Below are 139,113 nucleotides of genomic sequence, written 5' to 3' on the forward strand. Positions count from 1 at the left end.
TGAAGAAAAAAGGACTGCAAGAATAATTATGGTATTTCTTATAATCTTGCTCCATCATTAGAAACCTTCAGTGGTTTTTAAAAAAAGCATTCATGCAAGGGGGAAACCTGGAAAGTGAAATATTCCCCTTGAAAATTTTAAAAGAGGTCAACAAAAAATCCAGAGAGGTCTTGTACACACAAAGCCATAAAATAAAATTAATGTGTCTATAAAACCCTGGTTTTTTGATTAGCCTCAGAATCCCTGGCAAAGTTGTAAACCTATCTGGTTACATTTCATGCTGCTTCTTTTTTTTTTGCTTGATTAGAAAATGAATTTCTTTCTGAGGTCCTAAATTCAAGGGATAGGAGATTCTTTTTAGGGGGCAATCCACCTGTAAGATGGTGTGATGGTGGAAATCATGATACTGCATGTGAAGATTTTAAGTTTCTCTATTCTACTTCACCAGTAGTGGGTTTCGAATCCTGTCGCTACCAGTTCACTCATTGATGCATGTGTGCATGCGATGCTTCTGCGCATGTGCAGAGATGTCCGGGTGGGTGGGCGGAGCCTCCCACTGCTGCCTCTACCAATTCGCCTGATCCAGGGCGAACCGGTAGCAACCCACCGCTGTACTTCACATACAATGCCAACACCCAAAGAACTATTTATATCCCATTATATCACTCCATCCCACCTGGCCAGGCAGAGAAGGTATGTTGCAGACCCCATCAGTTACAAAAATTTAGCTGGCAGAGTCCAGGAAAAGTGCCCTTACTGTATGGAATATTTTTCTTCTAGAGGTGAAATAGGCCCCTACTTTCCTGGCTTTCTGAAAAGTCATTAAGAGATGACTCTGCAGCCTTGCATGCGGTGCTCCGGGGAACATGCAGCTCATTAGTGCTCTGAAAGCCTTCCCTTTGCTTTTTTGACTAATTTTAATCTCTTGCATCCTCTTGAAATTTTCAACTTTGATATATACTGTTAACTTTTTCATTGTACACTGCCCAGAGTCTCTCTTTGAGGAAGATGGATGGTACAGAAATGTGAAAAATAAATATTTTTTTCAAAAAATATATATCAAAAAATGGACAAAAGAGTGGCTGATATCCACTTTATTGTGAATATCAACTTTGGCTGCAGGAGGAAACGAAGGACTGGGTTCTTGAAACTATGACAAAGGTGTATAAAAATTGCAGTTCTCCATTAATTCCCAGAAGTTCTACCAACATTAACAATAGTGAAGGGGACCAGGAATTATCATTTAGCAAATTCTAAATGTTTTCTATTCCTTTCTAACTAGTATAGGAAAAGAAAGCATTTCAGTACAGGAGGTATTGTTGCTATTCAGAGTATCCAATACAATATATATTTTGTGCCTCATGGCAAAATATGATTCACCTTCTTTTAGATCAGTCATATCCAACCTGCATCCCATGGGCTGCTTGTGGCCTTGGACAGCTAGTAATGTGGCCCCACAAGATCATAAACTTTTAACATTATTATATGATTTTTAGCAATATTTATATACATTTACTATATTATATATATTTATATGTGGCCGAAGACAGTTCTTCATTCAGTCTGTTCCAGGCAAACCAAAAAGTTGACACCCATACTTTAGAGTCAGACAAGCAACAACTCTTTGGGGACTGTACAAACCCAGATAACCACTAGATGGCAACAAATATTAGATTGCTACATTTCTATTGATTCTAGCCAACCTTGGAGTTTGAAAGCGTGCAAATGAGAATAGATTAATAGGTACCACCTCTGTGGGAAGGTAACACCATTCTGTGGACCTTCAGCATGTAGCCATGCTGGCCACATGACAACAGAAAATTTCTTTGGACAACACTGGCTTCCTTGGTCAAGAAACAGAGATAACCACTGTATACTAGAGTTGGATATGACTAGACAGAGAAATCTTTACCTAGTGATATTTGCATTCTAAGTGTAATAGTGTTAAAAGATACATCGGGTGGTGTATGTTTTATGTTATTGTTGGAAGAAAGCTGTGTTTGTCTAGGGTAGCCAAATATCAGAGGAAGTTTAGTAGTATATGTTCAGAATAACATATTTTATTAAAAGGCATAAGCATTCATGACCATCTGAGGAAATGAGATGTAGCTCCCTAAAGTTTATGCCTGTTAATAAAATTTGTTAGTCCAAAAAGATTCTACCAAACTTCTTATAATTTTATAGACCTTATAATTGGGAACTATAATCTACAGTAGGTATTATATAAACGTCTCCTTTATTTTTTACTGGGATTGGAACAAAACATCAGGAGATTAAAATCTGGAATTAGTAAGAAATGAGTCTAGGAAAGCATCTGGGAGGATGTCTATGGAATATGGGTCGCTGCATTTGTACAACTCAAAACCATCAACATTACCACCTAAAAGTTTCCTTCTACTTTAACCTAGTATGTTATAAAAACTCTGCCTGTGTAATTGATTTATGCTTTAGAACAGGGGTGTCAAAGTCAAAGTCCATGGGTTGGATACATCATGTGCTGGCCACCCCAACCCTTGATTTAGCAAAGGGGAAAAAATTGCGATACGTCACATGATGATAATGTGATGCTGCAACTTTGACACCCCTTCTTTAGAATGTTATGCGAACACAGAAGAAGCCAATGAAATCCCTGAACTGGCCATGACCTTTAGGTCATAATACTAATTGATCTCTATGAAAAGTAATGAACAACTTGGTAGAATAAGCAACAAAAATGTACTCAGCAGCAGCTTGTAAAGATGAGTCTGTATGGTACAGTACTCTTGTCCTGGGAGTGAGAAAATACCTCTTAAAGCAGATGAACAAACCTGGTTTGGTCAATGGCACAGAATGTGGAAGAGTTGAGGGCCTTACATCTTTTTGTCTCGTAATTAACCATGGGTTTTATGGATGTGGATGGGATTCAAATCTTGGCGTTACCAGATCGCTATCGGTAGCACGTGCATGAGTGCTCGTTTTGCGAGTGCATGGCGCTTCTGCGCATGCGCAGAACATTTTTGATGACGTCTGGGCAGGTGGGAGGAACCTCCTGCCACTGCCGCTACTTGTTCACCCAAACCAGGGTGAACTGGTAGAAACCCACCCCTGGATTCATTTTCATCAATCTGCTGGAAGAGAAGGGCCTTGAACATAATGAGAACACAACAATTTGGGTTAATTGATAAATACTAAAGTTTATCTCATAATAAACTTTAGTATTGTACACTAAAGTTTATCGTGAGAGAATATTTTGTATGCACATACATGCAGCTATAAACATCACACAAAGTAATGTCCAGAACATATAGCACAAAATTCCCCAAGAAAGGCAAACTTCTTATCATTTTGACTCAGTGTAAGACACTTTTAAACAAGTAACCATAATCTTATGCTAATTTTCACATATTTATAGGATCTTCCTTAAGAAATTGACACAGTAGAATAACCTGCTGCAGGACATTGGCAGGGGTTAAATAAAGGTCAACTTTGGTCACTAGCCACAGTCATCCCTGTCTTCAAAAAAGCAGACCCCAGCTTAGTTGAAAATTACAGCCCTATCTCTCTATGCTGTGTCACCTGTAAAGTTATGGAATATATCATCAACCAATCCATTACCCTCCACCTAGAAACAATCTACTCTCTAATAAACAATTTGGTTTCAGAAAAAAAAAATCATGTAATTTACAACTTCTTCACTGCAAAAATATATGGACTACAAATCTTGATCAAGGCAAAACAATAGATGCAATGTACATAGACTTCTGTAAAGCTTTTGACTCAGTGGTACATGACAAACTTCTCCTAAAACTAAAATCCTATGGCATCTCTGGACCCCTCCACAATTGAATAACAGCGTTCCTGTCAAACAGACAACAAGTGGTCAAAATAGGCAGTACCTTATCAAATCCTGTTCCTGTCAATAGCAGCGTTCCCCAAGGCAGTGTTCTTGGACCAACACTCTTCATATTATACATTAATGATCTCTGTGACCATATTAAAAGTAATTGTATTCTCTTCGCTGACGATGTCAAACTATTTAACACTACCAACAACACAGCTACTCTTCAAAAAGACCTTGACTTTGTGTCAGAATGGTCTAAAACCTGGCAACTCCAAATCTCAACCAGCAAATGCTCTGTCTTACACACTGGAAAAAAGAATCCACACACTAAATACAAACTCGATGGACATTAACTTACAGATGACCCCCACCCAGTCAAAGACCTTGGAGTTTTCATATCCAATGATCTAAGTGCCAAAGCCTACTGCAACTACATCGCAAAAAAGGCATTAAGAGTTGTAAACCTAATCTTACATAGCTTCTTCTCCAGAAACACTACACTACTAACCAGAGCTTATAAAACATTTGCTAGACCAATTCTTGAATACAGCTCACCTGTCTGGAACCCATACCACATTTCAGACATCAATACAATTGAACGTGTCCAGAAATATTTTACAAGAAGAGTTCTCCACTCCTCTGAATATAACAAAATACCTTATGCCACCAGACTTGAAATCTTGGGTTTAGAAAACTTAGAACTCCGCCGCCTTCGACAGGACCTATGTTTAACTCATAGAATCATCTATTGCAATGTCCTTCCTGTTGAGGATTACTTCAGCTTCAATCACAACAATACAAGAGCAAACAATAGATTTAAACTTAATGTTAACCGCTTCAATCTTGATTGCAGAAAATATGACTTCAGTAACAGAGTTATTAATGCTTGGAACACACTACCAGACTCTGTGGTATCTACTCAAAATCCCCAAAACTTTAACCAAAAACTATCTACTGTTGACTTCACCCCATTCCTAAGAGGTCTGTAAGGGGCGTGCATAAGAGCACAAACGTGCCTACTGTTCCTGTCCTAACGTTTCCTTTCATTATATTCAATTTATATAGTTATTACATACTTATACTCATATATATGCTTATATATTATATAGTTACTTCATGCTTATGCTTATATATACTGTTGTGACAAAATAAATAAAAAAAATAAAATAATAAATATTAACGAGCAGAAAACATTTTGCCCTTAGGAGAGAAGACAAGAATGCTGTGGTCTTTGTAAAACAAAGGTCAGAGTATGACTTTAGTTATCTGGGGCTTCAGCTATTTCATCTGTTACATCTCAAGTGGTCTATGACAGAAATAAAGCATATAATCATAGTAAGAGAAAACAAGAATGAGGTATTTCTCAGTTTAAGGGTTGATTTGTTTTTCCCTCTCACTTGTGCCTAACCATGGCGCAAACATTCTCTGATGATACCTTTGTTCTGCTCTATTTTGTCTTATCAAACCTGTGCCTTTACTGGTGGCACGCTTCCAATGATACAATGCCATTGATTGGATTGTCTGCCTGCTATTTATATTGGTTACGTTTTTCTAAAACCTGTATCGTATAACACTCTGTAAACTGCAGTGGAAGTAGTAAAGGAAGAAGAAGAGGAGGAGGAGGTGATGGTGGTGAAATTGGATGCACATATGAATGAGTGTGAAAGGAGCAATGAGAGAGGCAGGCATTTGAGGGACAGCTGCATAAACAGATGGCAAGATTAACTCCCTCAAATCAACTTGTCCAGAACTGCTTTAGATTTCAGAAGGCCACTAAGAAAAAGGAAAAGTTTCAATGAATTGTTGGCTTAAATGATCATTTGACAAACTTGAGCAGTACTGCTGCTCTGGATTACATTTTAGGATTCACATACTTAGGTGAAGGAATAGAACAAGTGGTCTGCGGGCCGGATGCATCATATACTGCCCATGCCCATGCTTGGTTTGGCAAAGGGGAAAAAGTCACGATACGTCATGTGATGCTGGCGTGACAACGTGAGTTTGACACCCCTGGAATAGAATCTGGCAACAGTGATAACATGAGCTACCGTATTTTTTGGAGTGTAAGATGCACCTAAGTTTTTGGGGAGGAAAATAAGAAAAAAGCTGATTGGCAGGTGGATCAGCTTCCTGGAATACCCCCAATCAGCTGTTCCAGAGGTGAATTTTAGCAACAGGTTCCTTGGTTGTGAGTTCTGAGTCTTGCTTTTTTTGTGTGCTTTTTTTTCTGTCTCTGAAACTTCTAAAACGCTTTCAGAAAAAACTTTTTTTTATGTCTGTGAAAGCCTCTGAAACAGCTTCAGAAAAAAAGCCTCTGAAGCTCTGTTTGGGGGCTTCTTTTCTGAAGCTTTGTTTCTGATGCTTTTTTTTTGGCCTCTGAAACCTCAGTTTGAGAAGCTGGGCGGGGCTACATTCAGAGTATAAGACACACCCAGATTTTCACCCTCTTTTTTTGGGAAAAAAGATGCATCTTATACTCCAAAAAATATGGTAGTTTACATAGATAAGGTAAAGGTAAAGGTTCCCCTCACATATCCCCTCGGGCCTCTGTGGCTCAGACTGCTAATGCAGTCTGTTATTAACAGCAGCTGCTTGCAATTACTGCAGGTTCTAGTCCCACCAGGCCCAAGGTTGACTCAGCCTTCCATCCTTATAAGGTAGGTAAAATGAGGACCCAGATTGTTGGGGGCAGTAAGTTGACTTTGTATATAAATATACAAATAGGATGAAGACTATTGCTAACATAGTGTAAGCCACCCTGAGTCTTCAGAGAAGGGCGGGATATAAATGCAAATAAATAAAATAAATAATAAATAAATAAATACGTGCTAGTCGTTGCCAACTCTAGTTTACATAGATAACATGACTTAATTAGAGTATCCATGGGAATCCTGACACTAGTGGCAGTAGGAGAAAAAAGAGGTTTAATTTGCAGGTAGTCTGGTGATGAGGAAAGGCCAGTCCAGCTGAGTGAAAATAAGGAGATAATCAATAGCCCTATCATGATAACACACTGTTAGTGGTCATTGCTAGCAATATACCTAAGGTGGACAGATAACAGCAGATTAGGGAAGGAATGTAAATAAACTAAATGTCTAGGAAACAAAACTTGGCTGGGTGGTTTTCTTTTAACAGGAGCCTGCAGAAGAGAAGTCAAGTTCCACTCTGAAGTTCAGAGAGCCAAGTCAAATTTGTCAGCTACTCCTAGGTCAGAGTTTCATGAGCAGGATTCACAAGAACGACACACTGGAGGCAAGAGATTAGACAGTTGTTTCCAACAGACAAATGCCGGTCAGGACTGACTCATAAATCAGGCTACAGCCAGCTATCTTCAATTAAGATACTTTCTTTCTTTGCTGGACTGGAATAGCATTTGGATGACAATTCTCTCTGAGGAGAAAAAGCTGTTCCATTGATTAATCACTCTCATTATCAGGAATATTTCAAGGTTGGCTCTCCTGATAAGCTTCAACCCATTGCTTCCTGTCTTGTCCTCAGGTACAATGGAGAATATATTAAACTCCCCTCACCTCTTGTCCATGACAGCTCTTCCAAGTATTGGAAGGCCTTTTTGTCCCTGTGTTTGTCAGGGACCTCTTTGTTCAACCGTATTGGTTTCAACTGGTGTCTCTTATTTTGTTTTCTGTGGTATTGTTTTTGTTTGAGTCTTGTTATACAGAGTTTTCCAAGCATCCTGAACTGTTTTTCCCTCTAGAATTTCCATCCATAAATTCCTTCATATTTTATCTCTTAGTTTATTGAAGTCAGCTCTCTTAAAACCCTGGACACTAGTCTGACTTTGTTCAGTCACCTATGCCTATATTATGGTGCATTCTACTATAACACGGTCACTCTCCATGAAAATTCCTACAACTTCCACTCCCTCAACTATTTCATCCCTCTTAGTAAGGATTAAGTCCTATATAGCTGACCCTCTAGTTCCTTCCTCTACCGTTTGGTTGATTATCAGCTAGGCGTGTCAGGAACTTGTTTGATCTCCAATTCACTTCAGACTTTGTTTCCTGGTTGATGTCAGGATAGTTAAAATCCTCCATTACTACAATGGTATATTTCCTAACTGATTTGCAAAAGTTGATCTATGTCATCTGTTTGGTTGGGTGGCCAGTAGCACAGACCTATAGCAACGTCATTTCTTCTTTCTGTAATATTTATCCAGATACTTTCATGACGGCTTTCATCTTTGGTATCAGTGGTGGGTTTCAAAAATTCTTATTACCGGTTCTGTGGGTGTGGCTTGGTGAGCGTGGCATGGCTTGGTGGCTTGGTGGGCGTGGCGTGGTGGGCATGGCAGGGGAAGGATACTGTAAAATCTCCATTCCTTCCCCACTCCAAAGGAAGGATACTGTACAGTCTCCATTCCCTCCCCAATCCAGAGGAAGGTTACTGCAAAATCCCCATTTCCTTCTGATCAGCTCGGACTTGGGAGGCAGGGAATAGATGGGGGTGGGGCCAGCCAGAATTCTTACTACCGGTTCTCCGAACTACTCAAAATTTCTACTACCGGTTCTCCAGAACTGGTCAGAACCTGCTGAAACCCACCTCTGTTTGGTATCGTGTATTTCTGTACAGCTGTAATAATTCTTTACATACAATGCAACTTCCGTAGTATATTCCAATCATGGGTTCAATCCCACCAAAGATATTTCATTTCTTTTGTTAAGGATGTTGGATCAGTTTTAAATATAGCTCTAAATAATTTTTTAACCTTGGACTTCAATTATCCCAGTAGAACAGATAGCGAATAGGAAAACATACAATATATCCCCTGCTATATGAAGGTTTATTGCAAACTTACAGTATTAGCAAATTTAGCATACCAGTTAACTGAAAATTAACTAAAAAGATAGAAAAAAAGGACTTCATTAGTATGCTATATAAATGAAAGCCTCTTTCAAGTCCCTGGATATTGACATCACCTCCTGGGAAACCCTGGCACAAGATCGATCGACATGGTACACCTTGATCCACCAAGGCTGCCAGACATTTGAAGAAAGAAGAACAACCATAGCACAAGAGAAGTGAGCACTCAACAAAGCCAGAGCTGCAAATGCTGCAACACTGGTGCCCACACATGACTACCCGTCACGCAGCAGAACATTTTGTGCTTGTTTAGGCCTTACCAGCCACCTGCGGATACACCGTGGACAGCCTACAACCGATTAGATGCCAAGGTCCTCTTCGAACACGATGGACGAACATCAACATCATATAAATGAACTCCTCACTAACCAAGAGCAAATTTTTAATCAATTTCTTTTTTTTTTTTTTTTTTTTTTTTTGATGAACCCATGTTTATTACTTGTCTTCTGTATTTTTTTTTTTATTTTTTTTTTATTACTTTTTTTACAACAAACAAACAAAAAAAATACATTATTACACCCTTGTGCTATACATAAAAGGAAGATTTGGGTCTTCGGATATATCCTCATGATTGCCAAAATCCACGTTCTCGAGGTACAGGTACTGAAGCGTCCAATGTTCCAAGCGCAAAGTCCACAAATGGTTTCCAAGTCTTCCAGAAAATATCTTCTTTATACACACCACTTCTAATTTTAATATCACATGTCATTTTATCATTTAAAGCTAATTTCCACATTTCAGAATTCCACTCTTCTATTCTAAAAATCACATCTAGTTTCCAATATCTAGCTATTATAATTCTACCTATTATAATCATAATTCTAATCAATTCTTTTCATATTTTGTTAATTCTATTTCCTTAATTACCAACAATAATATAGTTTCCACTCTCAATGTTATTACTTTCCCCATCATTTCAAATATCATTTTCTCCAATTGTTGCCAAAACTTTTAACCTTATCACAATTATACCACATATGTTCATAAGTCCCCAATTCCATCTCACATCTCCAACATTTTTACTAGTTTTTTATCCATTTGTGACAATCTTACTGGAGTCAAATACCATTTCCAAACAACTTTATAATTGTGCTCTTTAATCCTTATAGATAAAGTTCTCATAATTCTACTCTTCCAATTCACATTCCAATCTGATTCTGGTATTTCAATATTAAGATCTTTTTCCCAATTTGTCCTCATCACTCTTTGTAATTTTTCATCAGAATTTATAATCTTATAAACCCTACTAACGAGTCCCTTTAGCCCAATTTCATCTTTCATAATCCGAGATACTAAATATTCAAATTCAGTTTCACATCTATTTATTGAATAATTTTCCTTTAGTTTTTGTCCATTTTCTATCTGTATTTTTCAAACCAACTTAACCCTAATTTTTCAATAATTTCTTTATTCCTCCTTTCATTTCCATAACTTTTATCCAATCTCTAATAATTTCTATATTTTCCTCTTTAATCACTTCATTCGTTTTATATTATTTTAATTGGCCAAATTCAGTTGTCTCCCCAAAAGATTATATCCGGAATTAAAATTTTAACAAATTTGTTCCACATTTTACTTAATCCCTTTAACCAATAACTTCTACTTACACATTTTAAATTTGCTTTATCTAAAAACCACCTTGATCCAAATTTCTCTATATCCCTTAACTCTAAATCTCTCCAATAGTTATCTTCACCTTTAAGTATTTTTACCACTATCCGGATACCATACGCACAGTAATAATTAAATAATTTGGGGATTCCTAATCCACCTTCCTTTTGATTTTGATACCACATTTTCTTCACTAATCTAGGTCTTTTGCCACCATTACAAAATTTATCCAATTTTTTCTGATATCCTTCAATATCTTTCTCTGTCAAATTTAGTGGTAGCATCTCGAATAAAAAGTTGAACTTGGGCAACAACATCATCTTACACATTGCAATTCTACCAAACCAAGACAACTTTAAAATTTATATTTATCTATCTTCTTCTCAATTTCGTTAATCACCACATCATAATTAAGTTTTTCAATTCTTTAACCTTAAGTGAAAGCACTATACCCAAATATTTCAATGTGTTTTAATCCTTATCCCAAATTGCTCTTGCATATTCTCAGACTCATTACCATTACTATCCATCAATAATTCTGACTTTGACCAATTTACTTTCAATCCTGTCATTTCTTCAAATTCTATCAAATGCTTATATATCTTTTCAAATCTTTCTCTACATTTTCAAAATAATTAAAGTATCATCCATACAAATTTATCTTATACCCTTATATCCTTCTAATTCTTCATCTTTTTCTATCATTTTTGTCAATATTTCCATAGCCAATAAAAATAATGTTGGGGACAGGGGACATCCTTGTCTCGTACCAGCTTCTAATTTTATCTCTTCAGTTAATATTCCATTCACCTTCACTCTTGCACTGCTCTTTTGGTATAATTTTGAAATAACATGTATAAACTTATTACCAAAGCCTAAAGCCTCCACAATTACTTTAATTGTTTCCCATTGTACAGAATCAAAAGCTTTAAAAATATCCAATGATACTATACCAATTTTATCACCATTATATTCAGCTACATCTATAATATTTAATACTCTTCTTACCCTTTTGGCTAAGATCAAGTGTAGTATTTTTAATCAATTTCTATCCTCTCATGAAAATGTTACTTTTGCTGATCAGAATGTTGGTCAGAATGCTTAAATTTGGTTGGCACCAGATTTGACTCAATACCTTCGTTTTAGAATAACCTTCTTCTTTAATGCATATTCTATAATGTTGTTTCAAATGGAAAATTCATTTGACTCATATACTGTACTTTACAAAAATGTAGTGCTGAGGATATGGTTCTTATTATAAATTAATAAGAAACCCATCTGTGAATAAAGCAACACAAATTTATATTTGCTTCAGGAACATTGTAGTTAAAGGAATAATTTCATTTAAATCCATGGGCAGCAAGTGGCTATACTTACCACTGAGATATCGACTCATAAAATGCAAATCCCATAGCAAAACATGCCCACTCTTACACAGTAAGTGATGACATTTAAAACTTCCATTCCATCTTTGTTAGAAACATTTTGATATGAAAAACAACTGTTTCTGATTTTATAAGGAAAAGCTTGTATGTAAAAATGGCCATTGTCAGATTAAAGGAGTTGATGGAACTTAAAAAAAAAACCAAGTAACCATAGAAATGAGTTAAATGTCAGTGCAAATGGTTTTGCTCAGATTTCTTTCAAACAAATAATTGTTTTCATTTTGCAGATTTGACTGTCAATCATGACATGGTTAACTTTTGTCTTTTTTTTTAAGACAGTGGAAAACAAGGGATTTTTAAAAGGGTAAACAAAATATATTATTAGAATTCATTTTTATATTAGTGATTTTAAAGAACATTTGAGCACATCAGTCAAATTGGGGTGGGGGAGGGGAAAGGCTAATTGATCTTAGCAATAGCTTTTAGACTTACATACTGCTTTATAGTACTTTGTAGACCTCTCTAAATAATTTACAGAGTCAGCATATTGCCCCCAACAATCTGGGTCTTCATTTTACTGACCTTGGAAGGCTTCATCAACTTCGGCCAGGATCAAACTGCTGGCAGTCGACAGAATTAATCTGCAATACTGCATTCTAACCACTGCACCACTGGGGCTCTTGAAGTTCTCATCTTCCATCATTGCAGTTTACATGGCCAGTTCTCTTTAACTGTAGCAATAAGACTACATTTCATGACATAAATACATGGTTGGGCAAATTTTTCCATAACCAAGCGTCTTCATTTAACAAAGGTGTGTGTTTTAGAGATAGGTGTGTATTTTAGCGATATTAACCATAATATTAAATAATTAAATTTGTATATTGCTCAATGATTTACTACGTCTGCTCACAAAAATCAAACAAAGGAAGTATACAATATAATCAATAAAAGATGGCAAGGGGCCTCTGGTGGCTCAACAGACTAAGCAGTCTGTTATTAACGCAGCTGCTTGCAATTACTGTAAGTTCAAGTCCCACCAGGCCCAAGGTTGACTCAGCCTTCCATCCTTTATAAGGTAGGTAAAATGAGGACCCAGATTGTTGGGGGCAATAAAAGTTGACTTTGTATATAATATACAAATGGGTGAACACCCAAGTCTTCAGAACTCTTCTGAATAACAGCAGGGGGAGGGGAGGCATCTGGATCTCAGGGAGAACCTCATTCCAGAGGACAGGAACTGCTAGAGAGAAGCAGTACCCTGCACTGCCAGGGTACCCTTCTACGACGTTACATAATTGAAGGCTCACAGAGTATGCCAACCCTGCAAGATTGAAAAGTTTAGGCAAGCACTATATGAGATCAGTGGTCTCACAAGTAAGCAGGCCCTATGCACAACCAACACCTTGAATCATACTCAGAATCAAAGTGGTAACTAGTACAGCATGCAAAGCAGAAGTGTTACATGGGCATATAGAGCCGTGCCCATCACTATTTGCTAGGCTGTATTCTGGACCAGTTAAATCTTCTGGGTGGTCCTTAAGGGTAGTTCCATGTACAGTACATTGCATATTGCAGCATTTAAGCCATGAGCTGACTAGGGCATTAGTGATTGAAGGGGTCCGTAATCTAAGAAATATGCACCATATGAAGTGGTGCAAAGGCTTTCCTGACCACCTTCAAGCAGGTGCGGTGAGTCAAGGAAGACCCTCAGATTCTACAGCATCCAAAGTAAAGATGGAATATCTCCAGATCTTGAGGTTCAAACATCCACAGCTACTTAGTCTTGGTACGATTGAGTTGGAGATGGTTCCTCTCTGTCTAAACCAGGGGTCACCAACCTTTTGGACTTCAGGGACCATTAAATTCATAATTTTAAATCCTGAGGACCACTAATATGAATTTTTTTAAAAGATAAATAGTATTTAGTGCAATATAAAAAATGCAAATAATTTTTCTGCGGACCACCAAAATTTTCTTGCGGACCACCAGTGGTCCATCAACCATCAGTTGGTGACCGATGGTCTAAATCTACAAGGACAGAACCTGACAGTCTTTTTTGGCTAGCTCAGGGCCGAAAGCTGTGTTTGGATATCATCAGCATACCGATGATATCTAATTCCAAACTGGTGGATATAGCAGTACAAAATCCTGATTTGAAACCTTGATAATTCATTTTCTCCAGGTTCCTCTCATCACCTGCAGACTGACCACCAACCATCTTCTGAACAACCTTCTCCCAAAAGGGAAGGTTGGAGCCTTGTTGATAGTTATCATAAACTGTTGAGTCAAAGGACAGGCTATCAAGGACAGAATGCACCACTATCCCTTTCAAGACAGGGGATTTCTTCTCCTTCTCCTTCTCCTTCTCCTTCTCCTCCTCCTCCCTCCTTTATCCACTTTTTTTAATATATAACTCAAGAAGACAGATATACTTGATACTCCTTCCTCCTATTTTCCCCACAACAGCAATCTTGGGCTGAGAGAGAATTACTGGCCCAAAGTCACACAGCTGGCTGTCATATGGTACCTAATTACTGTTACCCAGTCTCCTGGTTTCTAAGACAACATCTTCCCCATAATACCAGACTGGCTCTTCTTCAGCGAGACTGACACTAAAGTCTTGACCCAGTTGTGGCTCAGCTCCATGGACACTATTGCGCCCTGGGAGGGGCCCAGATCCAGTAAACAAATGATTGAGCTTACAGTACAGAGAACCTCTTCATTTCTTTAGGAGTCACCAGCTCAAACTCATCCCAGACTATATCCTAACACTGCGCCCGTATATGTAGACAGTACTAGATTTTGGTAGGGAGGCTTTTTAACTGGACAACCATTTGTCTGAAATGGTCTGGGGCAGCGTTAGAATTCAATTTTTTTTACTATTTTTTTTTTACTATCAGTTCTGTGGGTGTGGCTTGGTGGGCGTGGCAGGGGAAGGATACAGCAAAATCCCCATTCCCTCCCCACTCCTGGAGGAAGGACATTGCAAAATCTGTTTCCCACCCCACTCTGGGGCCAGCCAGAGGTGGTATTTGCCAGTTCTCTGAACTACTCAAAATTTCTGCTACCGGTTCTCCAGAAGCTGTCAGAACCTGCTGAATAGCACCCCCGGTATGGGGTCTGAGCAACTCGTTGAGCACCCCCTCTTGTTCTAATCTCTTTCCTTCTGTCAAATGATGGGAAATGTGGTTTTTTGCAATCATGTTTGGAAGCTACCAAAATAATAATAATAATAATAATAATAATAATAATAATAATAATAATAATAATAATAATAATAATAATAATAATAATAAGAACCTGTGCTACTATGAACATCATGTATTTTAAGAAGATACTTGGCTGATACCTAGGATGCTGGCAGCAACCCATATCAACCATTAGTACCAGTCAATGGTATTTGTGACACATCAGTTGACTGAGTTTCACATTTAATGAATAAAAGAGATAATAATAAATGTAAATAATAAATGTATTCTGCCTAACCCTGCTTTAAAGATGTTTGGAGCTATTCCATGAAATGGAAATGTCTTTTCAAACATAAAATGCAATTTGGTCTTATTTCCTCCATGCATTTTTCCTCCAAACAGAATGCAACTTTTAGGAACACCTCAAGCTTTCCCTTTTCTTATTGGAAGTTATATGCTTAGCACTGTGGAGGGTATCTGTGCAAACCTCAGCATACTTGCCAGTTAATCCATAGAGCAAAGCCAGTTTTAGTTCCTTGGGGATTAAACTGTTTATATTTAACGCTTGGAATGTAATGTTGTCATAAATTCTGCTAGCAAATGCAGAGGCTGGGAAAACAAAATAGAAGCATTGGAACATATAAGGAAAAGATCCAGCATCTTCAAAACCTTTCATAGAAGGATATATTTAGCAAAGTAGTTATTCACATAGCTTTTATGATACACTAAGTTTTACATTATTTTAAAATGCAATTTGTTACAACTGATAGCATAAATATATAGAATAGATTCACTTTGATGTTATATGGTGGTATCACGTTCCTGAATGGAAAAGTCCAACTGCTAAATATGATTTTTAGTATAATTTTAACTTGTAATGGTAAATATTTACTGTTTCTTTAAAGTCAACTATGACTCATCCAAATAAGTCCTGCACTTAATCCTTCTTGAGTTCATCGGAGTCTGAACTTCACTTCTATTTAACTCTTCCTTAACTAGCACATGAGGCCTCTTATCCAATGGCATAGGGTCAGGTATAAATCAATGCACAGATGATACCTAGTTGTAAATCTCAGTCCAGAGACAATTGGGAGATGCTATTAAAGTTCTGCACTGATTGATATCTGGAAGTTACTGTGGGTTGATGGAATCCTATAGGTTAGTCTCAATTCTTGCAAGACTGCGTAGCTGTGGATTTAAAGATCCCTCTCCCCCATTTCTGTGGATTTTCTCTTTCTCACATACTTTATGGTGTTGTACTTTCTTAGGTAAAATATCTATGGAGATTCTCAGTCATCTGGGTCATGCTTGTCCCAAAGGTGCTTTTTCAAGAGGCAACTGGACTTTCTGGTTTTTCTTCGAAGATGTTTCACTTCTCATCCAAGAAGCTTCTTCAGCTCTGGCTGTATGGTGGGGAATGGAAGGATTTATACAGCTGTCTGCAAGGAGTATAAATCCTTCCATTCCCCACCATGCAGCTAGAGCCGAAGAAGCTTCTTCAGCTCTGGCTGTATGGTGGGGAATGGAAGGATTTATACAGCTGTCTGCAAGGAGTATAAATCCTTCCATTGCCCACCATGCAGCTAGAGCCGAAGAAGCTTCTTGGATGAGAAGCAAAACGTCTTCAAAGAAAAACCAGAAAGTCCAGTTGCCTCCTCAAAAAGTTATTAGTGAAACTACTGTGTAAGATGGGTGGGGGAGCTCCTGGACCTGATACAGTTGTTTGAGGAATAAATATATTTTTTTTAGGGCAGGGGAATTATAACAGTTTATTTTAAAGGAATGGTGTTATCCTGTGGATTTTTAATTGGCATTTAAAAGTGTTTAACATAACAAAAGTGCGTATAGTTAAGGCTATGGTTTTCCCAGTTGCAATGTATGGCTGTGAAAGTTGGACCATAAGGAAGGCTGAGCGCCAAAGAATTGAGGTCTTTGAACTCTGGTGCTGGAGAAGACTCCTGCAAGTCCCTTGGACTGCAAGACGAACAAACAAGTCAGTTCTAGAGGAGATCAACCCTGACTGCTCTTTAGAAGGCCAGATCCTGAAGATGAAACTGAAATACTTTGACCACCTAATGAGAAGAAAGGACTCACTGGAGAAGAGCCTAATGCTGGGAACGATTGAGGGCAAAAGAAGAAGGGGACGACAGAGAATGATGTGGCTGGATGGAGTCACTGAAGCAGTAGGCGTGAGCTTAAATGGACTCCAGAGGATGGTAGTGGATAGGAAGGCCTGGAGAAACATTGTCCATGGGGTCGTGATGGGTTGGACACAACTTCACAACTAACAACAACAACAACAACAACAACATAACAAAGAAAAATCTGGCAGGATCAGGCCATAGTTCCAGCATCCTTATCACAGAGTTACCAACACCATTCAAAAAGCTCATAAGAAGGGCTTCAGGGTTTCAGGGCTCCACCACTGCTTTCGTTATTGCTAGCATGAACCAGTATTTTAAAGCCTTTGCCTATAAAAGCAGTGAAGAAACTCCAATATTACTAGCTCTTGATAGCTTGATTTTTCATGAACCTCCTAAATTCACTCCTTAAATCAGATCAGATTGCATGTCATTATTTCATTGTAGGGCAGTAAATTCTGCAGACTACCCATTGGCTGAAAACTTATTTTCTTCTGTTGGATTTGAACTTGCCCACCTTTGGCTTTGTGGATGACCTGAAAGTCTGGACCTGTGGGAAGGAGAAACACTTCCATTTACCATATTTTTCTTTCCAAAGTTAAGAGACCCAAGTGGTGAAATTTTTCCTTCAGGCCAGTTTAGGGTTTAGCTGGTTTCGAATGGAAATATTCTTGCCAGATACCGTCTTTTTAACTGCATTCTATACAACATTCTGAATGCATTCTGCATTTGGTTGCTATACTTTAATTCTTATTATCATTTATTTGATGTTATTTTTCTACTTAAAACACAAAGGTGTTTTAAATGTTTTATGATTTCACTAGAAATAATACCCCGGCTGAGAAAAGTGCTGACTCACAAGGAAAGAGAACTTTACTACCTCAGCAAAACCTTTATTGCTAGGGACGATGTGGCCTTTAGCAGTCAATGGTGACTGTAGGATTCTAGGGACATAAGCAGCAGCTGCCTTATCCTGAATCAGACTAATGGATTTATCTGTTTTTGTCCTGCTTGCTCCATTGATTGGAGCTGGTTCTCCTGGGTTTCATGCAGGAACCTTTTTCAACCTTACTTGATGGAGGGAGGAATCGAATTCGGGATTGTTTGCATGCAAAGCACGTCCTTTCCCACTGTGGCCTTTTGCCCAGAGCATAATAGCAACTCGTCTTAGGACACTTGCTATAAAAAGTTATTGTTTTGATAGTTCTGCAGGGGAACTGAGAAAAATTCCTGCCCCAATCCTCTACAATTTTTTCTCTCCCCTTGATTCTATTATAATCTCTGAAAGCAACCCTTATACGTGCGTGTGCACACACACACACACAAACACAAAATTAGGGAAGATCATATTTATTGGGCCCAGAATTGGCTCAAAAGTCTAAGATGGGAAGATTCTGTGTAGTCTTCTAATGTGAAATGCATATAAAAATTACAGTATGCATACAGTATCCATTGCAAATAAATGTTACATACAGTACTTCTCAGGGGTGAAATCCAGCAGGTTCTGGCCGGTTCTGGAGAACTGGTAGTGGAAATTTTGAGCAGTTCGGTGAACTGTCAAATGCCATCTTTGGCTGGCCCCAGAGTGGGGTGGGAATGGCGATTTTGCAGTATCCTTCCCCTGCCATGCCCACTAAGCCACATCACGCCCATCAAGCCACGCCCACAGAACCGATAGTAAAAAAATTTGAATTTTACTACTGGTACTGCTATTCTATGACTGAGTGCACATTATTTTTTGCTGGTCACCAGAGGCCTTTTTTGGAGGGGAAAAAACTTCTTCCCATTTGTTTTAGAACACTGATAATATGTAAAATATGAAAGCAACAAGTACTAGCATACGTGTCCTATGCTAGTTCTCTTGTTAGAAAGCAACAGTTTTGTTATGTTCTCCTCGCCTCCATCCGAACGATGGCTTAATTAGCCGGCTCTTATCAGCTCTGGCAGCAAAAGAGCCAGCGTATGCCAAGAGCCCTTGTTGGCTGCCAAGACGCTGGTGAGTCACAACCTTCAGCTCTAGTCAATCCGTGGATTTGCCTGATACAAAGAGACACACCAGCTCTTGCTGCCTTTTATATCCTGTGGGTTGTGGCTCCATGACTCAGCACATCCTAGGCCTGCCCCTCCCCTGCTTCTGTTCTCTTCTCTCCTGCCTACAAAACCTGGGATTGAGCCAAGCCTTATTGCTGTCAGCTGGGTCTGCAGGTGTGGCCTGGGGGGGGGGAAGATTCAGGAGAAGGAGGCCTCGTTATCTCTCTCACTTGGCCTGCTTCTGGCTCCTGGAGCTGATCCAGGAAGGCTGGTGCTTCCGAGGTAAGTCCTGATGCCCTTCCCCCTCACTGTCCAAGTCACTTTCTGGCAGCAGGCCCAGCTCCAAGGCACTTTCGGACATGGGGCCAGGTTTGGGGGCGGGAGCCACAACAAGTTTAAACAAATTCTTTTATCATTATAGCTAAAAAATTTTCACTGTGTCTTTTAAAAGTTTTTTGGTTTTAATTGGCTACTATGTTGTTTTATGCACTTACACAATATTCCTTTTTGTATTTAGTTTATTGTTCTTACTTATCATGGGTGTTTTTTCATGAAAAAAAAAGATATATAAATTGAAATAGTAAAAGAAAATTGTCAGTCAACTTCCTCCAGAATAGCTATTTATTTAATTAAATAGGAGGCTGCTGAGAACCATATGATATAATAATTTATTTATTTATTTATTTTATTTGTCATAACATTATATATAAGCATAAGCATGAAATAACTATACAATATATAAGCATATGTATAACCATAAATATGTAATAACTATATGAAATTGTATACAATCAAAGGGAACATTAGGACAGGAACGGTAGGCACGTTGGTGCTCTTATGCACGCCCCTTAGAGACCTCTTAGGAATGGGGTGAGGTCAATAGTAGATAGTCTTTGGTTAAAGCTTTGGGGATTTTGGGAAGAGACCACAGAGTCTGGTTGTGCATTCCAGGCATTAACAACTCTGTTTCTGAAGTCATATTTTCTGCAATCAAGATTGGAGTGGTTCACATTAAGCTTAAATCTATTGTGTGCTCATGTATTGTTGTGATTGAAGCTGAAGTAGTCTTCAACAGGAAGGACGTTGTAACAGATGATTCTATGAGTTAAGCTCAGGTCATGTCGAAGGTGGCGGAGTTCTAAATTTTCTAAACCCAGGATTTCAAGTCTGGTGGCATAAGGTATTTTGTTGTAAACAAAGGAGTGGAGAACTCTTCTTGTAAAATATTTCTGGACACGCTCAATTGTATTAATGTCTGAAATGAGGTATGGGTTCCAGACAGGTGAGCTGTATTCAAGAATTGGTCTAGCAAATGTTTTATAAGCTCTGGTTAGTAGTGTAATGTTTCTGGAAAAGAAGCTACGCAAGATTAAGTTTACAACTCTTAAAGCCTTTTTTGCGATGTAGTTGAAGTGGGTTTTGGCACTTAGATCATTTGATATGAAAACTCCAAGGTCTTTAACGGGGTGGGGGTCATCTATAAGATAGTGTCAATCAAGCTTGTTTTTGATTTCAGTGTTGAAGATTGATAGATAAAGCAACTTCTTAAGTTCCTAAGTAGTTTAGATGTGTTTGCATCTGTAAAAGAAACCAAATCAGAATTTGTGATTCTGATTTGGGCGTGCATAAGAGCACAAAAGTGCCTACCATTCCTGTCCTATTGTTCCCTTCATTATATCAAATTAATATAGCTGATGCATATATTTTTTTACATATATATATATATATATATATATATATATATATATATATATATATATATATATATATATATATGTATTTTCTTCATGATATGTTGTTTTATTTACGACAATGTTTGTGTATACTGTTGTGACAAAATGAAAATAATAAATAATAATAGAATGAAACACCACTATGATAATGATATATATGCAAACGTTTGAAGGGGAACACTATGGAATGTCTTTAAACTTGGTATTATATGTCTGCCTGGATATACTCTATTTCTTCCGCATGAAACTAAAATGGCAAAAATTTGCTTGTTCATCTTAAAAAAAATCTCAATTCAGTTTTGCTTCATCTCTTATGTGTATTTGAGACTGGAGTCCAAATGTAATGAATAAATGGTGATCTTGTTAGCCAGTAATTGGCTCTCCTTGCTAAATACCCTAACTGCTGCACTCGGTTGAGCTGGGTCCACACTATTAGCAAAAACATCATCTGATCCTGAACATAGGCCATGCTTTTTTCTCCCACAATGACCGATTTTAAAATGATGCCCTTCCAGAAAGAAGTAAACTAGTTGAGGCAGCACCACTTTAAAAACACTGCAAAACTGGCACCACTTTAAAAACACACTTTAAAAACACAATGCAAAACTGGCATTTCCACTACCAGAACTGCAATCTTTTCCAACATCAAGGCTGTTCCTTTCAGCTGAATGTGCCCAATTACCTAAATGTGATATTAAATACAACGTTTGCTGAATTATTGATGATTCTGTGACTCTAGAGGAGGGAAGCTGACTGACTTACTAATTTCCTCTGGGCCTTTGTTAGAGATATCATTGCCTATACTGCATAAATAGCTGATCTAAAAACTAAAAGAGGTTGCTGTGGGGATATTTTCATGAGAATAAGTGAAGGAGATAACTCTCATTTAAATACACAGGAATACCAATTCATTCATCTCACTACTAGGTTGCTTGATAACATTTCAGTGATTCTTTCCAGTGGTGAAAAATGCTATGCTATTTTCATACTCGAGAGAAATATTCTCCCCCCCCCCTTTATTGTGAATATGTAGTTAAAATGAAAATTGAACTCACCTTTTCAGACTTTAATTGCTTTTATCCACTAGTTTTATTATAAGCAGATATGTTGTTTTATTTACGACAATGTTTGTGTATACTGTTGTGACAAAATGAAAATAATAAATAATAATAGAATGAAACACCACTATGATAATGATATATATGCAAACGTTTGAAGGGGAACACTATGGAATGTCTTTAAACTTGGTATTATATGTCTGCCTGGATATACTCTATTTCTTCCGCATGAAACTAAAATGGCAAAAATTTGTTCATCTGAAAAAAAATCTCAATTCAGTTTTGCTTCATCTCTTATGTGTATTTGAGACTGGAGTCCAAATGTAATGAATAAATGGTGATCTTGTTAGCCAGTAATTGGCTCTCCTTGCTAAATACCCTAACTGCTGCACTCGGTTGAGCTGGGTCCACACTATTAGCAAAAACATCATCTGATCCTGAACATAGGCCATGCTTTTTTCTCCCACAATGACCGATTTTAAAATGATGCCCTTCCAGAAAGAAGTAAACTAGTTGAGGCAGCACCACTTTAAAAACACTGCAAAACTGGCACCACTTTAAAAACACACTTTAAAAACACAATGCAAAACTGGCATTTCCACTACCAGAACTGCAATCTTTTCCAACATCAAGGCTGTTCCTTTCAGCTGAATGTGCCCAATTACCTAAATGTGATATTAAATACAACGTTTGCTGAATTATTGATGATTCTGTGACTCTAGAGGAGGGAAGCTGACTGACTTACTAATTTCCTCTGGGCCTTTGTTAGAGATATCATTGCCTATACTGCATAAATAGCTGATCTAAAAACTAAAAGAGGTTGCTGTGGGGATATTTTCATGAGAATAAGTGAAGGAGATAACTCTCATTTAAATACACAGGAATACCAATTCATTCATCTCACTACTAGGTTGCTTGATAACATTTCAGTGAGTCTTTCCAGTGGTGAAAAATGCTATGCTATTTTCATACTCGAGAGAAATATTCTTCCCCCCCCCTTTATTGTGAATATGTAGTTAAAATGAAAATTGAACTCACCTTTTCAGACTTTAATTGCTTTTATCCACTTGTTTTATTATAAGCAGATATGTGGTTAATGATATATTTACATATATATTTGGGGTAAGCAACATTAGGGATAGCACAGAAAAGGACTAAAAACAATAAGCAAAAGAACTTAAAGGCATGAGATAATGAACAAGAAAGGAAATATAGCTTAACTTTGTTTACACATAGCTCACTTGATGTATCTTTTCATACCTTTCTCTACCCGTACAAACCATCTTTGCTGTTCCACATCTATACACCATGTCATACCTTGCCTTTTATTTAAACTTCTTACTTTTCTCTTCTTTTATATTAACTCCATCATCAGTTTTTTTCTTGACCTTATTTCTCCTCTCTCATACCTATAAATTTCAATTTAACTTTGCTAACGACTGTACACACAAATGTATATAAGTATGTATGAGAGAAATGGTGGCAAAGGCTAAATTCTAAAACTTTTAATACCATTGATGATTATAATGTTTTGTCAAACATGGTTTACGTGCCTTTTCTTCCTGAGATCCAACTCACCTCCATTTCTTTTTCTTCGAAGTGTCTGTAGCAATGAAGCACACCATTATTCCACGTATAACATGTCCCAATATTTTATTTTCCCTTCAAGCGTCAAGTTAGATTTGAAAGGATAACTTGCTCTTAGGTTTCAATGCCACAAGCCTATTGATAAAATGTTGTGCTAATACAAAACCATAGTAATATACCGTGAATCTCTAACTATATGTAGAATCATATTGTGGCAGAAATTATTCCTATGCTAGATAATCTTAAGTGCAGGAAAATGTCACTATTTTTTCTTTGCCCATGGCTGTGCATGCACATATTTACTTCTCTCTGAAATACAGAAAAGCACATATTGTATATTTCTTTGCATCTTCTTGATTACTATTTAATTTGTTAGTAGGCAGTAAGTTCATACATCTATTCCATGCATATTTTTCAATTCTAATACTTTCCATCATGGAACAACTTTCCCTCCTGTATACGGGTTTAAACATTCTGAAATAGAAACTGTCTTCATGGCATTCCAGAAATGATAGAAACATGTGTAATTTAAGATTAGAGATGTATGTTTCCTAGGCTGCAGTGAAATGCTCATTTAAGCATGAATGGCTACAATGCCAAGAGCCACAAAGAATTCAAAGAATTTTGTACAATCTCCTGGTAGCAATGTGTAACAATGTGTAAAGTAACATTCTGTCCATTACCTTCATACTTTGATACCGAATTTATGAATTAATTTCCTGCTTTTTAGTTTGTTAGGGTGAATTATGTATTGATAATTTGATCATTTAGGCAATCTTCAAAAGGAAGAACACTTCACACACACAAATGACAATGATCACAATTTGCACAAAATAAGCAATGATTAGTATTTAAATTAGGGGACGCGGTGGCTCAGGGGCTAGGACGTTGAGCTTGTTGATCGAAAGGTCGGCAGCTCAGCGGTTCGAATCCCTAGTGCTGCCATGTAACGGGGTGAGCTCCCATTACTTGTCCCAGCTTCTGCCAACCTAGCAGTTTCGAAAGCACGTAAAAATGCAAGTAGAAAAAATAGGGACCACCTTGGTGGGTGGGAAGGTAACAGCGTTCCGTGCACCTTTGGTGTTGATTCATGCCGGCCACATGACCACGGAGACGTCTTCGGACAGCGCTGGCTCTTCAGCTTTGAAACGGAGATGAGCACCACCCCCTAGAGTCAGCAACGACTAGCATGTATGTGCAAGGGGAACCTTTACCTTTACCTATAGTATTTAAATTGTGAGAATATCTATCTATCTATCTATCTATCTATCTATCTATCTATCTATCTATCTATCTATCTATCTATCTTTGGTTGTTCGGGTTTTCTCCCGTGTAAAATTGGAAGTGTCTTGGCGATGTTTCGACGAAGTCTCATTCGTTATCTTCAGGCTGGTGTTTACTGCTTCATGCTTCTAGGAGCAATGTGTGATCGGCTGGGGGTGTGTTCAATCAGAGCACAGCCAACCCCCCCAACCAATCAGAACACACCTCCCCCCAATCAGAACACGGCCAAGCTCCCAACCAATCAGTTCAAACCCCCACTAGCAGTTAAAAGGAAGAAACAGCTGTGATCACACATTGCTCCTAGAAGCACGAAGCAGTAAACACCAGCCTGAAGATGACGAATGAGACTTCGTCGAAACGTCGCCAAGACATTTCCAATTTTACACAGGAGAAAACCTGAACAACCAAAGACCTACATACAAACACCTGTGAAAACCTCCAAAAACAAATATATATATATGGAATGAAAAAAAGATTAAGATTAAATTTGAAGTCATACTTTTCGATTAATGCTGTTGGAACTTTAGAGTCACTCATGCCCTAGTCATCTTAAAAAGTAAAAGGTAAAGGTTCCCCTCACATATATGTGCTAGTCGTTCCCGACTCTAGTGGGCGGTGCTCATCTCCATTTCAAAGCTGAAGAGCTAGTGCTATCCGAAGACGTCTCCGTGGTCATGTGGCCGGCATGACTAAATGCCAGAGGTGCATGGAACGCTGTTACCTTCCCACCAAAGGGAGAATTTTTCTACTTGCATTTTTTACATGCTTTTGAACTGCTAGGTTGGCAGAAACTGGGACAAGTCACGGGAACTCACCCCGTTATGCAGTACTAGGGATTTGAACCGCTGAACTGCTGACCTTTGGATTGACAAGCTCAGCATCTTAGCCACTGAGCCACCGCATGCCTGTCATCTTATGGTTAGATTATTGCAATGCACCATACAGGAAACTGTCCTTGAAGATTGCTTGGAAGCTACAACTGGTCCAAACCTCCTCGGTGTAGGCAATGGTGGACATCCATCAGTATGTCTATGGGACACCTCTGCTCCACAAGCTTTATATAACATAAAATCCTAAGACAATTAATACCGTTAATTTTTTTAAAGCATTTATACTCTGAGCAGGTAACTTTGATGATGGGCTTTGATGACATTTTAGGAACCATCTTGCCTGTCAACATCATTAACCTTAGGGGGAAAGGTAAGATTCTTCCATTTTCCTTGCTTGCAGTTTCCCTTCTTTCCATTATTATGTCTACTTCTTGCTAACAGTATTTGGCTCTTGTTTACTCCATTTTTTTGGATTCTTTTCCTAGTGATCTGATACATACGGCTCTCACTTGTTGCTTGAAAGATGAGCTTTCCAAAAGTTCCTCTTTAACTGAGGAAAGCAGAGGGGAAAACTAGAAACATCAGAGAGTTCTGATGTTGGTATGGGAAGGCTGGATCTTAAAATATTTCCTATAACAACATTCCAGAAATCATAATAAAGGGTTTCAGCCTTAGTCCTACAGGCCTTTGGGGTAAAGAATAGAATAGAATAGAATAGAATTTTTATTGGCCAAGTGTGATTGGACACACAAGGAATTTGTCTTGGTGCATATGCTCTCAGTGTACATAAAAGAAAAGATACGTTCATCAAGGTACAACATTTACAACACAATTGATGGTCAATATATCAATATAAATCATAAGGATTGCCAGCAACAAGTTATAGTCATACAGTCATAAGTGGAAAGAGATTGGTGATGGGAACTATGAGAAGATTAATATATAGTATAAAGACATATATATATAGTATAATATATATAGTATAATTATATATATATATTATATATATATATATATATATATTATATATAATTATATATAGTATAATATATATATATATTAATATATAGTATAAAGAGACATAGACCTGCATTATTTGTTGACCATATTTGTGTATGTGAACGTAATTACTAATTATTCTTTTTAGAATCATATCCTTTTCAATATTAGATCCCTGAATTTTCAGCATAAATGTATACTTGAAATAAAGGACTTTAGAAGTAGAGAAGGATAGTCAATGGCCCTGAGGCTGAATACAAGTATTGAATTTGTTTGTGTGTGTGATTTTCCCTAAGTACTAAGAAATTACATTAATGCCTTTGGGTGGAAAACCTTGATCAATGGAGGGTTTTTTCTTTTTTTGCCTTGGGAACCTGGAAAATGATTAACAAGTTGTACTGTATATGTCTTATTTTAAGCTTAAACCACCAAAGTATAATTTCATCTGGAAATTTCATTGCCATCCACTCGCATACCATCTTCCTTATTTATGCTGGCTCTTGGCTGCCCCCTGCCCCCAATTAAACTGGCAAACCAGTACAACCTTTGTCTGCCCTTGATATCTAGGATTGTGGTTGCAGCTGAAATGGCCAGGAATACCAAATGTAATTTTATTAATGTTACTTTCAAATCACTTCTTGATTCATCTGAATGTCTGACTGAAAGGACAAAACACATCAGAGCCAGAGACTAAAATCACTATGCAGTCATGGAGATCTTCTAATGTGTTTAAAATGTTGGATTCCTTATAATGATTTATGTGCTAACAACTTTCTTTGGGTGGCAATAGTGTTATTTTTCATCCAATTATAAAATTTGTACGCCATAAAACTAATTTTTTTGACATGATAAATATATTTCATTCTCTGTGTGCTTTTTTAAACAAGGAAACAAAGGGAAACATTGAAACACAAACTCATTAATCATCTTTAATCAGCCCATCATTTATTGCCTTTTGAGAACTGAAAATATTTTTCTTACTATGGTAATTTTATTATATAGAGGTTTCAGACATCTTTAAAAAAATTAACGATGGAATGTCACAAATAAATATAGCTTATGTCTGCTTACTTAGGATTGTGGGTGTAGTAGGTAAACACTATTTGTTTATAATGAACAAGATAATTGATAAATTCTCAGCATGCTGTAATGTCTCTGAAACTTATTTCTAGAACTGATAATAATTCATTAATAAAGGTAGCTTGCTCACAAGATAGTTATTAATGGGTTCTTACTACTCTGCTATAGTATTTCAGAATGATTGTCATTTAAAACTTTAAATTTAAATTATTTCCCCAATTTTATCTGAGGGCTTTTCTATTTATTTGTTGCATGTTCAGTTTGGATTCTTCAGAAAGTTTTGATGCATGGCAGATACACAATTCAGATTTTTAAAAAAATATAGCTAATGATTTTTCTACTTACTATTATTTGTGTGCTTCCTCTTCCACTCCAGGAATATTTCCATTGTACCTGTAACATGAATGAGGACTTGTAAAAATTATTATTATCAACAATATTTGGAGCAGCTAGAAAATATCATTTTCTGGGGAAGTTAGTTGAAGAACAAATGAAGAGCCCTCTTTATTTTTATTTGCCAGACATATTAAATGATTAAATAAAGTCCATGTAATTTGTAATGCTCCCATTACGAACCGGTAGCAGAAGTAAATAGAACCCACCCCTGATTGGGATATTCTGAAGTAAATTACACAGTAGACAATGTGCTTCAGTGTAGAAGCTAACTCTGCAAGTTGATGGGCTTTGATTTTTATGTGCTTCAATATATGGGATAGTTAATGCCCAAAGAGAGAAAAGCCATGAGCCAAAAGTCATAAGAGAAAGAAAAATGTTTCTACTTATTTAGGAACAAACTGATGATGATAATAACACAGTCACCAAAATGATTCACTGGAACATGTGTAATGAATTATCAAGTGCTGGTAATGAAAAATTGGTTGGAAAATATATTGTTATTTATTTATTCAATTTATATGTTGACCACCTTGCCCGATCTAGGTGATTTACAATATTTAAAACCAATACAACCAATAAATAATATTAAATTAGTTTAAAATTTAAAAAAGTGGGTAGGAAGGAGCAAGATGCACACGGGGTGTGGGGGAGATGGAGTCTTATCTAGCCCGTTAACCACTTGGGGCCCCACACCAGTTGGCAAAGCCTTCTCTGTGGCAGCACCGGCCCTTTGGAATGAGCTGCCTCCGGCTTTACGACAACTTCCCGACCTCCGGACCTTCAAGCGGGAATTGAAGACTTTACTATTTCATCGGGCAGGACTAGCCTAAGTGTATTTTAAGTGTATTTTAATTGTAATTTTAAGGGGTTTTAAGTCAGTCTAATGACCGTTTTAGTTGATTGCCTTGTTAAATATTTGTTTTTAAATTCTTTTAAATTTGTTATTTATTCGTTGTATTTTAAGATGGCTGTACACCGCCCTGAGTCCTTCAGGAGAAGGGCGGTATAAAAGTTAAAAAAATAAAATAAATAAATTATTTCTTCAGGTCCTTTCAGAATGCCAAAGAGTGGGTACAGTTCTTATCTTGGGGGTTACAGTGTTTCAAAGGGCAGGAGTAATGGCAAAAGTTGTTGATTAAGGGCAGGAACTATGGCACAATATAGCTGAAAGGATAGTAGAAAATGAACAGGCTAAAACCTTGTGGAATTTCTCAATACAAACTGATAAAGTCTTGGCCCATAACCCAGCAGATTTGACTGTGGCTGAAAAGAAGGAAGTGTGGATAATTGATGCGGTAATCCCAAAGGATAATAGAATAGAAGACAAGAATTGGAGAAAGTCATAATGTATCAAGATATGAAAATCGAAATTGAAAGATTATGGCATACAAACAACATGGCAAGCTCTGATACAATATTCCAATCTCTAAATTCAAAGCCTTAAAGTTCAAACTAATCCCACACCAATAATATATAGGTATAATCCCACCTGAGGACCCCTGATGCTTTCTGAATTTGATGGTTTTCTTGCAGACATTTTATTACCCAAACTAGGTAACATTATCAGTGCTAGTCTGAGCAAATCTGAGTTAACGATATTCTCCTTCATTGATAATCTCACCTACATTAGGTCATAGCTTGCGGGGGGGGGGGGGAAAGGCCAACAAAATTAGAATAGAATAGAATAGAATAGAATAGAATTTTTTATTGGCCAAGGATGATTAGACACACAAGGAATTTGTCTTGGTGCATATGCTCTCAGTGTACATAAAAGAAAAGATACGTTCATCAAGGTACAACATTTACAACACAAATGATGGTCAATATATCAATATAAATCATAAGGATTGCCAGCAACAAAGTTACAGTCATACAGTCATAAATGGAAAGAGATTGGTGATGGGAACGATGAGAAGATTAATAGTAGTGCAGATTTAGTAAATAGTTTGACAGTGTTGAGGGAATTATTTGTTTAGCAGAGTGATGGCCTTCGGGAAAAAACTGTTCTTGTGTCTAGTTGTTCTGGTGTGCAGTACTCTATAGCGTCGTTTTGAGCGTAGGAGTTGAAACAGTTTATGTCCTGGATGTGAGGGATCTGTAAATATTTTCAAAAATGTTTCATACTGTGTTTTGGACTCTCTACTTCTCTCTGCTGTCCTCTTATGTATCAACTCACATCCTAATATGTTTGATGGCAGTTTTCATAAAGTAAATTCTGCATGGTATATTGTACATGCAGAGATAACTGTGAAAAGCAGAATTTCAGGAGTTTGCAACTATGGGGGATCTGTCCAGTATATGCTACTTACTAACATGGTCAACTTCCTAAGGCAGTGTTTCTCAAGTCTGCCAACTTTAAGATCATCTCCCAGAATTTCTCAGCTACTATGAACATAAGTAAAAAGTTTGTGTCTAATGCAAAATTTCTACGCTAGAAATCAAATAGAAGCCAATATATTAAAATGTTACGTTAAGGAAAAACCCACATTTTGGAAAACAAGTGTTCTCAGTGGCTGCTCCCCTCTTGAAACAGCGTCTTCTCAAGACAAGGATAGCTTCTACTCTTGTAGTCCTCCAAAATATAGTTAAAACCAGTGGTCCAAATATTTTTACTACAGGTTCTGTGGGCATGGCTTGGTGGGTGTGGCAGGGGAAGGATATTGCCACCTCTGGTGCCAAATACCACCTCTGGTGCCAGCCAGAGGTGGTATTTGCCAGTTCTCCGAACTACTCAAAATTTCCGCTACCGGTTATCCAGAACCTGTCAGAACCTGCTGGATTTCACTTCTGGTTTAAACCCATTTTTCCAGATTATACAGCTAGAAACAGATCTGTGCCATTATTTAGGATTTTATTGGTGTTTTATTATATTGCACTTTGATTTTGTACAGTACCTAAAGTCTCTAAACTGCAATGTCTTACACATTTTATAAAAATAAACAATAGTGTGCAACTATAAAATATTATAGCATTTTTTTTAGCTGTTTAATTTCATTTTTTCTTTTCTCCCTGGTTCAATGATGGAAGGGAGCATATGCCTCTGAGGTTGCATCAGGCTGTCCGCAACCTCCATTAGCTGTTAGAACTCCTTTTTGTTTTTCAATACGAAGCCACAGTTCCAAGAGGTGTACAATATTTTTATTCTTTCGCTGTCATGGTTGATGTACTTCAGTGATAGTTATTGATTAATGTCAGCATCAAGAATATTTTAGCATAAATGTGTTACTTGACAGAATCAAACCTCACAGAAACTGAAGTTGACAGTCTGGAAGACATTGCTTGAATATATTATATAAGGAGTTTTCCACTTCAGTCCTTGTGTAAGTTGCTTTCCTTAACTTCTATGATTTGTAAGTAATGAGTACGCTCTATAGCAGCTTTTCTCATTCAGTTGTCCTCCAGAGATGTTGGATTATAATATTTATCATCCCCAAGCCACATGACCTATTATTATGTTGGTAGGGACAGTGGAGATTATAATCTGATATTTCAAAAGGCAAACACCTTTCTCTGTACTGTATAATACTGTATGGAAGGAATATGGAAATAGTGTTTTTTTACAAAAATTTCATCTAATTGTTGCTGAATCTCAGATTACCTGGAAGATATTAGGATGTATGTAACAACAGTGAACTTTCACCAGACTCTGTTTACACAATGAATCTCACAATGACATGATGGGCAAGAGATTCAAGCAAGGAATCATAAGGAAAGCTTATCAGGAATAGCAACCAGAAAACTTTGAAAATAAAGCATTTTAAGGGCAGCTTAGAAACACTTTAAAAATCCAGAATGGAGTGATGCTAGAGGGAGATAAATTTTAAAAAATTTCTTTGGAGAAAAGGAGAATAACAATATCTCATTTATAATATATGATGACCACTCTGAACCCAACAAGGTTGAGGATAAAAATTAAGTTAGAATGATATTACCTAGAATACCTCTAATCCTGTGAATTTACTTTGTAATAGAAGAAATAGAATAGAATAGAATAGAATAGAATTTTATTGGCCAAGTGTGATTGGACACACAAGGAATTTGTCTTGGTGCATATGCTCTCAGTCAATCAAATGCCTGTATACATTTGATTTAAAAAAATGAAGCACCAGAGTTGGTATTTAGATTAATTATCTGTAGTTATTTGAAGCAAGCATGTCTTGATATTGGTATAGTATACAGAGATATGTAGAAATTTTGACATATAATGATGTTATAGTAAACGAGAGAGAGAGAGAAAGAGAGAGAGAGGGATGGGAACATACTGCTGTGCGTTATGTCTATTAAAGTATGTTTGCACGAATAAATGTATGTTACAATGTACAAATTAAATTGACATCTACAGACAGCAGGTTTACTTCCAAAGGACTAAATTGACATTAGAGGGACTGTTTTATAAATTACTTTTTATATTTTCATGTTCCTAAAAATATTCTGATCAGTCATTATTTACTTTTGATAGAAAGCATGTTTTTGAAATGATCAATGTTATTAAACCTGCTAAAGGTTTTGTAAAAAATTGTGGATGTAGAAATCATAATTACTTCAATTAAAAGTAAATAACCATGAAGCCTTTTTTACTATTATTTATAGAAGCCAAGATATCTCTTTCCCACCCTCATGTTATTAACAAAGACTTCTTCCTGAATAAATGTTCTGAATGTATATAAAAATGCATATCCAGAATAATCTTGTCTATTTTGTTCTAAAGGTTTCTCCTAGAAGTGAGAATGGATTCCAATTAAAATCCTTTGCACCAGAAATCTTTTAAGATTTTTACTCTTTCATTACATCTGTACTTCTGTGTAAGATGATCTGATATTGAACTGAAGTGATACTCTTGCCAAAAGTACTACTGTCAAACATGTGTTGCTTAATTATCATTTTTACCTCTTTAAAATAACTTTTTGTGGAAGGAAAAAGATAACACAAGAAAGGAAGCTTGCAAATGAAGAACATTTAGTTCTAAATCTTTTTTAAAAACAAAGTGAATGGGGTAAACAGTGCAAGGCATAAAAGAAAGTTGTTCTAAAAGTAGACTGAATCTGACAATTTAAATTCTCACCGATATCATACCTTCCTGTCATTTATTCTACCCCCCTAAAGCTCTATCGCAAGATGAAGTTCTCTATCATCCCAATAAGGAACTACAAATTAATATTTTAGGCAGTGAAGAACAGAATGTTAAAGAACTCAACATTCATGCAAACTAAAGCACTGACTGCAGTATATTTCAAGCATGTGTGTATGTGTATTTTCATGAAATAATGAGAAGGCAGGAGGAGAGATGAGGGAAAAAAGGGAGAAATAAAGTGAACATGGTAACTTCCATGGAAGAAATGGTGACTCTGATAAAAGCAAAGCCAACGATGGGGGCAGAATGAAGAGTTGATAAGCAGACATGTAATTCCTCTCCAGACTAGGAGAGGACTTGAGATCATGCACAAGTGCTTCAGATAATTATTTCTCGTGAGAAGACTACAAGGTTGGTTTGGAATTCTGGGAGATCAGGAAATAGCCAACTTGCTCAAACCATAGTTAGCAGCTTCAAAAGAACACTGGGTTCACATCCTTCCTTTTCTAATCAATTTTGGAAATTGCTCATTAAATGCCTTTTGACTGCTAAGAATCTTTGGATTGACAAGTCTGAAAACACTGGGTAAATTTCCTTCAATCCTTAGTGAATGAAATTTTAAATACAAAGTTAAGGACTTATTTTTTTTTAATAAACAGCAAAAAAGGATGATTACAACTTTGATTTTGGAAAGTTGCAAATTGATTTAAGATCCAGATGGATTTGAAATACATTTTTGGAAATATAAGACCCTTCCCCATTGGAAAATGCTTTTGTTTTGAATTTTTTAAAAAACAAACAAATGAAACACCTAATACTGGTAAAATGGGATTTTGAAGGTTGGACAAAGTGGGAACTAGAAGGAACCTAAATTAAAGGAGAAGAAAACTTAAATTTGATTTACTACTACAAAATTGAGTGAAAATATTTTAACATTGGACATACAGAAGGATATTTTTGAACAATGGACACAGAAAATAATTTTAAAAGTGTCTGCCTTGTGTTTAAAAGATGGTATAGGATGGTATGTGCCATTATTTAACATGCTATTACTTTCATGGCTCCCGTACAGTGGTAAAATCCAAATTTTTTTACTATTGGTTCTGTGGGTGTAGCTTGGTAGGCATGGTGTGGCTTGGTGGGCGTGGCTTGGTGGGCATGGCAAGGATACTACAAAATCTCCATTCCCACCCCACTCCAGGGGAAGGATACTCCAAAATCCCCATTCCCTATCCACTCCAGGGGGAAGGATATTGCAAAATCTCCATTCCCTCCCCACTCTGGGGCCAGCCAGAGGTGGAATTTGCCAGTTCTCTGAACTACTCAAAATTTCCGCTACCGTTTCTCTGAATTACTCAAAATTTCTGCTACCGGTTCTCTAGAACCTGTCAGAACCTGCTGGATTTCACCCCTTATTTAATGGGATCAGGTTGGAGAAGGTCAACAACATCTATGATTTTTCTGTGTGTTAAAACAGGGACAGTGGTATGTATAGCAAGGCAAGCATAGAAAAGGGCGGATCTTGCATTGTAAGCCAACTGTACCATCTTGCCTGAAGAAAGATATTGATATTTAGGATTGCCACCTTGCTTAATATAAGGCTGATATAAAGGATTAGAAGAAAGAATGTGACAAATCAAGAGACAATGTGCCCCCGAATGAACTGCCAGGATATTCAGACTCATCAAGAATAATAGGATTATGAAATGAATGGAAACAGTGTTTTCCCATTTGAAGAAAAGCAAACAGGTTTTGCATTCAGTTTTCTGCCATTGTTAATATCAACTATCTGTTTCTGGGCATGTTCTAGATTCAGCAGCTGGATTATCAAAGCTTTGCCTATAGTATGTGCAGGCATAAACATTTTTACAATTCAATTCAACTGCACCCAGGAATTTGTAGAAGAATAATCAAGGCCAAAGCTTGGATGGAGAATATTTAATAATTCATCGATTTGCTTAAAATACTTTCAAGTATAGCAGAATACTTCTAAGTATAATCAATCTTGAATTTTTACAATATTTACCTTCCTCCAGAATTCCCTGGGAATTTTTTACCATTTATTTATTTCAAACTGTGACCAGAGCTGCCATTTCTTTTTGAATTCATGTCCAAAATATCAATTAATAATCTATGATGATATTATGCATATTATCCCTTTATAAAAACAATTTTTGCAAGATGGATAATCAAAGGTAATATTGTCTGTTGTCTCTGTGTTAATGCTGCTATCAAAATGTTGGCATCAACATTGAACAAGGGGTTTGGGAAATTGGTTGTATAATGAGCTGAATTTTTACCTGCCTTTAAAGTTGGGGTTATATAAGTCTCAGCAAGGAAACCTGGGGAAGCTTGTTCCAAAAGGCATCATTATAAACAATGTAAGCCTTTTGAAGTAGCAAAATAAGGAAACAGATATTGCTAGTACTCTTAGAATGGACTTTAATGTGGTTGGATATTGTAAGAAAATCCTGTTGAAGCCCTTCTCTACTTCATCTTATACCTAATGCATTACTCTAAGGCAGCGTTATGTGGGGTTTTCTCACCACATTTTCTATTTGCCCACTACTCAAATATTCTTTTCTCTAATAACTCAACCTTATCTTCTCTCCTTTGCTGAGGGAATCAAACCAACATTCTATCACATACACCCTTGGACCAGATTTTTTTTTTGGTAAAAGTCTTATGCAACGATAGGAAAACCATCTGAACCAGAAGTCTTCTTTGTTTTCATAGATTTAATAGTGATTATTACTTACTGAAAATACAGGAGCAGGGGTGAAATCCAGCAGGTTCTGATAGGTTCTGGAGAACCGGTAGCGGAAATTTTGAGCAGTTCAGAGAGCCGGTAGCAGAAATTTTGATTAGTTCGGAGAACTGGCAAATACCACCTCTGGCTGGCCCCAGAGTGGGGAGGGAATGGGGATTTTGCAGTATCCTTTCCCTGGAGTAGAATGGGAATGGAGATTTTGCAGTATCCTTCCCCTGCCATGCCCACCAAACCACGCCCATCAAGCCACACCATGCCTACCAAGCTACACCCACAGAACCAATAGTAAAAAAAAATTGGATTTCACCACTGTACAGGAGCCATGAAAGTAATAGCACGTTAAATAATGCAGTTAAAGAACAGATGATACATTGAAATAATACATAAACTGGAAGCTTCCTTTAAAATCCAGTGTTATACTCCATTTATTGGTGCTAATAAAACTGCACAAATGGCAAATTTTTGTTTGTTTGTTTACATTTATATCCCGCCCTTCTCCGAAGACTCAGGGCGGCTTACAGTGTATAAGGCAATAGTCTCATTCTATTTGTATATTTTTACAAAGTCAACTTATTGCCCCCCCAACAATCTGGGTCCTCATTTTACCTACCTTATAAAGGATGGAAGGCTGAGTCAACCTTGGGCCGGGCTTGAACCTGCAGTAATTGCAGGCTGCTGTGTTCTAATAACAGGCTTCTAACAGCCTGAGCTATTACGGCCCCTTCAATTTAGAAATATTGAATTTCTAAATTGAACTAGAATCAGTAGATCTAACAAAATACAAAAACAATAGTCAAATGATCTTCATACAGATATCATACTATCTTCTGCTGATTAATTATTTTGGTTCTGAGCTAAGTCAAGGTCAAATAAATGTATAGTTATTGCATTTATTTTATTTATTTATTATTTATTAATCGTATTTATATACCGCCCTATCTCCCGAAGGACTCAGGGCGGTTCACAGGCAAATAAAAACACATAAATACAGAGTAAAATAACAATTAAAAAACTTATTCTAAAAGGCCAAATGTTTAAAAACAATATAAAAAATAAAACCCATTTAAAACCAATAAATTTAAAATCTAATCCAGTCCTGCGCAGATGAATAAGTGTGTTTTAAGCTCGCGACGGAAGGTTCGAAGGTCCGGAAGTTGACGAAGTCCTGGGGGTAGTTCGTTCCAGAGGGTGGGAGCCCCCATAGAGAAGGCCCTTCCCCTGGGCGTCGCCAGATGACACTGCCTCGCTGACGGCACCCTGAGGAGTCCCTCTCTGTGAGAGCGCATGGGTCGGTGAGAGGTATTCGGTAGCAGTAGGCGGTCCCGTAAATAACCCGGCCCTATGCCATGGAGCGCTTTAAAGGTGATTACCAAGACCTTGAAGCGCACCCGGAAAGCCACAGGTAGCCAGTGCAGTCTGCGCAGGATAGGTGTCATATGGGAATATGATAGAGAAATGAATAGATAGAATAGAATAGATAGAATAGAATAGATAGAGAAATGAAATTATCTGGCAACTAAACAGTTTATAATGCTATAAACATCTCAATTGAAGCAGAGCAATATCTTGTTCACTGAAAAAAAGATGGAGAATATTGAAAAAGCCACCTAACTTTACCTATTGTTTTATGTCTATAAATAATGTGTAACTTTCACAAATCTCTGGATAACAATTAAGACAGATGGCTGGAATATTTGTGGCCAAGATATTTCTACACAGGAAAGCTGCATTTATAGCTTAATTTCCACAAAAGGATTTGTGGCTGGATTCATATTTTGCATTAAGGCATAATGAGTCTCATTTTGTTTTGGCGTAACATCTTAATCAATTCACCCATTGTGAGTTGCAAACTGTATGTTCAGAAATTGCATGTTGTATGAGTTCAGCCAATTATGATTTTGTTAACCATGGTTAAACAAATTATGTCTTAGAGCAAAGTTCCTGATTCAGTTCTAGACCCCAAAAGGCAGAACACTGTGATTTCTTACTATGTAAAATTACTGTAGAGAAAAAATTATGTAACTGCTATAAATTACTCACAAGTATTTTATAGTAAAAGTTAGATAAAACTCTCCTATTGACACTTGCTGTGATTTAACATAAATGACTGTAACTGGAAAGTTCAAAAGGGGCTGCCACTAGTTTCATGTTCTATATCCACTTGGACTGTCTATTGTATATTATATTGTATTGTATTGTATTGTATTGTATTGTATTGTATTGTATTGTATTGTATTGTATTTAGCACCCACCCCCCTCCTAGAAGAATGAAATGTTTTAGAAAATATTTAAAAGGCAGAATATATTTCCCTGGATGAGAAATGGAGAAACATGTTTTAAAGACAAAGCAGCTTCCTGACTCCCCCCCACCTTTGTCAATGGGCTATTAAAGCCTCAGCCAAGCTCACTCATTTCCCCCCACCTTTGTCAATGGGTCAGAGGTAGAAACTCATTCTCCCCACCTTTGTCAATGGGCCACCATCATCTGCAACATAATAGGACCCATCTAGCAACAGAAACTCACCACATGACACCTGGGAGCCAGCAAGGCTAGCTAAGACCCCCACCCCCTGGGAGTCTGACAGCCAATCAGGGTATTCTTCTTGTGCCCCAGGAAATTCAAAGCTCAGAAAAAGCATAAAGCCAGGATCTCATCCCTTTTTCTGTTCAGGATCTCAAGCCATGTGATCCTGACCACCATTAAACTATCTTTCCAAGCAGCCTCCATGTTTCCAGTGTCTTTGTCCCCACTTGGAACTGAACCCAGATGGATATTTCTTCCAACAATATTATATTATATTATATTATATTATATTATATTATATTATATTATATTATATTATATTATATTATATTATATTATATTATATTATATTATATTATATTATATTATATTATATTATATTATATTATATTATATTATATTATATTATATTATATTATATTATATTATATTATATTATATTATATTATATTATATTATATTATATTATATTATATTATATTATATTATTATATATGTAAACTAGCTATTACCGATATAATCCTTTGAGCGAAGCACATACATATTAAAATATAATAAAATAACCTATAGAATGTGTGTATTTATTGACTGTTTATTTTGTTATAGTTTAAAATACATTTGGTTCATATAATCAGAATTGCAATATTAAAATGTTATAAACAATAAACCAGCAACCTTAGGCAAAGCAATAAGATCCTCAGTAATAACAACAGTCACATAACAGGAGATAGAGCTCACTCAAACTAGCAATCACTATGGTAAAACTAATTACAGAAATAGAAAGGTATTTGTCTGCTGTCAAAAAGTTCATAACGCAGTCAGGGTGAACTTTTGAAATAGGGCATCACTATTAAAAATGTTCTTTTGTCTCTCCTGCTTTACCACATTCTCTAGGGCAGAAATCCTTACTCTAGATAGATTTCAAGGGGATGGGGAAAAATATTTTAAAAATTATAACTTTATTTACACTAAGCTCTAGCAGAAATTTAGCTTGCCTTGTTATTGATTTAATGCATGAATAAAGCATATTTATTACTATATTACACATTGGCTATTTTTAATATTTGATAACTGCACTAGAACATTATTGGTTTCCTTTGTAATAAGTTTGTATCCATGTATTTTATGCATTTAAATATATTTTTATAAGAAGGGGCTTGTAGATTCCGCCAGACTCTCAAAGACAGTCATGGCACAAAAAGATTTAGAACTCTTGTGTAGCGAACCTGGAGAAGTGACAAAAATCTCACTGTCCAAATAGAAACAGGTGAGAGGAAATGCCCTTTTAAGTAATCTGATCCTAAGCCACTTAAGTCTTTAAGTACAAGTACTTTGGACAGGCCTTGGAAATGTAGTGGAAACTGGTGGGCTGCAATGCAGTGGCATTTGATTGCACTGGCTGACCCAGCTAAGTAGTTCATCTGCTCTGTTTTGAAGTAAATAAGATTTTTGAAACCATTTGCAGTCACAACACCAGTTCAGCATATTGCAATAATCCAGTTAGAAATCATTGGAGTGTTTTGCAAGGATGTCTCTCTCCAGGTGGAGTTGTGGCTGGTGTATCGGTCTAAACTGGTACATAAACACAGTCACTGAAATGACAGTGATGAGTCCAGAAATAAGCACATAATAATAGCCTTGCTGGATCAAGTCAAGGGTCATCTTAGTTCAGCATTTTGTTTCTTGTAATGACTAACCATCTTAAGACCAGCAGTATCTATGGGAGAGGAAGGCAAGGGAGGGGCAGAATACCAAAGCAGTGTAGATAGAGTGATGCTTGCATACATATGAAATGGGAGCAGCTTATAGTGGAAGGGGACATTGTTTATATCATTTTGATGAACATAGCAAGGTCCTGTGAACACTCATGTTCCAGAAGACTAGATCTCTTCCCATAAATTCATCCAATCCCCTTTTGAAAAATTCTATGAGCAAAACCTCTCTTTTTACTGTTGGGAACAAACATTAGAATAGAATAGAACAGGGGTGTCAAACTTGATCATCACATTGTTGTCATGTGACATTGCAACTTCCCCTCCCTTCACTAAAATGGGTGGGCATGGCCAGCGCGTGACACATCTGGCCTGCAGGCCATGAGTTTGACACCCCTGGAACAGAATAAAAACTTCATTGTCACTTTAAATGGGCACTAAACAGCATACATTAAAATGAAATTTTGTTGCATTCAGCTCTCAAAAGATAACCATTAAGCATATACCCACATACACACACATATATGACACTGAGAAACATCTAGTTTGAATGTATATGGTGAAAAAAAAAGAATCCTGCAAGTTTTCAAGACGAATGGCGTAATATAACAAAGCAGATTTTATAGTAATCCTGCTATAAATACTTCGAAATCTCGTCCCAGGGTGAGCAACTAAAACAGACTGTGAAGTGGTTGTGTGGGGTCTTTGAGCTCTAAGCACATAGCGCTTATAAGCAGTTTCCTGAATAACGGGAAGCGAACTTCCTATAATCTTCTTAGCTGTCCTTACCACTCTCTTTGTTCCAACAATGTGATTTTCAGCAAGGAAGCAGCCATCTTTCTGGGTGGTTCTCAACTTACAACAATTCATTTAGTGATCATTCAAAGTTATGACACTGAAAAAAGTGACTTATGACCATTTTTCACACTTATGACCATTGCAGCATTCCCAAAGTGATTGTTGCAACAATCCCCAAGTGTGATCAAAATTCAGACCCTTGGCAACTGACTCATATTTATGATGGTTGCAGTGTCTCAGTCATGTGATCACCTTTGGCTACCTTCTCACAAGCAAAGTCAATGGGGAAGCCAGGTTCACTTAATGACCATTACTAATTTAACTGCAGTGATTCACTTAACAACTGTGGCAGGAAAGGTCATAAAATGGGGGCAAAACTCACTTAACAAATGTCTCACTTAGCAACAAAAATTTTGGACTCAATTGTGGTTGTAAGCCAAGGTCTATCTATAAAATTTTAGTAAGAAGTTTGGGGAACTCTGGAGATTTCATTGAAAAACTCTGAGAAACTCTCATAATTGGTTGTGACGTCTAATGAAAAATGGAATTCAGTATCTAGAGAGCCACAGATCTCTCATTTGAGAGAGGAGGGAAAAATGGACCTGTGATTTTTATTGGCTTCTAGAAGTAAGATTCAACAGGTTTAGCCATAAAATGTACACATTGGGCAGGAACTTCTTTGGATCCTCTATGACAGTTTTTCATTTGTCGTTAGTTGCGAAGTCGTGTCCGACCATCGCAACCCCATGGACAACGTTCCTCTAGGCCTTTCTGTCCTCTACCATCCTCTGGAGTCCATTTAAGCTCATGCCTACTGCTTCAGTGACTCCATCCAGAGCCAAAAGCAAAGAAAACTATTTCTTGGGGGAATTTTCTTTTTATGTAACATGACAATTACAGTAATAAAGCAAGTTCTCCAATTAGCTAAAAGTCCTTCTCATATCTGATGAAACAGTGAAAGAATTTAAAACATACATCTCTTATTTATTATATTTATTTCAGCAAAATAAATATAAAAAATGAGATACGCATGTTTTAATATATATCTCTTTATTACTAATAAAGTTAAAATATGACAGTCAGCTTTCCATAGGTGTTTAATATTAGCATTCCTGTTTAGCAGGAAAAATGCTCTTAATTTTAAGAGCTCATCTCTTAAAATTATGGCTACATTGCCATTACTGAGTTTTCTGAATTGAAATAATAATATAAAGGGCACATTAGATTCATAGATATACAGAGTTTTCAAAAGTATTTGAAGACCCAGATTGTTGGGGGGGCAATAAGTTGACTTTGTAAATATACAAATAGAATGAGACTATTGCTTTATACACTGTAAGCCGCCCTGAGTCTTTGGAGAAGGGCTGGATATAAATGTAAATAAATAAATAAAAAGTCCTCCAATAGACATAGAAACAGAGGTGCTTTTCTAGGTCATTATGTATCCTTGAACTCATCACACAAGGTGTTTCACAAAAGTTTGAAGGGGAAAGAGATTTTATGTATTTGTCTGAAGGCTCTAACAGCTGAGGGCAAATAAATATAATGTTGCATAATTAGATATCAGATCCATAGGGATGTAGCAGTTTGTTCTGCCTTTTTGCCATGCCCCAAAGGTTGCTGGAGTTAGTGCCCATATAGGTAGAGAGTTGGAAGGAACAGGGTAGGATCTAACTATCCAATCCTGTACTTCAGAGTTCAGTACATCCCTTTAAAATTTAGAACCTGGAGAAATGAAGTTATAATAATGCAGATGTATACAGCGTTCCCAATACTTTCCCCATAATACAAAGTGCTGGGGCAAGGTTTCCAGTGAATGTGGGTAAGCAGTCTCCAGAATTTTGCAAAAGGAAGTTTGCAAGCCATTTATCTACTTCAGGGGTCCCAAGTATGCTGTTGGATATATAGCACCCCTCACATTTCCATTGCCACACAGTATTTAGGTAAAGATTCCAATAATGCAGATTTGCATAAGCAGTAGTCAGCACTGCTTATGCAAGATGTTACACATACTTTGGGTACCCATGCTACACAAATCATAGAAAGCATATTAATCTGATTTATATGTTAGTGGAAAGGATATAGGGTCAATGGCTGAAGAAATGACATATCTTGGTAAATCCCACTGCAGAATTGTTGAAAGATGATGCTTCAAGAAAGTATTCAAGAAAGTAAGACAGAAAGGGCAACTCCTTTATCCTGAGATTGATCTTCAGTTAAGAACGGCTTTCTTAGTCATTCATTTACATTTTATACCAGCAGAGGAATAAAAGAGTTAGGACAGTTGTGGTATCTTTCTGTCCCTCACACATTGTATTAAGAAAGCTGATAACATTTCTGAAGCAAAACAAATCAAGATATAAAATTTACAGAAAACTAGTCATAAGGAAGTAGTTGTAGCCATGCTTAGAAATCCTTTAAATCATTTTACCAGGCTGAGATATGCTGTAGATAAGGATTTTAGTAAGAATGTAATTTATGTAAGCGACATTTGATACCTAACAGCAGTATCAATGAGCAAAATTATGTGTAAACAATATACAAATGATATATTTGCAAAGGGCTGTGTGCTTAGGCTATCTGTCCTTGCTATCAATCATTTCTAAACGTGAACCGTAATTGTTGAAGGCCCAGGTTTGACTGAAGACCTTTCCAATTTTCATTTGTATACAAGCAGAAACTGGAAGAGGTCATATTAGGTCATCCAATCCAACTTCCCGCTCGGTGGAAGCTTCCAAATTCAATCATCTTAGCGCAGCTCCGCAAGCGGAACCCCTCCGTCTCCCTCCGGAGAAGCATTCACGAGAAATTCCGAATTAGTAACGACTCCTACACATTTTAGGCTCCGAAAAGGAAATCAACACCACGGCCGTGCTTTAAGAAGGGATATCCGGGGGAAAATAAAAAAAAAAGCGCAGGGCCGGGCGGCTACAATTTATGAGGGCGTCTCTTTCAGAGCAAAAAACAAAGTTCAGTTCTTCACGCGAAGAACTTTCCGGCCCTCGAAACGCTTCTGGTTCCGTAGCTTCCAACCCGGGGCCGGGGAATTTTTAGCCTCCTACCCTCCCCTCCCCTCCCCGTCGCCCCTCCCCAAACGCCACTCCCGGGCCGACCCAGCGCGCGAGTCCCGGGCATCCCGTGGCGCGTGCGCTCTTGCTGAGCCTCCCCGACTCCTCCTTCTGCGACTCGTCCCCGCTGCCTCCCTTCGCCGCTCTTCGGGCGGTAGGTAGTTGTTCTCTTCGCTTGCCTTTTTCCGAGACGGTGGCCCGGCTTTCCTGGCTCACGTGGTGGCCGTCGGGAGGGGTGGGTGGGTCTGTGGGCTCGTTTTCTTTCTGGCTGGAAAGTGGTGGTGGTGGTGGAAGCGGCTCTCTTTGCCGTTCTGTCTCCTCTCTTCCTTCTTTCAAGCCCCTAGTGTCGCCAATCGGCAGCACTTTTCAATAAGGACTTCCTGAGACTGTGCAGCCGGCTGGGACGGTAGCTTGAAAAGCGAGAAAGAGTGCCGGGCTGGGGTTGGTTTGGGGTTTTGCAAGAAAACGAGAACGGGCAGCCGATTAATAAGAATTATTATTAAGTAGTTAGTAGCTAGGAGGTAAAGTGGTTAGGAAAGCACGCGGAGGGGTATCCTCCCCAATTTTGCTGGAGGCGGAGTTTCTCAGTGGGAATGCATCCCAGCCCGAATTTGGTTCTTGCTCCCCATCCTGGTTTTTATTTATTTATTTATTTATTTATTTATTTATTTATTTATTTATTTATTTATTTATTTATTTATTTATTTATTTATTTTGTCACAACATCATACAAAAAGATTATATAGTATATAAACATATATATGAGTAAACGTTAGGAGGTATAAGCATATATATATATAGGAAGAAGAAAAGAAAAACAATAGGACAGGAACGGTAGGCACGTTTGTGCGCTTATGCACGCCCCTTATGGTCCTCTTAAAGCAAAGCCTTAGGGCCGCAGACCGTTTTTGGTGTTGAACCCAGCCTTATCAGAGAGATGGTTCCCCCCCCCGCTCCCCCATGAATGTGGTGCCAGATTTTGCAAGCCTAGATTCGTTTATCCAGGAACGGATCCAGCTGAAGGCCGTGGGAATTTGACTTCTGAGCTCTATGCAGTTTTGAAAGTGTTGCACTGGGGGAAAAAAATACACGTTGTATCTTGCGGAGAATCGCCAACGAATCCAAAATAGTTTGTGTTTTGTCAACAATAGCGTGTGGGGGAGACAGGAGGAGGAGGAGGAGAAAACTTCCGGTTGTTAGTTAGACCTCTTCCAAAATTCTCAGGCCCTTTACTTAAGGAATTAAAAGGAAATGACATTCGTGATCAAATTTCCTGGAGCATTAAATTGATCAGTGTGTATAAACCAGCTGAACTACGTTTGGAGAAATGTTTACTTTTAAAGGCATTTTCAAGGGAGAGTTAAATTTTCAGGCCAACTTAGCCAGATGAGCTGCTACTCATCTCCTCCACCCCTTACAAATATATATTTTATTCAGTTTAGATTGAGATATTATGTCCTAGTAAATGGCTGGGGAAGTGCACTAGCATTGCTTGAAATTGCTTTTGTTTAGAGCAAGTAAGAAAACAGGCCAGTATTTTGTTGACTTCTGTAAACTGTAGAGTTTACCCAATCTGTGCCTTTCTCTTGTCTGAGCTAATTGAAGTATTAGCTTAAACAAATTTTTTGGAGATGAATTACTACCCAGCAAGTCCTGACAGATACCAGTCTTGTTGGAAGAAACAAATAATGGATGGCATGGTTCACCCCCCACCCCCCCAGCCATGCTATGCCTGGTTGAAATCTGGAAAGAAGTCAAGCAGAGAACCCCCCCCCCCCCAAATAATCATTTTTCACTTCTGCTACAATGTTAACAGAGTCCCATTTTACAGTCCCCCGTTATCTGTATCATTTATTGGTATTGTCTCGCACAAGGACCTTTATATTATCACATTTGGATGCTCTTAACTAGGTGGTCCTGATAGAAAGATACAATAGTATTCCATATGAAGAGCATTGGTGTCTCTGCTCAGACTTTGAAATTGAGGCAGTAGCACACCTGCTTCTGAAATACCGTATCTATCATTTTTGGAGGGCAGAATTAATCTCCCCTCTAATTACAGCTATCTAGGCTGCTCTCATATGACAGTTATATGCTACCAGAACTGGGAAATCTCTAGAATGAATGCTGATGTTTATATCCATCATTATGTCCATTAGAAGTTTCTGGACCTGATTGGTATATTTTGTGGAGGCATTAATAGTTTTTTCTTTTTAAAGTCGGATGGAATATAATGTATTTTTAACTTCTGTTTGGTTTATAATCATATATTTTAATAAAGTTTCTCTGCCTCTAAAATTAATGGAATTCTTTTAGTCTGTAGAACATTCTGAAATGTGTTCTAAGAGTTGTTTTTCAGCACATCAAGTTCAAACAAGACCTCTCTCTCTCTCTCCAGAACAGACATTGGTCTAAATCGGTGAAAATGAATGGGTTTTTTTTTTTGAAAGCAACTCTATTGAACATAGTGGAGGGAAGATGGATAGTGTCTTCAAGGAAAATGTTATGAATCATAATATCTAATCTTTCTAAGAAACCCCAAGATTCATATTTCCATCCCCTCTCCCCCTCCCCCTCCGTCCCTCTCCCCCTCCCTTCTTCCCTCCCTCTCTCTCTATCTCTCTCACACACAGACACTGGTCTTAAGTGTAGAGGTTGTTATTAAGATGTGTGCTGTTTGCATCAGTTACAATTATTTTGAGATTAAAAGCAGAAGGAAATAACTACTGTGGAACAGTTTTCTGTTAAGGTTTCAAGCAGAATGCGAAGGCTTAGGGACCATTGTGTGGAGAACCAGCCAGTTTAAGAATTAAAAGGTGCAAATAGAGATGTTGGTGAAAAAATGTGTAGGAAAGATTATTTGCACTGTAGTTTAACTTACATTATTTATAACACCTTAAAAAGAAGCTTTCAGTCTTAAAAGTGCAACTATTATGTTAGTAATTCTGCTATGTGATATTGTTCTGTTGGATAGATTTGTTCAGTGTTTCTGCATCCAATATATTTGGATTTCTGGCTTGCCTTTTAACAAGGAACTGTAGAAATGTGTTTCTGTTGTTACCATTCTTTGCAACATTTTTTTGTATCGTATATGTTCCATAGTGTTTTCACATTTCAAGTTACTTCAGATCTGTATGACCTGATACTTTTGAGGGGGGAAAAAAAACGTAACTAGTAAAATGTACTCATTTTTTTTTCCACTTTACTCAATGCTGACATTTAATCTTAGCTTCTTCTTGAACAAATGGATAATAAGGAATGATCTTTATGGTTTTTAAAATGTGCCTTTTATAAATTGTCATTTCATGCTGCTACTGGCAGAATGTTCTTATTGTTTGAACAGAACTCTCAAATCCTTCTCCAAAAGCTTCAGATGCCCATTTGGTAACAAGACTGGCAGGATAAAAACATTGCCACTGCCTTTTTTCTTATTTGGGAAAAATATTTCCTCTTACTGCTTCCAGTGGGAAGAAATATATTTGGACCAACTGTCAAGCTGATCTAAATGTTTAATGCCTTTGGGGGTTCTGGAAGTAGGAGAAACTGAAGAAATCCTGCTCCTCTGGGAATCCGTCCACATGATTTAAATCTGGGCAAATCTGTATATATACTTAACCTTTTATTATTTTACAGTCACATGTCTCAGGAAAAGTTGCATCCAAATCTGCAGTCCTACATACAGTTGCTTAGAAGTGTATCATTGATAGTACTAACTCACCCTTCTGGGATTTACACGTGGAGGTTTACAGATTACACTGGATTTACCTCAGAAAGTTTGTTAAGCAGAATTACATGTCTGCTTACTTTTGAGAGGATCTCATTTATTTATGAATGAGAATTAATAGACTTGAACTCTTATTTCTAGTATGTTTACAGGGCTTCTCTAGCAATAAAAATATTCTCTGGAACTTTTTCTCTCATTAATCTGTACTTAGGACCCCACAATGACAAAGTAAAAACAGAATTTTAGAAACTTCTGTAAATTTATTAAAAAGAAAAAAGCGGAAATATTACATTGGCATAAGTATTCAGACCCTTTGCAACAACACTTAAAATTTAGCTCAGGTGCTTCCCATTTTTCTCTTGATAGTTGCTAACATGTTTCTACACCTTGATTGGAGTCAACTTGTGGCAAATTAAATTGATTGGACATGATTTGGAAAGACGCACATCTATCTGTAGAAGGCCTCACAGCTAACAATGCATTGTATGGTGTAGCAGAGCAAAAGCCATGAGGTTAAAGGAACTGCCTGCAGAGCTCAGAGAAAAGGATTAGTCCAAGAAACAGATATGGGAAGATAAAATTTCTGCTGCACTGAGAGCACAGCGGCCACCATAATTCTCAAATGGAAGAAATTTGGCACAACCAGGATTCTTCTACAAGCTTGTCACCCAGTCAAACTGAGCAATCAGGAGAGAAGGGCTTTAGTATGAGAGGTGACCAAGAACCTGATAGTCACTCTGACTGAGTTCCAGAGATCCTGTGTGGAGATGGGACAGAGTTCTAGAAGGACAACCATCACTGCAGCTCTCCATTGATCTGGGCTTCATGGCAGAGTAGCTAGATCAGTGGTTCTCAACCTGTGGGTCGGGACCCTGTTGGGGGTCGAATGATGATTTGCCAGGGGTCGCCTAAGACCATCGGAAATATGGGAAGTATACTTGCGAGTCGAAGAATCGCGCCCCAATGGTTGACTCCACAAGCCAGCTGCAGGCTCTTCAAATCACTAGCCAAATTCGGCTTCAGGTGCGATGAATTAAAAAAGAGAGAAATCTTTGCTCTGATGTCTCCCTCTCAAGCCAGCTGCAATCACTCCCAATTGCTAGCCTAATCTGGCTTCAGGCGCGATAAACTTAATAGGGGAGGAGTCTCCGCTTTAATGCCTCTGTTCTCAAGGCAATCACAAGCAGTTCAGATTGCTAGCCAATACGGCTTCAGACGCGATAAATTCAAAATGAAAATAATTTTACGGTTGGGGTCGCCACATCGTGGGGAATTGTATTAAAGGGGTCGCAGCACTATAAAGGTTGAGAACCACTGGGCTAGATTGAAGCCTCTCCTCAGTGCAAAACACATGAAAGCCCGCTTGGAGTTTGCAAAAAAGCACCTGAAGGACTCTCAGACTGTGAAGAACAAGATTCTCTGGTCTGATGAAACCAAGATTGAACTGTTTGGCCTCAATTTTAAATGTTATGTCTGGAGGAAACCAGGAACCGCTCATCACCTGCCCAATATCATCCCAGCAGTGAAGCATGGTGGTGACAGCATCATGCTGTGGAGGTGTTTTTCAGGGGAGACTAGTCAGGGTTGAGGGAAAGCTGAATGGAGCAAAGTACAGGGATATTCTCAGTGAAAACCTATTTATAGGGCTTAGGACCCCAGCCTGGGCTGAAGGTTCACTTTCTAACATGACAAGGATCCTATGCACACAACCAAGACAGCACTGGAGTGGCTTAGGAACAACTCTGTGAATGTCCTAGAGTGGACCAGCCAGAGCCCTGAATTGAACCCTATTGAACATCTCTGGAGGGACCTGAAAATGGCTGTCCACTGACAGTCGCCATCCAACCTGACTGAGCTTGAGAGGATTTGCGAGGAAGAATGGCAGAAAATCCCCCAATCCAGGTGTGCAAAGCTTGTCGCATCATACCCCAAACGACCCAAGGGCTGTAATTGCTGCCAGAGGTGCTTCAACAAAGTACTGAATGAAGGGGCTGACTACTTATGCCAAGTATCGCATAACAAAATTGACAAAAATGAGGGGGGGGGGCTGAATACTTTCTGAATGCGCTTGTATGTATGTTATAATATTGTATGTATAGTACAATGTTAGTTTAATTGTTGTGAGGAATGCCTTGGATCCTGCAGATGTCTCTGTAGTTCCAAAAAGATTATATAGATGACATTGTGAGCCACCAACTTTTCATCTGTAGAAAATGAAATGAAAAGAAAAAGAAAGAAAAGGGCACAGATATTTAAATACAAGCTTGGGCTAAAGGTTACATACAAAAGATCACTTGATGTTTCTTTGGCTGACTGAACTTGCTCTCCCTGTATGTAAACACACTGACACATTGACTTCACTATTTTTTCTGTGGTTTCCTCTTTTATCAGTACTACGATTATAATCCTTTGCTCACGTTAACCCTGTAAAGTGTCTCATAGAAATGCAAGTAAAAATCTGTTTTCATTGTATCCTGTTTTATTACAGGTCATTGAAAAGGATTTTGCGATTTGGAATAATGGATGAACAATCACACGGTGTGCCAGGTCCTCCTGTGCCTCAGTTTCAACCACAGGTAAGATAATCTAGATGATCTAATAGAAGCAGTCAAGTCGGGAGTACATTAATATTAAAAGAACCAATATCGTATAGAGACTGAAAGGTGTTTTGAATGCAATGTTATTATCTATTCCAGAATCTGATTCTGATTCCCTTTTCTGTAACCAGTGGAAACATGAATGGGGGAACATGGACAGGGTTGAAATGGGGCAATGAAGAGCACTGTCAAAAAATAAAAATAAAAGGAAAGCAGAAAGGAAAGGAAAGCGGAAAGGGAAGGGAAGGGAAGGGAAGGGAAGGGAAGGGAAGGGAAGGGAAGAGAAGAGAAGAGAAAAGAAGAGAAGAAAAGAGCACTGCAAAATTGAAGCCTTATATCAAAATTGTAATTCATCCAATACAGAGATCCCTGCAAGGATTATATAACTAAAACTGATCATTGTAAAAGTATAACTTTTGATAAACTTTTATTTTTTGAAGCCAAATTTAAATAATTCTCCTGAAATTAACAATCACCTTAACAGAAATTACACAATTTTTACATTTTCGAGAAGTATTTCCGTGCCTTAAAATTAAATCTCCCATGCTATATTCTTTTATTTTTTTTATTTTGGATGAAAAATTAAGCAATTAATTTCTTTGGATGTAGTGACTTTATCTATACTGCAGCTCCAGCAAAAATGTCCATAATGTAAGATCTGTGCTCATGAGATGGGACTTGATGGTTCTCAGGCAAGAGAGGAGTTCTTTGGAAATATATCACAGTTGTCCAAGGTCACTAAGGGAGGTGACAAATACATTGTTGTTGTGAGCGGCCCAGATTTGTATTCTAAGATTGGGTGACCATACAGATCTTTTAAATTAACTTTAAGTTTATTTGGAAGGGCAGTAGGACAAAGCCCGTTGAGAAAATACCAAGTCCCTGATACCTTTACATAATAGTGGGCTGTCTATCTGTTGGCAAGAATTCAGTCTTGTCTGCAGTGAAGATTCTCATCTAGCTGAGCATTGTCTGTGAGTATACTATCAAATTAAGCAGAAAAATTATAGTAAGATGGGGCTGGAGATTGATGATTTTCAGCTCAATCTGTAAAGCTAACTGTTTATCCCTGGATAAACTCTTATAAAGCTAACAGTTTATCCCTGGAAGAACCAGGTTATGGAGAAAAGGGATTTTTGCCACAATGGTGTTTCCAAGGAAAAACCTTAAATCACAATTTGTATAACCCAATCTTATTCTATGTCTAGCCTCTCTTTTTCAAATTTTTTTAAAGGAAAAATCCTCCAACATATTCCTATAGCTGAACCTATTGCCTACCTGCTAAAGTGGATAGGAACAGATTTTGTTACTTGCAATAAAATCTGCATTTTTTTCCGAAGGCATTTTGGTTTCTAATGATATGTTCTCAGTATTCAGCCAGGCTCCAGAACTGCTTCAAACCTTCGGGATTATTGTATTTTGAGAAGAATAGAAATGCGCAAATGGGTTGAAATTGTTGAACGTAATGTAACAAAAACATTTCTACCTTCAGGTTGCGCTTGCAAGTGAGTATTTCTGCCAGCACCTGACCGTCTACCCCTCATATTGAAAGTGACATAGAAATTTTATTTTTCAACAATCTAATCTTCAAGAGTATATCTTTTGTTTTGAACAGGACAGTTCTTTAAAGTGCTTCAGGACTGATGAAGATAAATGCAATGAAGGAAAAACTAGCTTAATATACAGTTGCAGTCATAATCTCTGGAGGGGGAGAGTGTGATTAAACATCTGCAAGGGATGATGTGGCCTTGTGGCTTTTGCTGCAGAGCATAACGTTAAATCATAAATTTGAAGACTCTCCTTGCTCTCTGATTTGTGACAGGGTTTGCATCAGACAGATGTTGGCACCTAAGCTGACTGAAAAAAGACCTGTATCGTGCTTGAATAATACCAGAGATAAAAATAAAGACTCCGGAATATAAAGAATCAGAGCAGCAAAAATAGTGTAATGAGGAGAAAGGCAGTGTGCAAGGTGATTTTTAGATAATGTGCTAATATAAGTGGTATCCCTTCAGTGTTTTTTCATAGTCCCGAGGGACTTTTCTATTGTCCTAGAAGAGAAAATGTACTGTGTTAGGTCCATAGAACGTTAAGTCAGTACAAAATAGTGCAGCTATAAATAATTGAAAGTAATGGTTAACAAAGCAAAGTTGCCTCTTGGATTTTGGAAATCATTAGCAAGAATGTGCTTTTCTTTCTCTTTTGCAAGCATCGTTTTCAAGGATTCATAAAAGTGTTTGGCCCTGCTATTGTTGGAAGAATGGATCTCCATTGTGGTGGAATGCAGCCATTTAATTAAAATGTTGAAACCTGATCTATAGCTGCAGTTCTTTAGTAAGGAGTGGAAAGGCTGTTGACAGGCACCAAATTCAACAAAGTACGGTAGTCCAATTTGGACTGAAAATAAATTTTACAGGGTGGTTTATGTTTTCCTCCCTATATGTATAGTGTGAAAATACGTGCTGCTTGTTATGCGGTGGGGTGCTTGTTTGATTACACTTCGGATGGCATTTTGCAAATTTTCGTCTCTTTTATGGACTTTGTTTGCAGTGCCAGGCAAATCATACTGTATTCTGACAAAGGAAAGGAGGGAAGAATTGATGTCAAAAGTGGCAAGGAGAATGAGAGTCTGTTCTTGTAACTCTCATCTCACAAACTATGGATTTATTTTGAACACCGGAATGAGTTTTAAAATAGGTCATTTTAGTCCAGTATATGAATTTCTGCTTTATTTGGGGAAAAAAAAATCAAAATCCCCTTGTTAGATACTATAGAACATACTGCCACTTAAAAAGAAATATGCCTGGTTGCAATGCAGTCTAATTAATGCTATATAATATGTTCTGTGACCAACTGATGGCCCTATTATTATCCATGAGTTTATTCCTTTTCCAAATTCCTTTATGTCTGGGAGGGAGTCCCGCTATATAGTTGGAGATGTGCAGCTATGTTGCTTCTCATGTCAGGTCTCTGTGTCTGAATTGTATGACAGAACAAGGGAGCAGATGAGACAAGCTGTCAGTCAGCCACACTGCCCTTTGAAGGAAGACCACTGGGGTTGGGTGGGCAGAGAAGATGCTGCAAATGGGCTGTGAAGTTTACATACAGTGCCCACTGTTAAACAGATTACCTCTAATGAAGTGTCTAATGCTCAGGCTATCTCAGTCTAATTCTCAGTGGCAGTTCATCTCTCAACTGCCAAAAAAACCCACCACCCTCTGGCCCTCTCTCGCCACTCTGGCCGCCAAACACAGAGAGGTGCCCGGTCTTAATAAAGCCAGACAGTGTGTGATCTGACATGCAAATGTAGGTCATTGCATATGTAAATGTGTGATTACAAACCTGCATGCCAAAACACATTAGGGAGACTTTGCTCTCAGCATGCGGCTGTCACACTGCCTTAGTAGTTCATGCTAATGTTTGTCAAGTTGCTGTGCAGACGGAAGATGCAATTCGCTATTCCAATTTTGAAATATATGCTGGTTAAACAACCACAGAAATACTCCAAACCTAATGAAGCTACATCCCGTTTCTCTGTAGCCCGAGCATTTGAATAATAAGAGAGAGCTCCCCAACTTTGAATGTTTTTCTCTAACTGCTAAGGCTGAACTCATTAAACCTGCACTTGGAATTTTTTTTTTTCCTGAATTGGTACACTGCTATTCCTATCAAAGCAGCTCTATGTCTGGACTCTGCTTCATCTGGTGAATATTTTTGATTGTGGGGCTGAGTAACCAATGATTCAAAAGTCTAAGTTGATTTTTAGTAGCCATTGAAATTTTAAAGGGAGTATTTTTGTTCCCAAATCGTTTTGAATTGGTACACTTTTTTTTTTGAAAATCAATATAAACTCTAGAAATAAGAAAGTTGTTGTTCTCCTCCAGATTTTTGTTGTTGTTGTTGTTGTTATTTCAACTTGGCCTATGGTATTTAGTGGAGAAATCTGTAAAACTTCAATGTACAAACATTATACAGTATAATAGAACAGGACTATTACCTGTATCCTGCCTTGTATATATAAAATATCAGCTGTGTATGAAGCAAGCGTGTGTCTGTTTAAATAGTAAATTGTAAGAGAACATCAAGAATGGGAGTGGAGGAAAACTGTAGATTCTAATATTGTGCTTATCTTCTTGATTTTGTTTAAAGCAGTACAGTAAGGATTACTAAATTTGTTAAGGGTAATCTGGGCTCACAACCAAGGTTGTGGACTATGGAGCAGAGTACTCTATGCATGAAAATGACTGAGACTGGTTGTGGACAGTAACAGTTACTACACAGACAAACTGAGGTTTGATATTTACTTTACTTTTAGGGAAAAAGCAAAATCATAGTCCAAAACAATCCAGGTCATACACATATAAAGCCAGTCCAGGGATATTACAAATACCAAGTCTTCTTACCAAACGTAGACTTCACAACAAACCAGATCTTTTTTAGGTTCTTTAGGTTCAATCAAACCAGAGTTCAATACACAACAGTCAGTAAATATTGTAAATAGCCATGATCAAGCAATGATTATGCATAGAGCTCAAATATACGGTTGCAGCATATCAACAGGTAACAATGCCGTAGAGTCCCCACAGGCCATAATTTAGCTTTCCTTATATACATTGGCTACAGAGCTCAGCCAATCAGATGCATGATGAGGCAGCACAGCCTTAAAGCAATATAATACCTTTCTTACTGCAAACATACATAGTTGGTTTATATATTGCCTGGCTAACTAGTTAGACAAATAACAATTTTCTAACAAAAGTGATCTCTTTTGTAATGTTTTCACACAGGTTATGATTTTGGTTCAGTACATATTCTTCCATATATTTGTATCAGCAATGAGTTAAAGGTTTCGTTTTTCTCTCGAGTAATGAAACACTATGCTGAGTTTTATGTCTCCTTCATATTTTCTTCTTCATCTGCTGTAGCCCAAAGGAAACTTGTCTTCTGAATGTAAGACCTATATGAACAATATTAAACTGATCGATAGACAAACATACATATATGTGTTCCTTTCAATTTGCACCTGTGTGTATGTATGTGTATACTGCGCGCGCACACACACATATATATAATGATAATAACAACAATAATATAAAAATAATAATAACTTTATTGTCATTGTACGTGTATACACAATATACCCATACAATGAAATTCACTTAACACCCAAAGACCAGGTCCAACAACATAACCTCACCACCACCACAAATTCCCTACCCCTTAACCACCCAAACATCCACACAACAGACCAAGTATGTGTGTGTGTGTGTGTGTGTGCACGTGCCTGTCTGTCTGTCTGTCTGTCTGCCTATCTATGAGTTCTGTCTCCATTAAGCCCACCCAACATGGCAAATAGCAATAGCTCACCCAGCATGATAAATAGCAAAGAATGGTAACTGAAAAGATCAAGAGGCACCTTTAAGTTCCATGTTGTCCTTCATCAAATCATAAAGTTGAAAAGGACTTTAGAGGCAAACCCCTTGCTTAGTGCAGGAACCACTAGAACGGTTTTTAAACATGATGTCATAACTTTAGTTTAAAGAACTCTAATTAATGAGAGCTTACTACTTCATATGGCACCTTATTGTATTGGCTAACATTTTTACCAAATACTTGAGCAGCCTTGTAACATAAATGGGCTGAAAGAGACTGACTTGAGGTTATCCAGTGAACTCCACGATTGATTTGGAACTTGTACTCCCTTTCCCTGCTTCCCTGTTCAAAACCATAATCCTGGATTCTTAGGATTTTGAAGACCAAAGCTAGTTTCTTCAATTGAACTGGTTTGCAAGTATCAAACCTTTCATTGTTAACAGACGTGTTTGTCAGTTTTAAAAAGATAGCTGGAATTGTAGATCTTTAAGTGGGAAATTACTGACACTTAGAATTCATTTTTAAAATTAGATACATTATCTCAAGTTTGTATAATATTCCCATTTCTCAAGTGAACACTTCAAACTCGGAACAAACACTGTGTTTTTCAAGCACCTACTTCAATATAGCTGCCAATAAAAGAGCATTTCCTTGTTCCTGCCACTACATGCAAGTTTATCTTTTTATGAATATCTCCTCCCACATTTATTTTTCTGGGGTTAATATTCAGAACACCTGGCTCCACTGGAAATAAAAGAAAGTTTGTTTGTTTTTGTTTCTCGGATTGCAGAAAGCCTTACGACCTGACATGGGCTACAATACTTTAGCCAATTTTCGGATAGAAAAGAAGATTGGCCGTGGACAGTTTAGTGAAGTCTACAGAGCTACATGCTTGTTGGATGGTGTGCCAGTAGCTTTAAAAAAAGTGCAGGTAAGCATCTTTAGGAGGTGAAAAACATCTGTGTCAATTCTGATATGGTTGCTTAAATATTATTTCATGTATAAATTTAATTATTCTTTCCAAACCTTATCACTTAGATTCGGTTCTGATTGCAGAACTACAAATGCTTCTTAAACAGTAAAAAAACAAAAAAACAAAAAATTTTAGGTTGCTGAAACAGTGTTGTGATAAAATCATAAAATGATTATCAGTAAAGGCCTTCCATTTTTAAGAAGCACTTAGGTTCTCAGCATTAAATATGTTTCCATCTAACATTCATCGTATTTTATAATGGAATTAACTAAAATTGCACTGTACTATGGAACTTTTCCAGGCTCATATGGCTTTGTTGCATCTGCCGCACAAAAAAAGATACAGCTGCTTTAAAAGCCCTGTCTGTGCTCCTGCTTGTTCAAAGCAAGAATCTGAAGCATTAGAGATGCCTAGAAGTTATATCTCAACTCAACATCATGAGCAACCTTTGTGAGAAATTCTACCTGCAATGAGAACATTTTATTACTCCTGTGTTCATTGTGGGACTGGAGCTGTCTAGCAAACTTGGTTTAATTCTCACTAACATTGTTTAGAAAATGAGATCTAATGAATGCTGGTAGCAGATAATAATGGCTGGCAGTGAATAGTATTATTAGCTATTGCTGTGAAATGGGTGGAAAAGAAGGATAAGGGTTCTACAGTCTTCTTACTGTAAAGCCAGGCGATAGACTCAAATAAGAAATTGACCCTTCCACACTGTTGTCTGACTTTCTGCTGATAACCATGGTGTTTTGTGGTGCTAAGACATTGGTGTCAGTAACATTTTTTCCAACATATTTGCAGTTGCAAACTAAAGTGAAGGAGGCTAGATTTTGTAGAGAATCAAGCCTAAGATTGTTAGAGCAGGTTCTTGCACTACCAAAGACGTAGATAAAGGTGTTAGGAATTAAGTCTGTTCTCCTAGATAAGAAAATTGCGTGGATATGTAGGTTAAGAGGGAGAACCAAAGCACGATGATTCCCACCTCCCTTTTTCAACTTTTAGGTTGCTTTTTCTACTCTTTCTACTTAATCTTTACAAAGGATTATCAGTGCTTCTTTGTTTTCTATTAATTTTTTTCTAAGCCCCATGTGCTATATACAGTGACAGATCCGTGATAGAATTTGGACAGGATGGTTATATAGCTTAATCTCACTGTTTTTCTAAGCCAGTTTATTTAACAAAGGCTATTCATTTCTTAAATGGAATAGTTAGCCCAAAGCTCATCAGGAAATCTGTAGATCAATAGACCTTTCTTAAGGCTTAATTCTTAATCATTTTTGGGTAGGTCATGTTTCAAAGTCTCTTTCTCCTCTCCCTTCCTTTTTTAAAGTTGTCTGACCAAGTTAAATAAACCCTTTTACTGAAGTGTAACAGAAAATGGTGAAGCAGGGTACAATAGTGTTAAATCATCCCATAAATGAGTCAAAAAGAAAACTGCCAAAGTAAACTCAGTGTTGTATGTTTATTAAACTATTTTTAAGTTTAGGAGCTTAGCAGGATTATGAATTGCCCAGAAAAAAAAAAGTTTAAGATGTGTTGCTGTCTGTACACTGCAGCAGTTTTTAGTATGCTTGGTCTACCCAGGAACTTCTCCAGAAACTGCCTTGTATTTTATATCCTAGGGAATTTAGTGTTTTCTTCCATTTACTTCCACATTTTTTTCTCAGAAGGTGCAAACTAAGGGTTACTTTTATCCTGGAGCAAGATTAATTATTTATTTTATTTTGTCAGAGAATTGCCTCTTGAGGATTGCATTGATCTTAAGAAAGATAATCATAATTTCATAAAGTTAATGCCTCACCATTTTATTTTAATGTATGGCAACTATATTATGGTTTATGTATTTCTAGCAATTCCAAGGGGTTTGCTACACCATTTTGCATTCCTATTAGATTGTGCTACCTTCCTTAAAAAAACCTAATTAATATTGTTTAATTTTAAGATTCTAATACTTACATTGTTAAAGATTAGATTTGTAACCCATACATTCTAATAAAAAGGCCATTGCTCTTTGAAATTAAATACCTGTGACTTTACAGGAGTGTTATAATTGCTTCCATGGAAAGTGTTTCCAAACGATGTATCTACAGATTAATTGATGTACATTCTATGTCTTCAAAAGTTGAGGCTTAAATTAGCTCATTGGATTAAGAGAAATAAATTCTGGATTTGAAAACCAAGTTGACTGTGCATTTTAGCCTCTTTAGAACTATTTCTAACTAAAGCCCAATGTGTTGTTTCTTTGTCTAATAAATTTACTGTATACCTAATATGTAAATAGCAAGGAGTCATCTTTTCATTCCCTGAAATACTACCATGTTACTTTGCAACGTGAAGCTTCTAAATATCTTGTTTGGCTATTGTCCTCATATGCTCATCTTCACTTTTTTTTTCATAGACAGATTTGCCAATTAACTTCTGTTATGCTCTTCCCCCAGTGCATTAGACTGTTTGGAGGCTAATGCTCTCTGTATTTTATGCAGATATTAAAAACTGGAAATACCTACCTAATGTTATTATCAACATGTGTTGGTGAAGTGGATATCTGATTTGCTTCTAACTTGGTCGATATATTTGTTTTCATTTTAAAAAATGTGAAGGTTATTCAATAGCTCTAGCAGCATTTTCTCTGGAGTTTGGCTTTTAAGAGCTTTGCATGGTAAAATATACACAAAAATTACCTCGAACAGAAAATATCTGTATATGGTTTTATTATTTATTACATAGAATGCAGTATTGCAGGCTAATTCTGTTGACTGCCAGAAGTTTGATTCTCACCAACTCAATTGACCCAACCTTCCATCCTTCTGAGGTCAGTAAAATGAGGACCCAGGTTGTTGGGGGAAATATTCTGACTTTGTAAACTCCTTAGCGAGGGCTGTAAAGCACTAAGAAGCGGTATGTAAGTCTAAGTGCTATTGCGACTTTATTTATTTTTGAATTGTTTGAATTATTACATATTCTGGTTATTTCTTATTAAGACCTTTTAAGATGCCAAAGAAAGCACATTTAAACGGTGGGTTGCCTCTACTAGTGCTGTGACTGTAGTTCCTAACATTCCCAACATAACTAGGATTTCTGTAGCAGCCTTAAAGCTTTTTAATTGTGGAAGCTCATGTTAAATAAATTAATAGTAACCGCTAATTAAAAGTTTGAAACTTTTTCAGGATAAGGAAAAACATATTGTTTCAAATCCTGAGAGACCTCATTTGCAATTCATCTTAAAGTAGAACTACCATATGCAGGTTATAAAAATCCAAATTGACTACTAAATGACAATAAATGTATACAGAAAACTCTTTTTGCAGCAGTCTGGAGCGGTTGTCTGTATTTTTGCATCTTAAATAGTGTAACCCTAAGGCCTTTTAAAATTATGAATTGATTAAATGATTAAACACAATTTTTAGTTTTTTAGTTTTTTCAATTTTTTTTAAAAATTCAACTGATCAGTATTAAGCTGGAAAGTAGGACAATAAAGCTTGTAATTAAAAAAAAAAAGAAGTCACAGCTACTCGGCTTAGATGCTTGTCTGATTCAAAATTTATTCATCTTTATATTGGACCATTACTGAAAGATTAGGTGTTGAGAATTTCCTTCTCATCCCAGTTAACTGCACATGTCTAGTAATATTTCTTTGTAATTGTTACTTTTTCTATGTATTTGTAGTACTCGGAGTAATATGTAAACAAAAGCTATACTGAAACTATATTTGTAACTGGGCTAGGTTTAGATCCAATTAAAGTTTATATCCTACAAAAGATTAGACTCCAAACTAAACATATAATCTAGTAACTCAAAACTCCCATTTTTAAACTATATATTTGTTTCCTTATGCATTGTATAGAGGTGGATATCTGCTGTTCATCCAACAAGACAAGATTGCCACAGAAGCCAAAATAAATCCCCTTTCAACTCTCTTTACTTTTCACTGTTTCCTCTAGCTCATTAACTATTTTTTCCATACAAATCTATATTAAAATAGTTTTCCTCTCTGAATTACTTCAGGAATCTAATAAGAATTAACTTTCTATTTTTCACACATTCCTATAGTCACATTATCTAGTGCTCAAGGATCTTGTCATTAATGTTTTATGGACCTAGGAACTGTTACTCCACAGTGGAGAGATAATGGAACAAATATTCAATCATCAGATTACATTCTTACATGAAATTGTGTTGATTTTTACAAGCTCTCCGTCCTTTGCTTCCTTCATGGTTTTCAGAAAGTTTTAAGTTTGGCTTTTAAACTGATGCAGAAAGTTATAACAAAGGAAGATTATTTTAAAGTTGTCAAGATTAACTTCAAAGTATTTGAAATTCCTTTTTAGCTAATGAAGAGGCAAGAAAAGTAGATGCATTTGGCTGGTCAGTAGTTTGGGATAATTAGAATCTCTGGTGGAACCAGGAATATAGTCTTATTAATAATGTTTAATGGGAACTTCTACATTAAATCAATCAACTTCTCTTAAAATAGTAATCTGACCTTTGGAATTATCTCAAGGCAATCAATCTAATCGGTCCAAGCTGCTGTGTGTTGCTTGGACAAACCTGAAAAAAAAATTCTGCTCACAATTCTTTTAATTTCCACGTGTCCAAATTGATCATTTTAGTTTTATTATTCAGTCGTCTACTGCTAACGTATCCATTTCTTACTTCTATCACATAAGCCCCCTCCTTTAAAACTGATCAGTCAAAAATACTGAAAATAGCATAAAGGAGGCAACAATTGAATGTGGCTTCAGTTTTTGAAAAATAACATTAAAAAAAATTATGCTTGGTTTTTGAAAAATAATATTCTTCTGCTTCTCAGTTTTTATGAGCATCTCTTAATGCATATGACACAGTGTATTGATATTAGTCTTCACTGTCTTTGTTCAAAATCCTAATATCCCAACAACACATCATAAGTTCTTCACCAGAAATTGGAGTGTTGTCTATGTGTGTGCTTTGGAGGCTAAACAAATTGCATTTAAGCACATAAAAGTAATTTATCTATTTTTCAACATCACAAATAAAGCCATGGTGGCTTGGAGATTAATTATAATTAAAAATGATTTGTGGTTTTGCCAAAAAATACCTCTCCCTCCCCAGCTGCTTGTAGTATAACATTATAAGCATTCATTTGTGCTTTTAATTGCTTTTAAATAGCGTTTACCCATGTTTGCTTTGGGGCTGATTTGTATTAGGGATCCTAAAAGATGAGGAAGTTTCTCCAACTTTGTGTGCAGAAACTCAGCTGCAGAAGTAAGATCTCTCAGGTTCACAAAGCGGGAATCTGGTAAGATGTTGAAGCTGCTGGAAAAGTCAGAAGTGACCTGAAAGCAATGAAGAGGGCAAGTCCAGAGGCCAGAGCGATAGCCTGAAGTCTTAACTGAAGTGACAGGCTGAATATAGTCATTCTACAACCTCTAGAGAAGACACTGGGAAATAGATCCTCAGGAGAAGTTTCAAACCTTTCTGGCACCCCAGGCTGCTCAGCTGAGGCATAAAACTCCCATGCGTGCAGCAAAGACAAGGTAACCCCATTATTTTCTGACAATTCTGCTGTTATGAGGCAAATGAAAGTGCTGAGTATACAAGATTTAAGCCCCCACATAGTGCTTCTTGCTCGACTGCTAAGGTTTCACTAGAGCAGTGATTCTCAGCTTTTAATATTAAATCATTACAAATCATATGGGCCCTTCTAGGGACCCATTAAGATACAAATAAAACATTTCAATGAGAAGGAAATATATAAATATATTTATACAGGAATGTTGTTCCCCCCCCCATTTATTAGTTATGGTAAGGTTTTGGAAGAATAGAATAGAATAGAATAGAATAGAATAGAATAGAATAGAATAGAATTTTTATTGGCCAAGTGTAATTGGACACAAAAGGAATTTGTCTTGGTGCATATGCTCTCGGTGTACATAAAAGAAAAGATGCCTTCATCAAGGTACAACACTAACAACACTTAATGCTAGTCAAAGGATACAAATTTAACACTTAATGATACAACACTTAATGATAGTCATAGGCTACAGATAAGCAATCAGGAAACAATATTAGTATAAATCGTAAGGATGCAAGCAACAAAGTTACAGTCATAAGTGGAAGGAGATGGGAAATGTGACACAGATAAGTCCTTGACTTACAACCACAATTGACCCCAAAATTTATGATACTAAGTGAGAAATTGGTTAAATGAGTTTTTCCCCATTGTACAACTTTTCTTGCTATATTTGTTTAGTGAGTTACTGCAATTGTTAAAACTAGTAACACACTTGTTAAGTGAATTTGGCTTTCCCCTTGACTTTGCTTATCAGAAGGTCACAAAAAGAGATCCCATGACCCCGGGATACTGCAACTGTCATAAATATGAACCAGTTGTCAAGCAGCCAAATGGAAATTACATGACCATGGGAATGCTGCAATGGTCATAAGTGTGAAAAATGGCCATAAGTTACTTTTTAAAGTGCTAATGTAATTTTGATTTGTCACTAAACTGTTGTAAGTCAAGGACTACTTATAATACTCAGATTGGATCTTGCAACATTTTCCTGGGACACGTATATTTGTCTTCATTCATGCAATAATACTATTCATAATGCAGTTGTATTTGTAGAATGATGTGATACAGTAATGGGTTTGTCGCTATAGGACTTGTAGTCTTCTTTAATAGCATTAGTACTTAGACTTATATATTGATTCATAGTGTTTTACAACCCTCTCTAAACAGTTTACAGAGTCAGCATATTGCCCTCAAAAATCTGAGTCCTCATTTTACCAACCTTGGAAGTTTGGAAGGCCAAATCTACCTTGAGCCGGTCAGGATCGAACTGGTGGCAGTCAACAGAATTAGCCTGAAATACTGCCTTCTAACCATTGCACCACCAAGCTTCCTATTCCCCCAAATGATTCAAATAATCAGAGAGGGTAAACCTGTTTAGAAAGCAATTTGAGTTTAGTTCTTAAGCCCAAATCTTTCCAGTCGTTGATCCCAGGAAATGCTGAGTCCCTTTGCCTTAATAATCAATTGCATGAAAAATGACATTTGAATTTCATGCTTTACACTTTTCTGTGTTGCCTGAGGACTAGAAAAAGAGAAGAGGGGGGACAAGTTCCCTCTTTTTGTGCTTGTTTTCTAATGACATTTTTATTTAATTTTTATTCTGCCTTGGTTTGATCAATGAGATCATATTCAATATTTCTTTTTCCTATTTTCCTCACAACAACCCTGTAATGTAGCTTGTGTTCTGAGAGAATAATTGGCTCAAAATAAGTCAGCTATGCCTAGAAAAAGGACTAGAACAGACTCCAGGTGTCTAATCAAGAGATTCTAGTATCCTTTATTGGCCTCAAATGTATATAATCAATATATTGATAATACCTCATCTTGACTTTCTGGTTTTATAGAGTGGGGAGAGAACCAAGCACAGAATGACTCCCATAATACCACCAATGATTAGACTTGTCCATTCAGGTAGGAGCAGAACCATAAAATAGTGCTAACTCCCAGTACTGTCACATGGTCTAGAATGTCATGGTCAAAATATCTGAAGAACACTGACAGCAAGTCAAGAATGGGCAAGCTCTTTCCACCCAGATTCCTTCATCCAAATCTCAAGTTGTCCATGAAAACAACCAGGGCTGTTTCTATCATCCTAAACCTTTGCCTGAATCCTGATGTCTCCTTGCAATTGTATAACTTTTATCCTCAAAAACCTTCTCACCAAAGGGAAGGTTGGAGATAGGATGGTAGTTCACAAGTCAAAATGGATTTAGTCAGGTTTCTTGAACAGCAGGTGGACTAGCAAATGCCTCCTTCAAAGCTGCTGAAACTATCTCCTCCCTCAAAGCCATGTTGCGTATCACCTGGCTTCAGCTACCTGTGCCTATACTTGCCATCTTAATTAAGTAGGTAGGCAGGAGTTTAATCTACCTGTGACAGAGCCGTCTCACAAAGAGGCCTGTCTATCTCCTCAAATTCAAAGTCTCTCTTTCTCCCCCCCCCCCCAACATTGGAAGATGCCTCTGTCACCTTATCAAATTCTATCTACCTGGCTTTTTAATATTTTTTCCCATGAAGTAGTCAGGCAAACAGTTGCAAGTTATACAAATCAGGTCTTTCCACCCAACATTTCCTTAAGAGTTTAACAAGAATGGATTAATGAATAATTTCACAAAGCAGCGATTAAACTCATCCAGGAACCATAGATAGCGTATGTAATTCCATAACCACCTGTCTAGTGAGATCAAGCAGTTGGAAAGAGAAGGTGTTGTACACATGGGGGATGCACAATAGCAGCAACCCCAACTTGTTCAGTCCCCGATCCAACCTCAGAAGTATGGCCTCAACATTCAACAACTTGCAGAATAGTAGTCCTCCCAATTCCTGCAATTTCTACTCCTGTCTTAGGGTCATGATTTTTAAGCACCAACCCAGAGGTCATGACTTTTTAAAGTACCACTTAAAACCTAGCCAAACAGAGCTCAGTGAATACTGCTTTCTCATTAGCTTGCCAGATTTTGGTGCACACATCAAGGCTGCCCTCTTGTGTTCAACTTCATTGCAGATGAGATTAGACTTACTACAAAGAGACTGGGCGATCATGAGTCTGCAAATGAGTCTGTCATTTGCACCTCTATAACTGTCTGGTTCGGTTCTGCAACCCAACAAGAAAAACACAGACTTCAGAGGATAATTAGAACTGCAGAAAAAATAATTGCTACCAACTTGCCTTCCATTGAGGACCTGTATACTGCACGAATCAAGAAGAGGGCCGTGAAAATATTTGCAGATCCCTCGCATCCTGGACATAAACTGTTTCAACTCCTACCCTCAAAACGACGCTATAGAGCACTGCACACCAGAACAACTAGACACAAGAACAGTTTTTTCCCGAAGGCCATCACTCTGCTAAACAAATAATTCCCTCAACACTGTCAGACTATTTACTGAATCTGCACCACTATTAATCGTTTCATAGTTCCCATCACCAATCTCTTTCCACTTATGACTGTATGACTATAACTTGTTGCTGGCAATCCTTATGATTTATATTGATATATTGATCATCAATTGTGTTGTAAATGTTGTACCTTGATGAACGTATCTTTTCTTTTATGTACACTGAGAGCATATGCACCAAGACAAATTCCTTGTGTGTCCAATCACACTTGGCCAATAAAATTCTATATTCATATTCATATTCAAAAGCATTGGTATGAGCCTAGAGCACTCAATATTTTGGATATCTGATTCAAAATATAAAATAGTATAGGTGACCTGAAGTATAGAACGATGCCAAATTTCTAACCTCTCTTACATTGGATTTGCTCACCCCCATTTTCTACTATACTTTTCCTTTTCCATTGTTTCCATTATCCTCACTCCCTGTCTCCCTAGCCTCCTTCATAATCCAACAGTGCCAGATACAACACCCAACTAAAGTTCAGCTGGAGCTAAAAAACCAATACAATAATCTTCCCAAATCCCTCATTCACCTCTCCCCCATCGAACTGACTCACCCACTTAGGTGGGTGGGTGGAGTGTCAGAGCCTCCCTGTCTATTCTCACCCGCCAATTTGCTGACTCTCATCCCAAGAGCTAGCAAGTCTGTCTCTGCTCTCTTTGGCTTCTGTGTTCGTTTAATGTCACTTCATCTGTCGCTTACCCCAATAGATTATAGGCACTAAAAGCTAAGGGTGTTTATGCAGGATCTATTCCAATTCAGAGGGACCTTAATACATCTAGTACATGAATAGCAAATTTGTATGCAGCCGGGCATATGTCTTGCTGTGAAAATAGAATTGCATGCATGGAAGCAATTCACAGACACTTCCAGTTAGACTAGAATGTCCTTAGCATGTCTCTTTTCCACCACTATGAAAAACTCGGATAATCAGAGAATTATTGTAAAATAAACATTAAGAGGAGTCTGTTCCTTCTGGCTAACATATTTATGTACAATCATTAGAATGAAAGAATGGTAATGGGCTAATAATCCATTGAACATCAGTCTGGATGGAAACATCAGTTAGTAATGATAATTCAGATCTAATATTCATTAGATGCTATCTAAATGGGGGGGGGGGCAAATCACTATTTGTCACAGGTTCTGTTTAAACCATACCCAAATTTGATTGATTCAAGCTCCAAAGATCCATAAAAGTACTAAGCCCTGGACAATTCAGTTTTAATAATAATAATAATAATAATAATAATAATAATAATAATAATAATAATAATAATAATAATAATAATAATAATAATAATAATAATAATTTAATTTCTATACCGCCCTTCTCCCGAAGGACTCAGGGCGGTTTACAGCCAGATAAAAATAACATTCATAAATACAATACAATAAAATCAGAGTTAAAAAGCTTATTCAATTTGGCTGATAATTCAAATATAAAATACATAACATCATAAAAACCCCATTAAAATCCTAATAAAACCCATTTTATACCAGTCCTGCACAGAAGAATAAATACGTCTTCAGCTTGCGGCGGAAGGTCCAGAGGTCAGGAAGTTGACGAAGTCCTGGGGGAAGCTCATTCCAGAGGGCAGGTGCCCCCACAGAGAAGGCTCTCGCCCTGGGGGCTGCCAGCCGGCATTGTTTGGCTGATGGCACCCTGAGGAGACCCTATCTATGGGAGCACACCGGTCGGTGGGAGGCAAGTGGTAGCAGAAGACAGTCCCGTAAGTATCCCGGTCCTAAGCCATGGAGCGCTTTAAAGGTGGTAACCAACACCTTGAAGTGCACCCGGAAGACCACAGGCAGCCAGTGCAGCTTGCGCAGGAGAGGTGTTATATGAGAGCCACGAGTAGCTCCCTCTATCACCCGCACAGCTGCATTCTGGACCAACTGGAGCCTCCGGGCGCTCTTCAAGGGAAGCCCCATGTAGAGAGCATTGCAGTAGTCCAGGTGAGAAGTGACAAGGGCATGAGTGACTGTGCACAGGGAATCCCGGTCTAGGAAGGGGCGCAACTGGAGAACCAGGCGTACCTAGTAAAAAGCTCTCCTGGAGACGGTCGTCAGGTGTTCCTCAAAAGACAACCACCCATCCAGGAGAACGCCTAAATTGCGCACCTTCTCCATTGGGGCCAATGACTCGCCCCCAACGGTCAGCAGCGGTTGCAGCTGACTGTACCGGGATGCCGGCATCCACAGCCACTCCGTCTTGGAGGGGTTGAGTTTGAGCCTGTTTCTCCCCATCCAGACCCGCATGGCCTCCAGACACCGGGACAACACTTCGACAGCTTCGTTGGGATGGTCAGGGGTGGAAATGTACAGCTGAGTATCATCAGCATACAGCTGGTATTTTACCCCAAAACCACTGATGACCTCGCCCAGCAGCTTCATATAGATGTTGAACAGGAGAGGCAAGAGAACCGACCCCTGTGGCACCCCACACATGAGGCACTTTGCGGTCGATCTCTGCCCCCCTGCCAACACCGTCTGCGATCGGTCGGAGAGATAGGATGAGAACCACCGAAGAACGGTGCCCCCCCACTCCTAAGCTCCCCAACCGGCGCAGCAGGATACTATGGTTGATGGTATCAAAAGCCGCTGAGAGATCTAAGAGGACCAGGGCAGAGGAATAACCCCTGTCCCGAGCCCTCCAGAGATCATCCACCAATGTGACCAAAGCTGTCTCCCTACTAGCTGAATACCCATGCTCCACTACGAAACTATGTGATCAGGCTTGATAAATCGATACTTACAGCTTGAAAATTAATGAGTAGTTACAGTCGGCCTCTCCTCTCCCCTTCTCTCCCTCAGTCTTGCCCCACAGAAGTCTCCCCTATCCTATCCCCTGCTTGCTGCTATGAAAGTAAAATTGGAACTGAAAATCCTCCTCTTGTGTTTTGCATTTGGAAAATATTTATTTTGAGGTGGGGAGTGGGGAGTAGAACTCCTTAGCATCAGAGGGTTGTTTGGAAAATGAAACAATATTTGCTGTTTGAGCAAGAAGGAGACAGGAAGGAGCCTGACCGTGGCTTAGCTCAAGTGTTCTGTATTAAAGCTGCTTCCTGCTGTGAAAGTAAAAGTGAAAGTGAAACTCCTCTCCTCTGCTTGTGTTTTGCATTTGATTTTTTTTCAGGTGGGGAAGTGGAGTAGAACTCCTTAACATCAGAGCGTGTGAATAATAATATAGGAAATACTAATGCTGTAATGGTCATTTCTGCACCTCTTGGTTTTCCTCTAGACCATATAAATTTAAGAAATAAATAAAATAAACTCCTTTTATCTGCTTTCTCTGAGTGCTGGTGCAGAACTTGCAAACCATGCAACATCTCCTCCAACATCTGTTTCAAGGCTATAGCTTTTATAAGCAATTCTGCCATGTTGGGGAGAAGGTTCAAATAAGAGAGATGGGTAATACAGGTGCCTGCAGTTTTCTTAGCTTCATATTGGAATTTATTGTGGGCATTCTGCAAAATGCTTTTGCCTTTTTAGTAATTTATCTTTTATGAACTGATTGTGCATAGCTATAGCTTTCAAGTTGGGAAGATGAAATTAAAAGATTGTTGTACTTTGCAAAGAAAAGTTACTTTTTCAGGGTTTTTTCGATAATCTATTTGTAAAATCCATGTTGTATAATTTTTACAACATAAGATTTAGATGTTAAACCAAATAAAATAATTTGTTCAGTTTATATTGCATCGCAATATAATATTGAAAGGGAGAAGGCTTTTACTGGAATAAATGCAAGACCTCTTGGAAATCATGTATTTATTAATCGATGATAATCAAATAATCAAATATTTGTTGATTTGTTTTACTTTAATGTTTGATATAATTAAGCACTAACAATGCAATATTATTTAATATTGCAAAGCAGATTACTATTTCTTCCTAACTTTTTTTGGCTCTTTGGACTATTATGATTGTCAATTGATTATTTGGGTGTCATTCCTTTATGTCATGTGCAAAATTAATTTTTGGATTTTAGGTAAAAGTGATAACATTATATTATGGATACTAGTTCAAAATGAATTAGGGTTTGCCAATACTGTTTTCTTAACCAAAAGAAGAATGAGAGTAACTGTTCAAGGCCATGGGGGTAGAAGAGAGTAGTTTTATAACTCATCTATGTCTATTTTCCTGCTAGAAGCTTCTGAGAGTTCTCATGAACTTCAGATCTTTTATTACTTAGCTGTAATAATTGGGGCTGTTCAGAAGTTGCCTAACAGAGAAAATAAAATTTCAACTTCAAAAAACTGTTAGAAGCTTCTCTTAGATGCTTCCTCCCATTCAGCCTTCATTGACTTTATTTGAACTGTAGATAATAGTCTGCTTTAGTTTGGCAAGATTCTATTTATAGGTGAGGAACCAGTGGTGGGTTGCCCCCGGTTCAGACTGATTCGCAAGAATCAGTAGTAAAACCGGTGAGAGGCTCCGCCCACTGACCTCGACGTCATCAGGAAGCTTCTGTGCATGTGCGCGGCCCCGTTGCAAACCAGTAGTAAAGGTAAGTAGAACCCTCCCCTGTGTGGAACAATAAACAAATCTGCTTGGAAGTGTTACTATGTGTCTTTCTTGATTGTTGGAACCTGACAAGAATCTTTATCAAGAAAAATTACGATGTAAGGGGAACACTAAATTTGTCATTCCTATTTTTTTAAAAGAACTTAAGGATCCTTCTATCAGTAAATGTTCTGTTCATTGTTATAATTTATGCATACACCAAAATAGTAAAATGAATTAGATGGACTTGTGCAGAAACTAATTATGAAGATGTTTGGCTTTCTAGATTCTTGATTAAAGCAATTGGGGGGTGGGGAGGAAATATTTGGATTTTTTAAAAAAAAGCTAAAGGGTCTTTTTTGTTCTGTCAGATTAAAAAATATTATGAATATTTCCTAATTTTTTAAAATAATATAAGAGGTAATTAAGATGAGAAGGAAGTTGGTCTATATTTGGAATTTTCACACTAAATCAAATTAACAAGTGAAATGTTAGAAAGGTTCTTAATATTGTATAGATATATTTTACGAAAGAAGTAGAAAACAGTCAAAAATTAAAATTGATTATGCAGTGCTTCATGTGGTAAAATGACTATTTTAAGCTTTGATTTAACCCACCTCTGTCAATTAGTGCTCCCTATATTTCTTAAAAATATGTCTCTTTGTTTTAATGTGATGTTGTTTACCGATGTTTTTGACATTACATTTTTGTCTGCTTGCTTTTCCAAAAATAGGAAAAATGAAAAAAATATCCTTTTTTAAATAAGTTGTAGTTCATTTGTAACAAAAATTAAAAATACTCAAAGTAAATTCAAACAGTAGGTTTACAATTATTATCTTAGCAAAGAGTGCTTTTTAATGTTTAGTGCAGTGATTCCCAAAGTGTGAGCCGCGGCTCCCCAGGGAGCCGCTATCTTCATAAGGGCGAAGAAGCAGCGTCTGCTCCATACGCGGTGTTGCGAGATCCCAGATGCACAAAGCCGGACACGGCCACAGCGACCGGGACTCGTACACCGCAACTTGGGATAACTCTAAAAGCCAAGGGACCTTTGCGCAGCCGCACTCACACCCTCCGCGGGGCAGGCCACAGCTGGTAGAAAGACGGCAGCCGCCGCCGCCGGACTAAAGGAGAAGCGCGAGCGGCGGCTTCGCCTGCCCGTTTGAATCACAGTGCCTGCCCAGACGACGGACTAAAGGAGAAGCGCGGCGCCGGCCGCCTGCCCGTTTGAATCCAGCGCCTGCCCAGGCGGCGGACTAAAGGAGAAGCGCGGCGCGGCCGCCTGCCCGTTTGAATCCAGCGCCTGCCCTGACACGCTGTTCAACATGGCTGCGGCCATCACGCTCGATGGCATCGGGAAAGAGGGTTGCGCGAAAATAGTAAAACTATTTTGTTGGTTCCTCCCAGGTGAGTCAGGCTGGGCGAGAACAGTCACCTCTTTTACAAAGGCGGAGATTTGAGGAACAAGGGGATCGTGAGAGGTCAAACTCCGAGACCAAGCAGGGACTTTCATTTCTGGGAAAGTTTTGCAGAGGTTGCTCTTATCAAAGGAGGCAGCGCGTCCATCAGCAAATCAGGCAGGCAGACCTTCTTTAAATTGTGAATTTAAAGCTCGTATTTAATTTATTTTTCAATTAACCTAACCTTAACGATCTAAAAAGTAGATTTCCAAATCCTTAAAAAGACAAAAATTAAAAAAAAAATCGGATGTACCTATTAAGGGAGCCGCGGAAAAAATCCGAAGTGTTATGGGAGCCGCAAACCAAAAAAGATTGGGAACCTCTGGTTTAGTGTTTAAAGTGAACATACTTTTATGAACAAACCAATGTAGTTAATAACTAAATGAAGTTACAATAATGCTGAAAACGAGTTGCATATTTGCATTTCCTCCCTCTAGTTTTTATTCCTGGTTGCTTCACATTTATATATATATATAAAAATTCTAATCATTACCATGAAAATTAGTTTTAGACCAGGAATGGATAAATTGGTATCATAGCCCTGTCAGCAGTTGCAGCAATTGGCAGCATAATTTCTATGATTTTTAGATAAAAACACATAAAAAAGCAGTATAAGCATTAAGTAGTCCTAATGTACTTTAAAAACAAACCCAAGAAGTAGAAAAAATATGACTCCATACAGATCTATGAGAATTGACTTTTTCCACTTGGCACATTATCATGGGTATAGTGTCTTTTGTTTTGCCCAAAGACTGTAGATGCCACTGCTGCCTATTTACCGGGGCCACCAAGTGAGGCCTTGGAGTCAATCTTAAAAAAATTTCCTTACATGAAATAGGATCATTGAAAACCAGCTGCAGAATGATGTCACTATTTTATAATCCCAGATGCTTTTAGAACACGAATGTCACATTTCATAATTTGTACCTGACAGTGTTTCTGAAATGTCAGGCAATTGAGATATGCTCATTTTCTGAATTAAAATTCAAGTCACTTCCCTTAATGATTTTGGAAAGTTTATACACAGACGGTATATAGAACTTCTTGTGATAGAATGTAATGTGAGTTTCTGAACGTCACTCATGAATGGGAAGAGAACATAGAGCACTGACTCCAGGATTTTCCTTTTAAGAACACGTGTTTTTGCTACATCAGTTTGGTTGAATGATCCATTCATTCAGAAATACTGGGCAGAATTATTCACCCCTCCTGCTGTGAAGAAGCCAGAGCTGGAACAGCAGTTCATGCTGAGGTGCTGCAAAGATTTGTGCTGTCTCACAAATTTGTATCTTGGGCTTCCATGAGGCTTTAATTTAATTTGTGTAATGTATATCTCATGGCTCACTACTTGAGAATTTGTTCTTAATGCAGTGGGTTGCTCTTATCTTGTACGTTTTCAGTTAAAGAGAAAGCATTGAATACATTATTTCTTGTGAATGTATTATCACTTAGTAATTTTTCCATTTATTTTCTTTAAGATATTTGATTTAATGGATGCAAAGGCACGTGCTGACTGTATTAAGGAAATTGATCTTCTTAAGGTAATTTTTTTCCTTTTCTGGAATGAATATATTCCGGCATTACAATTTTGATAATAAAAGAAGTAATGAGTTATCAGATATAAGTAATTTTGTGCATGTTATTACATATGAGTAGCAAGCTATCGTAGCTTACAGCTTCACTGAATAGTCAATAGGTCAGTTTGAATTAAAAATTTATGTCAGATTCACATTTATCTGTGGAAACAGACTAAATCTGGCCTAGTGACTTTTTTCCTGGGGGAAGGAGAATAAATCATGAAAAAGCACCAAAGGCCTTCCAGTTACTTAAAACTGTGACTGAACAGGTCTTGCCTGCTGATCTTACTGTACACCAGATATACTTGATGAAGTGAGCCATAGTTTAAGGACTTTACCCAATAAGAATAGAATAGAATTTTTTTTTTAGAATAGAATTTTTTATTGGCCAAGTGTGATTGGACACACAAGGAATTTGTCTTGGTGCATGTGCTCTCAGTGTACATAAAAGAAAAGATACCTTCATCAAGGTACAACACTTACAACACTTAATGATAGTCATAGGGTACAAATTTAACACTTAATGATACAACACTTAATGATAATCATAGGGTACAAATAAGCAATCAGGAAACAATCAGTATCAATATAAATCATAAGGATTACCAGCAACAAAGTTACAGTCATACAGTCATAAGTGGAAGGAGATGGGTGATCCAACCTTTAATCCAAAGATCCGATATTAATTTTTGTGATTTTCCTCTATAGACTAATTTGGCTCTCCATCTAGAAATTAATTTAAACATACACATTTTATAAATTAAGGGGGTCTCAACTCCACATGGAAATAGATTATATGCTATATTTTAAGTTAAAATACAACTTAAATTTTATTTTAAATCACCTATAATTTTAAATAGTTGTTCACCCATGAACAACTGGAGTTATAGAGTTGTTATTCTTTTTTTTAACATGCTACCTTTCCCTACTGCCTTCCCTTACTTTGAAATTTATTTGTTATATAGGTGGTGATAAAGGCATAAAGTCATTGACCAAGGAACATAAACATATTAACAAAAAGGAAAATGCATAGCAGAGAATATTTATATTCATTGTCGTTGGTTGTGAAGTCATGTCCGACTCATCGCGACCCCATGGACAACATTCCTCCAGGCCTTCCTGTCCTCTACCATCCTCTGGAGTCCAGTTAAGCTCACACTTACTGCTTCAGTGACTCCATCCAGCCACATCATTCTCTGTCGTCCCATTCTTCTTTTGCCCTCAAACTTTTCCAGCATTAGGCTCTTCTCCAGTGAGTCCTTCCTTCTTATTAGGTGGCCAAAATATTTGAGTTTCATCTTCAGGATCTGGTCTTGTAAAGAGCATTTAGAATCTCCTCTAGGACTGACTGTTTTGATCGCCTTGCAGTCCAAAGGACTTGCAGGAGTCTTCTCCAGCACCATAGTTCAAAGGCCTCAATTCTTTGGCGCTCAGCCTTTCTTATGGTCCAACTTTCACAGCCATACATTGCAACTGGGAAAATCATATTTTATATATATATATATATATATATATATATATATATATATATATATATATATATATATATATATATATATATATATATATATATATATATATGTGAATATTTATATATATTGTATTAAACTTGAACCAATTACAGTATTTTTTGTTGTCAAACTTTGTAAAGTAATAGGTTTTCATTTTGCTTTATTTTTAAAATGTTTCTAAAATCTGCCTAACAGCAGATAGTGTTTGCCAGAGGGAAATATCTGTTGTTTATTTTAAAAATGTTTTATTATAACATATGATTTTAAAAATTAGGTATGTAAACTATGTTTTAGTTATTATATTTACAACTTTTATTCATACTGATAGCCCTTAACCTATGTCTGGTCATTTAGTGACCATGCAAGTTACGACACACTTCTCCCGGGCTACTCATGGCTCATTGAAATTTTGGTGGCTAGGTCACTTTCCCATGGTCTCATGATCGCATTTTGGATGCTCAGCAATTGACCACATTTATGACTATTTGCAGGATTCCATGGTCCCAAAAACCGGCATTTACTGCAGTTTTCTGCAAAAAATAACAATTTTCAGACAATGATGCACTTAATGACTATGGTCTTTGCTTTATGCCACATCTGTATAACAACCCAGCACAAAAAAGGTCGTAAAATTGGGTGTAGTCCTGTGGTAACTCACTTAATCAGCTTGGTAAGTGAGTAACCACTTAATCAGCATGACTTATATCCATAATTCTAGGATCAATTACAGTCATAAATCAAAGACTATCTGTACAAATGTACATTAACCTGTTCATAATTTTATCTTTTCAAAAGTTTCTTTTGCAGCATGCTTGAAATGATACATCAAACTTTGCACTTTGCACTGGAAAAGCTAACGTCTTTAGGTTTCAAATTATTTTCTGTATTGTTTTACGTACAATGCTACCATTGAAAACCAGCATTTGCTAGAGTTCGTATTGGAATTCCTCTATCAGGAAAAAAAGTGGATTTTTTTTTTTAAAATGCCATCATTCGGCATTGGCAGAGGGTAGATCCTTGCACAGAGCAGGTTTCAGCATAGAGAAAACCTATTTCCTAATTGTCACTAAGCAGTTATTTATATTCTATTGTATAGGCAAATCTTGAATCCTAGTGACTATTTGAACAAGTTCCCTGCAGGTTTCTTAAAGGCTTTCAAAAGTGCTTTGCCATTGCCTTCTTCCTAGGTCTGAGAGAAAGTGACTGGCCCAAACTCATGAAGTGGCTTCGTGCCTAAAGCAAGACTAAAACACACTCTCGTGGTTTCTAGCCCAGTATCTTTAACCACTATGCTAAGCTGGCTCTATAAATAAAACATAATATTTAATTTTATTTTAATTAATTATATTTTAAAACAAAATGCATTTTATATATTATAATAAATATATAAATATAATTAAAATTTAAAAATAAAATATATTTAATTTTATAATAAAAGAGGAGTAGATCCTGAAAACTTGAGTTTGGTTTACTTTGGCTCCCTTAACAAGGATTGCACTGACTTGTAAATTGGGATTCTTCAAGTGTTTTCTTCTTTTTAAACCTGGCGAGTATGGAAAGAATGAATATGAGAATAATGTTTTAATTATAAAATAGGAAAAGTTCTTTTCCCACTTGGGGAGATTATGGCAGAGCATATATGTTATCATTTTTATTACTGGCTTATTGTATTTGTGAATAGTAATCTGTACACTGAAATATATTTGTTTTCCTAGCAATTGAACCACCCCAATGTAATCAAATATTATGCATCATTTATTGAAGACAATGAGCTAAACATTGTGCTGGAATTAGCAGATGCTGGAGACCTTTCTAGGATGATCAAGGTATGAGGTTTTTTTGTTAGGAGGAGTTACAGATAATGATAAGGAGCAAATTTCATTCAATCTAAAAAATAAAAATAATAGCTAATGTTGTATTCCCTATAATAAACTTTTAAAATATAACCAGCTGCCAAACATTTTATCTTACTGTCAAATAAATTATAAATTTATAAATAGATTATATTAGAAAATATAGATCAAAGAAAAACGTAAATTATTCCCCAAATTTGACACATAAGCCACAATAGTATAATTGGATTCCGGTTCCCTTCAAGTTTTACCCAGAATTTAATTATAAAAACTAATTAGAACTTGAACATGTGATAAATAAGAATGGGTCCACCGGACATATTTATTTGGGAACAGTTGTGTCCTGGGAATAACACATGTTGCCTTCCAAAAGACAGGTAGATACTTTCCAGCAGCCATTCTCTAGTTTATCATTTGGAAGGAGTTGCTTACCATGATGGCGAACCTATGGCACACATGCCCAAAGTAGCATGCAGAGCCATGTCGCCCAACATGCGCGGCCTTGCCCATTTTCTCTTTTAAATGTGTAATCCATGTTAATATAATCTGTCTACCTCTTTTTAATTTTGTCTACCTCTTGTAGACCTTTTGTCTACCTCTGTCTACCTCTTTTTAAATTTGGCAGAAACAAGGTATTAAATAATTGCCCTGCTTTTAATTACCTTGCTTCTAATATATATTATTTTATTTGGATTCCAGTGATATGGTTAGCAGTTTCTTTTGTAAAATTATAAACTAAAAACAATTTTATATAGTTTTCTAGATTTACAGAATTATATATTACAGGAATTTTCCATAATATTCCGCAATAGAGATGTTAGACTTCCATTCCAAGTTTTGGAGAGTATCAGAATGGGAATGCAGATTTACTTTTAGTACAGTTACCTCTTAGGTAGTTCTTCAGTGAAGACAGTTCTGAATGTAATCATGTCCTTGTGTAAATCACAGTTTGAATTTATGGTTAGTAAATTTACCAGTTAATGTTACTTTACTTGACTCTATTAAAATAATTTTTCAAGGGGGACACGGTGACTCAGTGGCTAAGATGCTGAGCTTGTCGATTGAAAGTTCGGCAGTTCAGCGGTTCAAATCCCTAGTGCCGTGTAACGGGGTGAGCTCCTGTTACTTGTCCCAGCTTCTGCCAACCTAGCAGTTCAAAAGCACGTAAAAAATGCAAGTAGAAAAATAGGGACCACCTTTGGTGGGAAGGTAACAGCATTCCGTGCACCGTTGGTGTTTAGTCATGCCGGCCACATGACCACGGAGACGTCTTCGGACAGCGCTGGCTCTTCGGCTTTGAAATGGAGGTGAGCACTGCCCCCTAGAGTCAAGAATAACTAGCACATATGTGTGAAGGGAACCTTTAAAAGGTAAAGGTTCCCCTTGCACATATGTGCTAGTCATTGCTGACTCTAGGGGGCGGTGCTCATCTCCGTTTCAAAGCCGAAAAGGGAACCTTTACCTTTTATTAATTTTCCCCCCTGTTGTTTTAATTCAGGTTTTGTTCATGGTCAGATTTGATTCCATTTTCCCCCCTCATTCTGTTCCACGGTATTTTCAGTTGCCTCTTAACATACACATCATGTTTTATGTAGTGAATTCAGATTACTATTTGAAGTTAATGACAGCTTATCTGGCTATGTTTAAATATGCATAAGGTGTCATGGTATAGTAACATTTTCCTAGTTCTTGTACTATGAATTTATGTTAGAAATATAGGAGGGAGGGAAGTGCAGCAAATACATTTCCAGCTACCTTTTAGCTGACAATTTGAGGAGAAAGGATATATAACATAATAGAAAAATGATAATGCCTTTAAATGCATGTTGCTTATTATGTGAATAGAGAGAATCAATAATTAACCTCAAGAAGCAGTAATTAAACTCAAAGTATTAACGGGCTTCTGTCCGTACTTTCATTAGATTCTTTTGGTATATATTTAGCATGGAATTGTTGCTATCTAGTAGCACTGCACATTCTTTGAAAACAGTTGGAGGCCCTGCTGACTGCAGGCATCACACCTCTTGGCTATTCATTAAAGAGTCCAATCTCTGTTAGGCTGCTGGGCAGGCCTGGGGAAAAAAAAAGGTACTGTTTTAAGACTTGCCTGAACTGTAATGAGTGGATTTCTTAAATTAGTGGCATCTTTTTTTCAGGCTTTCATAGAAGTCTGGAAAAGATCAGGGTTGTTTTTTTTAAATGATCAGCTGGAAAGTGCTACACTTCCTTAAGATCAGAAAGTTCCTTTAAAAATAGACATAAGCACAAAATGCTTTAAAACATTGTATTAAATATTTATTATGTAATGCATATGTCTATTTTACTAACTCTGTTAACATAAATAAGTTTATATACTTTGCACTATAGTTTACAAAAAATCTTCTAATTTATAACTGTATGGCTTTAAAAAAAGAAACTTTGCACTTGGCTACCTAAGGGAGAATAAGCAAACAAAATATTTTGGGAGAAAATCCATTAAGCAAACAAGAAACATATATTAGAGGAAAAGGGGGGAAAAGTGTAGAAATCAGGCTATTCAGGTATGTCTTCCTATTGATTTTTAAATATTCACGGCCCTCATATACCAAGCATCTTACCTTAATGTGCAAAACAGAATCTGCTTATGACTGTATGCTATTATTATACTATTGAATAGGGCCATGAAAAATGTACAAAAAGGATGTCTTGCAAGGTGTATTATATGAATGAAACATTTCTCTTTGAAGTATTAAAACAAAGCAAATGGCTGCTTTGAATGTTGTACCCTGGTTTTCTTTGTCACTTAATTAACCAGTACAATATATACCAGTACAATATAGTAACATAGGACGTCAATGGTGCAAAGAATTTTGTATCCAGTCTCATGTTCTAGTTATAAAATATTAATGGCAGTGCTCCTTTTTAAAAGCATAATGGCCTAAAAGGATGGATCCCTTATGGATCCTGGGTATGAGAACACTTTGACGCTCCCAACAGAGTGCTGATTTCATTTTGGAATTCAGAAATGACTCAGTGTAATATATGTGATCAGTTTGATGCCATTATTGTTACTAAATATAATTTATTTGGCTTTTCTATATAGCGAGAGGGCTATATTGGGCTGTATGGTGATGTAATATAAGGTACTCCTCAAAGTACTACCATTTGTTCAGCAACATTTCGTTCAGCTTCGGGATGGTTTGGACCAAGATTGCGGTGATACGGGTGAGACGGCTGAGGGTGGTCTTGGTGACATTTTATGGGATGAGTTTGACCCTGTTGCTCCCGAGGACATGGACAGGTTGTTGGGGAGGCTGAATGCCACCACATGTTTACTGGACCCGTGCCCCTCCTGGTTGGTGCTGGCCACGCAGGAGGTGACCGAGCTGGCTCAGGCGATTCTGGCGCTTCTTTGGTGGAGGTGTCTTTCCGGCCGCCTTGAAAGAGGCGGTGGTGAGGCCCTCCTCAAGAAGCCTTCCCTGGACCCGGCTGTTTTAGGTAATTATCGTCCGGTCTCAACCTTCGCTTGGCGAAGGTTGTTGAAATATGGTGGCATATCAGTTTCCCTTACACCTGGATGAAACTGTCTATCTAGACCCGTTCAGTCGGTTTCCGGCCCGGTTACAGCACGGAGCGGCTTTGGTCGCGTTGGTGGATGATCTCTGGAGGGCCAGGGATAGGGGTTGTTCCTCTGCCCTGGTCCTATTAGACCTCTCAGCGGCTTTCGATACCATCGACCATGGTATCCTGCTGCGCGGTTGGAGGATTGGGAGTGGGAGGCACCGTTTATCGGTGGTTCTCCTCCTATCTCTCCGACGGTCGCAGTCGATGTTGACAGGGGCAGAGGTCGGCCCGAGGCCCCTCACTTGTGGGGTGCCGCGGGATCGATCCTCTCGCCCTTCTGTTCAACATCTACATGAAGCCGCTGGGTGAGATCATCAGTGGGTTCGGTGTGAGGTACCAGCTGTGCGGATGACACCCAGCTGTACTTTTCACACGGACCACCCCAGCGAAGCTATCGAAGTGCTGTCCCGGTGCCTGGAGGCCGTCTGGGTCTGGATGGGGAGAAACAGGCTCAAGCTCAATCCCTCCAAGACAGAGTGGCTGTGGATGCGGCATCCCGGTACAGTCAGCTAAATCCGCGGCTGACCATCGGTGGCGAGTCATTGGCCCCGATGGAAGGGTGCGCAACAGCGTCCTCCTGGATGAGCGGCTGTCTCTAGAAGATCATTTGTGGCCGTCTCCAGGAGAGCGTTCTACCAGGTTCGCCTGGTGCGCCAGTTGCGCCCTTTCTGGACGGGAGGCCCTTTGCACGGTCACTCACGCCCTTGTGACGTCTCGCCTGGATTACTGCAACGCTCTCTACATGGGGCTTCCTTGAAGGGCATCCGGAGGCTGCAGTTAGTTCAGAATGCGGCTGCGCGGGTGATAGAGGAGCCCTCGTGGCTCCCGCATAACACCATCCTGCGCAGGCTGCACTGGCTACCTGTGGCCTTCGGGTGCGCTTCAAGGTTTTGGTGACCACCTTTAAAGCGCTCCATGGCATAGGGCGGGTTATCTGGGACCGCCTACTGCGACCAGATACCTCTCACCGACCCGTGCGCTCTCACAGAGGGACTCCTCAGGGTGCCGTCAGCTAGGCAGTGTCGTTTGGCGGCGCCCAGGAAGGGCCTTCTCTGTGGGGCTCCCACCCTCTGGAACGAACTCCCCCCAGGACTCCGTCAACTTCCTGACCTTCGAACCTTCCGTCGCGAGCTCAAGACACATTTATTCATCTGTGCAGGACTGGCTTAGATTTTTAAATTTAGAGGGGTTTTAAATTGATTTTAATATTTATATTTAATATTTATATTTCTATTTTTAATAATTCGGGCGCTAGAATAAGTTTTTTAAGGATTATTTTAATTTGTATATTGATATTGATGTTTTATATGCCTGTGAACCGCCCTGAGTCCTTTGGGAGATAGGGCGGTATATAAATTCGAATAATAAATAAAATAAATAAATAATAAAAAAAACATTTGCATTTACAATGGCACTGAAAAAAAGTGACTTATGACCAGTCCTTGCCTAACAACCATTGCAACATTCCTCCCAGTCACATGATCAAAATTTGGGTGCTTGGCAACTGCCATGTATTTACAACTGTTGCAGTATCCTGGGGTCATGGGATCACCATTTGCGACCTTCCATCTGGTTTTTGATAACCAAAGTTAGAATAGAATAGAATAGAATAGAATAGAATAGAATTTATTGGCCAAGTGTGATTGGACACACAAGGAATTTGTCTTGGTGCATATGCTCTCAGTGTACATAAAAGAAAAGATACATTCATCAAGGTACGACATTTACAACACAATTGATGGTCAATATATCAATATAAATCATAAGGATTGCCAGCAACAAGTTATAGTCATACAGTCATAAGTGGAAAGAGATTGGTGATGGGAACTATGAAACGATTAATAGTAGTGCAGATTCAGTAAATAGTCTGACAGTGTTGATGGAATTATTTGTTTAGCAGAGTGATGGCCTTCGGGAAAAAACTGTTCTTGTGTCTAGTTGTTCTGGTGTGCAGTGCTCTATAGCGTCGTTTTGAGGGTAGGAGTTGAAACAGTTTATGTCCAGGATGTGAGGGATCTGTAAATATTTTCATGGCCCTCTTCTTGATTCGTGCAGTATACAGGTCCTCAATGGAAGGCAGGTTGGTAGCAATTGTTTTTTCTGTGGGAAACTGAATTCGCTTAATGATCACATGTTTTACTTAACAATTACAGTGATTTGCTTAACCACCATGGCAAAAAGGTAATAATAACATCGGGCTTGACCAACTGAACAACAGAAAATTCTGTCCCCAGTTGTGGTCATAAGTCGAGGAATACCTTTAGTAAGATAATACTCAGAATGCAGATGGGGGGGGAAACTCCATCCAAGTGTGAATCACAATAATAGGATTTACAGTGAAGTCTAGGTAAACTTTAATCCTTGAAAAGCCTGAGTAGGTTTGAGGCTCTAAGAGAAACCAGGAAGAGTAGGCATGTATTTGAATTACCCTTTTGTGTAAATCCATCTTGATATCTGAACGATTTTGTACTGATGTGAGAGTTGAATAAGAGTTTGTAAAGTACTGCTGCTATAGCTATATTGTGACTCCACTGTCAAACTAAAACCAGCTCCCTTCCCTTCCTCTTCTAATATATATTGCTCTTTGGCAGCATTTCCGGATAATTATATACAAAAAAAAAAAAAAGAAAAGAAAAGAAAACCTTATTAGAATTGGTTAACTTACTGCACAAATAAAATAATTCATTTAAACAATTCAACTTGGAAAGCAGCTTTATCTGGCACCAAACTAAAGTAAGGCACACTTCACTTGGAAGTGATTGCCATAAACTTGATGTGGTCACTTAAATGCCTTAAGAGTTTGGAAACATCTGGAGAAGAATTTCTAAAGACAGCATCGACACCTGACCACATTGATATTTTAGCATTTCATTGGAATTCCCATTCCAGTACATGGGAAATTTATAAAGGGAGTTTCTGGATAGGTGCAAGTTGTACCTGTTACGTTTTGTACCTTTCTGGTGGCATACCAATTGCTGATGCACTAAGAAGAAATTGCAGCAACATCTAGTTTTAATGCCTTAAAGACAACGTAGAGAAAAATGTTTCAGTTTGCTGGTAAAGTTATGACAGATATCACACCAGCTCAAAATACACCACTAGATCTTCTGAGAATCTGGCAAAATAGGAGGAAGACAGAGGGGCTGAAAGTGGGAATTTGTCTTAAGTTAACTAATCCCCTTCTCTGTTTGTGGCACCATATGCCACCATATCTTCCTCTGCCTACCCTGATTCTTGATCGCTCTTTAACACTCCTGTTCTAACTCTCAATCCCTGCCTCAATGTTGTCCACTAGGGGTTACAGAAGGCAACTACATTCTCTTCAATTCCTATACAGGTAGTCCTCGACGTACAACAGTTCATTTAGTCACCATTCAAAGTTACAATAGCATTGAACAAAGTGACTTATGACCGCTTTTTACACTTACGACCATTGCAGCATCCCCATGGTTACGTGAACGAAATTCGGATGCTTGGCAACTGACTCATATTTATGATGGTTGCAGTGTCCCTGGGTCATGTGATGACCTTTTGTGACCTTCTGACAAGCAAAGTCAATGGGAAACCCAGATTTACTTAACAGTAACCTCACTAACTTAACAACTGAGTGTTTCACCTAACAACTATGGCAAGAAAGGTGGTAAAATGGGACAACATTCACTTAACAACTGTTTCACTTAGCAACATAAATTTTGGGCTCAATTGTGGTTGTAAGCTGAAGACTGTCTGTAAACTCACATATCCTCAACTTTACATTCTCCTCTGCATCTGGAAACAATTCTACAATCCTCCTCAAATCGCAATTCATACAAGCCCCATACCCCTCCAAATTTACTCTCAGATCTTCTTTTTAAAATAATATTTCTTGTCCTGCATGAAGCTGCTATAAGACTAGATCGCAAGACCTCAAGATGGTGATGAGTTTCCTAAGGAAGATAAAAATAATTCCTTGGATTGTTTACTCGTGTATTTGTTGCTAAGAGTTCTGAAGCTATCTTTAATTATTGTTTGATGTTGATTTTTGTGTCTTTATTAGGCCAACTTTTTGGGTTTGGTTTTGTTTTGTTTTAAATAGCCATTATTTCAAAGAGATTTGTGGGCACAGCAGATAACACACCATTTCTGTTTACTTGAATGCCAGTTCTTAACTTACGTGCTAAAAGGAATATTTGCTAACCTGTTTGTCTGCTCTTAATATAATGATCTTCCTGTTTTGTTCAGAATGACGACAGCAGGGCTGCGATTGCCAGTTTCACCCTTTTGGTGGCATTTGTGCAGTGTTACAAAGAACACACAAAAAATGAGGGGCTAATGCATCAATGCTGTTCCCATTATGACACCCTTGTCTTCCCTACACATGTTGTTGGGTTCTAACTCAAGAAAACCCAGTTAATTTATATCAAAAATGCCACATTTTCCCCTTTCTTAAGTAATTATCCTCTTTAAGTTGTTTAGAACTCTCATCATATTCTCACTTAACTTGGCTTCTCTAAGTTGCCAGCTTTCCTTTGTCTTGCTAAATCAATATTATGTGGCCCGGTATTCTCCAGATAGGAAACCTCAACACATCTGGAAGGTGTCAGGTTAGAGAAGTCCCCTTAAATATCTCACAGTGTTATTGGGTTTCCAGTTTGTGTCTCAAAGCCCATGACAGATGGAGTAAACTCACTGCGAGATACTTGCTTTTTGCAGAAATGGTTACAGTACTTGATGGTCAAATGCCATTAAGCTGCTTTCTTCTTCCAAAAATTTTAGCTTAAATCAAAGGTATCATTTTAAAAATTTATTTGTTGGATTTGTTCCAGCCATCCAATTCTAAAATGACTCTGGTAAACATATAAGTTACAAACTCTCTCTCTCTCTCTCTCTCTCTCTCTCTCTCTCTCTGTCTCTCTCTGTGTATACACTCATACACGATTATGAGAGGAAACCATATTCTATTTAAAAAGTCTTATTTTCAACTAAACAGAAGGGCGCTGAATAAGAAAATCCTTACCCAGACAAGTTATCTCATTTTTTTTATTTTGCAACACCAAAATGATTCAGATAGATAATATAGGTAGTCCTAAATTTACGACCACAATTGGGACCAGAACTTCTATCATTAAGTGACTCAGTCATGGTGAGTTGTGTCTAGTTTTATTATTTTGGGAAGGTTATGAATGGCAATCATATGATTCCAGGATGCTGTAACTATCATAAATACATGCCATTTGCCAAGCATCTGAATTCCAATCACATGACCACGAGGACACTGCAACGGTCATAAGTGTGAGGACCACTTGTAATTTCACTTTTTTCAGTGCTGTTTCAACTTCGAATTATTATTAAATGACTATAATTTATGAAAATAGTGCTATCCAATGATATGCTAGGCCAGGCAGTAATCTACCACCATCTATCCTAAATCTCTGACCACTTAGTTTTCCAGCTCCTACTATTACATGGAGCTATTTTACCAAATCATATTATGTTACTTTTCCTAATAATAGAGTTACATCAATTTGCCAGTCATTTCCACTGTTCATCCATGCTGTGGATGAACCTTTCTAAAAATTGAAACATTGGAGGATTTTAAGAGCAGTCTTAGAGGATCAAAGATGTGTGTTCCTTCCACGATGCTCAAACATAAAACCATACAAAGTATGCCCTTGTTGTTAAAACTTCTACTAAACTCTATATCATGGGTCAAACCTGATTGCATCATGTGACTGATTGTAACATATCGTGACTTTTTTGCCTTTGCAGAGCTGGGGTGGCTGTGGCTTGGGCATGAGGCATCCAGCCCATGGGCCACCAGTTTGACAGGCCTGCTCTATATAGTGCATTATGAGTTTAGGCTTTGGATTTTACTGTTGTGGTGTTCGATGTTTATTTGTTTTTATTGGATGCATTGGATTTTATCTTTAAAACAAACAAACAAAGATGGTTAGTTTGTTGTAAATGGCATAGTCATTTAAATTTTGTATTGCCACTGTCAGTGAAGCTGATTTTTTTTTGGTCATCTATGCTCAGTCAGTTTTGAATTCCTCTTAACTATCGCTAGTAACCACTCAAGTTCAAAGATGGAAGTATGGATAGTTCTCTATTTACAGCAGTAATTGGGACTGCAAACTCTGTTGCTAAGCAACCCGGTCGTAAAGCAAGAAAGCACACTGTATCAATTTATGATGTCACTTCTGGCAGTTCCTATCATTAAGTAAATTTCATGTAGTCATTAAGGAAAATGATGTGACTATGGCTTGCAATTTCCTGCCAGCTTTCCCATTGATTTTGCCTATCAGAAGCTGGCAGTGAATGTTGCAAATGGTAATCACGTGACCATGGGACGCTGCGACTTCATAAATGTACACTGGTTGCCAAGCTCCCAAATTGTGATCTGGTAATTGTGGGGGTGCTACAACAGGCACAACTGGCTGTAAATCTCCTAATTCAGCACCATCATCACTTCAAACATTTAGTAAACAAATGATTGTCCAAGTTAGCTTGTGTTGCCTTCAGCTCAAATTAAGTTTGTCTCCTGATCCAACAGCTCCTCTTTGCAGGTTAAAGAAGTAGCCATGCAGATCTTTTTTTAGACATTTTCCATTCAGGTCAGGCAAATAAAGATTTAGAAATTTGGTTAACAAATTGATATTTGATGTTACGTTTCTATGTGACTAGATTTACCACAATGGGAATTTACCATAGCCAATTTTGAGTGGTGGTAATAGTGATTGTGTTCCATGCAGTATCCCAACACAAATGAACACAAAGCAGAATACAGATACAAATGCATATTATACTGTTAAAGATGTAAGCAAGGGATGGGATATCCAGATAGGTAAGCATTTTGTAAGGGGTTGTTATTTTTAGGGACGTTTGTTTAGATGTACATGCTAAAATCTTCAGGGATAATTTTAAAAACAAAGAAGTACGCTTTATATTCATATTCTTGAAGCTGTGTATTCACTTGTATATAAAAAGAATTCTGGTCTCTGTCTTCTTGTCAACATCAAACAATTCTCTGATATGCAAATTTCAGCTATAGGGACAACAGTTCACAGAATTTGTTTGGATTCAATCCAGGTCTCAGCAATGGCACCATTCAGGGAACTGGCATTTAATTGCCTCATTTGAGCTCTTAAAAATTGTAAAAGGAAATGATATTAAAATAAATATAAAATACTTTAAAATATTTTATGCTGCTGCCTTGTCTTAAGGAAAGTGCAGCCATAATATCACTCTCTTGCTCTCTCAAATTGCAATTGAGGGTTAAAAAACAAGTTACAGGATTAAACCTTCCACCTTCCTGTTTTCTATTGCATGAAACTTTCTCCCTACTACTCTTTTCTTTTACCCACTAATAAATGTTTCATTTGCCACAAGCCAAGCTAATGAGATTTGCTTCCAAAGCTAATTTGATCAAACCATCAGTAATACCTGTATTTAGATCTGGATTATGATCAAAGCCTGGTTTATTTAATTGGTTAAGAAAGAAATTGATGGGCCGGAATGAAAACTCCTTGAGGGTGTATTTTTAAAGATTTTTTTTGCTTTATTATTATTATAAATAAAGTGGCAAACACACATAATACTTTTTTCTCCTATTTTCGTCACAACAACAGCCTCATGAGGTAAATTGGGCTGAGAGAGAGTGTCTGGCTCAAAGTCACCCAGCTGGTTTTCATACCTAAGGCAGAATCTGAACTCAAAGTCTGCTGGTGCCTCAGCCACTAGACCAAACTGACTACTGAAGCAAGAGGGGCCAAAATGCAATCCTTAGATTGCTTATCTATCATGCTCTGGCTTGTACCAGGTACAGGGAAAAGGAAACTACAATAAATAAAAACAATTCAAGGTTCTTTGTTGCTCCTCTTAGTAAATACTGAAGTCATAGAAAGCAGAGTGGACTGGCTTAAATGATGGATGAAGAGCAATGAAAAGGCATGAACATCCAGCAGTTCCAAGCAATCAAGTATACTCACGATTCTCATAGATTCTTACAAAAGTTTTTGGAATAAATCACTGAATACTGGAATAATCTTTGCTGAAATGCTGTTACTGAAGATCCTTAGTAAAGTTAAGTTACGATCAGACAGTCTCAACTCCCAGTCTCAATCCTTCCACTTTCAGATTTTTCTCTGTTGGCACTTTCCTAATGGAAAATTTGAGGAAAATATTTTTCACATATTTTTTGTGTCTTTCTGAATTCTGAATCGCAAAACTTCTTTAGTTTTAGTTTCAGATGGGTTTCCCAAATAGTCCTTCCTTAGTTTAACTTTTTTGAGATAAGTTGATCTTTCACCATTTAGTGTTTCTCATTCACTTCCTGTGAACGAGAGTACAAAGTAGGTGCACTTTAAATATTATCTAATGAGAATCATTTTGGTATTTGTATACGGACAGACTCAATTGCATTTTTCTTTCAGCCTAAGCTGTTCTTCCAGGGATGTTAAAAGGAAATACTGGAGCAAACCCATTTCTTGGAGGAAGGGCAATGTATATTTTAAATATATCTAAAACAAAAAAGAATTGAAACAACACTGGCTAGACTTAAATCGCAGTGTAGATTAAATCATGGTATGTAATCTCAACCAATGATTATTAAGATTAACTGCAGTTTAAGTTTCAGAAACAATGTTAAATTATGACTAATTAAACAGTTGAAACAGCAACTTATTTCTTACATGCTGTTGTTCTGAAGAATGCAGGAGGAGACTGTGTGAGCCTATGTCATTCACATTATTCTAAGCCATGATCTAATACCTAATTATATTTATTAGAATTGGGGGTTGGGGGAGAGATAGACATAACCAAATGAGGGCTTATCACCTGTGAAAGTAAGGGTTCAGCTTAAGTTACACATAAGTTCCCAGTCTCATCTGGACCTATCAGACTTTTTCTTTGGTCCAAGCTGTTTTCTTGAATACTTGTTCTTTTCATCCAGAGCGCATCCCTGAGGAACTATCTCTCTCTTTGTTAAACATGGTCCTCCCTCCTCAGTTGTGTTAATGATTTCTCGATTGAAAAGCTGAAGGCTTGTTCGTTTTAATAATCCTCTGCATCATTACTTGAATATCAAATCCAGATTGCAGTATTATTTTATTATTTCAAAGCATTTTAAGAAGCAGAAGAGGCTGATCCCGGAAAGGACAGTTTGGAAATACTTTGTTCAGCTGTGCAGTGCCTTGGAACACATGCATTCCCGGCGTGTCATGCATCGAGGTAATAAATTGCATTTCATCCCAACTATGTTGTACGAATGTAGGGACTGCAGTATATATTACATGAGCTACAAAGACAAGTGATGGCCCCTTCCAGTTGTTCTTATTTGTTGAAATAGGCAAGTAAAAGACATTTTTATGTATGTAATTTTTAAAAATTTTCTATTCTCTACTTATATTCTGTTTATTTTTTTAATGAGATTTATCAGCTGCCCCAATCAGCTACAAACATGTATGTCTAGGTGTATATAATATAATTTGACTTAAAATAAGTAATCTACATTCATATGCATGCTGTTTTATGTATGGTAGAATCTTATTTTTATGTATCTTGAAAATTTGTACCCTGCCTTTTGATTACATGGGAAGACCTATACAAAACAGGTAACACTTCCAAAACTGAAACATTTCGGTCTGTGCAAATGTATGCACGCATACAAAATCCAATAGCCCTTTTGATGGTATCTATGACTAGTGGATGGAGGCCAGATTATACCTCTTAAACCAGGGGTGTCCAAACTTGGTCCCTTTAAGACTTGTGGACTTCAACTCCCAGAGTCCCTCAGCCAGCAAAGCTGGCTGAGGAACTCTGGGAGTTGAAGTCCACAAGTCTTAAAGGGACCAAGTTTGGACACCCCTGTCTTAAACCAACAGCCTGCATTTAGATCAAACTTTTCTTTTTTGCAGGAAGAAGGGAAGCATACTTCCTGTAGTTGCTCCATCACTGGCCATAGATGCAGTAAAGATTGTCTTTTCCTTGTCATTGATGCCCTGGATGGAGACAGAAAATTCATTATTATTATATATCTTATTATTTCTTATGGATTGCTCGTCAAGAAATTTCATCTAAATCAGTATAGTTGTGAGCAGTTTTATCCATTGGTAGTTAAGTTAACTGGCATCAAGGACAGAAATTGGATGAGATTCAAGTCATAATAACTTATTAACATATCTGGAAAGTGTGATATAGTCACAGTGATTGAATAAGTAAGATTTCCTCTCCATCCTAGAATAGGGCTTCAAATGGACTGTAGTTTATTTTGTAAAATTTGTTTGAAATTTCACCGTTTTTTAATTTCAGTTCTTTCTCTTTCTAGAAGGATATGAAGTCCAGCCAATGAAATAAGAGTAACTTGTAATGAATATGTATTAAATATGCATATTTCACGTTTTGCCATTAAGTTTGTTTATAAAATTGTATACACATAAGAGCAAATAATTTCTGACAGCAAGACATGTACATGTGAGGTTGAAAGTCACTGTGAGGTGGATCCAGAATAGGTTAGTTAAATTCATTTGCCTCTGACATTAATAAGATGACCTCATTATGATTTAAGATTGTATAAAAACTAAATTAAACCAACTTAGTCTAAATCTTGTTTTATAACTAAGGTAGCTTTCAGACAGGTGTCTCAAGAGAAGAGTTCCATATCTGGACATAAGCAATTGTTCAGAATATGACAGACAGGTCAATGGTAATCTGAATGGATTTAATATGATATTAAATAATAGAGAAAACTATACAGTTGCATAATCTGTTCTCAAAATGAGTTAAGCTGTTATATCAACCCTTGCATAAACTTTTTATTTGAACATTTAGAAGCATAGCTTTCATTAATAATTAAATATTCATCCAGATAAATTTGGAAATGTCCCAAAACATTCAGGGAATGAATTATGTTACTAGGTTATTATCATGACTATTCTTATAATTATCATGAAACTGATACATGGTTAGTAAAGTCATTGTTACCACCCATAGAGCATCAGTTTTTCACTATCTAGAAAACTAAACAGAACTATGAAATTAAATCTATTTCTTTACAGAAGCAAGTCGTCTTGAATTCATAGCATTTATTCCCTAAAAAGTGGATAAAGGATTTCAGCCTAAAATTAGTGCAGAGATAAACACATTTATTTTAATTAGTAACTTGCATGTTAAATTCAACTGTACTTAAAGTTTGAATATTACTTGTCACAGATATAATTTAGATATATAAATGCTCATAATTTTTAGATACTTTTATCTCAACTTTATGGTTTTTATAAATAACCCAAGGCAGTGAACATCTAATATCATATCATCTAATAACATATCACCTAATACTCCTTTCTCCTCATATTTTCTCCACAACAATCCTATGTAATGGTCTGGGCTGAGGGAGAGACTGGCTGGCTCAAATTTACCCACCTGACTTTTTATGCCTAAAGTGGGACTAGAATTCACACTCCTGGTTTCTAGCTTGGTGTCTTAACCACCAGATGAAACACATAATTTAAAATATTTTTGTTGTATTTTTTAAAAAGGAAACAAACTGATCAAACAATAATACTTAATATAATATTTAATAATGGGCTTCTTTTCTATTAAAGGTATAGTATTATAGAGTACTTTGTTTTTTCATATAGACATCAAGCCAGCAAACGTATTCATTACTGCTACAGGAGTAGTAAAACTTGGAGATCTTGGATTGGGAAGATTTTTCAGCTCTAAAACCACAGCTGCACATTCTCTAGGTGAGAAAGATTTCTTTTTATAATTAAAAGTGGAAGTTAATGCTATATATCTAGAGTACTGCATATGCAGCAAACTTTTTATTTGATGTATTTTTAATTAAAAGCATTTCAGCTGTCTGTTGATATAGATTAAAATATGCTTAATTGTTAAATAAATTTCATTTCTATGGATTGAAAAATGCTCATTCAAAATTAAGCTTGTTTTGTTATGACTGATTTTGATGGCAGTTGTTGAATGGGATTTTAATAGATTACTTTACAAAACAATGTAGTTCTTCAAATGTGTCAGTCTTTGTTTTTGGTTTGAATGCTTGATTAATGCAGCCTATGGTAGAAACTTATTATTTCTACAAGAAATGTGTTTATTGGTGCAGTGAGATTCAAAGCAAGAGGAGATCTTTTGTCAAGATTTCCTGCTATTACCCTATTTACGGGTATTCCCCCAGTTACGACAATTCACTTAGTGATCGTTCGAAGTTGCGACATAATCCCCCCATGTACTTATGGCACAGTCCCAAGGTTGTGAATGTTGCAGCACCATGGCAGTTGTTCATCCTTACAAACAACGAGAGGCTTGGCAAAATTCACCCTGCCTATTCCCCTCCCACTGGGAGGCCGGCAGACCTGTGGAGACTCACTTAACTTGTGAAGATCTAGTGAGCTGTCTGCTCTCCAGTCTCTCTGCTGTGGTTTCTTTGCCTGTTCCTGGTGCTCCCCCCCAAATTTTTTTTTTTTAAATTTACATTTATATCCCGGCCTTCTCAGAAGACTCAGGGCGGCTTACAGTGTATAAGGCAATAGTCTCATTCTATTTTTTGTATATTTACAAAGTCAACTTATTGCCCCCCCCCCCCCAACAATCTGGGTCCTCATTTTACCTACCTTATAAAGGATGGAAGGCTGAGTCAACCTTGGGCCGGACTTGAACCTGCAGTAATTGCAGGCTGCTGTGTTCTAATAACAGGCTTCTTACCAGAGCAGGACGAGCTTCTCTGACTCACCAAGACTATCTGCCACTTCTGGAACAGTAGGCAGCTTCGGTGAGTCCTCTTTCCAATCTCGGAGCAAAAAAGTGTTTGGATGCCGATGGAAGGCTTTGGGGCAGCGAAATCAAATTGCTTCAAGCCTCCCGTTGGCATGCAAACACTTTTCAAGCACAGACTGGAAGCTTCTGGATGCCCTGATCTCATGGGACTTCAGGCACCCATTCTTAGCAAAAGCAGATGGGTGCCTGAAGTCGCGTCTGAAGTCGCGCGAGATCATGGCCCCCAGAAGCTTCCCAGCAAAAAGTGTTTGGATGCCGATGGAAGGCTTTGGGGCAGCGAAATCAAATTGCTTCAAGCCTCCCGTTGGCATGCAAACACTTTTCAAGCACAGACTGGAAGCTTCTGGATGCCCTGATCTCATGGGACTTCAGGCACCCATTCTTAGCAAAAGCAGATGGGTGCCTGAAGTCGCGTCTGAAGTCGCGCGAGATCATGGCCCCCAGAAGCTTCCCAGCAAAAAGTGTTTGAGCACTGATAGGGTGCTTTCAGGCAGCTCCATTTCGCCGCCTCGAAGAGCCCTATCAGCATGCAAACGAAGCTTCCAATCTTTGGGCAAAAAGTGTCTGAGCGCCGATGGGGTGCTTTGAATTAAATTCTGCAAAATCTTCTTTGTATATTATCAATATCTTCACTTCTTTAATGCAGTAATAGGTTTTGGAGAATGATTGGTTAAAAAGGTATTTTTGTTTTTGAAAAAGTACGACCCTGTAAACCTCATTGTTAGGCTGAGCTTTGCCAAGTTTTTTTTTCTCAGCAATTCTCTTAAACTGAAATCAGAATTACTTATTTTTTCTTCTTCTGAAGCGATATGCATGATTAGAGTTTAATCAGAACACAACAGCTTAGTTGGGCAATTCATCAGTAGAGATGTATTGGATTAGGTGGCCTTTTCAAAATGCTAAATCCTAAATTCCAGTGGATTGTTTAAATTTCTGAGCTCCTTTGTTGGAGAATTTTTGACACAGTATCAAAAATATGAAAGGATTTGAAATAGCTAGAAGGCCTATATCTTTTTTTTTTTGTAAAAAGTTTTATTTTCATTTTCCAACAACCTATTCAATATACAGTCTCTTATTCAACATTAATCATTAACTTTCATTTGTTACTTATTCGGACCTGCCCAGCTACCACTTCCTTCCTTAACAAACCTTCCTCCTCCCTTCTCTACTTTCTTCTACTTTCTTCATCCTTCCTCTCCTTCGCTTTTCTACATCCTCTCCTCTTTCCCTACTCTTCTCTTCCACCCTTTCTAACCCTCTCTCTTTCCCCTTTCTTCTTCCTCTCCTTTCCCCTTTTTCTACCTCTCTCTTTCCTACCTGCTTTCTTCCTTCACTCCCTCCTCTCCCTCTCCATTCCCTTCTGAAATGGCAGCTGAGCAGCCCCGCTTTCATTTCAGATTATTTCTATTTCTTAATTACATATCTTCAATCATTCCTTTACATTGATCCTTCATCTCCCCCCTCCCCCCCTCCCCCCTCCCACCCCCCGAGACTTCCCAGAACAAAGTACAGGGTATAAAATTAACAATCATAAATTAAAATACAACATAAGTCAAGACCTTAACTCCCCTTCCAAAAACAAAAAAAAAGACATTCTTCTTCCAGTCCATTATATATCAGTCCATTCCACTCCTAAAATCTTCAGAATCTTCCAATTAAGTTAGTATTTTCAGTTCATCAATAAAATATCTTCATCAATTAAGACCAAATATATATCCAATCTTCATCGATCAAGACCAAAACGATATTCCATCTTCCAGTGTTCATCAAAAATTCTTCTATAATATACCTTTCTTCCTTAACAGTGTCCCAAACATAATTCATATTTCCAGCTTAAATTCTTAAATTTTTATCCAATCTCCAAAAGTAAACAATATTTTATCTTCTCATATCTTTAATATCACTTACCTAAATCAAATAACATTGCTAATATTAATATTTCTTCAATTTACCTTACAATTAAACCCTATATATATATATATATATATATAAAAAAAAAAAGATACCATCAAAATCACATCTTAAACATTCTCCTTCCCCTTGTCTTCTATCTTACACATTTCCTTACACATTTTCAATCTCCAAAAATATCACTTACATAAATCAAATAACATTACAAATATTAATATTTCTTCAATTTACCTTACATCTAACAAATAACATTATTAAAATTATAACTTATATCCAAAATATATCAATTATAACAATTAGATTCTATTTAACCAAATACCAACATTACATCCATAAATTTTTTATCTGTCCTCCAAAAGTTAAACAATATTCCATCTTCCCATTCCTTTATACCTCACATATATCAAATAGTGATATACCCAAAATAAGTCAGTTGTAAAAATTAAACCCTATGTATATATATTAAAAAAAGAAAATACCATCAAAATCACATCTTAAGCATTCTCCTTCCCTTGTCTTCTATCTTACATTTCCTTACACATTTCCTTACACATTTCCTCCATCTGCTCACCAATCAACAACATCTAACAATAAAGACTTTCCAATCTCGGAGCAAAAAGTGTTTGGATGCCGATGGAAGGCTTTGGGGCAGCGAAATCAAATTGCTTCAAGCCTCCCGTTGGCATGCAAACACTTTTCAAGCACAGACTGGAAGCTTCTGGATGCCCTGATCTCATGGGACTTCAGGCACCCATTCTTAGCAAAAGCAGATGGGTGCCTGAAGTCGCGTCTGAAGTCGCGAGATCATGGCCCCAGAAGCTTCCCAGCAAAAGTGTTTGAGCACTGATAGGGTGCTTTCAGGCAGCTCCATTTCGCCGCCTCGAAGAGCCCTATCAGCATGCAAACGAAGCTTCCAATCTTTAATATATTGGTGTAAAAATCTCTTGTTTAAAAACTTATTAAGAAAAGATAAGCCTCAAAAGTTCCTATTAAAAAAAAGAAAAAGAAGAGAATAAAAAAAGATCCATATTTAAAATGAAAAGTTTGCAAGATTTTAATAGTTAGTTCTGTTTGCTTAAGAGCCATTCATAAACTGTAAAATCTACCAAAAAGAGAAAAAAAAATTCAATAAACTTTTCTTCTTAAACATTGTGATAAAGAAAAAGGTAAAAAGAGAAAAAAATCGTTAACAATTCTTGTTCATTTCATTTTAAAAAGTAGCTTGTTATGCTCTTCTTCTTTATAGTTTCGTTTTCCTTTGTATATTGCAAACGCCATTTTAAATCCACTCAAGTTGAAAGTTAGTTCAAAGGAAAGCTATTTAAGAGCTGAAGTTAAGATTTATTACTTGCAAATTCTCTATTAAGAAAAAAAAAAAGTAAAAAATAAAAGTTTCCGTATTTAAAATGAAAAAGTTTGCAAGATTTTAATAGTTAGTTCTGTTTGCTTAAGAGCCATTCATAAACTGTAAAATCTACCAAAAGAGAAAAAGAAACTTTTCTTCTTAAACATTGTGATAAAGAAAAAGGTAAAAGGAGAAAAAAATCATTAACAGTTCTTGTAAAAGTAGCTTGTTATATTCTTCTTCTTTATAGTTTCGTTTTCCTTTGTTTATTGCAAACGCCATTTTAAATCCACTCAAGTTGAAAGTTAGTTCAAAGGAAAGCTATTTATGAGCTGAAGTTAAGATTTATTACTTGCAAATTCTTGCTAGTCCTCCTGCTCTGTTCTGTCTGTGTTGAATTCTCTTTAGGAATAAATCTTGACACAGAGATGGTCGCGGCTTCTCGTTCTGTATAAACAGAAGCACCCTGGGCACGGAGCTTCGTCAGGCTAAAGGGGAGCTCTCACCCTTCGATCCCCTGGTTAAATTCCAGGGGATCCCGGGGAGCTCTACCCAAATCCTGACCACTCTTCCCTCCCCCTTCATCCGGGGGAGGGAATCCCAAACCGTTTGACAGCCCATGTACGCTGTCAGGGACGGTTTGACGAAACCCAGGGCAGACGATCCCAAAGGAACGTCCGCGAAGCCTGCGTTGCCACCGGAAGCCTCAAGGCCTATATCTTTTTGATCTGCTGAATGTGGCAGCTTCTTGTCATTTAGTGAATCAATTTAAGTCAGAGTCCTGATTTTAGTATTGATGAGTATGAGCATGTTTGTCTACCTTCATATATGAGACCATGCTCAGAAGAAAAAATATGGTGTTTGCTTAGTTGTAGCTCAGAGAAGAGTTTCGCACTATGTTCGTGAACCAGAAAAGACATGCAGATAGATCTGATTTACACAAATAGTGTTGTGGACAATTATACATACCTTGCTCACCAATCAGTGTTCCTGAGAAGAGAGGGTTCTTCTTTCTGAACACCTGATATGTTGTCACTCTACCCACAGCTTGTTGTTGACTTGATGGTTAATTCATCTTCCTCAGATGAATCTGTTCTGCCTACACTACCTGGATCTGACCATTGAAAACAGGTTGAGGGCTACTCTCTTACCTTGTCTTCCAAATCTTTGGCAGCCATCTCCTTTTTGCCTAGCGTTGGATAGTGCTGTCCTGCAAATACTAGAAAACTTGGATAAATCATAGACAATCCTTCCCCTTCCTGAGTGATTCAAGCATAATTTCTACTTCGCAACATTTGAGTGATATCCACCGGGACACTAGGAGACTCAGTCTAAGAATCACTTGGGTTAGGTTTTCAGTCACAATACCATTCAAGAGCTGCTCTCCATGTGCCTTATCTATCCATCTGTGGTCCCTTCTTCCAATAATGCTTGTCCCTTCATTAACTGCCAGCAGTCATTGATTCACCTGGTTCAAGCAGAGTGTATTGGACCTGAGACTGCTCTGAGAATAGTCTTACTACACAGATAATATTAACTTGGAAATTTTTCTGAATAGCAGTTTCCTGTCCAGACATAAGGAAATTACTTTAGTTGCAACTTCTTGCTTACCTGGAAAGAAAAAGTATGTGGTACTTACGTTATATTGAAATCCATGTAAATAACCATTAAAGGTAAAGGTAAAGGTAAGGGTTCCCCTCGCACATATGTGCTAGTCATTCCCGACTCTAGGGGGCGGTGCTCATCTCCGTTTCAAAGCCGAAGAGCCAGCACTGTCCGAAGATGTCTCCATGGTCATGTGGCCGGCATGACTCAACGCCAAAGGCGCACGGAACGCTGTTACCTTCCCACCAAGGTGGTCCCTATTTTTTCTACTTGCATTTTTACGTGCTTTCGAAACTCACCCCGTTACACGGCAGCACTAGGGATTCGAACCGCTGAGCTGCCAACCTTTCGACCGACAAGCTCAAGGTCCTAGCTCCTGAGCCACCACGTCCCTAAATAACCATTAGGTAAACACAAAAGTTTATATCTACACTATAATATCATGCTTCACAGAAGTGCTGCTAATGTTGAAAGTTTAGATAATAAATTCTTAATGCAAATAATAGACTAATTGATTTGGCATGTTTGCAATTTATATTCAGAGTATATTTTTGTATCTTGTTTTTAAAATGCATTTAAATTAAAGGTTCTACTGTGTTGGTGTGGTTGGCTTATTGATCCTTCACCTGTGTGTAATGAGGCCTTGTGTAATTAAGAGTGCATTTAAGAATGCAGAGGCAAAAATGTTAACTTCATTTGTTTGCTTTTGGTAAGGTAGGGTTTTTCCCCCCCTGTTAATTTGTGTTTGGTTGTCACTTTTGAAAAAGGTCCTAAAATTGCAGTTTCTATTACTTGATATGAGGATTTGCTATAAGGCTGTGACATGAAAAGCAAAGGAAAAAGGTTTATTCTAAAGTTACCATTGTTTTTTACAACTAGAATATTCAACATATTTCAAGATAATGTACATTCCAAGTTATGTTCTGTGGCAATGATTGATTTGAAATGTTTCCATGCTTATTTAAAAACAAATTCATCAGTTATCAATTTGGAAATGTAAATAATTTCTACTACATTTCATCTTATGTAGAACTAAAATTTAGGTACATAGTTATACAGATATATACAAAATTATTTCTGAAACTGCGATAATGAATCAATATTCCAGGGTGTATGTGCTTTATAAGAGACCTTATTCATATTGCTATCCCATATGAAATATCTCTTAGAACAGGATGAAATATGCCTTACTAAACTTTTCTGTCTCTTGTTTTTCCATTTCTGTTTCTAGTAATTACAGTTGATTATTGTTTTATGAATTGGCAAATATTAGAATGTTTTAAAAGTAATTATAGATAGATAGACATACAGTTCCACATACACATAAACCCATACTTTTAGGAAAAAGTCTTTTAAAAAAAAGATTTGCCTTAATAACATGAGGATGCCATTTCCTTTTAAAAAATATGTATTGATTATCTTTAAAACAACATTTTTCTCTTATTTTAAATAATGTAAAGATGGAATTGAAAGTTGTCTATGCTTTTAAGACAGGATGTAGACATACCAAAATCTTGTCTAGTGAGTTTTAGTTAGTGAAGGAAATAAAAATAAATGGGAAACCCTTGTAGTTATAGATATGTTTTTATTTAATAAATGCTGCATAAATAAACATATTCATACGGAATTCTATAAGTATCAGATTGACAACATTAGTAATGTTAATATAATAATAAATTACTAAATTGCTGAACTGATTTATTGATAATTATGGAAAACTTTGCTACTTTTTAATTAGGTTATCGTGAAATTAATTTCATAAAACAAAGCTTAAATTATTTGGAATAATTTTTCACTTACTGAACTTTACTCTTTTGCATTCAAATATTGAATAGTAATTTTTCAAGACAAATGATGGAATATACATTGCTTGAAGTTGATTTATTTTTTTGTTTATTATGTATTTATATTTTTTGTAGTGGGAACACCTTATTATATGTCTCCAGAAAGAATCCATGAAAATGGATATAACTTCAAATCAGATATCTGGTCTCTAGGATGTCTGTTATATGAGGTAATACTGACAATTTTTAATGAGCATAGTTTGTTGATATGTTTTGTTGATCAAAGTGTTTTTCTACTTGTGTTATGATTGTGTTATGATATTAATTCCATAAATCCGTAGTAGCTGAAAGCAAAGAATTCTGACATTTTGACAGATAATATGTGGTAAAATTTGCAAATTTGCCTTAAACTCAAAATATGAAGAGAATGTAATATAAATATTTGTAAAATCTGGGGTATATACTTCTCAAAATAATCTCTTTCAAGGTCTTCATCTTTCAGTATCAAGGTTAACAGCCAAGGTGGCAATTTGAAATTGAAAACATTATCTTCACATGAAATGGACCTATCAAGGGCATACTCCAGTCAACACTTGCAATATCTATTGTTTCTTTAATTATTAAACTTTTATTTTCTGAATCTTAAACTTTATCTTTAAACTTTGCTAAATTGGATTATCGCTTAGGAAACTAGTATTCTGCCCTTTTTATATGGTATCTCAGGGGCTGTCTATTTGTATATAACCAACTAAACATAAGACCATTAATACTTTAATACAGAGGTAAAGGATCTATAGAAAAATAATACCAGGAAAAGATATTCCTTCATTTGGTTTGTTTATACTAGTCATAATTCTTGCTTGTAAAATGTTAATTATAATGAGATCAGCAAGATAACCAAATTCTACCAAACCCTTCTGGATGTTTATAACAAATTCTATAAATTTTACCCATTGGCTTGCAGTCTTTCACTCAAATGCTCTGTAGAAAAGTTTCTGTCATACAGTGAAGTGAAGTGAAGTGGCAAACTACTTTCACTGAAGCTCAGCAGAATTCACAAAAGCTCTCTATCAAGGGGGGAAAAAACCCCTACAATATTAGGATTTTCTGAGTACTATAACAAGGTTTTCTTTAAACAAAACAAAACAATTCAGTGCTAAAATTATTATTTTCTTCAGACCCATATATACAGAAAGCACTTTTTTGTCTAGATTAGTGCTATATATAATTGCTTACCTCAACTATCACTTGATGACTGAATTATAAAAGATATAAACATTTAATGAGATTCTTTTGGAGATTTATTAGTAATTATATCTTAAACTGGGATTTTTTAAAAAAAAAATCTGTGATGTTGCTATTTGTATAATTATGCTATTTGTGAAATTAGTAACTAGGATTTGTATTTACATTATTCTTTTCTTTCTCACAGTTGCCATGTTACCTAATTTTTTGACATATAATTATCGTTATATAGTAAGATCATGTTTTAAAGAATTTAATTTTTCTACCTTCCTTAAAATTTAGCAAACAAATTAAGGATTGGGGCACATTAATGGCATATCGTGCAGCAAAATAATAAATAAATGTTATGTTACACTATAAGTGGCATAATTTTATTTCACTCCCTCAGTTTTCTCTTACTGAAAATCCATTCAGCCATTGTTTCTGTAAAAAACAGGAATTTGTGGACCCTTAGTTTTGAAATAAAAATTAAATAATTGTAGGGCAGTTTACAGAACAGTAATTATTCAATATAGCTCCAATAATAGGAGGATTGAAAAGCATGGATATTGTAACTGAATTATGATACAAATTTAATATTTAAATTTATTCTTGACTTGCTCAATATATTCAAGATAAAATGCATTTAAGGATTTCTAAGTTACTTATATTAGTTGCATTGGTTTATATTATTTTTCAAATCAGCAATAAGAAAAATATTTGCATGTGCATGAGATTTTCCTAGATTACATAGCTTCCCAGTAAATAATTCTTCAGCTAATGTTTTATTTGAATGTTAATATTAATAGCTGACAGTTTGGCGTGGGCTTTAGCTGAATCTAAAATTAAGTGTGCTTTCTATTCACTGCTGTTCTATGGGATATCATTTCCTCAACCTGCTGCCTTCCAGATGTGTTCAGAATGCAATCCCAGAGTTGCTTCTTGGGCATTCTAGAAGTTGAAGTTACAACACATCTGGAAGACACCAGATTGGAGAAGGCTGGTTTTACAGTTTGTTAAAAATTGCTCTCTTTCCTTAACTATTTACCTTTGTTGTTATTGTTGAAGGTTAATTTTTCAGTCAGAAAATTAGACTTTCAAATATTCTGGAAATGCTTAAAAAAACAATTCGAAATACTCTAATCACCCTGTGTTAATTGATATGCAACAAGGTAGACTTTACTAATTAAAATCAACATGCCATGCTTCCACTACATGGACCTTTACATGAAAAAGTAGATATTACACATTTCCTTTATTGTTCAGCACAGTAATTGCATCCTTACAGGGTCGTAGGTTGGTGGCTTACAGTCCCCCTCCCCCCAAAAAAAGAGAATGAGCGAGCGAGGTGGTGGGGGAGAGCATTGCCACCAGCCCTGAAGACAGACTGGGCTTTCGTCCCTCAGACACCCCTCGAATACTAATCAGGAAAGTCAGACCCTGGAGGTCAGGGAGCAAGTCAATCATTCTAGCGATCGTCTCAGTGTGGAGGATCAAATTAGCCTGAAAAATTCAGCTGCTGGGAGGAGAGGGCGAGCAGCTGTCAGGGGCAGCAGCAAGATGCACTAATGAACCAGATGAATAGTGCAAAAGCTTGAAAATAAAAACAGGACAGTTGACATTTTTCATCTGTCAAAGCAGGAGATGCATGAAAATATAGTAGTCCTGTTTTAACTCCTTAGGGGACATTCAGCTTTTTCTCTCCCTCCCCCCCCCTTCATTTCTCTCTCTCTTTTTTAAAGCATTGAAACAGAACTACTTTTTAATGAACCCGCTTTGTACCATGCTGAGTATCTCTGTGTTTATTTTGCAATTGCGCATGCACGCTGATTGGGTGGTAAAACTTTCTAATTTTGTATTTAAATTGCATTGAAATGAAAATACACTGCATGAATTAGGTGGTTTCAAGATTTAACATTATGGCAGCAATCCAATTGGAAATCATTGTTTTCCTTGATAGCCTCAAACCTTTAGTTTTCGGCAGTTATGATATCCAATTAATGTATGCAATTTTGATCATCTTGCTAATAATTTACCGGTAATTAGTTCTTTTTTCTTTATTTTTGTCTTTATTTCTGTATGCACCACTATCAAAATGAGAATCCTTTTTTGGTTGTGAAGGAGTTAACGCTCTGTCTCAAAGACCACAAGACAGATGAGAGCCATTTTCAGCTTGTCCTGTCCCTGTTGAAGCTCACTGAGTAGCTCAGCATGGACTAGCGTGTTTCACACACGCTTTGCCTGTCTGGGGAATGTACACATTGTCCTTCCAAAATCAAACTTATTAGCACATATAGAAAAGGGTGACTGGCTTTGGGGCAGCACTGCACTCTGAGCAATGCTCATGCAGCTGTGGTTCAGAGTTTTAAAGGCTTTCAGAGGCAATGTGAACATTTCTGTACAAATCTCTTGAAGCTTAGCAGTATGTTGCACTTTTTGTTTGCTTTTGAAAAGACAAGCAATAACATTTAAAATAAGCTGTGGAGACACTAATGATAAGAGTTCCAACATTTTAAAAATAATTATATCAAAATATATAGAATTTAGGGGTAAAACCAGGATCATGTTTGCAAAATGAGCTGCTCCAATAGATTAAATAGTTTGTAAGAAAAATACTAGAAATATAATTTAAACAAACCTTACAGTGCATATGTTTAATTTCGGAGGGATGTAGAGCAAACAGTTCTTTGCAGGGAATGGCATTCCTTGTCTTCTGTTGACAGCCAAGTGCTTTCTAAATAGGAAATTACCTTCTGCCTTAAAGTTAGATGTTATCCTTTTCCAATAACATAAAAAACTTAGTAGGATGTCCAAAGAGAGTACTTAATATATAATTTATTTATCAGATTCATGATGCTTTCAGCTTCTTGATAGTTGCAGAAAATTAAGTCTTAAATTAATGGATAACTACATATATTTTTAATATATTTGAGTACATACCAGTTGATACATCTGTGATGCAAAAAAGTTTTTTGATTTTGAATATAATTCTACCTGCAGATTGAAAATTTGTAATGTACAATATCATAATTTTCTTGCTACAATGAGTGTCATAGGGTACATAAAATTTATCAGAGAAAAACAAAATCAGAGCCTTTGTGCGCTAAGTGAATTTTACCAAAGCTTGTCTGATTCCTGATTAAAACTTCGTGGTATAAGTGTAAATGGCATTTGGATTTTATACAGAGAAAATATTATATTAGTCAAAACTTATGAGTAATGTTCTGGGTATATAATAAATTTAAATCATGCAACGGGAATGTAAACTGAGTGTAATGCTATAAAAACGATCTAATCCAATATGCTAAAGGTCAGAGAGAGAAAATAAGTATTTGCCTCTAATTTAAACTGGTATTTTTAAAAAATAAAGCGAAGCTTCTGTATTTTGAGTCTTCTCTGCCACACCAGTTAAAATTATATCCTTTTTTATTACTCCATACAGATGGCTGCATTGCAAAGCCCCTTCTATGGTGACAAAATGAACTTGTATTCTTTATGTAAAAAGATAGAACAGTGTGATTATCCACCCCTTCCATCAGACCACTACTCAGAAGAAGTAAGTAACTTCCTTTTTGGTGGGCTGTTTGAACTTGCTTTACTTTTTAACAGCATCCTATTTCTCCTGGGATCTGGTATGCAGTTTTCCACAGCTGGGTTGTTCTTACACAGCTCTCATTAATTTCAGTGTGAGAGAACTTGGTTTCTTCCTGGAAGCTGAACTTTCTTTAAAAAAAAAAAACATTGTCTGATACTTAAATATGGCTGCAAATGTGAACCTTAAATGGGCCATGGCTTTGAAAGACCCACTGTAATGTTCTACACAGTACTTTTTATATCTTCTACTTGTGCTTTCTTTATAGTTGCAACTCTTTGCAAGGCATTAAAATTCAAGCTATAAGGGGAAAATTGCTTAAACTGAGTGCAGTTAACCCTGAAATCCTCTTTGCTTAGATTGGTTACACCACAGTGAACAACATGAATTTCTGATTTTCAGCGATATAGAATATCTTCTGAATGATATATCCTGTGGTGTTCTTATTTACCCTTTTGAAAACATTGTGAAAGAATGAAACTCTTCCCTCAGTTTACTGTGATCTAAGTGCCTACATGGATATGATGAAAAAGTAGTTACGCTCTGTTCAGGAGCAATAACTATAACTGTGCATAGTATTTGAGAGGGGTGCTTTATGAACACCATTAGGTGAATTGTTGCAAGTAAAAAATTCCTTGAAGCATTAAAGCAACTGTGTCATCTGAAAAGCTCAGCATGGCTGTTTCAAAGACTTACCTTGGTTGTCTCAGTGGGACAGTGAACAAAGCAGTATGGCTGTGCACGCAGAGGCATGGCAAGACAATGGAAGATACTGACTGTTTAGAAATACATTGGCTGTTTTAAGGTTCTTCAAACCAACCTTTTGAAATGCCTTATGTAACCCTAAGAACAATTTTGCAATATGTGTGTACTGTACTGTATGTGTGCTTTTTGTAACCCACAAAAACACATATGAAAAAACCTTGGAAACATTTTTATGTCACCAAGTGTATTCCAAATGCAAGGTATATTTCCAACATGATATACTTCTTCATGGACTTATATATAGAGGAAACCTGTTTACTATAAACCTGTTTACTATTCTGCTTTTTGTTTTGAGTGTGCATTCAGAGATGTACATAGAAGTACCACAATGTGCTGCAACAAAATGGGCACCAATGTATACTTTCCATTCTTTCTCAAGCAATTTTGGTTGTTTGGACAAAGGTGGCAGAGAATGGAAATGCTTTCACTTTCTGTGACAATTAGTGCAGTACATATTTATATATATTATTATATATAATATATTATATATTATATTATATATTATAATATATTATATATTATATAATATATTATAATATATAATATATTATATATTATATTATTTACAGATAATGTGCTTATCCATCAGCATGCAGTGCCCTGGCAAGGAACAATTATGTCCCCAAAAGCTTAGGATAAAAACTTCAGATACTTTACACACAGCAAATAAAGACTTAAAATTTCTGCTAAGAATGGATATGTTAATGTCTCTTGTAACTAATACAAAGATGACTTGTGTTTGTGTGATTCCTTTATCATGTATGGATATTTTTTTTAAAAAATTAGGACACAGCAAAGTAGCAGAAAAAGTAAATTACATTGTGTAGAAATGCATATATAATCCTCATATTTTGTAAACAGTAAAAATTCACTGTGTTTATGGAATTGGGGAATAATATAACTCCAAACTCCCAAATCTCATTGCTTTTAAATATTTTATTTATTAATTAAAAACTGTGGTCCATGAAGTATGGGTCTCATTAAAAATCATTGTATAATATTTGCACTTTTCTTACATGGAGAATTTGACTATGAAATTCTCTGTGTATGCTTTTAAAGATGACTAGGAAGACGATGAAGTGGATGTGATGGTCTTTGCTGGTATGTGCAGCGTTGACTTAATGTAGCTTTTCCAATTAACTGTTTTTTTTTCCAGTGGCCATTTTTAATTATGACAATTGTGCAGAATATAAATATGGCATTTCATATAGGCAATTTCAGAACCGGAGGCCTAGAAATACAGTAGGGTGTGAACAATAATGCCAAATGATAGCAAGAATGTCAGGGGCCGTTCTTTGTTGTGTCATTCATGCTGTCTTCCTTTTTCCACGAAGCGCATGAATATTTCACGTACCTGCATCCTCATCCTCTATTCTTCTTGACTAATTTTCAGACTGTCTGAATTTGCATTTCACATGGTAGCTGATTAGGAGATGCCGCGTGCAGCAGTGAAGCCTCAGCAGGCGGTTGCCATGGTGACCTTCAGCAGGATTTTAATGATGATACCACTAGTGGTTCGTTGAAGTCGGCCTGCCTGGAGGGCTACTTCACTGCAGCTAAGTGTGAAGTTGGATATATAGATTCTCAGCCAAGGGGCAGATATCAAAGTACAGGCCTGATGGAAACCTTAGTATTCAGAAAGGGAAATAATAATAATAATAATAATAATAATAATAATAATAATAATAATAATAATAATAATAATAATAATAATAGTAACAATGATTATTATTATTACGTAGATAGGAGAGGGGGGATTTTAAAAATATCATGCTGCACTTCCCCCTCATTCAGAAACAAGGACTTTATTTTCACAGCCTTTGTTTTAAAATCCTTTTTCTATACAATAACATTTGGAAGAAAGAAAGCCCTGATCTATTACAGGTATGAAAATAATTTCCTGACAAAGTGAAAGATTCAGTAATAGAAGATGTACTATTACTGTGAACAGTTCATTGTTCCAAAATTGTATTTAGAACAAAACGGGGGTTTTTAAATAAAGAGTATAGTTATGATCCCTGTTAACTGTACATTTTAATATTCTATGTTTTGCACAAGCTCTGTATTACAGAAAAGACAAAAGCAGTATTGTATCTATCACAACATCCAAAAGACTTCTAGAAAATGTAGGCTAAACTTTTCTGTAGATTGAAAGCTTCACCCCAGCTGAACAGAAGAATTAAAGGATCACAGAACAAAGGAATATATACAAAGATGTGTTTTTGCATCAACCTTTGCCTATTTTTGACACAAGGCTTTTAGATAAAGAAAATAATTTTTTAAAATTAAAATCTGTTTTAATGTACTTCCATCTTTGGTAGGTAGTTACAGTGCAGATTTATTCCATTTGATAGTTTTCAGCATTTGAACCAATTTAAACTTCCTAAGTGAGGATCTAGTTGGATAAAACTTTGGGTGTCCATTTTTGTTTCTTATTCTCATGTAACAACTCCTCATTTCACATGCCAACACAGTATGATGTGATAATGTTACTTCTTTCCTTATCTGAAGCCCTTTCTGTGAATAGTTCCATCACTTCCTTAGACCCTTAGGCTGACAACTGTATTTAATTTCCATTTTTCTTTTAATGTCTCAACAGTTAAGAGTGCTTCTAATTGATGAAAAGGGAAGTCTGATTTCAGTATTCTGAAACTACCTAATTGCTGTATTGGTTTCAAATATATATATATATATTTGAATTATATATATATAATTTGTCTCTCTATAGTTCTAGTAAGCTCACTGACTATCTAAGGCTGGCTTTGACTGCAAATGAATAGATACCATCCAAAGACTAGTATAGGGATATGTGCTAGATCTCAAGGTCAGCTCATTCATGAGAATTTGAATAGCATAAAAATCTGACAGCCTTGTCTTTGGAGCCTTTTTTATTTTTACATTAATGATGATATAGAAATAAAAAGATGATAGTAAGTTTGCTTCCCCAAAACTTTGCATTTTTCCTTTGTGCTTCTTAGGCTGTTACCATAAAGGCTCCTTATTCTGGTCTTCTTGTAGCATGTGTTTGCAATCTAGATGATCTTCGTCCTTTTTATGGGCATGCAGAAGTTAAAGCATGAATTCTAACTGACCATCATTTTTATTTTCTATTCATATTTATACGGCATAGGTTAGACCTAGAATTAATTAAATATCCAACACGTTGGGACAGATCAAATTGTAGAGGTGTGGGTGTGTGTCTGTATGTGTGCGCGAGAGGGGGACGGGACATAAGTGGTTTTGATATAGGGGATCCTTTTGGGAAATGACCCACAACATACATCTTCAGGGAGAGGAAGGAAAGTTCATAGAAAAGAAACATTTCTGTTTCTTCCAACTTTGTGTTTACATTTAATTGACCTTCTTGGAAATGCTCAGTTCCCCATAAACTAAAAATCTTGGTCTGTGCTTTCATTGTTCCAGCTTTTGCCTCAATTAAAATCCATTGGTCAAGAATTATGGTATTATGATAGATGAATAATATGCTTTCTCTCTAAGTTCCATAAAATAAAATCTGGAGAATTGCCCTTTTTTGTTATCATTTCCAACTCTAAAAAGTCTGGACATATGTCAATCAAAGCTACATATATTTATACCTCTTCCAGTTTTAAGTGGAATTAAATACTATCAATTTTATTTTCAATCCCTTTTATTTTTAATTCCATTTTTAGTATATAGTGTCCCACTCTTTTCCTTTCCAATTTCCTTTCCAATTCCTTTCTCTTTTATTTATTGTATGCAAACAAAGGAAAAATTGAGACCATAAAAAGATACATATTGTTATAAATTAACCAATATTTAAATTAATTTAAATATTAATACTTTAATTGCACAATATTGCAAGATGTTTCTTTTTATTGACTAAAATATTTAGATAATGAATCTTGTAATATTGTGCAATTAAAATATTAATATTTAAATTAATTTTAACAGTAAGAAAATGGGAAATTTAGGATTTAAGTTGGTGGGTTGGTGCCTTTGAGTCAGTGTTTTAACACTGCTGGCTGCCTATACTATAATACCCTGCAGTTTTCTTGGCTCTCATAAATGAGTATATGTAATCCCTACAGTATTTTTAAATAGACTTTGGAATAGAAATTGGGGAGGCAAAATACTTGTTCAAATAAAGTAAGAAATGAGAGAGATATTTTCTAAAATAAGCTTCCAAAACAGTGTGCTAAATTTCTTAAAATCTAATATAAAGTATGTTATAAAATATCTGTTGTGAAACATTCACTTTAAATATATGATTTCACTTCAATTGCTCCATTGCAGTAAGGCTCCTTATATGTAAATCTGTCCAAATCTATTTTTAAATTTTAAATTCTGTTTATATAATCAGAGATATATTTTTAAGTACTTTCATACTGCCTCTGGATGCCATTGAAACTATAGCAAAAAAATAATAATCTGATTTTGACAAAGCAGTAACATCAGTAAGGCATCAGTTCAGAATTATGCTAATTTCTATTATAAAGATTCCCAAACCATCTCTGTGAGATTCAGACTAGTTAAACCAAGGTATCACCAACAAATTATGCTTCTTTCCTGCATGTGTCAAGCTAGAAATCCTACTTCCTAACAGCACTCACTAAAAGTTTCAAACAAATTCCACAGCAAAGGGCAATGAAGCCATATGGGAATTAGAAAAGTTCAATTGAGATTTTTTGGGAAAAGTAAAAAATGTATAACCTTACAATTTTTATTAAAAATTTAACATTCAGGAAAAGAAAATGACAGAACTTAGATATATTTACTGCTTCCGTGCACAGGGCTGACATTCCAAACTGTTCACCCTTTCTGAGAGGCTCCTGCCAATCCTCCTAGTATATGTGGGTTTTCCCATACCTGTCACTTGACAGTGCTGCTACTAAACCCTTTCATTACATTTGAATCGCTATTTTAGAGTGAGAAATACATTGAGTACACCCCTGCATCCTCACCAGAATGAGCATGCGTGTTTGTTTCTTTTATTTGGCACTTTAAGTGGAGACTTTCCATATCTTGTTGGCTGGTGTCATGGCCAGGGTACTTTAGTTCTCCTTTGTGATCCTGGGGACATTTTTTATTTATTTATTTGATTTCTATTTTTTCACTCTATCTCCCCTTCTCTCTCTCTCTCGGAGACTGACAAACCTGTTAATGTCAAAAAGAAAGTTGTCCCACCAATAGGTTTCGCTCAGTGGTGGGATTCAAGTAATTTAATAACCGGTTCTCTGCCCTAATGATTTCTTCCAACAACCAATTTACCAAACTGCTCAGAAAGTTAACAACCGGTTCTCCCGAAGTGGTGCGAACTGGCTGAATCCCACCACTGGTTTGGCTTCAGGCAAAATACTGTCACTGAGGAAAGTTCACAGAACAGGTTAAGGGAAATAAGCAGCCACCCTGACTTCTCTAACTCAGCCCAATTCAAATTACCATTTTTGAAGTCAGTCAGATACAGATGATGCCATTAGCTCCATGTTAATAGAATACCTTCTTGGTAGGTCTTAGAACAGTGTAGGCTTGTTTATCATCCTACTGGACTACTGGCAAGAAGTCATGGTCGTCTTATAAAAGTCAATATGTCTTCTTATCAAGGTCATAGTGACGTTCATAGAGTACAGTGCAAATGCTCATATTCTGGCAAGATTTTCAGAGATATTACTTAGAAAGACTTAAATCAAATCTACAGGCCCTTCTTCCCAATCACAGCTGTTAAAATGCATGATATCTGCCTCACTCTACTCCAATTTTAAAGAAACCCAGAATCAATATTCAGAACAGAAACAAAATTAGATTATATCATTTCTCTTCTCTCTCTTCTTTTAATCAGCACATGTAATATTTTGATCAGAATACAGTATTAAGAATATGTGCCTGAATACATGTTCCTTCCCTTCAACTTTAGCTGGACGTTTGACTACAGTATAGGAGATATTACTGACAAAGAGTACAAGCATTTTCATTAGTGAAGATTTAATAACACATACTTTAATTATATATTTTCTCTCTTGCACATATTCACATTCTTCTTTGATATGGCTGTTTGAGGCAGTCCACAGTATATATCCTGTTACTTTAAGCAAAGTCCTATGGAAATGCAGAAAGTATAACTGGCTTTCTGGAGCTAGCTGAACTAATTAAGGGACTCACATTATTCTGTAACAACCTAAGCAATAAGTTGCTCCCTTTGCTTCCTTGACTTTGAGAAATAAGTGAAAAGCAGATATTTGTGTTAGGCATGTTAGACTTTCAGAATCCTATCTTTGCAGTGCTTGAAGTATTACTGCTAAGAACTTTGTGGACCCATTTAATAGGAATGGTGTTACGCTATGCATGTTTGTTCTTGATGCACTGGCAACAGTTGTTCATGCCCTTGTCACTTTTCATGCTTGGAACTACTGTAATTCAATCTACATAGGGTTGTACTTGAAAGCCACTCAAAAGCTGCAGCTGCACAGTGCAGCTGTCTGTGTGCTAATGGGTAAGAGCCTTTAAGTCTGGATAGTATTTTGATGCTGGAAATACATTGGTCGCAATTTGTTTCCAGGTTCAAGTCAAGGGAATTGGGCAGCATATGAAATGATGATGCTGGTTATTGTTTGTAAACTGTAGAAGTCTTGGGTCCTAGGTAAATGACTCGTGGTGGCATTGTGGTTAGAATGCAGTACTGCAGGCTACTTCTGCTGATCACCGGCTGCCAGCAGTTTGGCAGTTTGGGTCTCACCAGGCTGAAGGTTGACTCAGCCTTCCATTCTTCCGAGGTTGGTAAAATGAGGACCCAGATTGCTGGTGGCCAATATGCTGACTCTGTAAAACCTCTTAGAGAAGGCTGTAAAGCACTTTGAAGCGGTATATAAGTCTAAGTGCTATTGCTAAATCCGGTCTGTTCCACGTATGGACTGGCTGGGGTGGTAAGCTGCTGTCTTTGTGTTTACTCTCCGGAAGATATAGGGTGGGTACCAGAAGTGAATGGCTTCCTCACTCTGAAATCAGTCTAAAATTAGGATCACTGTCTTCTATTGATTTTCAGGAATATTATTAAACAATTATTAACATATTGATTTAAAACCGGAGCTGTTCCTATTGGGTATCCTCCCAGAGAAAATTAGTAAAGAAAATATATATTTGATTATACAGGTAATAACAGCAGCAAGGATTGTTTTTGCACAAAACTGGAAAGCAGAGAAAATATATCTGGAAGGAGAAGTTATCAAAAAAATATTAGAATGTGCAGAAATGAATAGATTAACTTTGATTTTTTTATTATTTTTTTTGTTTACATTTATACCCCGCCCTTCTCCAAAGACTCAGGGCGGCTTACAGTGTATAGGGCAATAGTCTCATTCTATTTGTATATATTTTTTACAAAGTCAACTTTTGATATGGGATAAATTTTACCCTCGGTTAGAAAAAAGATATAGAAAAGAAAATTAATAGGTAAAAAAATGGTATATTTAGAACATTGTACTTGTGAAAAATGTAACAGATTATATGAAAATGAAGATAGAAGAAACAACAAAGAAGATGAAGTCAAGAAGAAAACACCGAGATATCACATGGAAGAAACGATTGTTGTATTAAATGTTTGTTTGTGTATTAAAAAAAACTTTACTCAAAAAAAAAAAGAATATTATTAAATGCTGCTGGGTTTTTTGGTGATTTATTTATGTTACTGAAGGAGATTGTTTTATTATTAGATTAAAATATAAATGTTTTAGTTACGTCATTATATTGTAACCCTCCTATGGTCTAGGATTGCGGTAGCCTGGAAATCCTAGCAGATGAACAATTAGAAGAATGAATGCTCCTAGTTCTATATAATTTGTTTTAACAGTGCTCTCTTTTAAAGTTTTTTTTTAATTTACTGAATATGTTTTCTAATCACAAGTTGCATACTTTCCTTGCTGCTCTATTATATTGAAAACAGAAAAGGTGGGCAAAGAGTCTATTTTGTGAAAATATTTTGTATATCTAAAATAAAACTCAAGATTAATTACTATCATCACATATTAGACCAAAGAGCTAACATTGTTTGTGTTGATTTCGGTGGTTTTGGGTAAATAGATTTGTAGCCTAAAGTACTCATTTTATGATGATCATTTAAATCAGGGGTCTCCAACCTTGGCAACTTTAAGACTTGTGGACTTCAACTCCCAGAATTCCTCAGATAGCTTTGCTGGCTGAGGAACTCTAGGAGTTGAAGTCCACAAGTCTTAAAGTTGCCAAGGTTGGAGACCCCTGATCTAAATCATAGGTGTCTTTCCTTTTTGCTTAGCAAGTCTCAGAAACCATGACAATATTTCCATTCCATGTAGGCATTCCTCAGCTCTCTGCAAAGTCACTGAAAAGAAAATTCAGTTTATGTTTCCATGATAGTTTTGAGAAATTTTAAGATTAGTGAAAAATCCATCATGGAAATACCATTAGGCACCCTGCTATCTAGTGTGGCCCTTGTACAAATCTTGTACTCAGAAATATAATAGGAGATTTGTACTATTAAATACAGGCTGGAGTCCTGCAAAACTATTGTTGATACTACTGTGAGAGAGAGAATTATAATTATGTAGAGAATTATATAAAAGAAAATGCAGTGATTACAATACTGTTTTTTGCTTTTCCAGCATTTATAACTTGCACTGAACTTGTAGTAGAAAAGGATTCTCATAATTTTGCCTGCAGGAGTATTTTTCTTTTCTTTTGATTCCTTTGTTCTTTATATGCTGTTTTTTCCTTTTTTCCCAGCTCCGACAATTAGTTAACATCTGCATCAACCCGGATCCAGAGAAACGACCAGATATAACCTATGTTTATGACATAGCAAAACGCATGCACGCCCGCACAGCCACCAGCTAAAAGATTTTCCCCGTGGAAGGAACCAAAACAAGTTGTGAACATTTAAGCGTTGATATGCTTTCTTCCCAATTTTTTTTATTGTCTATTGCTTAAATTTACTTATGTGTCAAGGTTATATTAACACCTTTGTTACGTAATTTATAAGTAAAGGCTACTTATATTTTTAAAATTTAAAGTATGAGATAGTTTTAAACATAGGTAAATTGCTGTTACAACTTAAGAGTAATTGCACTTCATTTATACAATTATTGAATACAATTATTGAATAAAGGAGAAACATTTTTATATAGTTTTAACTTTTATCTAACATGTCTGAGTTGCAGGTTTTCTTAGGAAGATAACTGTTTAATTCCTACAAGCAAAATGGACATGAATATGATGAAAGCATAATTACTGAATTTATTATTCCTTAGTAAATTTATTGCTGGTTTTCTTTCTATCCCTCTCCCGGGAATTTAAAAAAATATAAAAAAAAACAATGTATAGTTTTGCTTGTCAAAAAATGTGTATTTATTCGACATTGAGCTTTAAGGCAGTTTTTGAATGTGAAAATGTGACTTTTTCAACTGGTTTTTTTGACATATTGTCCCACACTGGGAAAACAAAGGAGAAGAAATCTGATCAAATTGTTCGTTATCTAGTCTTGTACTGTATTGTAACCCCAATCCCTAATTTTGATTTCAATAACTGAGAGAATTTGCACAATGTCTAGGAGTTAGAATCAGGTTCGAAGGGATGTTAAGGATCACCTGGTCCAGTTCCCCACTTCATTTGTACTGCAGGTTGTCTCTGCTATCTCCCTAACAGATGGCTTAAATCAGCGGTATCAAAACTGGCGGTCTGCAGCCCGGATTCATCACGTGCAGGCCACGCCCACCCTGGCTCTGCAAAGGCAAAAAACCTTGCAATGCATCGTAATACATCGTGATCATGTGACATGATCGAGTTTGACACCCGTTTAACGACTTCCAAGTCAGCTTGTTCCACTGCCTTAAAGTTCAAGCTTGTAGCTGTAGTATCATCATTCTTCAAATCTGTGGCTACTAAGGGTAAGATCCAGTTATAAATTAGTTTTCAGTATTACATTGCTAAACCCATAAAAATCAGAGGACTTGTAGAGTACTTAACTTTGGGCTGGATAGTTATGTATGTTAATTGCATTGGCATAGATGACTCCAAGAACCTTAAGAGATTGGGGTTTAAAAGAAATTTGCTTTGAAGAACAGTATTTTCTACAACATCTACACATTGGATGAATCAAGGCCACTTCCCGACCTGTGCAGTGTAATTTCTTCATAGCAACATCCAACCACTGCTGAAATAACATAAAGCTGTCCTCATTACTATTGTTTTGGCACTCTGATGTTTGGATGACTATATAGAAAATATTACAGATGTTACAGAAGTACTTATGTGTGGGAAAATCATCCTGAGATATTTGAAATATGAGGGGCACTTAAAATAAATGACTATCATTTGGAAGATCCTTCAAATTGTTTACATAGAATAATGTCTCCATATGCTGTGATTCATAATGCTGAATGGAGGCCATTGTGCATGTTTGTTTATGTAATTAGAACCTAATGATAAGGTTTAATTATGTCTGTGGTTAAGCCTCATGGCAATAGGTAATCCACTGCTGGGCAGGATTTGATATGAATTATCAATTACAGTGAATTATCTGCTTTGAAAACCCTTTATTAATTTAAAAGACAATAATAATTGGCTGGAACTAAAAAACAAGTTTTGAATTGGTGAAGTTTTTGTTAGCCTTTAGAATGACCTGAAATGAAATAGATCAATAAAGCAATAAATAGCATGCTATCATGAAAGAGAAGAATATTAATTTATAACTTTAAGAAATTATGTAGATAAAGGTCTGATTGTTTAACATGTTGAAGTTCATAAACAAGGCTTCCCCCTATGATAGAGTCCCCCAGATGTTACACTGCAGTTCTCAAAATCTGCATCTAACACATTGCAGACATTTTAAAATTAAAGGATTATATAAAGTTGGAATCCATAATATAACGAAGAGGTAATGAAAAAAAGAAACTCTTCAATCTTTCTTTGTGAATATTAATAGATTAGTACCCTGTTTTCCCCAAAATAAGACATCCCCTGTTAATAAACCAAATCGAGCTTTTGAGCGGATGGCAATAAAGCTAAGCGCTTATTTCAGGGTTCAAAAAATATAAGAAAGGGACTTATTTTCGGGAAAATACGGTACCAATTCATCATTTATTTCAGTCACATACATGACTATAAAATTATGTGTCATGTCATGATTACAGCCAGCCCTGGTCTTTCCCCCTTTGCAATGATCTAAGTAAAATATAAGATTCCTGCCCAGCTGTCTCCTAAAGGTGAAGCAACACTGTCCATTTCTCTACTCTTGCTGTTCTATTCTAGCTAGATAACTGATTTTTTTAATCAGGATTTTTTATACAAGATTAGTGGGAATAATGGGTTCTGTTGGCCACTAATTGGACAGGTATGAAACACACACTTTTTGTTGCATCAGCTTATGTTAATGTGATTTTAAATTGTAGGTCCAGTAATGTTTGGAGTATAGTTAAAACTTCAGTATAACATCTAGTCATAGAAGCCATGAGGGAGAAACTTGAAATTTTGCCTTTTCCCTTAGTGCATGTTTGACTTCGCAGGAAAATTCAAAGAAAATGAAAAATGCTAATGCCTGTAAGATTCTTTCCTCTTTTTTTTTTTGCTAGGGATAAAACTAACATAATATTTGTTAAAACATTGAATAAAATAATATCCCAGTCCCTCGTTCCCACCAGAACATTCATGCTTTCCTATGCAAAAATATTTCAGAATTCTGTATTTTTCCTCCCAGAAAGAGGCATTTAAAATAGCTTCTTGAAGAGAAGAAGCTGTAGCATTTAAAATAGCATAATCTTCATGTGACCTTTTGGTATGCATATTTGAAAAAGAGATTTACTGAATACACTCTCAAGTACATATCACTAATATTGTGTGTGTGTGTTTGTGTGCACACGCACGTACATGACTACCTTACACAAAATACTTTGGACAGTTGTTTCTAACAATAAACATTGGGAATAATTTTGATAATAATATGTGGACTGAGTATGTAAATTAATTACATAAGTATGAAAAAGTTACAGGTTTCATATACTGTATCTGCTGTTAGCATCAGATGTACTGATTTTAAGCCTTATTAAACAGAGCAAGCTTGCTCCAATCCTGCTATTTACCAGCAAAACCAAGATCAAGATAATCCTTAAATTATCCTTAAATCATGATCAAGATAATTTTTTCTCCTCCCTAGTACCATCCCTTTCTCAAGAATCAAGTCACTGTGCATTGACACAGAAATCCCATTCATACATTGCAGTAAATAGTGAAGTTCCATCCAGAACACTGATATACCGAGAAGAGTTATCTCCAAACGTGGGACTACAACTCCCATTGTCCACAGTTAGCATGCTTAGTGACCATATTAGGGAATGTGGGAAGGCAAATCTCTGTAGGCTAGGTATCCAAGTCCAGCAGTGTAGCAGGTTCCAAAGCCATCTTTGGATCATAATACTTTGCTAAGGGAAGGACCCATCAAGCACTGCTAGAGCAGTGTAGGAGCCATTAAATTGTAGTCTCTTGAACTATTAATGATGTTTTGGAATATAAAATAGATTTCTTAATATCTTGATATGACTAGCAGGGATGTGTGTTGGCAACTATCTGTTTGATCTCACCGATATAATAGAAAGTTGCACAAGAGGCCAAAAAGAACTCAAGTTCCTGACAGCATAAGGTAGGAGGATGGCAACTGGGCCATTTCTGCCTCTAAACCTTCATTCTTGGCAGATCTAGTTCCAGTTCAAGATCAACAGGGCTCTCTAGCAAGATCCACAAGAACAACATACTCAAGTTCTCTTCATCATTGCATTACTGCATCTGGGTTGCATATATCTGAAAATTACCAGAAGGCAGCAAAGTACATTTTTCTGTATTGTCTAGTTGATTTTTACAGTGGAAATCGGGTAGCCCAATTCTGTCCACGCTAAACTGTTTTACATATTTAGCAATTGCTAAGTAACAAATGCCTTAATTTTTCTTCTGCACTATAAGAAAATACATATATTTTCGATTTCATATATGGGTACTGTTAATACATTTGCTGTATTTATTTTAACCAAGCTGTTTGCTTCTTGGAAATAAATGTATTCTGTATACTAAACAAAACCGAACATAATATGCATAGTTTTATATTCAGTAATATTGTAATATTTCTGGCTTTATGAATATTTGTGTTGTGTTTGATTTCTAAATATACTCTTGCACAGTGATTGTACTCAGTGTTCAGAATTTTATGTTGTACCATATCTTAATATAAAGAATGCATAGATAAAATATATGGTAAAATAAACCCACCTAAATTTATTTTCTGTTGAATCTGCCTATTTACTAGAATGCTGATGTTGATGTGGTGAAGATGTGAAAATTAAGCATTTTTATTTGGAGTTTTTAGAGAATAGGTTGTGTTCTGCTAAGGTTCACCCTTAACCAGAATGTAATATACCAACCTCTTGCATGTTTAAATTTCTGTTTCTATCATCATAAGAGTTACTAAATATTAATGCTACATTTCTCTAGCACAAGAAAATAATTTTTGCATGCAGTTCTGTACACTGAAAAATACATATAGTAGAACAGGAAAGCAAAGGCTGCTTCATGCATCATATACAGTAAATGCATGCTGTCATTTACATATCATCCTCTATACATTATCCTAGTCTATGGATTTGTGTTCCTGTTTGTGCGGTAAAGTAATCATTCAGCGTTGTAAACTACATCAGTATATTTTTAATTGATTATACAGTCTTGCTAAGAGATGCTATGGCTCAATGATTAATGACACTGCTTGGCAATTGGAAAGCTGACAGCCTCGGTTAAAGAGCTGTATGGAGTGTTGGGGTCTTGAACCCAGGTGAGCTCCTGTTATTTGCCCACCTAGCAATTAGAAAATATGCAAATGCAAGTAGATAAATAGGTACCACTTCAGTGGGAACAGCTTTCCATGTTCCTCAGAGTATAGTCATGCTGGCCACATGACCACCGAAATGGAAATGAGCACCACCCCCTAGTGTCAGACATGAGTGGAGAAGGGAAACCTTTACCTTTATACAAGAATGTTATTTATAAATGATTATTGATTTCTTGCCACATTAGAAATGTTCCACAGTATGCACCTTCCTGTCAACATTGCTGCTGCCGCTGCCACTACTATTACTACACTACTACTACTACTACTACTATTTTCATACATTCCATGCTAGTGATTTCAACAGGATACAATAAACACATTGGCTTCCATCAGAATTGGAAGTCAGATGAGGAAAAACCTATAATGGAAGGCTGAACTCTCATGGAGGATGGCTTGAAATTGCTGGAAGCATCAATAGCAGTTTGTATAATGCATAATTTACAGAATATTTGCCATATGTGTGTGTGTATGTGTGTGTCTGTCTGTCTGTCTGACTATCTATCTATCTATCTATCTATCTATCTATCTATCTATCTATCTATCTATCTATCTATCTATCTATCTATCTATCTATTTGTAGGTTTTCACGGTATGCCAAAACCTACATACCTATGCCTGTGAAAACCTACGAAAATATCCCACCTCTACGGGGAGGAAACCTTACTACATACCTACAAAAACCATGCTTTGCTCGCACAAGCACAAAGCTGAAAGCACCAGCCTTAAGATGATGAGTGGGACTTCGTCAAAACATCTCCAAGATACTCTCAACCTTACATGGAAAAAGACCCGAATATGCCAAGACCTACATATATGTATATAAACACACATGGACACGGACATACATACATACACATACATAAGTACACCCTAAGTGATAATGTCGAAATGGGGTTCAAATAGCCATTTTCCCTCTCTGGTGTCATGTGACTCGATAGTGGTACATGGTCTCAGATGTGAAGGGGGAACAGGTGTGTTAAATTTGGTGTTATTGCTCTCACTCATACTGGTCACTGGAAGTTCAACATGGCATCTTATGGCAATGAACTCTGAGGATCTGAAAAAATGAATTGTTGCTCTACATAAAAATGGCATAGGCTATAAGAAGATTGCCAAGACCCTGAAACAGCTGCCACACGGTGGCCAAGACCATACAGTGGTTTAACGGGACAAGTTCCGCTCAGAATAGGCCTCGCCATGGTCGACCAAAGAAGTTGAGTGCCCGTGCTCAGCATCATATCCAGAGGTTTGCTTTGGGAAATAGATGTATGAGTGCTGCCAGGATTGCTACAGATGTTGAAGGGGTGAGGGTCAGCCTGTCAGTGCTCAGACCATATGCCACATGCTTCAGCAAATTGGTCTGCGGGGTTGTCGTCCCAGAAGGAAGCCTCTTCTAAAGATGATGCACAAGAAAGTCCGCAAACGGTTTGCTGCAGACAAGCAGACTAAGGACAAGGATTTCTGGAACCATGTCCTGTGGTCCAATGAGACCAACTTATTTGGTTCAGATAGTGTCAAGCATGTGTGGCGGCAACCAGATGAGGAGTATAAAGACAAGTGTGTCTTGCCTACAGTCAAGCATGGTGGTGGGAATGTCATGGTCTGGGGCTGCATGAGTGCTGCTGGCACAGGGGAACTACAGTTCATTGAGGGAACCATGAATGCCAACATGTACTGTGACATACTGAAACAGAGCATGATCCCCTCCCTTCAGAGACTGGGCCGCAGGGCAGTATTCCAACATCCAAAATGACCACTGCCTTGCTAAAGAAATTGAGGGTGATGGACTGGCCAAGCATGTCTCCAGATCTAAACCCTATTGAGCATCTGTGGGGCATCCTGAAATGGAAAATGGGAGGTGCGCAAGGTCTCTAACATCCACCAGCTCCGTGACATCATCATGGAGGAGTGGAAGAGGACTCGAGTATCAACCTGTGAAGCTCTGGTGAACTCTATGCCCAAGAGGGTTAAGACAGTGCTGGAAAACAATGGTGGCCACACAAAATATTGACACTTTGGGCCCCATTTGGACATTATCACTTAGGGGTGTACTCACTTTTGTTGCCACCAGTTTAGACATTGATGGCTGTGTGTTGCGTTATTTGAGGGGACAGCACGTTTACACTGTTTATACTGTTATACAAACTGTACACTTGCTACTTTACATTGTAGCCAAGTGTCATTTCTTCAGTGTTTTAACATGAAAAGATATACTTAAATATTTACAAAATGTGAGGAGGTTTATATATTTATATATTTGTTACTAGAGTAACAACATAAAACTGGCCTGCTGAATAAAATCAAGGACCCAAAGGTTCTGTCTTCTAGTAGTTACTATTCTTATAGCCTTGGGAAATACAGTAACAGAAAACCACAATAAACTCACATTATCATTTTTAAAATAACATGCCTATGATTTGGGGGTAACTAGATAAAATTTGAGGGGGACAATCATCCCCAAGTGAAAGTGTGGATGTATATAGAGAACTGCAACTGCCCCTTCCAACATTCTGGGATCTTAGAAAGCACTCAGTGAATATGTCCTTGGTTGCAAATTTCAGTGGATTTGGCTAAGAAAAATGTAAGTATTGATTAAAAAAAAATCTTACTATGACCTTATCAGCATAACTTCAGAAGAACAGTACGGCTTCAGAAAGAACTTTTCTAACTATTAGGCAAACTACACATTTTGCTCATATGCAAATCTCACCTTTATTTTCAAGTGATGTTTGCTGTGTCACACTACTATTTTTAAAAATGGGCATAGTTCTACATGCACTGTTTTCTGAAATTCTATTTATCTTTGCACATGATGGTGTTTAATTATTTCTTCCCAAAAACTTTGTATAAATATTTGCCAGCTAAGGGTATGTTTTTTAAACCCAAATAATTTTAATTGACTGTTGGGTCAGAGGGAAGAGTTGAGTCCTTTACTACTCTTTTTTGGCTTATCCTGATCCAGTTTATTATTCTCTTATCATTTTTTTAATGGAAAAGTATGTAGGGCAAAATAATTCAGGATCTTCTAGTTTATGAAGGGGTGGGAAGCTAATTAAATTATGAAAAAGACATTCAAATGAGGTCAAGTTAAGTTTAGAGTTATGTAACAAGAACCAGTAAGACCAGAGCAAAAATAAAGGCTGGTAGTAATTAAAGGTTTTAAGTAGGAAACAGATTATTTTCAGATTACTTTTTGGATTTACAATTACAATTTACAATTTTATAATTAGTTTTGTCTTAGTTTGAAGCCTTCTTTAATGGGCCTTCCAAAGCACATCAGATCTTACGGAAAGGTTTCATCACATCTAATTATTAAGAAACAGAACTGTTCTAAAAGCAACAACATCATACTAGTTTTCTAATATATAGCTCAGTTACCTTCATTTTCTAACTCTTTCACCATTTGCAAATAAGCATAAGTTTTCATATATGTGTGTATTCAAAGAGGGACTCTGGGAGGTGTATAATATTACCTTAGTCAGTGAGAATTTCATCAGAAATAGTTTTTTAAAAAGTAAACAGCAGTAGAGATTTAAAAAAATGATATTTTTAACATGTAATATGAGCAGTGGTTAAAGCACAGTATTGCAGACAAACTCTGCCCACAGTGTGAGTTTGATCTTGACAGGCTCGAGGTTGACTCAACCTTCTATACTTCCAAGGTTGGTAAAATGAGGATCCAGACTGTTGTGGGCAATAGGATGATTCTGTAAACTGCTTAGAGAGGGCTGTAAAGCATTATGGAATGGTATATAAGTTCTAAGTGCTATTGCTATCAATATTAGAATACAGATAGTTCGCAACTTACAACAGTTCATTTAGTGACCATTTATTTATTTATTTATTTATTTATTGAATTTCTAGACCGCCCTTCTCCCGAAGGACTCAGGGCGGTGTACAGCCAGGCTAAAAAACATACACAATATACAATATTAAAAAGTAAATTAAGACACTTATTACACAATTGGCCGAAAAAATTAAAATAATTAAAATCTAAAAAACCCCAATTTAAAATATAAATAGAATTTAAAATTTAAAAGCTAAAACAGTTTAAAAACATTTAAGCTAGCCCCGCGCGAATAAACAAATATGTTTTCAATTCGCGGCGAAAGGTCCGAAGGTCAGGTATTTGACGTAATCCAGGGGGAAGTTCATTCCAAAGAGTAGGAGCCCCCACAGAGAAGGATCTTCATGTCATTTTGAGCATTAAGAGCATTACCTGTATTCAGAAATTTCTTGCAGTGCTAATTAATTTGGGTTTTTTTCATCATCACTATTTCTACAGAATAAACAAATGTTCTAGATAACAACTGTCACTCATAAACACACACACACATGGCTGTTCCTACAGTCTGCCACCTTCCAACTTCATATGTAAGACTTAAACCGAGTGTAAATGAGCTATATTATATGGATCATAAAATCAACAGATTATAAAATTACTGGCTATGGAAAGTAAAATAAGCAGCTGTATCAACTCTTGTCTTGCATTTTAGTTTGCTGTCCTTCAGATGACCTGAGAGTTTCTCCCTTAACTGCTGTAGGTTTGATGCCCAATTGTCTTATGCACATAATGCGATTTCTTCATAAATCTCTTTGGTAGGAAAAAAAATGAAGCAATTATTTGGATTCAACGGTTGTTTCTATTGGAATTGGTGTTAACTTACAGCTGTTAGCAGAGTTATGACCCAGTCTAAGCTTCATTAAGTAGAGTCCTGCTGATAGAGGCTATTGATCCAATAGCTAGCACAGGTGTACTATGCTATAATATGTTCTTCTTCCACTATGCTTACTTCCCTCTAGGGATAACCAATCGGAGGAATTGACCTGCTTGCCCAGAATGTGGAGAAACTAATGTGTGGTTTGATTTCAATTGTCAGTCTGATTGCTAGCCTTGTAAATCAAATCTCAATTCTGCAAGGATTGCCGCTTCTGCAGTTCTTTGTTACATATAACTAATAGGAAAAGTGGCCTAATTAACAACTGCAATATCGCTAACACTAAATAAGCCAAACATTCATCTGCAAATGTCCTGACTGTGCCCATCTACTATAGGAATAAGAAATGTTCCATGTGATCTCCCAAAACATTATGATTCAGAATGACCAGTGGAAAATACAGATTAACAGAGTTGGAAGGGACCTTGTAGGTCATCTAGTCCAACCCCGCCCCCAAGCAGGAGACCCTACACCAGGGGTGTCCAAACTTGGCCCTTTGGAGAGTGGTGGACTTCAAATCCCAGAATTCTCCAACTAGCAACTTGCTTAAATTTATAGCTCATGCTGGCTGGGGAATTCTGTGAGTTGAAGTCCACCACTCTCCAAAGGGCCAAGTTTGGACACCCCTGCCCTACACCATTTCTGACAGATGGTAGTCCAATCTCTTCTTGAAAGCCTCCAGTGATGAAGCTCCCACAGCTTCCAAAGGCAAGCTGTTCCATTGGTTGATTGTTCTCACTGTCAGAAAATTTCTCCTTATTTCTAGGTTGAATTTCTCCTTGATCAGTTTCCATCCTTTATTCCTTGTCTGGCCTTCGGGTGCCTTGGAAAACACATGGTTTTGCAATTAAAATTTTCTAAAAATTAAATCAAATAACATATTCCAAAATAAGCATTTATTGTTATGCATGCCTGGCTAAGTAGAGGAGGAAGGATCTAAATGAGATATATTTCTATGCAGAAGTAGGTTCTAGTGATTTCAGTAAAATATGACACCAAGAATGGGAAGGTACACTTAACCTGTATCATCAAAGTTTTACTCTTCAGTTTGTTGGCGCCTATTCAAACAAAAAGACATGTGGAGATGAGGCTAATAAAGCTTCATATACCGCAGTGGTGGGATTCAAGTAATTTAACAACTGGTTCTCTGCCCTAATGATTTCTTCCAACAACCAGTTTGTCAAACTGCTCAGAAAGTTAACACTCCGTGGTCTTATCCCAAAACCCCCAAAATTTTAACCTAAGACTGTCTACTGTTGACTTCACCCAGTGGTGGGATTCAAGTAATTTAGCAACTGGTTCTCTGCCCTAATGATTTCTTCCAACAACTAGTTTGCCAAACTGCTCAGAAAGTTAACAACCGGTTCTCTCGAAGTGGTGCGAACTGGCTGAATCCCACCACTGATATACCGTATATCCATCCTTTTTTCACATTTTAGATCTATATAATGGCCTGCTAATGGCTCTGAGATGGAGTCAGCTATCTATTTTCTTATGTGACCTCTTCTTTATAAACGCATCTAAGCCCTTCTAAAATAGGTTAAGCGCTGAGATGGCTAAAATCTCAGCCTTCTTGAAAGACAGTACTCAAGAAAAATATCTAAATGAATGGAAGAATTGGATTGATTATATTCAAAATAGATATCAGATTAAGAAATTTCAGATTGCCTTTGAATGAAGGATGTTGTTTTTGATCTTAATGGAAGAAGTCAGGTTATGTGAAAGAGAAGGATTATAATTGTGTTAGATTTTAAAATTTTAATGTATGACTGTTTGTTTATTGAAATATACCTTGTGTTTGTTCTGGGAAGTCGGGGGGGAGGGGAGAGGGGTTATGGAGGGTGGGGGGAGGGAGGAGAAAAATGTAATTGTTTTTGTAAAACTTTTTCAATAAAAATAAAAAATAAATAAAAAAAAATAGGTTAAGGCAAAATGTTGCATGTAGAATGTCTCCATGAGTATAACTCTGTCTTAGGTACAGATTACAAAACAGTGAGTGAACGGAAAATGTGGCAAAGGAACTGGACATACCTATAAGGTTTGCTAGCCTCAAGATTATTGGAAGAGGAGTTTTAGATCGTAAACATCTCTGTGTTATTCATTAAAGCATAGCTTTATCAGATTTCTGCGTGAGCAGCTTCCTTAAAGCAATAGTATGTTTTCATGAAGAATTAAAAAAGAAAAAGATGTGACTGCTTTAATTGGTAGCAGAAAGTGCTGAAGCACTTTTTCCACATTATGTTTGAAGCAAGAACAGCTTCAGTATCTATAATGATTATAACATGTGCCCATAACCTTTGACCTGTGGCAGAAGACTAATGGGGAAAGGATCTTCAAAGTAATGAATCTTGCTTATGGAACTGCATTCCCCAATGCCATCTGTTTAATGCCTATTCTGTACTTTTCAAAACTCAGTTACTGTGTGGCACAAGTGAAGAGGGATAGATCTTAGTGATCTGAAAGACAGCAAGCTTCCTTACAATTATCCAAGAATTCTACATACTGATTTACTTCAAGCTCACATCCTAAAATTAAATTAGACAGTTAATTTCCAGTACTTCTACATATTTCTGAGTATGCAATATATATGCATATGTATTTACTTTTAATACCGTATACATTTCTTTCAGTAGAACATTAGATTTTTTTGAGAGAGCGGTAAAATTGCACTTTTCAGAGATCACAATTATTCCCTTTTTATATTCAGTATAATTTCATACATTGGCAAAGTCAAAATACAATCTTTGGTTTTTGACATTTAATCTATTAAAGAGTCCTTGGAGATGCATTGAAAACTATGTATATGATAGGATGACTATTCTTTTTAGAAAAAATCTTGGCATTATTTTTACTCCATAACAAGACATTAAAAAACACCAGTTTCACTGTGTCCTATTTTAAAACATTCCCAAGTAATTGTTAAATAGAGAGGCACAATACATTTACAAATAAACGGTAGGATTCAAATTACCAAATGCCTGGGACATTGTGCTCAGTTTACCAGCTCAACTATTTCATATTATTTGAAGTTATCCCAAATAGTGATAAGTTTCAATCCAACATCAGAACATTTGGCATATATCTCATGTGGTTCTTTGATTCTAAAAGCAGCTATTTGGTAGCATCTAGTTCTGTCTTCAGTCCAGTGTGGGATTTAGCCAGTTCACACCACTTCGGGAGAACCGGTCGTTAACTTTCTGAGCAGTTTGGTGAACTGCTTGTTGGAAGAAATCATTAGGGAAGAGAACCGGTTGTTAAATTATTTGAATCCCACCACTGCTTCAGTCCCAGGGCTCAAGGTCTTCAAATATAGCTTAATATTGTTCTTTTAGTCTTATCATGATTTATTCTACTTCATATCCTTACTAATCAAGCTAAACGACAATCTAATAGGAATGATTTAGCTATTGATATCTATTTTAAAGGACTGGACTAGATGATTGACGGGCAAGACAATATCCCCCCTCATTATTGGATGTGTTCTTTGGGAATAGTGTCCTCATTCTTCATCCTTGAGAGATGTTCGTGTGAATACAGGCATGTCTGAATGAAAGCTACCATATGTGTGAATGCAGAACCATCTTCAATAATTTTCTTCTTTATTCCCGGTAAAAATAGGATGTCAGAAAAAAAATGTTTCAAATGTCTGTACCCAATGAAGTTTTTCAGATCACTCTTACAGATATAAGAGTCTTGCCAAGTGGATTTTTGCTATTTCAGTAACTGCTGCCTCCATGGATCAGATTTTTCTTGAGAATTCTCCAGTCAGCTGATCAGCTGGCCTTATTATTGCAGAGGGAAGTAGCCTGTGCTTTAGGGACTTATGTGGCTCTCATTTTAATTTCCTTTAATTTTGAAAGCCTTCCACAAGAGATCAGTTCACATCACTGGTTAACATGATACCTTGTAGTGTGGAACATTCTGCCTGGGTGTGTAGGAAGGAGAGGTTGAGAGAAAGAAGGCATAGGTCTTACAGTATCTAGGCTTCAAAACCAGTGCATCCACTAAATGGCAGCAAAGCAATGCAGACAATTCAGATTTTTTTGTAGGCCTGAGAAAATGTCAATAAGAAAGAGGGAGGAAAGAAAGAAGGAGGGAGGGAGAGAGAGAGAGAGAGAGAAGGACGAAGGGAGGAAAGCAAAGCTAATATTAGGGAAATGAATCTATCCTTTGTCAATCTAATACTTTCTTAATTATTTTAAAATCAATGGCCCAATAAATGGAAGCATGTGGGAAAATTTAAAATATCACAAAAGCTTAGGGTTATATTTTAATTCCCTAGTTTAGTTTAGTGCTTTGAATTCAGGATATCAATAAATTTACAGTAATCAAAAGTGGAACCATATTTTTGCACTGGACTCTGCACATGTGAGCATAGTGACAACCACCCCTCTAAAAAGAGGCTCAATTTTCATCCATTTCTGATTCTCCCCAACCTACTCCTTGTTTAAGGCTAAACCATCTTCTGATTAGCTGGGAATAGTAAATAGGCTATTCTTTCCTGGTTTAAATTCCTGAATTTCAAGAATCAATTTTTCAAGTTGATGAAATAGCATTTATCCAGCCTCAAGTATCAGGTCCTTCTGAGGAATGCATCTACTTGCAACTGACTTGCATTGATTTGATTCCAATTATAAGTGTGTAGATCCCTTTAATGAACTCCAAGAATGCTAATCTCATCATAAGTCTTTCTGACAGATCCTTATTCACACTTACAATCTGAGCTACAAAAATTCCCTGCCTTGACTTTTATCTCTAAATCAACTATCTCCAAGATGTATTTATCCTTTGAGTCCCACTACACTGTGCCTAGAGTCTGAAGTTGGTCTGTTAAAATTTGACATTATATCTTTTAAACGTTCACCTCATGTTTAAACTAGTTGTTATGCAATGTTATTATGCCAAGGCATAAACCTTGCTTTCAAAAAACAAAATAAATCACTCAAAGCAAAACACATACACACCCTCTCCAGAATCAAGAGCTACATGCTAACATTTCTACTTTGATTTTAGTACAGTCACTTTGGGCCTATCACTCCCTGTATGAAAGTGGTTCAACTCCATATTATTATGTAGGCCATCTTGAACTGATCCATACAGATTCTTCCTTCCCCTACGATTGGCTGTTATGAATACAACCATTTATTTGGTCTTAAAGGCCCATTTGTCTCTAATTATATCTATCCTAAATAATTATGTCACTTGCAAATTGTTCACCCTCTGTTTCCACATCGTTAATGAGTATATTGAACAACACCATCTGTTCAGATTGTTCTTTTCCTAATTATAACTTTAAGCAAAGGATTAAGGAATCTCTTGTACAGCCAATCCTAGTAAAGACTCCCCTAGTAAACATTTAGTTCTTGCAGCAGTCAGCTAAGGGTTTGTTTAAATGGCTGGACCAGATTGGAATGAAGTTTTATTTTACAGGTTTGTTTGTATTTACTGTCAGCAGCAGTAAAACTAAATGGTTTACAGATCTAATTTAGACATTAGTAGTCCTGAGTTCCACATCCAGTTTTAAAACGTGAACATTACTTGTGTAAGTACATTATGAGTGACCAAAAACCCAACTTTGATATAATGACTCTGCTTCCTTAAACCATGAAATGTAACATAGTAATTTACAACTATCATTTCTGGTTTGCAAAAATCTGTGCAATGCCTAGATTCTGTCTCTCTTTGATGTATTCATATTTTTTTCTGTCATGGAATATTTGCTGTTATATTGCCGGGTGTAATGCAATTGTAATTTAGAGTATGACAAGTATTCGTTTTGTTCTGTTGATTCCTGCTTATTTTGGTTTAAATCTCTCATCTCTTTGTATACTGTTGAATAGGCATTTTTGCTTTTATCTCTTCACACTCAGTTTAGATTTTCACTACATAAACTATTTCTGCTTGTTGTACACCAAAATTGGGAAATAATGAACCTATGACTTGTAAAAGTGTACTTTTATGTACACTGAGAGCATATGCACCAAGACAAATTCCTTGTGTGTCCAATCACACTTGGCCAATAAAAAATTCTATTCTATTCTATTCTAAGTCTCGAACAGAAAGTATCCCATGAGATTGGCTGAGTCTTTGAGCAAACCAACCAGTAGAATTTAGCTACTATGTTTTGAGGTTTAGTAAGTTTATGACCCCCAACCAACTATGGTTTCATCAAAAAAGCATGATCCAGGGCTTTGTGCAACACCTGAACTCAACGAGAGCACTCGCCTTTAGTCTGTTACCCTTGAGATGTGTGGTGACTGACTCTCAGAATTCCTAGTCTGTGTTTTCATGTTCCTGGCCAACTTCAGCAAGTAAGGAAGAAATGAAAACAGACATGCACTACATGCAATATCTTAAGATGAGAAATGGTCTTGAGACATTTTTTGATGGTCACATATTCCTTTATCACTAAGTTTGTATCTCAGTATGCTATTAAGATTCTAAGGCAGGGGTGTCAAACTCAAGGCCTGGGGCCCAGATCCAGCCCATGGGGTGCTTACATCTGGCCCGTGGGGCTGCCCTAGAAACAGTGAAGGACCAGCCCGCAGTGCCTCTGCCAGCAAACACTCAGTCCAGGAGGGCTGTGTGCGGCCCTCCTGAGCTCCGTCTTCGCTGGCAGAGGGTTGCAGGAGGTCATCGCAGCCCAAAATGAAGCTTGTGAGGACTTCAGGTAGCACTCCCTAGCTCCTTTTTTGCTGGCAGAGGGTTGCAGGATGCTGCCACAGCTGAAAATGGAGCTTGGGAACCTATTTTTGTTGGCAGAGCCATAGGCGACCCTAACATGAGTGACATCGAGCTGGCCACGCCTACCCTGGCCCCACAAGGTCAAGCACAACCCTGATGCAACCCTCAATGAAATCGAGTTTGACATCCCTGGTCTAAGGCTTCCATCACAGAATAGCATAAAAAAAGAACACAAGAAAAACAATGAAAACGATGGAAAACCTTGAAAAGATTATTCTATTTTTCAACATCCATCATTTTGAATTTAGTCTAAGGCAGGGGTGTCAAACTAGTGGTTCACAGGCCAGATGCATCAAGTGCAGGCCAAACCCACTCGTTCCATGAAGGTGAAAAACATTGTGAAATGTCACGTGATGGCAACATGAAGCGGTGAGTTTGATTCCTGTGACCTAAGTCTAAGAGGTCATTGAAACAAATGTCACCTGTAGCTTGGAACAAAATCACAGGAGAGGTAATAGATTCCTTTAATTCTACAAGGGGGTTTTGTTTGCGATTGCCCATTTACAATTAATGCTATTCTGGTCTTTAATTGCTCAGGATGTGCAGAAAACATCAGTAACAAATAAAGAATAGGGATAGACAAGACTTGCTCAATGTTTATATGACAATTCTTTTTGTCATGAGCTCATTGGATCCTTCCTCACTACCTTCAGACTCTATAGAGGATATTTTATGGGTTACCACATTCTTCATCGCAGTCACATTGCAAAAGTTTCAAGATGTATTCTTAAAATTCCAAATGTCCCTCCTGGCCCTTGTACTAATATAAGTTCAAGTGCCATGTGCAAATTAGAACATTGTATATGAATCAAAATTAACCACCGTTTAAAAAGGCACAGTTCTTGTCCATACGGTAGAGAATTCTGAAATAATTCCTGCGTGCCTGATCAATATTTCCCATCTTTATTTTGCCGAAGCTAAAGCTATATAACAAGTTAACAGGTGCAAGTAAAAAACTCCAACATTTGGAATAGATGTAGCCTTCCTGTTTGAATAGCTGCCTTTCCTTCTTCTGCACATCTCTCCCAAAATCCATTCTACTCCCAAATCAATGCTATCGGTCCCATATTGATAGAAGCATACACCACCCCCCGTTCTTTCTCAATTTGTACAGGAGAGACTCTGTTTTATATTTATTTATTTATTATATAATTGCCTCACTCCCAATGACTCTGGGCATCTGGGGAGGGAATCTGCCAATTATCCAAAATGTGCTAATGAAGGAAATATCCCGAGGAGTCCCAAATATCACTGGGAAGAGAACCACTCTGTGGTCCAACATCTAGTGAGGGATTTCAAGGATTTGGAATGAAGGCCCAAGTAACTAGTATGGACACATTTGTGTCCAACAGAAACTTTTCCACATGTCTTTATCAGACAAACTCGTCCCGATCATTGTTATTTACAGTTCTGGTATTTTCTTCTGACGCCCTTTCTAACTCTAAAATCTTGGCTCTAAAATCTTTTGAGCGATGAGAGATCGCTTCCATCTAAGTCTTGCTAATCAGCTGTGACAAGATTTTAAGAAGTTATTATTATGTTGCACTCAGCGCTTTTCTGCAGAAGCAAATTTATAAATTCAGAAAGCCAACCAGCTTAGAAAACTACGTGTGATAGCGGCCAGTGTCTGCATCAGGGAAGTGTTAGCGCTTTCCCACCCTCCTTTTTTCCCCTCCCTTCCCCCTCTTGAAATTGATTGCATTAGATATTTCTGGCCAACACGTATGCTCCATTTTTCATCTGTATCCCAGAAGGATTATTTTAGAGATTCACCTTAGATTCCACACAGAATAAGTCTTTGATACCGTAATAGCTTTCAAAAAAGGGAAAAGTATAGTAAAGGGGGAAAAAAGTACTCTTTTGATGTCTGGAGCTGTGTGGAAATCTTTCTTTTGATTAAGAAACACTTACATAGATGAAAAAAACTCCTATCAATGGATAAAAAGAGAGGAAAATGATTGTCAGCAGAGCTTTGCTTGACAAGATTGGCAGAAGAGAGACCATAGATGCTTGTGTATATGCTACCTCCATCTGCTTCTGCATGGCAATGTTCTGGACCTGTTTCTATTCTATTGATGAGGATAGTAATGATAATGGTGGTTTTGGTGGTGATATACTTAATTCTTCCATTGGAAGCAATTTTGCCAGAATTCTACAATCTTTACTACACCTATTGGCAGTTCTTTCCTGTTGAAGCTAACAGTGGCTTTGATGGGGGATAGGGTGATTTCCATGTGGACCCAGATCCCAATGCTAACCTCTTTTTCACTGCCAGATTTATTTTTTTTGGGCAGGGGGGAGGGGAGAAATGGACCAAAAGGAACATTACCCAAAGCAAACTTTGCAAAGAGGGATTGAGGAAGTAAAGCAGCGTGTGGACCATACTCCTTTGGTTTGTTCCCATAAATCCTATAGCAATATAATGTCATGTGAAAGGATAATGTTTTTCTCCTTTTCCTCTTGTGATGCACAAGAATGTGCATGTATGTGTACATATGTGGAAAAACCCTTTGAAAGCCCTCACAGTCTGAGCTTGTGTAGCCCAAAGGGGGCTTCTTCATCTTATTCTCCAGTAAGAAGGAAAAGAATAGTAGTGTTGCAGGGAGCCATCAGAGGTTTTTTTCTGGCAGTTGGTGTAACAACTTATTTATTATTCGGTTTATGTCGGATACTCCAATCTTACGCCAATTGCACAAAGGCAAGACTCAATCTTAGTTGTGTCTTTTCTGCGTGCCTTAAATCGACTCCCCATGGTTTGATTTTGAGCTAATAGTTGTATCTACTCTTCTAAACTTATTGGGAGTAGGGGATGTCCCAGCATTTCCTTTTAAGGTGAAATAAAGCTCTGGGGAGTGAGTAGGAGGAAGACTGGCTAATGTTTCCATAAGTGTGGTCTGATTGGGATTTGCCCCAAATCAGGGGTGAAATCCAGCAGGTTCTGACAGGTTCTGAAGAATCAGTAGCTGAAATTTTGACTGGTTCGGAGAACTGGCAAATACCACCTCTGGCTGGCCCCAGAGTCAGGTGGGAATGGAGATTTTGCAATATCCTTCCCCCAGGAGTGGGGTGGAAATGGGGATTTTGCAGTATTCTTCCCCTGCCACACCCACTAAGCCACACCACGCCCACCAAGCCACGTTCGGTAGTTAAAAAAAAAGGATTTTACCACTGCCCCAAGCACATGCAACTTGCAGAACTGGGTGGTGGTGGTGGTGTTTGGAGGACTTTGAAAATGTGCATCTTTTTGAGTGACATGCTAGCAAAGATACATTCACTTTCTCTTTTCTTTTTCCTGATGAGCAACTATGGGGGGTGGGAATTTTTCTTTTCCCTCTACTCTGGAATTCTATCAGATGTCATGACTTACATGATTTTGCCAATAGTATTGTAGTGCTGTAATGATATGCCAAATGTTTGTTTAATTGAATAGGAAGGCAAATACAAAACTGAAGATTTGTAAGAAAGTTAAAAAAAAGCTTTCTTCCTTCTTTCTTTCTTTCTTTCCTTCCTTCCTTCCTTCCTTCCTTCCTTCCTTCCTTCCTTCCTTCCTTCCTTCCTTCCTTCCTTCCTTCCTTCCTTCCTTCCTTCCTTCCTTCCTTCCTTCCTTCTTTCTTTCTTAATTTCTATAGCCACCCATCTCAGTAAATGACTGGGCAGCTTATAATTCAGAACAAGTATCACACTTAGAAATTAAAAACACTTTAAAACAATAAAAAACAATAGAGCCAGTAGAAAATGTTAAAGCATCCAATTCAAGATACATAAGAGCAAGATATTTGATTCACTAGCAATATGGCCAGAAAATGGGGCCCTTGGTGCATTCAGTGCTACCAGTTCAGTCAGGAACATAGCTAGGATTTAGCCTTATAAAAAGCTAACGTAAAAATAAAATAAGTAATAAATAAATAAAGAATTAGGGGACAACAGATCAAAAAGTATCAATCAGGAAGAAATACAAATAATAGATACGTATTCTCTCCTCTTTTCCCAACCAATTTAATTGCCTTATTTTAATATAAAAGATAGAAAGCAACAGCATAGCTGGTCCTCATAGTTCCCACAACAATGCTAATCATTAGTAATGTTTATTCTCTGCTTCAACAAGCTCTGGTTAGGATGGAAGCAGCATTCAGTCTGTGGCATAACTTAACCAAATCATCCAATTGCAATGAATTTGAGTGTGTTGACATATTTAATACTCCGGCTGTTTGCAATTAGGCAATTGAAGTGTTCTATTATTCAGACATTTGCAACCAAGGAACATTGGAGCAGAGGTGAAATCCAACTTTTTTTTACTACCGGTTCTGTGGGCGTGGCTTGGTGGGTGTGGCAGGGCAAGGATACTGCAAAATCTCCATTCCCACCCAACTCCAAGGGAAGAATACTGCAAAATCCCCATTCCCTCCTCACTCCTGGGAGAAGGATATTGCAAAATCTCCATTCCTACCCCACTCTGGGGCCAGCCAGAGCTGGTATTTGCCAGTTCTCCGAACTACTCAAAATTTCCGCTACCGGTTCTCCAGAACCTGTCAGAACCTGTTGGATTTCACCCCTGCATCGGAGGCCTTGCTCTATATTCTCTCGGTGGGGGTCTTTTAAGAGCGAATATAAAATGATGGGAGAAGGGGTGGGGAGAAAATATTTTCTTCTCATCCGTTCAAATATCTCCTATATTGATAATCAGTCGATCAAATTCCTGAGGGCCAAATCATTAAAAAAAAAAAAAAAGAGCAGCAAACTATATTTGGGTTCATAGGGGACTGGTGCTAATAAAGGCTGAAGTGAACTGAGAGAATGAGAGTTCCCTTGAAAGCTTGCTGAATGAAAAATTAGAGTTTTTATGTTAAGTTATGCAGGTCTTTTTTTGGAGAAGAATAATTGATAGCAAAGTAAAAATAACGATGACAGCACCCGACCCATTAGGAGTTAATGCTTTTTGCTCCCTTTTCTCATTATTGCACCTTGACATCAATGTTCCTACTTTATTTCTGGTTCTTCTGTGAGCATTCTAGATGTCTTTTTGTTCCATTTTTCTACCCCTGCGCTGACGCAGCTCTCTTCCCATTCCCCTTCCCTCCTTTCCTCTGTTGTTTAAGCACGCTGTAAACTTATTCATTCCCTGAAGGCGAGAACAGCTATCTGAGCAACACTTTGTCAGCATAATACATTTACAGAATGCATATTTATGAACCTTTGAGCTTTTATTGTTCCAAAGGGCAAATAAAAAACATGAAAAGTAGCAATATAGCATTTCAAAGGTCCCTCAAGGAAAGTAGCTGGAAATAAATCCATTTGAGGGTGGGGGGAGGAAGGGGTTGGGTTGTCTAAAAAAGACCTGTGAATTAAAACATGTAAAATACTCATTTCTCCCCCTTCTTAGAAGTCATAAATCCAAATATTAAAGAAGCTTTAAGGTCGTTAATGATTCTAAATTCTGAGGAATGTTGGGTTTGAACAGTAATGAGAGAATAAAGAATCCCTTTCATTAGGATTCTTATTCATCCTCCTTAGGCAGCTGGACCTGAGGGAAGAGAGAACATATTTTTCCCTCATGGAAGAGGACACTTCATTTTAATGGCTTCTGATTTAGCCTTGTGAGGTACGGAAATGGTGGGGAGGAAGAAATGTTCATCTCTTTTTTCTATGTTGAGGTTTGGGGTGATTTATCCATTATCGGCTTAATTTACCAAAAAGTGGGCAATGATTATGCCATGACAAATAGCTATTTTGGTGTCAAATTTTACCTGTAGATATCCTTACTGCCACCAAACTTGGTTGGGTGGATATATGTGGCTCACAGATGATGGGCTGCCTACTTTTGCTCATGAGATCTGATGTTCTCCATTGCTTCTGCACAGAAAACATTTTTTGCCCCACTGGGTAAGAAGCACTATGCCTATATATATATATATATATATATATATATATATATATATATATATATATATATATATGTTTTCTGAGGTTTTCACGGGTATAGGTATGTAGGTCTTTGGTTGTTGGGTTTTCTCCCATGTAAAATTGGAAGTGTCTTGGCGATGTTTCGAAGTCTCATTCGTCATCTTCAGGTTTCAGCTTGCGCTTCTGGGAGCATTTGCTCCCAGAAGCACGAAGCTGAAACCTGAAGATAATGAATGAGACTTCGTCGAAACGTCGCCAAGACATTCCAATTTTACACGGGAGAAAACCCGAACAACCAAAGACCTACACACACACACACACACACACACACACACACATATTCGTAGGTTTTCACGGGTATAGGTATGTAGGTCTTGGCATATTCGGGTCTTATCCCATGTAAGGTTGAGGGTATCTTGGCAACGTTTCAATGATGTCTCACTCATCATCTTCAGGCTGGTACTTTCAGCTTTGTGCCCGTGTGAGCAAAAAAAACAAAAAAAACTCACACGGGCACGAAGCCGAAAGCACCAGCCTGAAGATGATGAGTGAGACCTCATCAAAACGTCGCCAAGATAACCTCAACCTTACATGGGATAAGACCCGAATATGCCAAGACATATATACATACATACATACATACATACATACATACATACATGTATCAGAGGTGGGTTTCAGCAGGTTCTGACCACTTCTGGAGAACCAGTAACAGAAATTTTGAGTAGTTCAGAGAACCGGTAAATACCACCTCTGATTGGCCCCGCCCCCATCTATTCTCTGCCTCCCAAGTCGCAGCTGATTGGGAGGAAATGGGGATTTTGCAGTAACCTTTCTCTGGAGTGGGGTGGGAATGGAGATTTTGCAGTATCGTTCCCCTGCCACACCCACTAAGCCACACCCATAGGAAGTTGTCATATGCTATGGTTGAAATAGGAATGCTTGAAACACTAACTCGCATTTAAGCTCGTTAAATTGTAATGTAAAAATGTCTGGAAGGCAGCAGTTTGCCTATCTGTAGATTATAGAGTAAGCAAAATCAAGGAGAGCTGGCTTCAGATCTCAATTCACCAATATTCATGGATGACATTTTTTGTTCAGGACAGGATTATGAAAAAAAAATATGGGAGAGGACCTGTTTGTCTGCTGCTCTTGGAACACCAATATAATACAAGTAGTTCTCGACTTAGGGCCACAATTGACCCCAACATTTCTGTTGCTAAGTGAAACATTTGTTAAGTGAATTTTGCCCCATTTTACAACCTTTCAAGTGACAGTTGTTAAGTGAACCACTGCAGTTGTTAAATTAGTATCCTGGTTGTTAAGTGAAACTGACTTCTCCATTGCCTTTGCTTGTCAGAGGATCGCAAAAGGTGATCACATGATCCTGAGGCACAGCAAAGGTCATAAATATGAACCAGTTGCCAGACATCTGAATTTTTGTCACATGACTATAGGGATGCTGCAGAGGTTGCAATTGTGAAAATTGGTCACCAGTCACTATTTCCACTGCCGTTGTAACTTTCAATGGTCACTAAATGAACTGTTGTAAGTCGAGGACTACCTCTACTTTAATAATTTAAAAGCAAAGCAGGTTCCCTATTCCATGCTTCTCCTGGAATACCAATGTTGAAATTGGGTTACTGAGACTGAGTTGAGGTAGGGTGTGTGCATTTTAAGGAATTTAGTGTGTGTTAATCCTGTTAGAGAAACTTCTGTCTAAAAACATAGAGATTTGCTGTCAAACGGTGTAGAAGATGTGATACTGAACTAGATGAGGCAGTGGTCCAGTTCTCTAGTTTATTGCTTTCTAACATTAAACTGCAAGTGGTCCTCATTTAGCAAAAGCCTCTTTTATCAATCATTTGCATTTGCAGGGGTAATAAAGAGGTTACTTTGCAAGAATCCTTACTTTTGCTGCCTTCATGTTCAACTTCTTTTTTGTTTTGTTTTGTTTACATTTATATCCCGCTCTTCTCCGAAGACTCAGGGCGGCTTACAGTGTGTAAGGCAATAGTCTCATTCTATTTGTATATTTACAAAGTCAACTTATTGCGCCCCCCAACAATCTGGGTCCTCATTTTACCTACCTTATAAAGGATGGAAGGCTGAGTCAACCTTGGACCTGGTGGGACTTGAACCTGCAGTACTTGCAGGCAGCTGTGTTTTAATAACAGGCTTCTTACAGCCTTAGCCACCACGGCCCAAAAGATGTCTTGGGACATCTTTTTGTGTTCTAAGCTTTGATGGAGGTTCAAGTGGCCACATTTCATTAATAAAAATACTTTGTGCTTTTGTGAATGGATGACTCCTTGGATAGGAAATTATGAACAACACTAATGTCTCTAAACTAACAGAGTGAACTAGAATTTCTGTTTACAAAATAAAAGCTATGCAACATAAATGATTTGATAGTGACTATCGATCAACAAAGCCAAAGTACTCTAATACCACAGAATTTTATAATAAAGAGGAGTTCCCTTTCTTCCCTAAATTGGAATCCTGGGAAACATTGCCACTGCCTCTGACTTGACCAGCCCAGGTGCTATTTCCTCCCCGTGTAGAATTTCTCCCAGTCTTATTAATGCTCCAACATGGCATAGAACTTCATTCATTATTCATAATAATCCAGTCAGAGGGCACCCCAAGACCAGATAAATTCTCACCTAGATGACAACAGCTGACAGGGCCTAGGGTTTTATAGCCCTTTTTCTGCCACAGCAAGGTGCTGTGGGCAAAGGTCCAGAATGATCTTCCACTAATGACTAACGTGATATATGAG

The 139,113-nt window shown here is 37.1% G+C and overlaps 1 protein-coding gene across 1 annotated transcript; it reads left to right on the forward strand.

The window, feature by feature from the left end:
- The first annotated feature begins 43,993 nt into the window (after positions 1–43,993).
- Positions 43,994–118,364, forward strand: NEK7 (NIMA related kinase 7). The gene is made up of 10 exons (XM_058175487.1): positions 43,994–44,124; positions 50,183–50,270; positions 56,455–56,595; positions 73,039–73,101; positions 76,364–76,474; positions 89,203–89,311; positions 91,720–91,827; positions 99,653–99,747; positions 104,184–104,297; positions 113,829–118,364. The coding sequence occupies exons 2-10, from the start codon at positions 50,214–50,216 to the stop codon at positions 113,937–113,939; spliced, it is 909 nt and encodes a 302-aa protein (XP_058031470.1). The 5' UTR covers positions 43,994–44,124; positions 50,183–50,213; the 3' UTR covers positions 113,940–118,364.
- Positions 118,365–139,113: the final 20,749 nt, after the last annotated feature.

The sequence above is a fragment of the Ahaetulla prasina genome, chromosome 3 (assembly GCF_028640845.1).
Source record: "Ahaetulla prasina isolate Xishuangbanna chromosome 3, ASM2864084v1, whole genome shotgun sequence".
NCBI classification, from domain to species: Eukaryota; Metazoa; Chordata; class Lepidosauria; order Squamata; family Colubridae; genus Ahaetulla; species Ahaetulla prasina.

What these genes read in the sequence shown, in the direction of transcription:
- NEK7 (XM_058175487.1), top strand. Translation starts at nt 50,214, where the DNA reads ATGGATGAACAATCACACGGTGTGCCAGGTCCTCCTGTGCCTCAGTTT. An exon ending in AGGAAATTGATCTTCTTAAG is followed by an intron (nt 73,102 to 76,363) that starts GTAATTTTTTTC and finishes TTGTTTTCCTAG; the next exon opens with CAATTGAACCACCCCAATGT. An exon ending in CACAGCTGCACATTCTCTAG is followed by an intron (nt 91,828 to 99,652) that starts GTGAGAAAGATT and finishes TATTTTTTGTAG; the next exon opens with TGGGAACACCTTATTATATG.